Source organism: Lepisosteus oculatus, chromosome 3, assembly GCF_040954835.1.
Source record: "Lepisosteus oculatus isolate fLepOcu1 chromosome 3, fLepOcu1.hap2, whole genome shotgun sequence".
NCBI classification, from domain to species: Eukaryota; Metazoa; Chordata; class Actinopteri; order Semionotiformes; family Lepisosteidae; genus Lepisosteus; species Lepisosteus oculatus.
The window spans coordinates 64189715-64307407 of NC_090698.1; the positions used below are offsets into that span (position 1 = coordinate 64189715).

Below are 117693 nucleotides of genomic sequence, written 5' to 3' on the forward strand. Positions count from 1 at the left end.
ATATTTCTTTCTTTATGGCCTCTTTCTCTCTTCCCCCCCTTCCTTTTCCCTCCCTCCTTTTGTTTCTTCCTCTGTTTCCTTCTCCAGCTCATCCTGCACAGTCAGAGGTTGAGACAGCACTGCTGAACGTCCAAGCCAGTAGTGCACAATAAGATCTAGACACTCATATCAATCTGAATACCCTGCTCAATTACATGTCAGGCAGTTTGATTCTGCAGTGTAACAGCCATACTGTTGTTAGTTCTTAAGGAATTCGTTATTTTTCTGCAGATAAATGAATGATAAAAATGTGTGCTCTAGGAATCATTTACTAGCTAAATACTTTTTAGAATTTGTAAAGTCAAGTTTATTCTTTGTTTAATCAAATGTTTCAGGAGCATTTTTTCTCTATTGTAAAGGTTTTCAGGTTTAAATATCTGCAAAATCACATCATGTGTAGTATCCTACCCATAGCCTGGAAGCTACAATATGTGGAAATACTTTTGAAATCAAGAACAGGAGGCACGTCTTTGCACAAATGAGTACGTTTGTAACAAGCTATTCAGATGTGATAAAAACTGTTAACTTGAGTTCTTTAAAGCATCAGCTGGTCATTGAATGGTCCTTGATCTTTGGATCAACAAGGTACTAACTACCAAAGGGGCTAGATGTACTGCCTTCTGTCTTGAAATCTATGTACTGTTTTTAGATTAGTGTGCAAATGTGTGCAAAAGACTTGTCTTCATATTTCTACATATGGCATAGTGTTTGTACTTGTATTTTTTTCTGAATGAGGTTCGGTATAATCTCAAGAGTTGTTGGCAGCAAACCCAAAGCCAGCTTTTACACAGTTCATTTCCATTTCACCAGTGTGGGCAGTATGGCGTGGAGCCAGCAACACCTGTGGTCTCTGGGTAGGGCCTACAGGGACGTCTGAGGCCAACCTCTTTGCTTTCACTGAAGAGTTGAGAAAACACACACACTCACTTCTGTCAGTGAAGCATGGCACTGACAGATTTCCTGTCTTAGTCTGTCTATCAAGGGCCGTTACATCAGTATATAGATCCCACTGCAACATGCCACCCCCAGAGGAAACACAGAAAAAAATTAAGACGGGAAGAAAGTATTTTGTGATTTCTGCTGCTTGGGACTTTATATGGGTCCTCTCAACACATACTGTAGAGCCCAGATACTGTAGCTCCCTTTGTATACAGCCCATCTGTAAAAATAGATATCACTTTCCTTCCTTTACTTAAAATTCTCTTTTTCAGATTAGATTAATTACCTGGTTCCAACAGATATCCACTTAAAGTTCAGAATTTCAATGAAGTTGTTGAGATCCTAAGTGTTAATTGTCTTAAGATCAAATGATGGCGGCATTAATATAGAGTGTTTTTCCTTTAAAATCTCCAAAGGCTCTTAATAATCATTCCTCCTGTTGAACCTGGGTCTGAGATATAGCACCTCCAAGGTGAGACTCTCCAGGCATTCAACAGCGTAAAACAGAATGTAAGGCAGGCAAATAAATCATCTGCCTCCCTTAAACAGAAGGTATACCTCTGGTTACAAATCAAAGTATCCCCAAAAAATCCTTTTGGCACTGCAGTATCTGTTCTTGTATGATCAATAAGAACATACAGTATATGCATAAAATTACTGTTTTATTAAGGAAAGTGCCCAAATAGTTGTAAAGCAAGGAATGTTTTGCTCAGGATCTTGACACTGAGATATAATTTCCTATCGTGTCTAAAAGTAGTTAATAAAAATGTTAAAATACAGTAAACCTCTTTTCCATTTAAGAAGAAGTAGTGCACAAAAGATGAAAAGGTGGCCTGTTTTGCCCAAATGTATCTGTTGATCCTGCAATTTGTTTGAATTTGCTTAACGTCTAAAAAGTACCATGCATCATAATTATCTGCTCAATGCCAAGCTTCTGCTGGAAAGTTTAGCTTTGCAATTTGAAAGCAAAATATGGAGATTTGTCAGTTGTAAACCAAATTTCCATCATGTCTGTGCCATTCATCTGGAACAGGCTCTGAAATGTAAACACATCCTGAATGTAAACACACCAAACACTGTCAGCTTCCCATGACTTTTCCTGGGATAGTCCACGTTTTTAAAAAAAATAGACATCTGCAAAGTTTGCTTACTGGAGCAGTTCCCTATGATATGACTGATGACAGAGAGAAGGAAATAAGTTTTCCATTGGTAGTGATGATAATGAACGAGTCTTTGATATTGGAGTCTCCTTCCTGGAAGTGCAGCACTGATATGCCTTATATTATTGTTGTTTTTAAAATCACTGGGCTATAAGTATTTTTCACATTCAATAAACATATAATATAGAACTCGGAAATGGAGGTTTTAAAGTTCTACAAACTCTGAAGTTCTCTGCTAGGAGAAGTTCATTTAAAGCTGGCCACACTTTCTTTACATAAAGGTTCCTAGGACTTGGAGAACAAGCTACCCAGTCATGTTTTTGAAGCCCAACCACTTTCTGGGTCCCAATCTTTGAATACATTGCCGCATGAGACCCTCTAAGCAGTTAGCTACTAAAAAAATAGATGTGCTGAAGAGCCTACCCCTGTTTGCAAACTTTGGGTTGCTATCTAGCATTTGTTGGTTAGGATCTGTTCTGTTTTCAGTCGCGGAAGATCTCCTAATCAGTTTGTAATGGAGTTTTCAGCTTAAATTCAGGACCTACTGAGTGGGAGTGCAAGTAATGTTAAGCAATTGTTCAGACCCTGCCTTTCCCATCCTCATATGGAAAAGGAAACAGGAAAAAGGAACTCTTAAACTCCCAGTGCCTGGACAGCGCTGGAGGAGTGAAAGAGAAGCTCACCACTTCAGAGCAGCAAAGATGTGCAGTGACAAGCTCCTCTGACCCCCATCAAGGTCTCAACACAAGGCAGCCACAACCCTCCCTTGCTGTTGGTGCCTGAGCAAATACTATGCAGGATGGATTGGGACCGGCAACTCAGATCGATTAAGCTGAGGAAAATGGATTATTTACCCTCCGCAGTCCTTTACTTCACTTGTTTGTTAATTTCAGGTAAGTCTTCTTGTGCTTTGTTTCACAGATATTAATCATTTTTTTCTAGGATCATAAAATGCCTCCACTCACTAAAAGGGGCTTCTGTAGTTAGAGCAGCCCATGATTTCTTATACAGTACAACAGCCCAGTGGAGCGGTATGAAATATTGTATTCATTTTCACTGTAGGAAAGAGAATGAAATGTTGAAGACGTTTTGACACTACCTTACACAAGTTAATAGTTCTGGTTACGTTAATAAGGAATATTTAAAGAACTTTAAAATGCCACAATTTAGTTTAACAGATTTTGTTCTTGAATATTTAATCTGTCTGAAAGACAAAAATCCTGTATCAACTGTTAACTAAAAGAGGATAATTAAAACTAGTTAGTGGTTGCTAAAAGTGCTAGGTAGCCTGTGCACAATTTTAGAACTTTTTGTTGAGGGACATTAATTTAAATGTCTTTTAATTTCAGGCACTCTGTTTGCTGTGCGAATAGGAAATAGTAAACTATTAGCTATTTAAAGTTGGGAAAGATTGCAGTGTTGTTTGCAGTGTGATGTTCAAAAGATATGAAAGGGACATTTAACATCGAGTTTAAGGAGATTTGCATTAACTTAACATTGAATTCTAATGTAGAAAATTGTCATATTGTAAAACAAATCTCAATTTCGTTGTTGTTCATGCATTGCTGGTGAATTATTAATGAGAAAGAGCAATAGTCAAGGTGTTCTTTTCCACAGAACATACAGAATCTATTAAACAGAATAAAATATGACACGGAACAAACATTATTACTCAAACATATACCGTATAAAATTGTGAATTTATTCCAAAACAAAATTCCATCAATAATTTGATTAATTGCTTTTATTTTTTTACTGACTCTTAATGATTCCATGAGGTCTTTGTCAGATTCATGTCAAGGACATTGTGGTATTCATTCACGTTCCATCCTTATTAAATGGCGTTGCAACTCTGTGTTAATATATTTAGCAATATTTATGGGATTTTGGGGACTTTTTATTACAGGGATATAAATATATTTATTATTATTATTATTTTTATTGTAATGGGGATTAGTTCTGAGTACTTGGTTTTGACTGTTGTGAAGATAGTTTATACTTGCAATGATGGGGCTTTTCTGTACTCACATAGTCCTCACATTTCAATACTCTGCTGCAATACTTTTATTACCATGTAGCTACTCTCTTGCAAAGGGGAACTGCAGTCCCAATTTATAAGTCTGGTTATCTCTGGTACAATCTCTGTGACAGAATAAGTTAATTGACAGTGTAGATACAATTACAAATTTTGGATTAAGCACAAAATGGTTAACTTTATGAAAGTACTGTAAGTCACCCTGATGTCACCAACTCCTGGTCTCACTATGGGCGAGAGTGAGAGTTCACTAGGATTGCGACGTAAAACAGCCCTTCCTGCTCGCTAGTCACTGTAATGACTGATCTAATGCGATGTACTGTATGACCGAAAAAGTACAGGTTGTGCAGCAGACATTTCACTGCAGCAATGTTCTGATGTGATCTGCATGCAGAGCTAACAAGGAAGTTGTATTTGTCGGCAAAACCGTCTCAAAGTCAATAGCAATATTTGTATTGGTTTAGGAGAGATGTATTCATCAGTTTCCCTACGGGATTAATAATGTATTATCTATCTATCCTTTACAATGTAATAAGGCTACTTCATGTCAGTAAAAGTTTTGTCACCTCGTTGTGAATCGCAGAATATTTCTCTGCGCATACCTGGAAATTTAATCTATTTTGTAATGTAAATTGGAGGTTTTACAAGTTACTGTGTATATTGTATTTTTATTGTGGTTTGAAATGCACATATCAGTGCTGTTTCTTTCTAACCCCGAATTATAAAAAAAGCTTTCCAGTTCCCCATGAACTATTATACTGTACAGTTTTCCTAAACATTAACCAAAATAGTAGTAGAACTACTAGCTACAATTGTGACAAGGAGGGTAAAAAAGCCAACATCCCTTCCTACAGTATGTGCAATGTATTCATTGAAATCTTTTAAGCCATGAAGTAATGCAATAAACAAAACCTATGATCTTAATTATGTAAGTATCATTAAATGCCGGGATTCCTTTTGAAAAAACAGGAGCTGGAACACCATACTTCCTCTCCTCCTTCCCAACCCACACCCAAACTCTGTACTGGTTAGTTCATAGCCTGCACTCCGCTTTAATGTTATGATATGTTACTCCTTGGGCAAACAAAAATAGAGCACATTGAACCACTTTAATCAACGTGAGGAAAAACAATGCAACAGCTAGACTGTAAAATAAGGGCGAGCTAAAAACAAAAATACAAAAATAGCAATGTGGCAGAAGAACAGCAGTCAGATATATTAAAGAGAGGAAAGTTACAGAGCTATATTGGAATTTCAATTGGAATTTTCAGTTGTTATCATCATTAAAGCACATACTTATCTACAATATAAAATCAAAGCTATTCAGTAAATTCACCTCAATGGATTAATATTCTTTCATAAATATTCCAAAACATACTGAGATATGTTGACTCTTAAAGATTGAGAGTAATATGTTGACTCCTAACAGTCTATAATGACCCTGTAAAACATCTGCATTGATCCTTGACTAATTACACTAGAAATGAGGATTGAGTTTGCTTTTTTTGTACGTAGTCCAAAATGCGTGCGTATGACATTAATTTCTTTTTTTTTAACAAAGTGCGAAACGCATGCAATTCCAGCAAATGGACAAAGAGGTGTCAGTTGTCCTCAGTTTAGACAAAATCTATTAAAGCAAGATGTCTACAGAAAGCATGTCATGAACCTAGAAAAAAATGTTTTAGCTGTTACAAACGCTGCCAGTATCACATAAGTGTATAATACAGCTGTTTCAAACCAGGCTCAAATTAGCACTTTCTCACTCTAAATGTATGACCTGGAACATTACATTCAGCAGGAGGTTTCTATAATAGAACAGAGATGTGCTTTGATCTTGCATGTCTGTTCCAATTAATTAGAGTTATTAACATGCCTAATAAAAATTCTTCACCTTTCTTTGCATTCCTTGAAAACACAGATTTTCAGTTGCATCTCAGCCATGAAAAGATCGACTAAAATTCATAGCCTTCACGTCTGAGCTGCATCTGTTCAACAGTATCTTGACGTTCGGCTACAGTGCCCAAAAGCACCTCCTGGGTAATCAGGAGATTAGTTATTTAATCTATCTTTTCCTGCTGAATAGTCTAATCAGATTTACAGCAGTCTGTCCCCAGTTTTCCACATATTACTAATATTTTCCGAATATCAAAGTAGTCACCAGCCAGTTTTCCCTTTTTTTAAAAACACTGTTACATTCTCTTTCTGAGGTAGTGGCAAGGTGTTGAAATAAGATTGTTTTTCATTATTTTGAAGAAAGTTTAAATCTGATATAAGTTTGTAGTGATCAGATATCTAAAGGATATTGATTTCTTAAAAGTGCATCAAACCTGACCAATATTTATTATTTCTGTAAATAGAGTATTTTTCCTTTTAGATTAGGATCCAGTACCCTTCCGTTGTTAGGCAGTTAAATCATGCCCCTTGCTCTTTTTCCTTTTGTAATGTGTAAATCTCTTCAGTATGTAGTAATAACAGATAGACCAATACTTCTGGATCTCTTTGGTTTTGTGCCTCATTACTTTAATTTACTGAAAGCTGGAAAACTGGCGAGATATCAATATTTTCAGTAGATCTAGTTGAAGAGTAAATGGTATGGCATTGTGAGCAGCTTGCTCAAGATGAATCATCTTAAACCAAGGTTTTTAATTGTTTTATTCTTTGTGTGTATATATTGTTGATGTGTACAATGGACACAAAGGACTAATGATAAAACCTATCATTAACAGTTACTCTCAAGCATTAATTGCAGTGAAGGACATTTCTTTCCACAGAGTTTGCTTTAATACAATCACCAGAAATATAAATGCTTAATACAGTATGTGAATAAAATGAATTCTTTGTAAAAATGAATGGGAAGCTCAAAGAGTCATGGGAGCTAGCCTTCAACAAGCTACGACAGGCTACCCTGCCATGTTTTCAAAAGCTGACATCCTTTAAATAGTAAGAAATATATATATAGTATATATATAATTATAGAATAAATAAGTTAAATGTATTGCATTCTTAATGAGACACAATCTTCTGTAGTATATGCAGTATTTTTATTGATTTGCACGCATGGTTACCTTTGTAATTGGTCTTTTTTCATGATGCTAACTAATGAGGAAAGCAGCAGAGTTAATGTCTAAGTCTATAGAAGTGTTTTCTCTGTCAAGGTATAGGGAAATGCTTTATAGATGGTGCTTCACCATAATAACAATAAACAATAATCTTAGACAATAATCCTTAGTGGCCAATGTAATAAAGGAGGAGAATAAAAATGGAAAACCTCAGACTGGGCAGGTCAACCTCCTGATTTAAATCCAATTGAACATGCTGAAGAAAACACTGGAGGCAGAACAAGAATACCTAATAACTCTAAGTGGCTGCAGCAAACCATCTAAAATGATTACCCAGTCTGGTGAGCTCAATGAGTATGTAACCAAGTATTGACATAATAATAATAATAATAATAATAATAATAATAATAATAATAATAATAATAATAATAATAATTCCTTACACTTACTGTATACTGTATAGCACTTTTCTGGTCACACCACTCAAAGAGCTTTACAGATAATGGGGACTCCCCTCTACCACCACCAGTGTGTAGCCCCACCTGGATGATGTGACGGCAGCCAACACACCAGTACACTCACCACACACCAGCTATCAGTGTGGAGGAGAACAGAGTGATGAAGCCAATTCATAGATGGGGATTATTAGGCAGCCATGATTGGTAAAGGCCAATGGGAAACACCCCTACTTTGTTCAAGAAACGCCCTGGGATTTTTAATGACCACAGAGAGTCAGGACCTCGGTTTTACGTCTCATCCGAAGGACAGCGCCTTTTTACAGTATAGTGTCCCCGTCACTATACTGGGGCATTAGGACCCACATGGACAGCAAGGTGAGCGCCCCCTCCTGGCCCCACTAACACCTCTTCCAGCAGCAACCTTAGTTCTTCCCAGGAGGTCTCCCTTCCAGGTACTGACCAGGCTCACACTAGCTGAGCTTCAGTGAGTTGCCAGTTGTGAAATGGCTCCTGGCTAAAACCTAAGTGGAAGTCCCCCATTAGTTACGGTCACTTTAAAGTCACTGGGCTGAAACCAAAATATGTTTCTGTTCTAACATCATCAATTCATATTAATCTCGTGATCACAAACGCAAATTGCTTGGGTGTAAAGCCAGAATCGTAGTTGTGACTTTGCTGTCTCAATACATTTGGAGGGCATTGTACAAGTACAGTATACTGGTCTTTGTTATGCAGAACCTTTAGAGGGTTCTTGTATCTGTGAACAGGATATAGCTTTTAAGTGTTTAATTGATGTTTCATCACATATTCTTTTAAAAGAGTTGCTTATATTTCCGGGGCAGGGTAGTTAGTTGGATTTTTTGCATGCTGTTTAAGTGGATTTGATATGTCATGACAGATTCTGGTGCCGATAAGCTCAGCAGAAGACGAAAATCCTGTGTTCTCTAAAAGCACAACTCATTCTAGAAAACTCAAAAATGATTCCATAAACTCAATAAAATAAAAACATGGTTTAAAAACTAAAAAAATAAAATATTTACCAGGAGATCAAGAGAAGTGATAGACTTCCTTTAAACTAACAATAAGATATGGCACTCGAGAATCACTTAAGAGTAGCACTGCACTGTACTGTACACAAACTTCAAGAGCAGATCATGGTTTTCCTGTATGAAATGCAAGAAGAGGATTCAATTATTTTTACAAAGTATGATGCCTAATGAAAATATCAAAATATTAATCATTCATAATTATATGGCAGTACTGTCTCAACCTTATGTACTGTAGTGTGAGGACATCCTACAGAAAGCTCATAATACTATAAAATTATGGTTAGAAAGGACACTAATGAAGAAAGTGTTCAGTGACTGAATCACCATACATATGAACTAAAGATAATTCTGTAGAAAAAAGCGAATACATTTCTATTACATAAAACATTGAATTACCAGTCTGAGCAATCTCTGTATCTTTCACGTTAGAAGGCACATGATGTAAACTAATTTAATTCGGTTTAGAACAGTTCATTGAGTTTTTGACACAGAGGTTGGGTATCTCGTTGTTATTTTTGTGCTCAGTTTCAAAAGTCACAGTTACTTCCTTCTTGGCGCCTAATTTAACATGTTTAGAAAACAAGTAACGACATATTGACCCCCTGTTTGAGAAACACAATGGAAACACTCAAGTGATTTAGCACTTACACTCTCAGATAAGAGACATTTTCATCATTAATCTTGACGACTTTGTTAGTGCTCTTAGAATAAAGAATAGTCTGGTTTCCAAGAAACGCTGAAGCAAACAGTGTTTAGCATGCATACAAATTACTGCAAAATAATATTAATGTTATACAGTCTAGTTAGTTCATGACAAATGTCATTTTTAACATTGCTGGTGTCTTAACACTATTTAAAAAATGAGTATTTCAATCGAAAATAGGAAATACCATTGAATATCAAGATTAGCTGTGGCAGTAAGTCAGTTTTTGCAAGGGTGTGTCGTCTTTGTAAAACAATATATCTCAAGTAATGTAATCTTTGGTTCTTGCTGTGCAATAGCACTGAAATATACCACCTGTTTTAGTTTAAAATAAAAGGAAAATTTGCCAAAAATTGTGATTAATTAAGATTTGTATTAAATCTTTAAATAATGTGATACACGAAAAAAATATTATTAATTTTAAAGTCAAAGACCCATTCCATGGTTCAGATATCTGCCAAAATATCTAGGTTTTTTCTTGGACTGTAGCCATCATTGGGAGTAACTACAGTAGTTACATGGACATGTAAAACAAGCTTGGATTTTTCAGTAACGTTATTAACGCAATCATTCTCAAATTGTGGCATTTCCATTACTTTTATTTGAAATTGCAGCAATAAAGTACGAATCACCTATTCAAGTAAAATCATATCAGATGTTAACATTTTGGCATATATTAATATGCTTGATATATACCACGACACACGGACAATACTATAGATCTATTAATAAATTATCTAAATAAGGATGTGTAAAGAAATGTGTAATAGTTTTTAATTGTATTTGACATATTTTATTTTTTATGCCTCCACTTTATTTCTAACATACTGCTAATACTGCTACCAACAACAATAACAACAACAACAACAACAACAACAATAATAATAATAATAATAATAATAATAATAATAATAATAATAATAATTTGATGCAATCAATATTTGTTTTATACACAGCCACACATTTAATGCAAAACAAAAATAAGAATGTTCATAAAGTTAATATGCCATGAGGCAAACAGCGATATTGAAAGGGTTACAGAGTTCAGTGAATGAGATGGGCCAAAACGACCATTGATTAAAATTCTGGTCACTCAACCAAAGGGGTTTGTGTGGAACTAAAAAAACAACATTTTAGATCCAGCTTGGGGTTTGCAATAAACCACCTAAGAAACATGTGGCGAAAGGTTTGTTAGTCAAACAAGACAAAACTGAATCTTTTCGTCTACATACAAAGTGTTACATCACACATAGTGCATGACTCTTTCAACAGCAACCCTAGAGTCATGCATGGCGATGACATGCTGTAAGTTCTGGTCTCATCAGCAGGGATTGGAAAGCTTGTCAAGACTGTTAGGAACATAGATGGTTCAAAATACTGGCAAATTGTAGGGCTTCACACCTAAAACTCTTGTCTTTAAGAAAGTCAGTGGCCTGGCTTGTAACTTTGTATTTTACTGAGAATCTGTGGAAATACTTAAAAACTGCAGTCAATAAGCAATTCTCAAGCAATGTCTCAAGCAAACAGGCCAAAAAGAATGGTCTGAATACTCATGCATTAAACATATTTCATTTTTTTTCTGTTAGATTTAACTGACATTGACCATAACCATTATCTTACCCTTCCATTTGAGCATTCAGGTTTGGAAGAAAATTCTGTAACATATTACAGTTCTGTTCTAAACTAGTAATAGTAGTTGATTACTTATTGAAATAATTTCTCAAAAATGTCCATAGCGCACCACTGTGCATAAACACTTCAGAGTATTTGTAATGTACTAATGAACCTTAATCTAAAATATTTTGTTTCATATTTAAAACAGTGTTTACCTATTATTGACTGGAATCAATGGTGTATTTGTAGTTGCCTTGCTTCAGAAATGGAGTTTAACATTTGCAACCTAAGATTTTTAAGCAGAGAAAGGGAAAAAAATAGGAATCATGTTGTGAATATGTTCAGAATTTCAACAGTAATGTATTTCAGTGGCTGATCTTTCAGTATGTTACCAACGATGTGTCTTAACCCCACCAGAAGAGTCCTAAACTATAATGGACTTGGTATTACATTCCTAAGTAATACATTTAAAGTCATGCTTAATGTCTCCCTTAATACCAATGCTTGCATGCAAGTGTGTTTTACAAGTGGGAAACATATGGAAACGATCAATAACGAACTCAGATGAGGTCACTGTTTTGCAATGGGGAGCGCTGACCTGCATGGTTAAACCTTCAGAGACTAACGTGCCATACATCATCATGATCAGTCTGACAAGTGCACACATCTAAAAACCCACACTGGAAAAGCAAAAAGGCACGTATGGATTGTGTTTTACTTAGCATCTCAGATTATCAACTCTGTGCATAAAACATTTCAGACTCTCATCTCTCTTCACTTTTCTTCTCCAGTTTGTGAGTGGAGTGACTGGAACTCCACCACCCCAGTAAGTCCAGAAAGAGAAGAATTAATTGAAATGAAATCTAATAAGATTTAATAGATGAAGATTTGTGAATTTATTATTTTTATTTTTTCGGTGAATTTATTCTTTTGAACAGACACTTTATCTTTGATATAAAGAGGTAGTGCCTATGATCTACATTAGCTGTTTTTATGCATTGCTTTTTGTATACTTCAATTTTCTTTGTGTGCGTCAATAGGTAGTAGACACAAAATGGAAAACACTGATCTAAAGTTACCTAATAAGGTGTTGTGCCACCAGGTGTAACCAATATGGCCCGTATGTCCTCAGCAACTCAGCAGGGTGGATGGAGGTGGAGAAATCTGTCTCAGTCAATGCAGGATATCCCATAAATGCTCAGTTCTTCAATCATATCTGGTGACCAAACATCAGTGTTATGCTTGTGAAACCATTGGTGACCAGGCAGTGCTCTGTGGATGGGAGTATTTTCATTCTAGAAGACAACGCCCCAGGACAAAGAGAAGCACTGCAACATGGGGTGAAGGTGATCACTCAGTACCGTTAAGTAGCGATTAGCACTGACCTTTCTTTCTAAGGGAATCAGTTAACTCAAACCACGCCAGAAAAATGAGGACGACAACATCATGGAACATGTTGGAACCAAGCGTTCATCGTGATTCTATTTGTCAAGAACATGGTGAAGGATGATTCATCTGATGACTTTAGGTTCTGTGCTTCTTGCACTACTGAACTTGCAAACATGTAATGATACAACTCAAATATAATAATCAAATATAACTTAGTTTTTTCCAGGTTAAAATTTGCAGTCAGTTGTTTCGCAGTCTTTTGCCGTTTTTTTCTCGCTGTTTGATTTAATGCACAAACATCACAATTTGCACTATGAGCTTCTGCCACGGTTGCCCTTTGTAGATGACGTCTTTCCATGCTGACATCAACATAGGCTAAGTTGCTCATGAAACGTTTACCAGTTGAATATCTTGGTTACTGATTTTCTTTCCAAACATACCCAAGAAATCATCCTTCCTGTGTTTTTCAGAAATTAAAGTTAATTTTTAGACACATTTAGATTTTGGTGAAATCAAAATGAATTAAAGATTCCAAATATTTCTGGGGAAGAGAGGAGGTTCACCTGTGGCTCATGACGTAGAATAAAAGAAATGTACGCATTGCAGACTTCTAGGCCTCAGTTGCCATCAGTCAAGTAGGGTCAAGCTCAGAATCAAATAACACAGCTAATAATGCTAAAGCACTGGCTCATTTACCTGAACCTAGTGTTAATGTAATTGGAGAATTTTAACATCTGTGCTTTATTGTGAAGCTATAGGACCTGCTGAAGATGTTCAAGGTCAATTGAAGCCCAAAGCAAAATTATATGTAGAGACACTGGCTTTAAGGCTTTGTCATTCTCAATTGTGACCTAGAATTGTGAAATTATGACAGAAGAAATAATACAACAGACGGCTAGATTACCTTGCACGTGTTGAAATGTGACTCCATCTAGCACGGATGTCTTCAGAACCGACTCCTACCATCTAGATCCTCTCCTTCATAACCCAACCATGTTTTTTTACTATGGCAGGGACAGCAATGGCGGCCGTGGACTTCACGTTAATAAACCCGAACCCCCTTGGGACCAACTCGGATTCCTCTCTGGTCTGTGTCAACAGTGAGTGGAGCGACAGCCAGCTTCCCAGCTTCGGGAGAGACTTAACTTCACAAGACCAGCAGGGGGTCTTACAAGGCTCGCGAGACACCAGATATCAATTGGCCACAAAAATTACCTGGGAAACACAGACAAACAAGACTTTTGGGGCCTTTTACTGTGGGGAAAAAAACAAAGACTCTTTATATAATGCGCACACAATCAAGATGTTAAACGAAGGTAAATAGTTTTTATTTTTCTTATGATATGTTAATAATGTTATTGGCCCTTGTGGCTCAAGCAGTTCTTTCTTTGCATTTTGTAACAGTACCAGTATTTTGTTTAGTTATGTACATCACTATGTACAGAAGGAATCAATACTGACTTTTAAGTGTTATGTAGAACCTTAAGTAATTGGGAATGTTTCCTTAAACAGAAAAGAGGTGGGTGAACTCAGCAGGCTAGCTCTTAATGTTGTTCCTCAGGTGAGGCTGCGCAGAGACCTGTGAATTTTGATGAATGACAAATAATAGTGTTTCTGTAGCAGTAACAGCATACTGTCTTTACTCCACTCTGAAGTATCATAATACCCTACAGCTGGAAGTTCAATGTAGGTTCAGACATGAAGTCATTATTGGTTGTATTAGTTTATTTTAGACAGAAGTTTCCCCCTGTCAGAACACAATAACACAGAAGATGAATGGGAAATAGAACTTCAGTAAGATATGGTTTCCTGCAAGAAGTGTTTGTCTGCAAACTTCCTCTTGAGGTTTCACTTCAGGTTCTAGTGCCTTTACAAGCTCTCCTGCATGATGAAAATGACAGTGCTTTGTTAGTCACGCTAGAGTATATGACAATTTAATGAGGACCGCGTAGAATGATTTTAATACAAGATGGTTAGTAGAATTATTTTGTACTTTCTGTTACATATTCAAATTTTGTTTTCCAGCCCCCTTCTTTCCACGGTCTTTAACAATCACAGCCAGTAAGGGTGACGACGTCGATATTTCGTTCATTCGCAGAAAAGTTGTTGAAGAAGACGCTGTCATCTATAAAAATGGTAAATTGTAATTCAGTTCAATTCAAAGTCCTTTATTCATCCCCAGGGGAGCAATTTTAGAACCAATACAGCACATTGAACACGCGAAAACTAAAACACAGAAAGAGCATTAACAAAAGGAAAGAAGAAATAAAACATTTTATACTCCCAAGCCTACAGGTCGACACACATGAGCAGCGCCCCAGAAGACTATACACTTCCTGTTAATCTACAGTACCTAATGGCAGGTTATGCTTTAAAACCAAGGGCTGTGTGCAGAAAAGAGTCTGAATAAGCAGGCAGATAGATAACTGGCAGGAAGCAGCACTGGTGATTAAGGGCCTGGATGGAGCAAAATAACTGCAGACACAGGACTAATGATATAACAGTTGAAGTTTTACTTCAACAGGGAAGATCAATACCGTTTAAATATAGAGCATAGAAGACAAGAAGGTTCTAGTGCCTTTACAAGCTCTCCTGCATGATGAAAATGACAGTGCTTTGTTAGGCACGCTACACTATGTGACAATTTAATGAGGACCGCGTAGAATGTTTTTAATACAGGACGGTTGGTAGAATTATTTTGTACTTTCTGTTACATATTCAAATTTTGTTTTCCAGCCCCCTTCTTTCCACGGTCTTTAACCATCACAGCCAGTAAGGGTGATGACGTCGATATTTCTTTCATTCGCAGAAAAGTTGTTGAAGAAGACGCTGTCATCCATAAAAATGGTAAATTGTAATTCAGTTCAGTTCAATTCAAAGTACTTTATTCATCCCCAGGGGGGCAATTTAAGAACCAACACACCACATTGAACATGTGAAAACTAACAACACGGAAAGAAAAAATAAAATATTTTACACTCGCAAGCCTACAGGTCATCACACATGAGCAGCGCCCCAGAAGACTATACACTTCCTGTTAATCTACAGAACCTAATGGCAGGTTATGCTTTAAAACAAGGCCTGTGTGCAGAAAAGAGCCTGAATAAGCAAACAGATAGATAACTGGCAGCAAGCAGCACTGGTGATTAAGGGCCTGGATGGAGCAAAATAACTGCAGTCACAGGACTCACCAGGAGCAGGATTGGGGTAATAACGAAACAATGGCATTGTAACAGCATAATATCTCCACCATGTACAAGGTAGCATTAATACCAATGAGGAAAAAATGAAGTTTTACTTCAACAGGGAAGACCAATACCCTTTAAATATAGAGCATAGAAAACAAGAAGGCATAGTGCCTTTTTCACAGAATTCACCTAAAGGAAAGAGTTAATGCATAATCAAAATATTAAGCAAGGGTTATCAAACAACCCTTACTGTTATTCTTGGAAACTACAAGCTTTAACTTTTGTCTGAGCATCAGTAAACCATGGAAGGGGATTTTTAATCAAGGTAGAGCTCTGGAGACATGGAACACTTCAATGAGCTTTCTGATTCATTTTATCTATTTTCTTGTGCTTCTCAGTCACCTTCATTCACTCGATCCCGAAAAATGAAGTGCAGGGAACACTCAATCATACCCTCAACCTTGTGGAGCCAAAGGACTCGGGGTTCTACAGCGTAAACTTCATTGCAGGCCTCCTTTCTACCTCTGCAATCACCAGGCTGATAGTAAGAAGTTAGTGCTACTGAACTTTTCTCTTTGAGTCATGTACAGCACACGTCCTTTTTAATCCATAGTTTATATCATTTGCATTCTTTAGTTACTTTGCAGGTTGCTCGGTGCATCTCTAATTTCAGTTTTCATATGTCAGTGTCTTTTGTGGCCACTGCTTCCCTTGATGAGCCATTTTCCAGGAAAAAGCATTCTGTACAGAACAGACAACAAATTAATTCTCTAGCTGTAGAAATACTGGGTGAAGATGTTTTCAATTTAACTCTGTGCTGTATTTCTACGGCGTCCATAAGAAATCCCTGCCACTAAGCTGTTTTTGTTATATTTGCAGTACCTTCAAGACAGCAACATACTGTACTGTAATGCAATTAAACATGCATGAAGTAGGAAACAGGACTCTGAAGAGATTAAATCATTGAAAACAAAGAAATTTTAAATTGTTTCAGAAAAAAAAAGAATGTTCTCAGCAGACAGCAAATATTTTATTGTGTCTCACTATGTATAACAGTAGTATTCCAAGTACATAGAATTAAAAACTGATCTTTAACGTCTGTGTGTTTTTTTTACTGTACAATATATAGAAAAAAAGGGTTCCTATCTAGAGTTTGTCTGAATTCCATTATTGTAGGTTTCCGACTTATTCTTGCATAAGAATCACCAGTTGAAATGTGCTGCTAACAGTAATGCATTTCTCAGATGAACAATCCCAATGTAGAAACTAACGCTATGTTTTTGTGATTCGATCCAAGAATGTGAAGCTCAGAAATGGGGGCCAGACTGTCAGCATGCCTGTCCAAAATGTCAGAACAGAGGCGTGTGTCATGACACGACAGGGGAATGTATCTGTCCTCCCGGCTTCATGGGCAAGACTTGTGAAATAGGTAAAAGGCTTTTTACTTTTCAATCATGATGCATATAACTCTTTTAAATGCGCGATGCATGTATTTCGTAGATGGCTTAAACTGCTGTAAAGATTTGTGTTTGAGGCCAGGATCTTAATGGGGTTTCAGTTCAAGTTAGTGGACGGAGTCAAGTTGAGAATTCTGTGCAATGTATTGATTGAGATTTAGTATTCTGACAAGAAGTAGAATTAGTATTTTGCTGTGAGCTTGGAATTAATTGTGAATAGGGTGTAGCCTTACATTGTAGTCACAGTATGTCAAGGGCAAAGTTTAGACTTTTCTTTGTCTTTGTTTGTTGATGTAGAAATAGGATGATAAGCAAACAAGATGATTGCAATTGTCTATTTATTTGGTTGCTGGTATGATACAAGGATGAGGATGGACATGAAAAATGGTTTTGGACTGAGATTTGTCTTCTAGTGACCAGGAATTTTCACTGGCTCCTTATGTAGTGGGAGAAAGAAACTGTAGAGCTGTATTAATATTTAATCTATCTGTCTACAGGTTGTGGTGCGGGTCGATTTGGAAGAACTTGCAAAGAAATGTGCAAAGATGGTAGTTGTAAGTCCCTGGTCTTCTGCCTTAGAGATCCTTATGGCTGCTCTTGTGCCACAGGATGGAGAGGACTGACCTGCAATGAGGGTGAGGAACTGGACCTGTGAAAATACAGTACATAGGTTCTCATAATATGCAGTTTCTAAAAAAACAGCTGCTACTAGCAAAAAAAAAGGTAAAGGTTTATTAAATGCTGAAAGGAAGAGAGACACAACGGTTCACAGCTAAAACGTTGTCTCTTTTTTCTTTTTTAGCATGGAATAAACCTTTACCTGTTGATTTGCAGCCTTTGCAAGCTGTCACAGGTACTTGAGCTTCTTCAACCATCAAAAAGTGTTAATGGTTAATGTTAAACAAAGCATTAACAGTAATGCTATAATGATATAACAGTGAGTTCCCTACAAAATGTGTAAGCAGAGCATAGACTTCACATGCAAATTCATTTTACTTTGCAGTCTGCTGCTGTGACAGTTCTGAATTTTCTTTCATTTAGTTCCAAATTTTGTTTGATTCAACTGGGTGGCTTATGCTCACAACAAAAGCTCATTAAAAATCAGGAATTGATTGATAATCAATTGATTGATTATAATGCTATAAAGCATTTGTCCATCTATAATTTGAAAGTGATTTATTGTATAAATATAATTTGATGCAGTTTGTCAGACAAATGTCAGCTAGATAGGTTGTACATCAACTGTATTCGTCGTAGATTCTGCTACCCTGATGCAGGCAAAGGCAAAACTTCACTGGCAGAGCCCTCAACTACTTGTTTTTGTTTGGGATGAAATCTAGCTTCATCCTATGCTTAATGATCCATGGGCCTCGATGTGAGTATGGTTCATGTTAGCAGATACTGTACACAAATGGGAAATATAAATTGGACTGTCTTCTCAGCACACCTAGGAGAGAAGGGTAATTTTCAGGCTGGAAAAATCAAGTTTGTACTGGTGCCTGTGGTGGGAGGTGTTTGCAGAGTTGGGAATTCCTTGTTTTATTGATGCGTCTTTGTGTCTTTCATTGCTGCAGCCTGTCCTGAAGGCTATTATGGTGCTGATTGCCAAATGAAATGTGAGTGTGGTAGCCAAGGGAACTGTGACCGTTTCCGGGGCTGTGTCTGCAAGGATAGACATGGGACTCACTGCGAGAGAGAAGGTAAGAGCACATAATTCTGTACTATGAGGTTCTGTAGAGCAGGAACACTGCATTATAAGATACTACAGAGACACAGGCCTATCTATCATATCTGCTCCTACAGCCAAGCTATGTATTATGTATCTTAATAGAACTACCCTGGTAGATATCAGTAAATATTCAGAGGCAGCAGTACAGTACATACAGTACAATACAAAGTCCATAGAAACAACCCATGGAAATGCTGGTTGTCCCTTCGACTAATCACATTAACCAAGAATGGTTTTCATTTGATTAGAAAACTATTCATCTGAATGGCATTGCTTTTCATCTTTATTTACAAGGTTTCATACAGCTCCTTCTATATTCGAGCTTTCATACAGTCGTTTACTTTTACTTATTGCTTTCATCTCTTTTTGGTCATGATTACTAACTGTTCCCATTTCTGTTAGACCTTCCCATAGGTGATTATCTTCAGCCCTCTTTATCTTTACACATCCAGCCCTCCATGTGGGGTACTTTACAAAATGCAAACACAAGATGTCAACAAGAACCTACAAAGATATACAGAATGGACAAAAATAATCTGACATTAAATTGCATAGAAAAAGCCAATGTTAAGATCAGTGTTATATTTTTGTGTGCAGATGCTGGGAAGATAATGAAAATAATGTTTGATTTATTCAGTGAAAAGTCTTTTTACTCCTTATGTTCCTGTTTTTCATAGGAGAGCAATATGTACAGTAGCTCTAAATTAGCCTTCTTCCTTCCACAGAATTACAAATCTGAAAATTCGGTGGGAGGGATTTTTACTGTGGGTCATTTCTATTACATGATCTCTAGACGCAGTTCCAGAGGTGATCAGCAGTCTGAGCGACACAGAGCTGAATGCTGGGATATCCTATTGGGGTACTTCCTGTGCTGCAACTGGTTACCCTCCTCCATTGCATGGGGACATTGTACTGCAGAAACCTTGCAAAACAATAGTGAAGGTAGGTTTCCTGTCATCATAGTGACCAAGAATTAACTTAAGCCAACAGATAAGGAAATAAAATCTTCTGCATTGCAGTTCTGGCCTTTGTTTTAAAAGTACATAAAGGGTTGGTCCCATACGGGTGGTTGTAATAGTAGTAAACATAAATTTTATATACGAGTGTTTTGAAAGAAACCCACAGTAGAAACCACAACTGAAGCATAAGATAACTGGAAAAAAGCTCATAATACCGACATAGTTAAACCAACTCATCACATTACTCATTACAACCATGACTCATTTCAACCTTTCATGAAAAAAACTGTCTTTAAGCAAGCATTGAAATAATCATTAGTCTTTAATGGCTTGGGGCAATATGTTCAGAGATGGGGGTGCACAGTGGAATTTTGTGGAGGCTATTCCAGTATTTGGCAGTGCAAGATGCTCAAAGATTAAAAACTGGACTTTACTTGTATAATAAATCCTTAATATAATATGGACCTATATCATTCAGTACAAGATACATGAAAAGGAGCAACTTTCAAGTTCGTTTTGAGTTTTACTGGCCATCAGAGCAGTTTACAGAGAACAGGAGTTATGTACTTCTAGAAAGTACACACCTTAAGAAGGCTCCACGGCCGAAACGTTGTGTTTTCTATCTTCTTTTTTTCAGCATGGAATAAACCTATTACTTGTTCCTAATTAGGAGAATATACAAGTACTGTATATTAAAGTAAAAAATAGGAAGTAAATTATTTGCATAGGCTGGGCAAAGTAGAGATTGGTAAGTAATCCACAGCAGTAAAAACTGCAGTTTAACAAAGGGTTTCAAGGAATATGGGGTTCAGAACTAACACAAACAGGTTGTTTAAATGTTATGAAAGTATTTTTTAGGTATTTTAGATACCAGTTAGAACCAGTTAGATAGTTGAATACCTTAGCAGTAATGAGATGCTAGCAGCACATAATTATTTTAGATGTTCTTTATTGACTATTATTTGTGTTCCATACGATGCTCTGAGGATATTTGACATGATGGTGTGCACTAGATTTGGCTGTTGCTCAATCCTTGTTATTAAATTAAGTTTCTTTTGAGGTTACACGTCATTGACATGCCAAGAAACAGTTAATAACAAATTATATGCATAGTGGTCCAAATGTATAATAGTATAATTGGTTCTAGCAGTCATTTATTGAGTTCTTAATGCAACATACATACAGTATGTAATGCAATATACATACTGTAGTATATATGTTTATTTATAGCAGTGCAGGGCTTGTGTCTGACTTGAGTTCTGATGAATATGACTTTAACAAACTATAATCCAAAACATGAATGCTCTATGTCAACAGAGGGAACTTCTACAAAACTGCTAGCAAACAGGTGGACAAAGTAACACAGTTCATCCTTTTATTTCAAGTCCAGACTCTCACCAATGGGCACTCCTATTTATCCTTACTATACTGTATGTACTGTGTATTGATTGGCTGGAATCAGAAGTCATGTCAGCCACAATGGACACTGTTCAATGTGAACTAAGATAATACAAGTCTTTGTTTGATATTTCTTTTTGTTTCCAGCCCAAAGATACTGAAACCTTGAGCAACCAGTCCACTGCTCACTTCTGGGTGGAAAAAATAACATTGCGTGATTCTGGAAAGTGGATGTGTCAAGTTAAAACAGCAGCTGGACAGAAAGTAAAATATTTTAAGGTCAATGTCAAAGGTAAGAGAATGTAAAAAGGACCTCAAGCCTTCATTTTGGATTAAAAGAGACGGATCCTGTATAACCCAAAAGCCTCCTAACCCTCCAAGTACTGTACATAATCAATGGAAAAAGATAATTTCCCCAATACCGGCACAATTGTTTTCTGTCTCTCACTGTGGTCCGTCTTAAGGTTTTCAGTGTTAGTTCAATAATTAAATGAATCTGAATGAGAAAGCCTTTTCAAATTCACTCAGGATCTATAAGCTATTTTGTGAGCATGTCCTTATCTTTTTAATGTAAGCATTTAATCTAAAAGAGTGCTACACACTGAAGTGTAAGATAACTGGGCCGGCTTACATTTCTGAGTATAATTCAAAGTCACCTAAGAAATTTAAACAGAAGGGAATACCTGGTCAAATGATTTTCATTAAAGATGCTCACCAATCCTGTGTGGAAGTATATTAGTTTACTGTGTAAGGTTGTTCATGTTTGTTAATGTTATGCACATTTTTTTAACATTTCACCTTCTTTCATAGACTCACCAACACCCCAGTTCCCTCCCTTTTTAAACAACAGTGGACCATATCACCTGGTGCTTTCAGTTAACAAGGACCAGTATATTGGTGACGGACCTATAACATCTGTGAAGCTCCTGTACAAGCAGGCTAATACATCATCATCATGGGAGTCTGTCGAAGGTACATTTAAGGGTGACTGTGCACTAGCCCAGCTGTGTAAAAGGGAAACATTACTTGATTAATCTTTAACTTTGCATCAGTTTTTCATTGACTTGCTCCTCAGACATAATCAGAAAATTCTAAAATAAGTGTTAGCTACTGTTTGGTTATCATTTTTTCTATTTCATGATTTCGTAAAATCATATTTGTTATATTTGCAGCACTCTCTTATGGTAAAAAATAACAAACATAAAATTTCACATAAATTAGACAGTCAGCAGACATGCCACCCTAAGACCCTAAGTTTGAAAAGTTTGATAAATCTGATGAGAGCATCCTAATAGTTGTTTCCTAGTTAGAGTAGTTAAAATAGAAATTATGCTGAGATATCCTTTCTGCTGGAACTGTTGATGATCCAGAGGTGCCCAAGGGAAACAGGAAGTGACATTTCTTTTCTTTCAAAGACCAATATAATGCCATTAGACCGAGCCATTATTAAAAACACTACACAACTACAAGTGATCAGGTAAAAGATAAAAGGTTTTCACTGGCCCGTGTTATAAACACAGGTTATCTTCCTCGGCATCTTGCTTTACTCACACTGCCCATTGTAGCAAACGCATGACGAAAGACTGAGGGGTGAGGTCTAGTCGCTGTGTGGGAACAAGTAACGGTTTATTCCAAGCTGAAAAGAGAAGAAAGGAAACAACGTTTTGGCTGTGGAGCCTTCTTTGGGTGCCTTCTTCCTAAAGAAGGCTCCACAGCCAAAATGTTGTTTTCTGCATGGAATAAACCTTTACTTGTACCTTTGCAACCTACGTATGCTGACGCAGCTACCTACTAGTCGCTGTGTGTCCAGCCCTCTGGTGATTTACTGTGTAAGACATACAGTACATAGCTGGACTGTCCCAGATGTTCATGCCACACATTCAGCTGCATTTCAGCTTAAGCTGTAAGTCCTTTAACTAGCCGAGTGTGTCAGACTAGGACTAGTTAAGAACAGTCCATGATAAAGCTTTTCTCTCTTGTTTTCCTTGAGTGTTCTCACAAGAAACAGATGCTTATAGTCCATCATTACCATTTTTCGCAGTGACTGGGCCGCTGGTGAACCTGGACAACCTGACCCCAGTGACGAAGTACAACATGTGTGTTCGGTTGAGTCGTCCTGGGGAGGGAGGAATGGGCTTCCCGGGCCCCATGGCCACCTACTCCACTCTCCAGCTGGGTAACGCACTGACCATACCATCTCCACAAGCTTAAAAACTGCACAATTTCTCTGCGGGAGGGAAAAAAAAGGAACTGACAATCAAATGCAACTTAATGCCAAAATGTTATTAGTGAAAGAGGAAATACTGATGAAGATATCAGATGTGTACATTAATAATGTCAACAAGCTTTATCCTTCAGGGGAAAAACATCAGGATCATTTTCACATTGTGAAATTAAAGATTCAAGAGCCCGGGTCTATCAAACGAGCACCACCCATGTGTAAAAGAGACTTGAAAAGTAGCTTTAAAAAAAATAATATGATAATATGGTGGCTGGAAAATGTAAGCGAATGCTAAAGAGTCAAAAAGCTTCATAATGTATCCTCACGTTAATGTGAAAAATTGCCAGAATTATGTTTTCCAGAGTAACAAATGTCTTGCCTTTGTTCGAAATATTAGTAAATGGTCTTTAAACACTGCTGTGTGTATAGAAAAGGGGAAAACTTGTTTTAACCTTTTCACTAAATTTTAAGGGTGGCCAACAATGAAAAAAAAAATCTATCAAACTTCAATGTAATTAATTACAAACTAAATTGAGAAATGAGAGCGTCTTGATATTTTTACCGGTCCTTCATTTTACTAGCTCTCCTGATTGAGATTTCTGTTCCGTGTGACCAGAGCTCCTTCCACCATCAGGAGTTAAACTGGTGCCGGTCAGTCAGACATCTCTGACCCTCTCCTGGGACGCCACCACCTGGTTGCCGAAAGAGGAGCATGTCTACCAGGTGGAATGCATCCCCAAATCCGAGCCTGAGCGTGTCCTGCTGATGAATGTGCCAGGGAACTCTTCCAGCCTTGAGATGAAGAAACTGGAGCCCAAGCAGCATTACCAGTGTAAAGTGCGTCTTAAGTGCAGCTCAGTGGGTCAGTGGAGCCACACAGTGTCGGCATGGACTCTGAGCAATGGTAAGTCTTTGCTGTCTCTAGATGTGTGGAGGGGGGCGGAGAACATGCACTCTTCAACCTTGTTGCCTCTGTGGTATGATGCACTGTAATTCTTTTGGACTTAATAATTAAATGGAGATCACAGAAAACTCTTAGATGTTCTGTTCCCTGGTCCTTTTGCAAATATTCCTTCTTCTTAATGTTTCTGTGTTAGATTTTTCTTTTATATGAAAATATACTGTACTTCTGAGTTTGTTTTACTCCAACACATCTTTTATATTCTTGTAATAAGAATACCACCCTGACTTTAAGTCACATGTTAATTAAACCCCCTTTTGATGAGCCTTACATTAATCAGTGATGGCCCCACCTGGTGGTACAATGGCGGGAGATATAAATGTATCATGTACAGTGTATGAGGAGCAATCTTGACTGGTGACTTTTCAGTATTGGACAGTTCAGGCTTCCTTCCTAGTTGTAAACATAATACAAGGGCCATTTTGTTGAGAGTTTCAAAGAGGGATCTCTAGCATACTGAAATAATGGTAGCATCTGTATAGTTGTAAATGTGAACATACTGTAGTGATCCTTTTTGTTGCCACTTTTTAATAATAATTCAAGCAACAGAGTCCAGAGTGAGAATAATTTGGGAATTTGGAGAACTGAACTCAGGGAATGGAGGGGATAAAAATAGCAAGATGATAAAATAGTAAAAACACAGTAAATGCTATGTATTTATATTTTCAAGTATTTTCCCCAACACTTGGCAGAAAATATGAATGTATGGAACTGGAGAGCAGTTTTTCATCCTAAAGCTAAGAGCGACTTGTTTGCTTATTCTCTGACAGTAATCCCACCGGCTCCCTCTGACATCACTACATGCAACATCACTGACTCCTCTGCTGTCATATCATGGACACTAAAGGAAGGGAACTCCATCTCCACAGTCATCATCCGCTACAAGGACAGCAGTTCAGAGGACTACTGCCAGCAGACTGAGATCAACATGCAAGAACATACGGCCACACATTTCCAGCTCAGGGGCCTGAAGTCAGATACATCTTATTTGGTTGAAATCTGGGCAAGGAATAACATTGGAGAAAGCACGAACAACCCTAGACTCAACATCAGAACTGCAAAACAGCCCGAAAGCTCCAGTAAGCCACTCATTTTGTCTCATTAAATATGTCTCATGTTAGGGTTGATGTGGAATCACCAAACCTGGTTTAAAATACAGTAAAGAAATACAGCAGATTTGTCATGATTCATTCTTGTCTTCGCTGAAAGAAAACATTCTACCAAAGCAGATATACAAAATATCTTCATGACTGACTTACAGTAAATGGTACAGTAAAATCCATACAACCTTTTTACTGCAGCATTAAGGGGATTGAGAGCATGTGACTTTCACTGCATGGAATGAAAGTCTAACGCAAGGAATTATCCCAAATAATACTGATCCTCACTTGGAGCAGGATGAACTGTAGCAACTGGAGTAAAATGCTTTGTTCAGCAGGGTCTGCAGTGGGAATGTGACCCCACAACCTTTCATGAGTCCAGAGACCGACCCACAAATCTATGCCATCCAGCAAATCATAATAAAACACATTTTCCATCTGGGATTTGATATGAAGAAATGAAGGAGATCAAATCTGTCAGTAGACAAGCGGGACTGGCAAATAAAAACTGAGATATTTAAAGCAGCTTCAAAACTTCTTTTGGATCACTGCACATATTGAAATCATTTTGATATTGTATATCCTATAATAGCTAAATCTGTTGAGGTTATAACACAAAATGAAAAAAAAAACACTTTTTGAAAATGTGAAATTATATTTTTCCACAGAGTTCTTTGGCTTTGGGAATGAGGGCAACATGCTGCTCATTGCCATCCTGGGATCTGCAGGGATGACCTGCTTAACCATCCTGCTGTCTTTCCTCCTGGTGCTGCAGCTCAGGAGAGCGACCTTCCAGCGCAGAATGGTCCAGGCCTTCCAGAATGTCGTGGTATGTCAAAATCCTTTGTTCTGAGCTTTCTACTCCTGTAAGAGAGCAGGGAAACCGAATCCCCACCTGTAACCTATGTTTCAACCAGGAAAATAATTTACAGTGGAGGCCTGGTCAGGAGGCTCACACCACATCAGCACAGAAAACTAACGAGAGTGAGAAAACAAGAATTTGATTTAAAGTTGAAATAGCTTCTCAGGACATGATAGCATTAACAACTGTGTAAGTATTGAACAGAAGCAATTTAGTGATGCGACTAAAAACAACACCTTCAGACACATTACAGGCACCTATTCAAATTATACTGTAAGTTGATTGATATTCGACTCAGGTCTGGTTAGATAAGTACTTCATTCTAAAGTGTATCATGACACAGAGAACAGCAATGAAATATTCACATAGGAAGATGCTTTCCCAGTTAAAGATTTTGATATAGTTATAGGAGAAAACAGATAGTGACGTAAAAAGGGGAAGTAGGCTGACTGTTGGCTGAACATTAAGTGTTTTCTTCCTTTTCTACCAGTAACATGCTTTATGTGCCTATGCAGAGAGAAGAGCCTGCGGTCCAGTTCAGCTCTGGGTCTCTCAACATGCCTAAGAAGCCCAAGAGCAGGTCAGAGCCTGTGGTCTACCCCACCCTAGAGTGGAACGACATCAAGTTCCAGGATGTTATAGGGGAGGGGAATTTCGGCCAGGTCTTGAAGGCGCGTATCAAAAAAGATGGATTAAGAATGGATGCCGCCATCAAACGAATGAAAGGTAACGGACTTGGATTAAAATGTTTCAGAAAAAAATCTTTAAGACTTTAGTAATATTGATGACTATTCATCACTACATACAGTACACACCACAGAGACTAAGTGTCAGCAACATTTTTCTTTACTCAGATTGTGCACATTAGGAAAAACAAGAAACACTATCCATTAATGGCCTCTTTTTCAATTTTTGCTGAGCCTCTGAATACAGTTAAAGAAATATGCATGAGACACAATACCAATCAAGACTTGCAAATTGCATGATGGGTTGGTTTTGACATATGTGAAGTATGGGCTATATTGAGAATAACAATCCTATTTTGTATGTGACTTTACACAGATTTTAGATGTCCTATAATGGCATATACTGTATAAACACAAAACATGACATTCCAGGCATACCAAGTAGGGAGCTTTCCTGCCTTTAAACTGAGACTGAGGAGAAATGGCTTATACATTACCTGTAACGTTGAAGAGCAGGATCTTGCATGCAGGTAGAAAAAAGTGGATTAGAAATATCAAATAGGCAATACCAAATATGAAATTTTTACAAAATAAAAACAGGCATTGATGTATAAGAGCATCCCAATCAATTTTGGGATTTCAGATTCAAAGGGATATCCTCTACTGGCAAGCTGAAAGAATATAACCTTTTTAGTCTCAAAATAAAAAAAACAGTTATCCAAAAACCTTAAAGAAAATGACACAAAGTCTACCCAGCAGACGTCTTTAGAATCAACAGTGAAACATACGCCAGGAGCCGCAAGCAGAAACTATGGGGAAATACCTTCGGAGGTGTTGTGGGAGTATAGAACAAGCTTGCTCAGCCGTGCTGTTTAAGACGATACCCTAGCTTCTAGACGATAGTTGACCACATGAGCTAGATAGTCTGAATGGCCTTGATGACATGACAATTATTATCTACCAGTATTATTGTTTTTTTTTTTACATTTATAGCATATTTTTATTTGTAACTTTCTTCTTAGAATATGCTTCTAAAGATGATCACAGAGACTTTGCTGGCGAACTGGAAGTGCTGTGCAAACTTGGACATCACCCCAATATCATCAACTTACTGGGTGCCTGCGAACACAGAGGTACTTTAGCAATATATATTTCTCTTCGGAAACGTGGTCTTCCAGGGCTTCTGTCAGAGCACTGTGACAGAAACAGTCGGGGAAAGGTGCATTTTCAAAGAAAGGAGTTTAAAAAAAGCAAAGATATAAGGCCTTTTTCTGTGGACAGGTTAAGTGCAATATCGAGTATTCTTATTTGACTTCATCTTGGCCAACACTTTGCAAAATATGTACCATAGATCACATCAGTAGAACAAAAAAAATGTTTGTAGAGACCGGATTAACTGGGAGAAAGTTAAAAAAATATTTTGTGAATAGATCATTTTATGTTTGTTCAGATTTCGTGTGCTGGTGGTGCATAAAAAATGAACTACATCAGAGGCCTCCAACACAATAATTACGACCTAGGTTGCAAAATGATTTTGGATGCTTGATCTAAGTATCCACCTATCTTTATTTAATTAACTTAGGATTTAACACATTAATAATCATTAAGCAAACATTTTTTGTTGATTTATTATCTACTGTACATCAAACTAATCCAATTAGGGGGGCATCCAGTTTTGAAAATGAAGGTGCTTTCCTTCTTAAAGCAACATAATAATAATGACCTTTACTGTATATAGCGCCTTTAGAAGGGGCTTCTCAAAGCGCTTTACAGTAAGAAAAAAGAGCACTCTGTGAGAAGAGACAGCAGAATTACACAGTTACAGTAAGGGTTTGGAATACAGTTAAATAAAAGCTTTTAAGAAGAAGAGGGATTTTGAGTCTGGATTCGAAAGTGCTCAGGGTTGGTGGGATTGATTTCCAGCGCTTTAAGGCGTAGCAAGAGAATGCTCTGTCACTGCTAGTATGGGGACGGGCTTCGCTGAATAAATAAAGTGCACGTTGCTCTTGCTTTAAGGATACCTGTACCTGGCTATTGAATATGCCCCCCATGGTAACCTCCTGGACTTCCTGAGAAAGAGCAGAGTCCTGGAGACAGATCCGGCCTTTGCCATTGCAAACAGCACCGCCTCCACCCTGTCCTCTCAGCAGCTCCTGCACTTTGCAGCGGATGTGGCCAGGGGCATGGACTATCTCAGCCAGAAGCAGGTCTGCCCGCATGTTACTGTGCCCGCCTGTGGGGATGAACCATGCATGCCGTCGATACCCTTTTAACACTACTAGCTTTGTGGGCCATTTTGAATGGCCAGGCTCATCTCTGAACCTTCCCTTGAAGAAGGTCATCTGCTGACGGATTTGCAAGGATGATTACGTTACATTCAGGTGTACAGATGATAACAGATTTGGCTTATTAAACAGGAGCTTGGTCTTTGGTTGCATGTTTAGTGGCTTGGGTAAGACACTGTGGGGAATGGGCTGTTTCTCAGTCAATGGCGGAGATTGGTTAGAACTTATTAATTCCACAAGAAGTACAAACACCAGCAAAAGTTAGCACTTGAAATTGTGCTTAGAAATGTGCTTGTCATCCAAAGTGTTGTGTAAAGTCTTAAGGCGTTATTCATTTGTCCCGAAACAGCAGGTGGCACAGTAGATAAAAAGCTATTTTGTGGCCACTTGATGTTTCTTTTTCTCCTCTGGACACAAAGCTAAGATTCAGTAGGTTTACTAATGGAGAGGCTGTTTTCACCTGTTACTACAGACAAGCGATTCATCTTGTTCTGATGTGTTGGACATCATAGATCATGAAACCAGAATGAAGCAGTCCCCTGAATCAAAAGGTTATGGATTTGGAATGTTCTTTTGGACCTGTGTTCTTTTTGCATCACATGCCTTTAATGTCATTTACCCATTTTATTTCAGTTTATCCACAGAGACTTAGCTGCAAGGAACATCCTGGTGGGAGAGAACTTTGTGGCAAAGATAGCAGACTTTGGTCTGTCTAGAGGCCAGGAGGTTTATGTGAAAAAGACAATGGTGAGGAAGTCCTTTCTGTTCATTTGGTAGCAATAACATTTGGAAACACTTAGAAAACTGAATTATGCTAAATCTGTGTAAGAATATCACATGTGCATATATCACAAGCCAGAGCTGATAGCTGCTAATTATGGGAAGTCACTATAAACCATAGCTTAAGTAAATGTTAAATAAATGTAGCAGTCTTAAGAAGAAACACATTTGATCTGAAACTTTCAAAATTAGTCAAAAGTGTTAAACTAGGAATTGTAAAACATCATGTATTACTTTTCTGCAGTAAGTTTCTGTCTGTTAACTCAAAAGTACATGATTTCTTGTTTAATAATGTTAATGTTGTGGTCTTTTTAAGTAATATTAGAATCACTGTTAACTTAATTCAGTTTCAGTATTGCGACTCTGCTTTCACAGGGGAGACTGCCAGTTAGATGGATGGCTATTGAATCACTGAATTACAGCGTTTACACCTCTAACAGTGATGTGTGAGTACCTGCACATCAGACAATTTGATATAATTTACAGAAGCAAAGAGTCAACAAAGAAGTTCTGAGAACTAAAACAAGTTAATGAAGTTTTGTTGAAGTATACTTAAAGTATAAGTGTATTGTGTTTACTTATGTACTGAAAAAAATATTCATATACTGTACTATACTATAATAGTATAAAAAAGCAAATAGTATTTGCAGGTAAAAAAAAACAAACAAAAAATAATATTCTTCACAAGTGAAAATAAAACAGTCCAGTAGTCCAGGCTGCGATACACTATGTAGTGCAGCTTTTCCAAATCTCTGTTATTACACTGCATCCCAAAGGGAACCAAAATAAGACAATCCATTAATATCTGTAGTATTAGCAGATGTCAGCATGATGAAGATATTCCTGATAGTCTCCAGATATATTCATACCATTGATAAACTGCAATAAAAAGATTATTTAGAAAAGATAAATTTTGTACGTCATGATTTTCAACTTTTATGAACTAAAGTATGATAGAATTGTATAAATAAGTACAGAAAATATAATAATGTATTTTTACAAAGCACTTTTTGAAGCATGTTATGTTGAAATTGTACAATGCACTAGTAAGACCTTATTTATGATATTGTGTATAATGTTGGTCACCATCCTGTTGAAAATGCATTGCTGCTCTGGAATCAGTCCAGAAAAGAGCAAGTATGTTCTGGGACTGAAGTGATTGTAATATAATGGCAGGCTGAAGGAACTGAACCTTTTCAGTCTTGAACAGAAAAGTTTTAATAACCTCAAAAGGTTATTAAGGGTATTTTTACTGATTGGTAAACATGCCATTATTATCTGGTGTCCAGGACTGACAGTCTTACAATTCTACTTTTGATTCTGTATGAATCTTTCCTTTAGCACTTATTATTTTTGCTATTAAACTAATTTCACTAACATTGTATTAAGGGTATGAAGACATGTGGAGACTGTTGTACAGTGTACTTTAATGGACAACGTGTTAAACAGTAGGCCAGTGAATAGTAATTTTAAGACGTTATATTCCTTGGGCACTGCTGTGAGGATGCAGGATGTGGGACTAATTGCAAAAATCCCTATTTTTGCGATTGACACCTTCCTTTGTGTTTATTAACAGATGGTCCTATGGAGTGCTACTGTGGGAGATTGTGAGCTTAGGTTTGTATTTCTAAAGTAGTGAGCTCTGTAAGTTGGTTATCCAAAGAGGCAATGATTCCCAATGAACAATCTATTCAAATTAGTAAATTAACAATTCTAATTAACAAATGAATTTTAGATGACATCAATCACATGCCAGTGGGAATTTTATGAGCCAGTTTCCTTTATGTAAATTCTTGCTGTTGTAAAGGCATAATTAATTATTTAGCTGTGCCTGCCTCTGTCCCCTTATTACACATGTATCCGTGATATTTTTCTGATTTGTTGTCTTCGTTGATGTTGGACAGTCCTTTCCCTTTTAAAAGAAGTTACTGGATGTCACAATATGATTTCTTGAAAATCAGAAACTGAACCTCACTTACAAACCTTGCCAACTACAATGACACAACACACTACTTAAGAAACATGACTGATTACTTATTTTACTTGATTAATTGGAAACATTTTGAGATTTTACATTGAGTGAGATGACATCTAGACCTTTTGGTCTAACGTCTGTTAACATTTTCTATCACAGTGGGATGGGAATTTGGATTAGATATACAGTAAGTCATTGTGGTTTCACCCTTGACAATTCTTCAGGATTACTCTATATACTGGACTTCCCTGTTCATATGGGACTTGTTTGTAACACATCCATGTTTCTAGGTGGCACCCCGTACTGTGGTATGACCTGTGCAGAACTGTATGAGAAGCTTCCACAGGGATATAGGCTGGAGAAGCCTCTCAACTGTGACGATGAAGTGTAAGTAGAACACAGGATAACATCATGGAAAACTCTCACAGACGTCTCACTTTTAGGACATCCTGCACAGGACTGCTGATGAGCCTCATTTCCTGCAATTCGCTGTTTTATTTAGCTTATTTTCAGACCATGATGAGCTCTGTTGCAAGATGGAGTCTTAAAGACAGAGCTGTTTTTTTTCGCATTTCATAGCATTTTGCCTTGAACAAGCCCTTTCCTTTTTCTGCATAGATATGACCTGATGAGACAGTGCTGGCGTGAGAAGCCCTATGAAAGGCCATCATTTGCACAGATCTTGGTAGCTCTGAACAGAATGCTTGAGGAAAGAAAGGTAAGATGGACTAAAATCTTTGTTTAGTGTCCATTTTCCCCCACTTAAATAAGAATTTCCCAGTCATTTCCATTAAGGTGAATAAATTTGGTAGAACTGATTTTACTGTTCTGTTGTAGATGTAATCACTGAAAGGTTTTAAGTGTGATGTCGCACTATTGCCCTTTGCACTTGATGTTTCAGTGAGGCCTGTAACTCCCTGCTAGGAATCAAAACAGATTGGTCCCACATGCAGTGCAGCTGTAACCTACACAGCCTGTCAGCTCCATTAAAAACCATTTATTTAACAACATGGCTATTTTCTTATGAAAACCAGTCTGAAGTCCTCAGGTAACATCTAATTTATCAAAAACTATATTAGTTATTTCTGAACATGGTCATGGAAATAAACTGCGAGGGCTTTAGATTGGTTCAGCCATTGAAAGTAATCTCCACAAACCAGTAGACAACTGGACAACAGGTGCTTATGTGCTTGCTGTGACATCACTGTGGGACGATCAGAGCTATATGGCAGTATGGCAGCTGCAGTGTGTCACATGCAGAACCAGGTGGAGATGTTGGAGTGCAGTGGACGGGTGTCCTCATTTTCCTTGTGCAGACATTCATTTTATCTGCTTCTATTATCTAGCTCAAAAGAGGGATAAAGTGTTAAAAATGCTTCATGATCTGACATGGTTCCCAGTTGTCACATTCTTACGCACGTCTTGTGTTTTTTTCAGACCTATGTCAATACCACTCTGTATGAAAAGTTCACCTATGCAGGGATTGATTGCTCAGCAGAGGAAGCAGGATAAAAGAAAAGAAAAAAGGAAGTCTGGGCTTCAGGTGTATCCTCTATGTACTATAGCATGCCTGAATTTAAGCAGTCCTAAGCTTGGGTTAGTAAAGTAGTATTTTGCACACATTGTGTGGAGTTTTTCCATTTATGCTTTGAACTGGATATAAGTCCTCCCAACTTTAAGCTTTGTGGAAAAATATCATAATGTTGCAAGGTATTTGCATGAAATGTGTGCATACTGAGGGCAGCAAAATCTTTGCTTTTCATTTTTACTGTGTTGTGTGCAACAATGACATTATCTTTAGCTGGGTGAAAACACAAGGTGTGATTAATACAGGAGACAGTGCATTCAGATCTGGATTCCACAGTGTGCACATCACTCCTCTTGCTGAATTATTTGTTAAATCTCAAGTCTTCCGAGGCTACACTGTGTTCAAAACAGCGAAGGTAAAAACATGGTGACCCTTCAGGCAATGAAATCAGACCCTGACTTTCAGAGAAGAGTCTATGGCAGAAAACAGGTGGACATTGGAAACCCAAGATTGAGATTTGTTAGGAATGTAGACTTGATCTGGGTCATTATTCCACAAACCTTATGAAGTATGTTTTGTAGATGCACACTAAAAAAACACATGATTTTGATACTTCTATGAAAAGCACAACTTTGTAACTGCTCATTACAAAAGTACCTGTACATACAGTACATGTTATTTCATATTAAAAGAGTATTTATACTTAACCATGTCTGCTTAGTTTCTTGATTGATGTTAATGGAACATTTTATTTTATGTCAGCATATATTAAAACTGGTATATACACCATAAATTTCAAAGTCAACAGTGACAGCATGATAAATGCTGGTTTTATAAGGACTCAAAGAATCAATGGTTGGCAGCAACAAAACTATTTTTTGTTTTTCCTGAGTGATAACAGCAGACAGGTGAACTTGAGCCTTCGTCATGATGTTATGTAGTGATAATGATTGCATTTTCAAATAATCCATGTATACTACTTGCTCTCGTCTGCCATTGCTGCAAAGGGGGAAAAAACAGTAAAGCTGATGTTTGAGAGAGCTGGTGTGGGCAATACCATTTTTTCCTTTACTGTATGTGTAAATGAATTTTAAGAATTCAATACAACTAAACATGGGCCAAAACATATAAAGTAAGTAATGATACTGTTTGCCCTTGCATGTTCACATTACAAGTGATGTGACACTAACAAAATGTAATGGAAGAGACCACAGATTTTGCACTTGTTTATAATTGGTCCTTCACAGGTAGGCTAAAGCTTAAAGCAAGCAAAAAAACTATTTTTGGGGTGCTTTACAACACTGAACTAAAAGAATAATTCAAATACATAAGAAAAGTGCCTTAATTTAACACTTAGTCTCAATTTGGAAGTCCCTGGAAAAACAAACTATGATGTAGTTTAAGCAGTATAATGTCAGATTTTTCTAAATGAAACTAGTGGGCAAATATAATATGAATAATCATTAAACTTTTTATATAGTACGTTATTCTAAAGAATTGTTACAAATGTTTGCATTTCCTTTTGCATCAATCAGTTTACATGTCCAGATACTTCAGACTCAATTATTGATAACAGCATCATGTGCCCTCCATGAAGTAAATACTTGATTTAAAAAAAAAAACAACAAAATAGTACTTTCTTACTTTTCTCCGTCTTTTACAATTTGCCTTGCTTACCCAAAGGTCTCCACAGCTTTTTGGCTTTTGTTCCAATTGGGTCCATGATTGAGTTCTAATTAATTACCAGTGGTAATTGCACCTTGCTCTTGAAAATTACTTGAAAAACAACTTGAAATTACCCCCACACCCCGAAACAACTATTTAACTTGTTACCTTTTGTGACTAAAATAAACTTAACACTACTTACCTTTTTTTAAGATAAACATCATAAAGGCAGAAATGACAATGTACCAGATGACAATGAAAATGTACTTTTTTCCTCATGTTTATTAGTCATAGCTCAGTTCATACACCTCACTGAGTGCAATTCAAGTGAGGTAGTGTTACTGGGTCACAATGAATTGCCCATTTTTTCCTCCAACGATTAGAAATACCACATTGTTTCAAGAATTTTTTTTTCCAATTAAGGGAACTCAGGTCCATATGAGTAGGAGGGACATTAGCTTCCTCCTACAGTAGCTCATTGTTTTGAAAAATAGTTTTCCGTTTAAGTGATTATAGTTAAATCGTTCTAGGTCTTAAAGTCTCAATACAGACCATTAGTGTAGCTACCCCTTATCAATATGATCATACTGTATATATGTTTTTTGCTTTGTGAATGCTGTACAGAAGTTTTAGTTATTAAATTACAGCCCTTTACCTTTTGCTCACTGAAGTGGGAGGAGGAATCGGCAGTAAGTACTGAAGTGCGATGTCTTAGCGAGAAATGGAGGACATCTCTTCAATAAGCTCCCTTTAGGGCTCGATTAAACAACACACAACACCAGTTTTTAAGTGTGCATTTACTTGTTTCACTTAACAGCTGAAATGTGTTCAAGGAAATTTCTGCTGCAGCTGCCCTGTGCCCTAAGCAAAACATTTTATCCAGTGGTGCCTTTTCTATAACATGATTAAGCTACATTTTCATTTTGAATAAGTGTTCCTAACTGTGGACCCAATGTCCAAAATCCAGCAGGTTTTCCATATCCGTCTATGGGTAGTAGCTGAATGGTATGAAGGCAGCATAATTTTGGCCAGTTAAACTTTAAGCACATCTTTTTAAAACTTCTCCTAGACAGAGAGGCTTAGAACTTTAGAAGAAATCGGATTTTAGAATGCTAGATGCCAGATTCTAGATCCTGAAGACCAGAGTTAGGAATTCCCACTTCAGAACAACAAAAAAAAAAATCAGACAGGCATGTTCCCAAGCAATACTTAATCACCCTTCTGGAGGGACAGTAAACTGACAAAAACAAAATGGAATGGAAACAATTTCCCAAAAGATGCTTAACAGCAGGTACAGTACATGTGTAAACGGCGTGTTGCGTGATCTCTCGTTTCTTTAGAAGATCATTAAACAGCAGATAAACTCCTGGAAGCATCAACAACAACACAAAATACAGACAAAAATACTCCTACTGTACAGTAATGCCATACAGAAGCATTATTTTACACAGTGATCACCATCTTTTCACTTTTGCATCTTCCTTTACTTGCCACAACATCAATTCCATACATGCGGTAGCATCTTCACTGGAGTCGTGACCATCAACTGCATCAAAAAGGAAAACAAAACATTAACTTGGCTCTTCAGGATATGAGCTGAGCCTGTAATAACTATGCAGACAATGAAGGGAAACCAGACCAGGATAGATCCAGAAATTTGGAACAGAAGAAGGGATAAAGGTTTTCCCCATTAGGGACACTCCAGTACCACTTTCAGAAGCAAAAGCGAGATTAAAATCTCAAACCTTTACTTTCCATTATTGTTCTTTCATAAAAAAAAAGTTTGTCAATGTAAAGTTCATCAGGTGTAGGAATGTTAACTACTGACTGACACATGTAGCTTTGAAATGCCAGTTGTGAAAAGCCATTACTCTTTAACCTTCAACCTCTCAAAAATTGTGCCTAATTCAAAAGGTTTAGCCTCCGCCCCAGATCTTGTGGCACAAACTCTTTGAATTAGTACAAATAACTGTATGAATCACAAAATGAATTGTAGAAGGAAGAGGCTTTTCTGCACAATGCCTTGTGATCGGCGCAGAGCTCTGCTCACAGATAAGAGTACAGCAGTAATGCATCCAGAGATTGCCTGTACTAAGATTGCTCTTACCAAGGGGGCCACCTTGGATACTTAGTTTTTGAAATGCATAGAGCATGTGATGCACTAGTTTGTAGATTCTCCTCACTCGGCTTCTCCTTGCTCCAAAGCTGGAGGGACAAGGCCAGGATAGGTCTTTCCAACAAGGACAGAACTGTTATTGCTCACCAGCTGCAGCTCGGCCAAATTCATCATCGCACGCTACACATGAAAATTAAGAATATGTAAAAGCTGTAATCACGGACGTGCCTTGCAAACCTTGGAAAGCACAAGGTGGAATATGTATTTCCAGTGTCCATTGAAAAGGAGTCAATTTTACTAGATAAATGTTTAAACAGCTAAAATGGCAATGAAATTCAAATCCACAGCTATTACATTTTGATATGGGCTTAGTTCAGCGGATCTATTTCTAGGTTGATAAAAAAAAAATCTTTCTTACTCGTTTCTAGCTGGACGAACAAAGAAACATGGTCCCAATCACTTCGTAAACTTTTTAAACTTAGACCTATAGGAAGGATTTTAAGAAAAGTCATGCCGTTTCAAGTGTGGGCAGACTAGGATAATCATTTTTACCTCCCACCAGCTATTTCTTCCAGTGTAATGACAAATATTTGCAGCTGTATATATAAACAATATAATCGCTACCAGTACATCATAAAAAAGGTGGATGTGAAACTGCAAAATCTCATCCTGGAAGTAAAAAAGGCTGAAGTGTTGCATTAGAGAGAAAACGAGCATGTGTTAAATGTGATAAGTCAAGAATTTTAATATGAGCATCTTACCATATCAACAAAATCTCATCTATAGCTCTCAACCACTGGAAAACTTCTTTATACTACCTAAAGCAAGTGATGTACTTTGCTTTCAAGAAAAGAACCCACCCTTGTGATTGTCTGCAGCATATTTTTGCTCAAAATGTACTAACCTGTTTGAAGTGTCTGAATTTATAGGCCCAATCAGTAAGTGGTAGGTAGGCTCACCAACACAAAACCCCTGACAAATTGAAGTGTCAGTCTGTGCTGGTTTTTAAGCAGCAGGTTCAAATTGTATTTATTCACCTGTACCTTCTCTTCAGTCTGAGCTGGTCTCCACTGAAATACTTTATTCAAACCACAGTGAGCATAATTCCACATCGAACAGCTGTACCCATTTAAATGTTCAATCCTGAAAGGGTTCCAGCCTACATTTTCATATTTTCCCATACCTGCCATAATCTCCTCTTCTAGTACTTCATAAAAAGATTACTACCATTCCATCCCTCATCTTGCAAAATGGGCAGGTTGTAAAGGGGACTGGGACTGGCACGGGCATGGTAATTCAAAGGGTTTTAGCACAACTGCTCCATGGTTTGATTTTCATTGGCAGTATCACTCTAAGAGGGACCTACAGTAGGGCCTAAAAATGTGCCTTAGATAATCCACAGTAAGAAATAGTAGAAAGGCCAAAACAACAAAAGGGAATAGTTTATTTTTTTCAAGCTGAAGCATTGGATAAAATTATTTTAATCTAGTTGTTGCAAAAAAAAAAATCAGTCACCCAAAGAAAAAAAAACCCTAACCAACATTCAACTGTAAACAAAAATGAATTAATCTGAAGACAATCCAGGTTTCAGTCTTTGGAGGTACAGTAGATCCCCCTGTTGTGAAGACATGTAAAGAGATTAAGGGCATTAAAGTTTGACAGACCTGTTTTGCCCCCTTTTCTATTAAGTCATTGAACAAAAACAGCATTGGTAAATTCTGTAGCAAGTGAGCAATAATTAGGATCTATGAAAAAAGTCATCTGTAGTGCTTGTTAACTTTAAACAAACCAGAGAATGGGAAGCCACTGGAATTTAACTGTTCATGTACAGTTGAAATTAACAGGAAAATGTAAAGTTAAAAGAATGCAAAATCAACCTGAGAGGAACCTGTTCATAAGTCCTAATGTTACAGAAATACTAGAGGAAAGCACTGTTTGATAGTGTAATACCTACCACTTTCCTGTATTATTCTTCTAAGGTAGTCTGCAGTTAGGCTTCTAAGTGATCTCTTGTGTGGCAAACCCAGGCGATGGGGAAATACCATGGCAGTATCAACAACAGTGCTGTGAAGGAGCTGGAACATACAATAGCAATACATTTTGGGGATTTCAAGTGAAATATATCTACCCAGTTTATTTCAGTGGGGTTTGAAGTCAGACGTTAACCTGGGGAAACGCCAACTTCAAATTCTAGACCACGATCTGAGTCTGTTGTGAATAATCAAGGCCACAAATTACAGCATGCAATCTAGGAGATTAGATAGAAATATGGGAAGGGAAGAATATTTGAACAACATGGTATTATAAAGTTTTGTAATTGATTTTATATGTTTTAGATGGTGGAGGGAAAAAAATCCAGTTGTGGATTGAGTAAACCAGTTCTGTTTGTCAAACAATTTGCTTTGTGCTAATTCATGCAATTCTGGAAGGGCAAAAATGTGTCGTTTTTGGCCAAACCTATGCCCCAACCCCTTCCAAATATGTTTTCCAATTTTTTTTTGTAGACCTAAGTGATAAAAAGTAGCAGGTGATAAACCCATTAGTCTGATTTGTTTTCCAATTGACAGAAAAAATAAATTCATCATGCATAATGGTGGTCAACAGAAATGGGCTATGGTGAAAGTTACAGGTTTGTAGCACGTGTCCAGCTAGCATTCAGCAGTGACATCTGCAACACGTGCCTTGCAGCAGGTTACAGATAGTCTTGTGGGATTCCATCACATCGCCAAGCCCTAGAAGTCATTCTATCACATCTCCATCTCTGAGCCCAAGAAGCCATGTCATCCCACCAATATACAGTGGGGTTCAAGAGACATAAAAACTACTTCAACATTTTGAACTCTCAAAATATTAATGTTGATTAATATGACCAAGACATTCTATTTTCTAAAAATATAATCATAGGTTTTTGCTCATTATATTAATTTTGTACATGTATTTGCATAAACTCAACCAAAAATCTAAGAGATCTAAAAAACAAACTCAACCCAGAATAAATTCTCTGCTTTCACCAAAATTCAGAAACACAATCCTTATTTATAGCAGTTTCTCAAAGTGTGGGGTGGGAAGCATGCTGTGTACTGTCCTACCTTTAGGGCACAAAGGTCATAATCAAAGTTGTGCCCGATTAATATGGTTTCTGCACTGAAAAGGTTCAGCAGCACTGCTTGGACATCACGGATTGAGGTGTTGGTGGTCTTCAAGTCAGCTTCAGTCACTCCTGAAAACCTTTTAACAAGAGAACACACTTCACATTTACACCAAGAATTCATTCATATTATCCCACAATACATATTTCACAAATAAACGTCGTACAACCACAACATATAACATACGCATACATGAAATCAGCTCATTTAAATGTTATTTGCTATTAAAAAAAAAAGTGGTCGTACCTGGTATTGTAGTCAATGACTTCATTGTCCGGTTGAACAAAAGTGTCATAGACAACCTGCAGACTGGAATTTACCACTGTAACCCTGGCTAGTTCCAGGCCTTGGGTTGTATAGCACTAGAAATAGATATTGTATACAGTAGCTTAACAGTGGATACTGAAAAGAAAAGGTTTTAAAACTCAACGACCAAGCCATCAAGTACAGATGTTCTCACCATCTCGCAGTCCGCTGCAAACACACCAGGGTTTCCACCAGAAGAAACAGGCTTGGAAAAAGTCTTTACAAAGCACTCGAGGTCATCCTTTAGACCATCATGTACATGAAGCTGTAAGGGGGGGAAAAATATTGCATATTGTCATGCCTGACCAACAGGGGATATTAAAATGTAAATTTATAAAAGTGCTTGCAAATTTACCAATATGGAAAACAAGTAAAACCCCCTTTTAAATACTCAAGATAATGAAAAAGATACCCTTATTTTCCCCAATACTAATTAGAATCATGCATTCCCCCTCCCATACAAAAATGCTATTCTATAATGTTAAATGTTTACTCAAAAAATGGTCAAAAGCTCTATCAGGAGAGGAATGGTCAAAGAAGCAGAAAGCTCCATCTCCAATACATGTGGAGCTTTTGGGGAACTGGACGACTCTCCAACTAGTTAAAACCACAGTGCTGAGTGCCTTAGGGTCTTAGATTTTCATTAAAGGCTGGTCTTCAAGACCTTGGTTCTCTGAAAAGGAATGCAGTCATCACTGTTTAAGTGCCCTGTCACTGGCATCACTCGGACACCTTTCACCAGAGCACTGATCTGTGGATACTGGATTGTCAATGACGCAGTGGTCAGGACCTTGCTGTATTTCATGTGAAGGATGGCAGCTCAATTCCGTATGGTTTGGAAATTCTTTACTGCAGGGATGAGTGGCACCTACTGGCAAACCAAAGCCTTTTGAGGCATCATTCTGATGGATCTCCGATCTCAGTTCTGATCAAGTCAAGTGTTCTTAGAAACTGGAAGGCTGTAAGGGTGGTAATCCTACTCATAAGTGGAATCCTGTAGCATCTTAACACGCCTTGACATCACACTTTAACCTCCCCATTTATTTTAGCAAGGTGTCAAGATTCATGATCCCTGAGATTATCTTGTTTAGCTCCATAATTATGATCACTCCAAAAGAAGTGCACAGGTCTAAATATAGTCTTTAGTATACTGAAGGCACAAATGTACTCTTGTTCAGTAGGGGATATTGGTTCCTTTTTGTTTTTCACAAGGCTTGACATTCAATCAAGTTCAGGTGGGTAGTTGCGTCAGCATGCGTAGGCTGCAAAGGAACAAGTAATTGGTTTATTACATGCTGAAAAAAAAGAAGAAAGAAAACGTGGAGACTTCAGGTGCGTCACACCTTCTTCACACACCTGAAGAAGTCTCCACAGCCGAAACGTTGTTTTCTTTCTTCTTTTTTCCAGCATGGAATAAACCTATTACCTGCTCCTATTCATCAATCAAATCCACCTTATCACTTTTGCCTGATCAACACACCCAGTGTTTTACTGCATACTCAGTGAATTTCAGTCATGATCAAGGAATCAAAATGACGCCAAACTTAACATACACAATCCATAGTTGTTAGTTTCTCAAAAAAACTTCAAGTGAGAACTGTTCCATACTGTACGTGTTCAGCTTGTGTTATGATAACACAAGAAGGCGGCTCCACGGTCAAATCGTTATTTCCTTTCTCCTCTCTTCAGCAAGGATTAAACCCTACCTTCTTGAACTACTTGTGTTATGGTATACTGCTTTGGTTTGAGTACTCTAACTCTAGCAAGTGGTATTTATGATGTATAAAAAGAACAAATTTAAGGAAGAGGGTTCAACAGTAACATTCTTTTGCAATGTCGATGTCCTCAGTTTTTAATCGTCATTACAAAGACCATTTCAACACTCGGCAAAAGCATCATTGAGTACTATATAACTTTTTAAAAGCAATAAGAGGAAGGCAAAAAGGAGATATTCATGTCTTTCAAATGTGAAGGTGGAAAAAGAATTACAAATGCCTGTCATCTTCAGTATTGATAACCTATTAATATACCTGTACAAAACGTACTTTAAAAACCTGGCATCCAGGAGTCCCTATTGCTCCTTCACAGCAGCTGTATCGGGTATCCATGCCACCAGGAACTAAAAAAGCAGCATTGCAATGACAGATTAAATCTTGCTTTCTCGTTGTATCACAAAATTACATAAGAAATGCAATTGACTACTTTGTACAAAACTTTCATGATCTGCAGAAAAATGCTCCTTGTAGCTTTTTTTTAAATATATGCGAAAGAATGAAATTGGTGCATAATATAACCCACTGAGGATTTATTTAATGCTGAAAAACCATGTTTTATTAGGCATTAGGTAGTAAACAGTGTACTGAGGTTGTGGACCACTTTGACACTTTAGCAAAATCAGGCTAGACCTTGGTAAATATGAATTTCACAGAGACGACAGACATATTTTGCAGCTCTGAAATACATCAATCTGCAAGTGCATTGTGAAGAGTTTCTTTTACTCACTCTTTTTCTTCAGGACTTTTCCAGAGTGGTAGTTACACTCTTCCTTTCGAATATGTTTCCCAGAGAGGCTCACAGAATAAGAGGCCCCACACCGACAGCAGATTCGCTTTAAAGCTGGGAATTTCAGATTGCGCTAATAAGTTAGTCACTGGAACCTCTAGTCAAAACAAAAGTCATTGCTATAAAGTTGAAAGAATTGCTTCAGGAGGAGGAAAAAAAGCTGGTTAAACACTATAAGGGATTAAAAAAAGTTTTGTAAATGCTTCATCTTCCCCTCACTTGCATTAAAAAGGTTACAAACAAGTTACTTTGGCCATTTGACCCGCTTGCCTGTTTGGTAATTGTAGTTAAATGATCCAATTCTACGATCTCTTAGGTAAAAACTCCTTCTTCTCAAATTTAAATGCACTTACCTTTAGTTTCAACTTCTGCCCTCTGCTTAGTGTTTCAGACTTATGGGGTATTAAAATTATCCAATTTCTTTAATAAAATTTACAATAACCAAAGCAGGGAAAGAAATGATACCTACGGTCAGTGCTGCCTCTCTTGGTGCTCTGACCATACAGTATAGCAGCACCAGGCTTACTTGGGTGCTGAAAAGGGTAGCCATTCTCTCTCAACATCTCTTCAGACATAACATGCTCCTTCAGTTGCTCATATAATGCTGCATCTAAATGGTGGGAAAAAAAATAGGAAAAGATCGCACATGCATTCCTACTGACCACAGACAGTAAATTGTGCATGTAAATTGGTCTCAATTTAGTTTAGAATGGGATTAAAGTACATCTTAATAAAACTCACCATTTGTCTGCAGCAGTCCAGGGCTAACAACTGTGTTGCCTCTTGATCCTGGGGCACAGGCATCTGTACCTACAGCAGAAAAAAAAAATATCCAGGAATGCCATGCATTGTAAAAGAATCACAAATGCCTGTAATCTCCTGGGTTTCTACCCAATTTGTGTCCAATGGTGGCAACACATGCTACTAACCCACAACCGTCACAGGAGACATTTAATGTTCATTGTGTGGTTTCATTTACCCACCATTCCTATTCAATAAAAATAAGTGCACCTGCTATTATAGATCGAGCTTTTTTAGATATCTTTGTAATTTTGCTGTATTAAGTTTTTGATGCTCAGTACATTTTGCCTACAATCTGTAACCATTAACCCATTAAATCAAAAGGCAACTTTTGAGAACAGTTTTGGGTGACATTTTGTGCTTCCAGACAACTTTTAACTAAATTCATAGCCAAATAAAGTTGGATTAAAACAAACTTTTTATAGGAAGGTGACTCTGGTTCTTCAGCCTCTTGAGGGAGTTCACAGCTATACTGAGGTACTTCAGCTTGTTGGCGCTACGGTCAAACACTGCCTTTTCTTCAGCCAGCGCCTAGGGAAGAGATCATTGTCATCTGCGAAAGTGAGGTATGTCAAAAGTTTAAAGACCTACTGTATACTGAGCACAGTTAACAAGGAGTATATATCAAATATAACCCAGTCAAATGGTTGGTTGCTGTAAATGATTAGGTACAATACCTATTTAAGGACAGTATTTTATTTTAAACAATGAAGCAGCCCTAACGCAAACCTTCTCAAATGCCTCGTTGACCGTGAAGGACGTTTTTAGAAACTCCTCCAGGAACTGGTTGACATAACGCTGCCGGACATCATGTGGTACTTTTGAACTGGCCTCAGCAGGCATCTTTGGTTTCCGTTTGGTGGAAATTGCCTATACAAGCAACAGGTTACCCATCTCCCAACAGGACAACAACCAAGCTATAAAACATGGTGCTCCAATTGTAACTACCAATGCTCCTTAAACAAAATAAATGGAATAAACCCACTGCCACACTGCACCTCCCCTAGAATATTTGGCTTGCTTTAGCTTTATACAAAAGAGACAAGAGCTATGTTGTTCATGAAAACAGAACTGGACAGTGGTTTACACAGTGTTGTCAGCTATTAAAGAACAATCAACCACCTGAAATTAATTAAAAAAAACTGAATCACAGGCCTGGTGGATAATCGAAGAACCTTCCTGAAATTCACAATTCAACCAACTTTGCAAAAATGGTGACCTTAGCAGGGGTGTATGACGCAGCACGCTGAGGGGCTGGAACTTGAGTGACTGGTAGGTTTATGTTTCCTTCAGGGATGATAAAGTGCACATTTGTGGTCCAAGGTACTGCCATGCCAATTGGTATGACATTTAGATGTGCTGGAAGAAGAGTAATTGCACCTGTTAGAATTGTTTTAATCAGTCCCCCCCAAATCCAAGACTTATTCATAAAACAATTAGAGTTTATAGTTGGATATTAATCAGATGCACTTTATTATAACTTTATTATTTATTATACCTAGTTTTATAAACTTACTTCTGAAGGGCCAAGACATTTATTGAAGATATACATTTGTCAACCTTTTTATATATAGCCTTAAGCACTATTTGTTTTTTATGAGCATTGTATTGCTATACTTCCTTTTCTAGTGAGCCAAAGCAACACACCGGTTTGCACATGAGTAGGCAGAGGTGCAGAGGGGACCACCGTAACGGGTTTCTTTTGCCCTGTAGTCGCGGCAACGAAAGCCTGCCCCCCTTTGACAGCTGCCGTCAACACGGAGGCCTGCTGCTGTAAAAGCTGGATTCTGGTTGGATTGGCCAGCTGGGATGGTGCCTCTCTGAATGGAATAACAATCTGTTGCTGTCTGATTTTGTTTGTCTGTCAGAAGACAAAAGGAGAATTCGTTTAGTACTTTGGGTTCATCCAGCTCCTGATACCAAGATCTGTCAGAAAGCAAATATTAAGTTACTTACAATTTGATCATCCTTTACTGTAAAACAGGTTTGCTGTAATTCAATTGAACAGAAGTGAAAGGTACTAAAAATTCAACCCACTTATTCTTCAAAGTACAGAGCTGGATAATCCTGACTATTAAAAGACAATTCACACATACTGTGTATTGTACTAGTCTTTCTGCAAAAGTGGAATTGGTTTTGAAAACGTCAAATCTCATAGTACACGTAACAGGGCAGTTTATGCATGTTGTACCATTATGCACTTTCTGATATTCTAGCAAACCAGGTTTTTCTTTTCAAGTCACCAGGTTCTGTGGAAATTCCTTAATGAAAACCTAAACAATTCAAGACATCTGCTTCTTTTTAAAGGGTCCACACCACAGTCTAAGAGAAATGGGACCTGGAACAATTTGAGATGTATGCAATTAAACAGCTTATCAGACATTTGCTTGCAATTGTTCAGAACGCTGGAATTTTGGTATATCTGTTGTTAAAGCTCAAGTTCAAGGAGTCAATTTTCTAAATTTCTTAGAAAACTAATACATTCATAACATGAGCAGGATATCTAAGCAACATTCAGTAAACCTTTCACCCCACACACCAAATGTTAAATACATCAACTAAAAAAAGCTTAGAAGAAATAAACTGGGGTATGACATACCACAGTTGATGCTGCCTAAAAGAAAATGAAAAGTTATTAGACTTCTAAATACCTGAAATATCAGGTGTTACTTATAGCAATTGTCAATCTTCTAAAGTCTTCTAAACTTTATCACCCCTTGAAGTTAGAGATTGAAGAGCTACAATATGGTACTTCACACTGTTACAGTCTTATCCCTTCTCCATTCTGAACTCAAAGTGTTTGCGGCTTAAGACCTACAATCACCCACTGAAAACTGCAATATCACAGGAAACATTTAAAATGAGCTGAACACTTCATATTTTGCAACACTTACATACACTATAAATGTAAAGCCTATAAACTGGTTTGCAAATAGCAAATACTTTGAGTTTACAATAAATGGAGCAACTGTGTGTGACGCAGGCTGTTCTCCCTACACCTCTTGGAATTCGATCCCAGTTGCTTGTGGTCTCCAACCACGTACAGCACGTTCAAGACCATCTAGATTCCCACTCTCACAATTCCCTCGGGTCACCGAGCCCTTCTACACGTCGTTACACCCACCAAGTACAAATGCTTCACACAACCTTTAAAAAGGACTGCTTAAACATAGTACCTCATTATATTTGGACACATGTGCAACCCTCCGCTTCTGGCCAGGAATCAGGTCAGGTTTCTTCTCCAGTTCGGTTTTACCTTCATCGGCGACCTCCACCTAACGAAATTCCAAGACTTATTTCCTCATTACTATTCTGTGGTGTGTAACTTAGTAAAATGTTACAAGACTTACAGGTGTGCTTCCACTTGATGGATCTTCTAGTTTGGATTCATTGTCTTCCATAAATATGCGGTAACACTCCTCCATCGGGTCACTATCTGATAAATCCACATCTAGATCTGAATAATCGGAAGCCAGATCGACTGGGGAATTCTGGCAGGTTGTTGTTTCCACGGGTGTGGGAGTTGCATTGGACAAGCCGCACTCCACTTCACTGGCTGAAGGCTCTGGAGCACAAACTGCAGCCAGCTTTCGCTGAAACTCGAGATCAGCCAAATCGCCAGCGAAGGCTGCCTGTTTGGGCTTCTTTTGCTGGCCACTTTCATCGAGACAAAGGCTAGCCGACACTGGATTGTCCAGCTGTTGCATTCTCTGGCCTAATGACACGCCCGACGTTGGCTGCAGGCGAGTGTGACATGTATTTGGCATGGTGTTGAACTGTTGAGGTTTGTCCTGAACTTCACATTTAGTTTCTGTGACAGAGTTGATTCCAGCAGGGGCCTGCGACTTCAGTGGCTGCATTAACTTTTGTATAACCGAGGATGGCAACGGTAGATGACTGTCTACACTCTCTCGTTGCTTGCTCCTTTCTTGCTCCGTGCTCTTCTTCGCCGAGTCCAATTCAGCCTTTTCTTGACTTATCTTGGCTTCAATGGACAAGTTATCATGTTCCTTTTGGGGAGCGAGATTCCAAAGAGACCCAACTAAGGCACACGCATATCCTGGTGTTTGAAGAGGTTCATCTTCATTCAAGCAGGACTTGACATATCGCATTTCATTTTTTCCTGAACACAAGGACTTACTTGCGGCTCCGATGTGCAAGATCTCACCTTCACTCCTTAGGTCTACACCGCCAGCCTGTAAAGAAGCTTGGCCATCACAGATTTGTGAGATTTCTGCTATAGTAGATATACTTGTCTCACACTCTACAACTGGACCTAAGGCATCTTTATATGGGGCTTCTTCTGGTACCTGAGCATCTTCAGAAGCTAGTATTAATTTTTCATTTTCAGTTACCTTACTCTTTTTTGAGGATCTGGGCTTTTTTTCATCGGCCTCCAGAGGTGGGATATCAATGACGAGGACACCATCATCATCAGACTCTTGCGACTCCAGCTCTGTATTTAACACTTCAGCCTTGTCTTCAAAAGTATCCTCTCGCATCCTTTTGTTTCCCCTTCTCTCTTCTTCAAAATGGTACTGTTTGTGGTTCCCCAAATATGCGGAATAGTTGGACAAAGGGTCATATTCTAAATCCGTTCTTGGCTTGGATTTATCAATCACATACTTGCTACTGGCAGAACATGTAGAACTCAAGGCCTGTGAATGACTAGAACTTGTTCGTCTACTTTTGCCATGGTCGTCCATGGGGCTCTCTTCACAAGGCCGCAGCACAGCGACTGGTTTAGGACAGGAACTAGCCACGCCCGCCTTCCCTTTAAGGGTTTTGTAGTGCGACAGTTTCTTCTGCTCTTTTTCAACCTCACATTTGACAGTTTCAATTGCTTTGTTGATCCTTTCGAGCTCCAAAAGGCTGTGATCCTTTTCAGATAGTGCTGCTGGCTTACTCACACTTCCACCACAAGCCTTGTACTGGGTTATGTGATCTCTTCCAGTTCCTGCAGAAAAAAAAGGAAAAGCATTTGTTCAGAACAATCTTGTTTCTTAACACTTTATTATAGCTTACTCCTATGCATACAGTACACACAGTCCAAACTCAGTAGAGAAGATGGACACGCAAAAATGAAACTTGCTATTCCCAGCTTCCATTTCCCAGATTCTTATTTTATGCTTCTCAGACTAAGTGCTTCACACCTGTCTAATGGGTGCAGTTGTCTCAGCAGGAATTAAATCCTGGTCAATCGCACGGTCTGAGCACACGCAGTATCCCTCCCAAGAACGCAAATAATTATGCCATGCAAAGGGAGTAGGTCCTCTTCTGCAGGCTCAGCTAAATCAGCAGAGTTTCACACAAATCTAGACAGGAGGTGGGGGCACTTTTCTTCTGTAACTTGCTCAGTGCCAAGTCCAGTTACACCTACAGGATGTCATGGGCTATTGTCCTACCTGTTCATCCACTGGTTGACTAAAAAAGCAAGATTTGTTTTGGAAAATAACTTATCCTATTATGTTTTTTCTATGACATAAAATTAGGCACCTTCCAGTGATTTACCGTCTATAGGGGACAACAATACAGCCTGGACAGAGGTTATAGCACACCACCTGATGTACCATAATCCCCATAGAATTAATAAAACACCACACAGATCATTACAGACAGTGACTGTCTTCCATCTCCCCATCACAGACTTCCTCACAAATATAACTGGTGCTCTTCACAGGTAATTTGAGAACACACTCTGATCAAGAGCCTTCCTCTTTGAGGCTAGTATATTAATTATAACATGCATGATGACACCAATGAACCACATATTGCTGCTACTAAGTGACTCCACAGAAACTGCTGTGAGCTTTCATGTACCATCCATTCAGCTCACAGGTCTTACTATAGCCAAATAAAACTTGGGAGGATAGAAACCAAGAGCGCTTTAGATCATTACATTTTTTGCAGATATTCTTCAAGAAAGAACTACAACCAAATCACATTACCTAAACTGAGTGAGCTCTTGGGACTGAGCAGAATCTTTATTATTGCATAAAAGTTAATGAAATAGCCCACATTATCTTATTTCATATTCATGCAAAGACTACTACATCGTGTGCAATTCAAAACCAAATACTCCTATACAAAAATCTAATTTGCTTCATTTAGCCATCTCCCCCCAAGCGCAAAAATAGTAACAATTCTTAGCATACAACACATTCAGAGGTTATCTGAGCTCATATGTCCAATACTGCAGTATTGCGAACAGAAAACTATACATAACCGCCAGAAGTCTACTATATATGCTTAAGGGTAAGCAAATACAGCCCAGTTCAGTTAAATGGGACATTAACAGCAGCACATTAACGGTCTGAACCGGAGAAGTACAAATCAAAGCGGCAGGAGGTGTTCTGCTTTGTTTAATTTCTTATTAAACATCACCTTGTTGCATATGAAAAACGCACTTACTGTACCTAAATGAAACACCCTCACCTAAAACTAAGCTAAAACTGCCATCCACTCCACATTTTTGGTTTAAAATCGCGTTACAGTAGGTCTTCTTTTTAACCGTAAAACCTTTAGTTTTCTGTTCGTTTATCAGTCCTAAAGATACATCTTTAGAAAAACAGACTCTGAAGTGTTACAGCAAGTGTGTGGGTTACTTCTACCAAGCCACCAGTAAACATAAATGTTCCAGGTGAAGCTGTCCACAAAGTTAAGGATAGCAACTTATTACTGCACAATCATACAAATGAGGGGGTGCCATTCAGACCAAGTCGCGCGTTTGCCTCTGCAGTATCTGGCTGGTCTGAGGACATGCAGCGAAACAAACCGGCTCTTTCTTTTTTTTAGCTCCAAAAGTCACTTTTGTTACAAAGAGGCGACGCCTTGCCGGAATACACTACCAACATTGGCTCCTTACCCGGCGCTCTTGGTGGCAGTGACACGGGCGCCAGCTTTTTGTCGCTCCCTTTGTCATGTCGGTACTGGCAGAACGGCCGCTCGCAGAAGCCGTATCTGAAAACTGGACAGTCTATCTTTTCGAAATACCCTCTTGACGGCAGCATCAACGGCTAACATAGGCCAGGCTATCAGTTTAGAGTTAACTAGAGAAATGTGGGGTGAGGGGGGGAGAAACTTTCCAAAGACCGATTTTATAACCTACAACCTCCCAATTACGTTCACTTTCCCCCCCGAGGTCGGAGAGGGCGGCGGCGGCTACAGGTAGATTTTTTTATCTTGGACGGCTGCACTCACGTAATTGGATATCCTTAACCTACGGGGCAATCAAGACCCAGTTTTTTCTTAAAAAGTGGTTGAATTAGTATAAGACTGAAAGTAGCGATGATCAATAATGCGTCTAGAAACAGGCCGCCAAGTTTAAAAAAAGCCACAATCCATAAAATTATATTGGTGAACTTCAATCACCTATTCCTAGCAAAATTGCTAGCATTCGTAAATTGCAGATCAGTTAAGCACGTAATTTGTTCCATTAAGGGATCTCTGATCCTTGGAGGCTGAAAGGTATTCAAATTTCTGTTCTACGCGATCTCAAAATTATATTTAACAAGTGACACGTTTAAGTTGAATCGATCAGTTAAATTCTAACTCATTAGAAAGTGATTTAATGATTTGTTACGCAAACTGAGGGACGTGAATCTATCTTCCCGTTCTAGGAATCAGTATTCATGTCTTGCCAGTATAAATACTGGTTGGATGGTAGGAAAACTATGTATATTTTCTTCGAGACGTGGCAGGTGTCTATATGCAATTTGCACATTTTTGGAATTTGCAGAAAAAGAATGTTAAGAAAGCCACTTTTTCTCAATAAAGTTGGCGCTTTGGTGTGACTCTAGTAAAAAAAAAAACTTTGTTAGGTTACATCTAATGTCGTTGTAATTTGAAATGGTTTGCTGGCAGAGTACATTGCTACTTATTTTTTCGTTGTAGATGTAAGGAACGTGATACAACACTTTAGGCCTGCGAAGTTTCCTTAATATTTAAAGTAATTAATTTATCGACGCACATTCAAACAATGCGAAAAAATCCCTTTGCTTTTGTAAGTGAATGTGTATTTATGCATTAGAACTATATATGTTAAGGTGTATTCGAACGTGTTACCTCTAAATGCTGTATAATATATAAATTATTTAATCAGTTCAACAACCGATAAGTTAGACAATGCTACATACTTTGATAGTTCTACTGGGTTCTAACTCGATTGTGTCGTTTCGATTTTGTTTGCAAATTATGCCGTATTTTCTGACACCTAAAATCGATTAAAATTTCACAATAAAATATAAGTCGACTTTGACAAAGTACCGCTGAAAACACATTTTGCTGCGCACACATGGACACAGAAAGCAATGAGTAACATGCGTGCAGACTCCTCTAAGCGCGATGCCTGAAGAGTGGTTCTCGAAGATACGCTTGTTCCCGACAGAAGTACTTACTTTTGGGGGTTCTTGGCTATACAATAGTAATATTTGTGTACATTTAACTCGAATCCGAACAAAGAAGTCCGTATAATGTTAATGTTATTCTCTTGTTTGCAAAATTGTACATACTGTACACACGTGTAGAGTAAAAAATAATCCTACAGTATATAGGCTTTAAAGAATTTTCTAACTCATTCAAACTGTATTCTAATTCACTGAAAAATATTTTAAAAATAAGCCCGGCGAGTTGGTCTACATAAGTCTTTTAGCATATAAACCTATATAATGTAACCCCTAACACCACATAACCTCTGTACTATGGACAAAGTGTTTTTTTTTTTGTTGGGTGTTTTTTTTCTTTTTCCCCGTTTCATTCACTTGTTGCTACCTTGTTGTGTCATGTTGAGACATCTGTATATTTATATGTATACAGTATACCCCTGTTTGTTGTATTTTCCCTTTTTTGTATTTAATTTTTTTTAAAAAACGTACTGATGGGGGCCTGAGTTATATTCCTCAGCCCCCCCCCCCCAAAGAAAAACTGACATTGAACAAACTGAGTTTGCACCTTTTTGTTTTATTTTTTAATGCAAAATTAATGTTTTTAATGTTTAATGTTCATGAAAAGTAAAGAAATAAACGTGTACCTCAGTCGGAGGGTTAAGACTAACCCCCCCTGCTTTCAAACGTCGGTGCTCCGTCTTACAATGATGAAGAAATTATCACCCTATTTATCTAGATACATTTCAATACGATACTAGAACTTGTAGAAGGAAACAGTACAAAGAAAGGTAAGATATTTTGATTTTATTAGCATACAAAAGTGGTTTGTTGAATCTACTTTTAATGCGGTATCGTCAGTCCACCAACCATACTTTATCCGGCTCTCTAGACTTCTTTGAATCCAAAAATATAAGTTTTAAATCAATACCGGGTTCCACCTAGTGGTTAAAACTTGTTTTAAACGAAAAACATGCTTCATAACGGGGTGCCGCTTTATTCTACACTGTTCTCTCAAAAATCATTTCGTTTCACAGGCTAAAAGCGATATAACAGCAAAATAAATAAAAAACAATCAAACGGTGAAACATATGAAGTGTTTTGCTCCAGTTTGTCTAGCAACATAAATTAAACCCCAAATTAGAAAATAAAGGCAACTGACGGAGGTTGAATTGTATTTTAAAAATTGTAATCTGAAGAAGTTTAAACGGTGATTGAATTGTGTTATATACACTATATCTTACTCTGTGCCATCACCTTCCACTCTTCATCGCAGGTGCTGATACAAGGGTTTACAACAGGGGAGCTGCTAAACTGCAGTAAGCCAAGGTCTCTTTCCCTGAAACAAGTTATTTTAAGATCAGTTTTTTTTTTAATTTGATATTCACAAGGAACGGCAGAAGTTACAAAACAAGCAAGGAACAATTCAAAACGTTTAACGGGATTCTCCAACCCTCCCCGAAGCCCATTGCTATCAGTCTTTCATTTATTGTGGCAGCAGTTTCGCTCCAGCTCGTCAGTGGCATCGTTAGCCTTTGTCTGCTCTGGCAGTAGAAAGTTCCAGCATCTATGAAGTACAGTATGACAACTATTGCCGTATCAGCGGCCAGCGAGGAGGAATCCAGAGCTGTGCTCTCACTTTCTCTGCCGCGGTCGAACCCGAGAGCAGTTGTTTTTATACTTTTGTACCTTTCTGTGTGTAAAAAAACGTCTACTGCCCCCGCGTGTGTGAACACGTTATGGTGTTTCCTTCTTCATCTGATTACTACATGGATGTTCTTTGTTTCCTGTTGTGCTCCCTGTCACGTATTCTGCAAGTTTTAATGTATAAAGGGTTAGGAATGCAGTCCCGACGCTGCGTACTGTAGTAGTGAGGGTGAATTCAATAAACCGCTGTACTTCATCGTGCTGCCTCAGCGTCTTCTTTTCCCACATTGCTTTTATTTTTACTGCCCTCATCATGCAGTTATGGTACAAAGAAAGACGGTGGGTTAGGAAACTGTCAGCTTCGTATTAATTTGTCAATATAAGCAAATTGCTAACTGCTAACTACTGCATACTGTTGAGTCTTAAGATGCGGAGCGGTGTTTACTGGGCAGTGGCTAGTGTGAGAGAAGAACAAGTCAGAACAACTAAGGGCTTTCATCTCTGAGCTCCAACAAGTCTGTGTTCCAGACCAGCGACCTTAAATACCAGGTGCTATAATGATATTCTTTACTTCTGCAATTCTCATTTTTTTAGCTCTCAAATTTGGCCATTTTAAAGGCGTTCCACTGATCAGAGGAGGCCGTAGCTTACAAGACTTTCAATATTTTTATAGACAGACAACAAAAACACATAAAACAACAAAAATAATTGCCACACCACACTAGGCTATTTCGGATGTAGTTTTAAGTATTTAAGTAAGCACTATGTGTTAAGCATTACACTTATTAATTTCAGCAATGTTGCAAGCCTTTGTGTCTTTTAATATTAAATTGAAGGCTATGGCATTGTTTATTGCACCACTTCTTAGGCAAACTTACGATGGACAGAAACCTTTCTGGATGCCTAAAAGCGATCTTCAGAGAAGATTCCCATTTTAAAGCCAGTCTTTCTGCCCCCGAGGTTTTGCAGAGTGTCCCTGAAGCTGGATGAGAATTTGACGGTCATCGCCTCGAAGAAGACGTTTGTTGTTTGTTTCCCGAGAAGTCCCGTTCCCCCTTTTTCTATGGGTTGCTGGAGGCCAGTCCAGAAGACATCTCCTTCTGGGCCATGAGAACGCACACCTCATAAATGCGGAAGGAGGCAAAGGCAGCTGCAACCATGCAGGAAGCCCCCAGGATGTACCACCAGTTGAACAGTCCAAAGGAAACACCCTTTATGATGCTGTAGAGACCAAAGCACACTATTGCGACGAAGGACAGGATCTGGATGCACAGAGGTGGTCCAGATGCTTTCTCACTCATGATATGATCACACCGCTTCCCGCAGAATCCAGAAAACCTTCGCGGACTGGCACTCGGGAAAGTCTGGCAATGGAAAGGTGATGCTAAGATTCCTGAAGCATGGTGAGAAAAGAGCTGTAAGACAGGGATCCCTGGAGGAACACCTTGTGCACCGATGGCAGCACTTTATATTGTGTGGGCTGTCAGAGCTGGAGATACACTGACAAGGACAAGCCAGCACTCAACTCAATTTCATCAGCTCGAACGGGATAAACCTTCATTTTAATCTGTGTGAAAAGCTTGGAGCGTTAAGTGCATCATAGTACTCTCACAGCACATGGCTTTCTGGTTTGCTTGCATAGATGCAACTGTAGACGAAGATTAAATAACACATCTTAATTAATTCATAAAGCATGCCATGTAAGGGACACATTTACCGTGTGCAGCTGTTTGGATCCCACTGGCCACTAGCAGAAGAGTTGGTTTTGTACTGGATGTCTTTTACCAAATTATCCTTTCTGAATAAGCACAAAGTGGTGCCATCTTAGCTGTGGACTGAATGTGTAGTCCCATTCTTTTTCATTAATATAGCGTCTGCATGTGAACCTTCCAATCAGAAATGTTCTACATATATTTGAGGACAATTCAGCAGAATGCAGAGTCATAGTCACTATCTGTCATAAAGAAACATTCATATGTTGTTTTCCTATTTATAGAGAGATCATGTTAACAGATTACAGCTACTTGGAACGATGGCTTATTTGTTGTTGGCAGCACTACAACAAAGAAATAACAATCCTTGGAATAAAACATTTGAACGGCTTCAACACTGTGTATGTGATTTATGCACGTTCTGCAAGAACCACTGGTCCACAGTACTTGTTTAGATTTAATCACAGATTGTGCAGTTGTATTTGTGTTAGCTGTATTGGGAGCTTAATTTAAGCCTTCTTCTACAAAGCAATCACACTGAGTGCGTTAGGTGATGAGCTTCAACACAATGTTTTTTTTTCTATTTATTCTTTGTAGATGTGTTTTATGCCTCTAATACCGAAGCCTTATTGATCCAGCTAATTCAGAATAAGCTGATTTGGTTTTCTAAGTCTTATGCCAGGGGTCTCATACCTACTTCCTGGAGGGCCAAGTGTCTTCTGGTTTCAGGTTTTTGCTCCACTCACATTCCCAGATACAGTGCAGTACATAGCTGGTCTAATGAATTAGCTGCATAATTGCAATATGTCTAACCAGGCAATCAGGATATTTCAGTGTCACTGTATCGTTAATGTTTGGTGTAATCAACCATAAATGACCTTAAGAAAACTACTGTGTATGTCTCCATTAGAAAACAATTAGGTAAATTGTTTAATTGAATACTCAAATTGGAACCAAAAGCAGAGGCAGGATCACATGTGGAACAACAGACACAAGGTGTACTCTTTTAAAAGGACTTGTTCCAACAGGGCAGGTTTATAAAGCCAAAATGTGCATGATTATTACATTTGTGTCGCCAACTCAGTCTAAGTTTTGATCAAATTTTGTAATTAATCAGAGGATAATGTAGTATAGATACAGGTGGAAATGACACTGTATCAGACACACCTAATTACTTATATCCCACATGAATGTGGGGAATGTGGGGTGGTATGAAAGTGAAGAAATTAGCTAGGGCTGAAAACAATTACTATCCCCTCCAACTGTAAGATACTGCAGCTGGAACAGCTTCACTGATTGTTAATGTTAATGTTTCTTTATTAGCCCTATACAATTTCTTGCATTTAGGAATGCGTCTTTTCGCATACCCCAGCTTTTCTCCATGGAGACACAGACACAGAGACAGGGAGAGAAGCTTGGGGTCAGAGCGCAGGGTCTGCCATTGTACAGCGCCCCTGGAGCAGTTAGGGTTAAGGGCCTTGCTCAGGGGCCCAACGGAGTAGGATTCCTCTGCTGGCCGCGGGATTTGAACCGACAACCTTCCAGTCACAGGCGCAGATCCTTAGCCACAGAGCCACCGCTCCGCCCAATTGAGAGGCCCATGTCATAAATAAAACACAAGACAGGGTTTCTGTGCAGCCAAGGCTGAGAACTATTACAATGAGGTCTGTCAAAATAGATAAAATGGAGTAGTTGTTAGCCTGGTCATCTGATTTTTAGTGATTATTATTCGTCTTGAATTGTTTATAGATTTTTTTTATAGTTTAAGCATTTTTCTTAATTTGGCATTCCTCTTGAAAACTGAAGTGTGAGGAAGCTTCAGTGGATTCTTCACAGTTATTCTGGATAATTCTGTTTATTCACAAAAGCCAGTTGAATAAGGTTATATGCACATAAAGTAAAACTGATAATTGGCAACGAAAAAAATACTTTTATAACCCTTTTCTACAATAATATTTACATTTTAAATAGCAATGTATTATAGGCAAAATCAAGAAATCAGACAATTCATGAATCTTTTGAATAAGAGTAATTAGTGACCTACAACACGGTCATAGTAAGGGGATTACCTAAAAAGGCACTGAAAGGCTAATTAGATATCTTGGTAATGATGCTTCTTGATTGAAATTAAAGGTGGTTTGGTTATGGTTTATATTCTCCTAAATATGTGCTTGTTTTGATGTTATTATATGAGTGTCTATGTTTTCATTCCTAATATTTTATAATGTTACACAAAAAATGAATATCTCTATGCAGTAAAAACATTATTATTATTATTATTATTATTATTATTATTATTATTGAAACCAACTTTCATCGCCAGAAAGGACCAAATAAAACCAAATGCTTTTAAATAAATCATGTTAAGCTTTATTATTTAATTGTATGATGGTTACATGGAATCATGAAAAGGTTTATTTGTATTTTCATACAATGAAATTATGAAGGAAAGAATCTCTACATCTTTGTCAAAACACTTCAGTATTTGTTTGACACAGTTCAGTATTTTTTTTTTTCATTTAAATGTACAGGATTATCCTATTTGCATAATTATTGTACAGAGGTGTGCTTTTCCATAAAAAAGCCACCAGTTTTCTTAGGAGAATGTGAAGAGCAGATATAAAGAACAACCTGACAGAGTATTGTATAAAAGCAGTAAAAATATTTTAAAAACACAGATTCATCTGACTACAAAAAGACAAGTCTGTGGAATTAAACACAACTACCTGTAACACAAACTAAAAAAATCTAACAGTCTATTAACTTTTTCTAATAAAGGCGGGTTTGCACAATGCCTTTGCACAACATCATTCATTCCCACTCTCGGAGGCTGAGATGCAGCAGCGTGCAGGACATGGCTATTAGTTACAACAAGAGTTTTCTAGTTTGCGTAACTCATTTGATGATTGTAGGCTTTCTTGCTAAAGTATGTGAATGATGAGTGGGATGATGGATGGATTTACGTGGATGTAAATAAAATTTAGACAAAACACAGCTTTAAAGAGAAATTTTGTGAACTAATGACTTCACTGAATAGCACTTTATTTAAGTTTTTCTCATCTTTCTTGCAATGGTTATGCATGAATGTGAAATGCAAGTTTGTTTCGCTTGTTGATCGGCATGATTTCTCCGGTTTTACTATGGGTAAAAGAAATTAGAGGGCTACATTCCAGAATATAGTATATGAGTGAATGGGATGTGATCATTAGATTTGCACTATAGGCATAGAATTATGCTCATAGAATCTCCTCTAATAATGGCAGTGCAAGTGACAGCAGGTCAGTATACAGGCATTGTATACTAAATTTAGATGTTGAACAAATTCTAATTAACTGCTGGTGAGAAAGCAGAACAATCACCATGTACAGACATTTGAACTTTCATTCCATGACCAGTATACAACTGACAGAACCATCTTCAAACAGTAACAAAAAGCATTTAGTTTAATTTAATTCCATTTAGTTCAATCAACTTCCAAAACAAAAATGTGATATTGCGGAGTAATCGCTAACATCCATATTGCATGCTCTTGTCGTTGACCATAAATTATGAGATGGAAAAATTGTTAAGAATGCGGTCAAAATCAACAGTGTGTACTGAAAAACTTCACGACAATCCAAGACAAGGTGACAAGTCTTTATGAAGACTCACAGGCAAAAAACAGTGAAACAGAGAGAAGATGTCATAGGTGGTTTGGCCATACCATGGTTAAAGGCTCACACCAATTTGCAGATTATGTCAGTGAGTGGTGAAGCAGCTGAGTAGAAAGGTTTAATATACTGTCTGAGTTAATCAAGGAGGGTGTGTATTGGCCAGCACACGTTTAATGTGGATGTACTATTAAGTAACTTATTTTGCAAAAGAATGCCTGAATATATAGTACAGACCTTGCAAAAGAAAAAAAGGCAATGCCAGGTTTTAAGGAAGGCTAAAGATCCTCTTACTCTGTTACTGTTAGTAGATAGAGAAGTTATAACTTCTGCTTGTGCGCTGTGCCAGTACGTCCTTATGCCTTTATTTGTAAGTCCTCTCTACCTGTGACATGGAAATCCAGCTCAAAGGCCTGGGTTACCATTTCCATTTTCGAGGACTGGTTCTGGCACCACCTGGTCTCTCAGTTGAAGGTGTATTGCCAAGCAAGAGGCATGCCCTTCAAAATCCTGCTTGGTGCTTGACCATGCTCCTGATCAACCCCTGAATAATTTTCACACTTACAACCAAACTGTTATAACCTATGGATAAGGGGAGAGGTAGCATTCAAAGTATAATATTTATGCAGGACATGTGCTCAAGCTATGGCTACCACACAAGGGGAGCATGGGACAGCCTTGAAGGACTACAGTATGTTGCCATAAAAACCATGGCAGCAGCCTGGGAAGAGGTCAAGGTGAAGTTTTTTTAACAGTTCCAAGGGGTCTGAGGTGGCTTTGATCAACAAAGCGACCAGTGAAATCATCAGGCTGGCTTTTCACTATGAACTGAAACAGAGGTCGGAGGCATTAAAAAGGTCCTTCGACTCACACACTAAAGAACGTGTGAAGCAATACGTGACAGTGCTGGTGGTGCAGAAAGTAACAGAGGAGAGCTCTGAAGATCCAGACGTTGTCGGGGAGCTGAAATATTTTCACACCCAAGAAATTAGAAATCAACTCCTCTTTGCCATGCCTCAAGAAGATGGACCCTCATGCTTTCAGTCTCAGCTTCTACAATGTTTGAAGTTGAGGATATTGTCAACATTTCTGTAGTCCATCCTCCCCCTCTCCATCTAACAAGCCAACATCGAACCAAACTCCTTCACCCATTCTCGTGAGCAAGCCAGCTCTAGGAATTAAGGCATGTGAAGTTCAATGTTAAGCCAGTTTTTAAGATGTATTTTTAACAGAACATTGTTACATAAATTACTACATGAATAAATTAATATACTGTTTATTGTTATATATTTTTGAACATTATGTTTACTGTATGTACCAGATGTACTGTACCAGACTTTTTCTATGGTACCGTACGGTACTGTTAATGTTACACAAAGGGTGCATAGAATAGGATAAGATATGATAGAAAACTTCTACCTTCAAATTCTAGAATTCAGCGTACCTGCACACTAAATGTATATGAATGCATAAGAGTAACTTTTGACTTCAGCTTTACAGAACTGAACCCCTAAATCGGGGACTGTACATTATATTGTTTCCCTCCATTGTTATAACACTTATTTAGCCAAAAAAGATCTTCAAGTCCTCTGTCAAACTATACATCATTCATCTAAATATAGAGTATTTAATCCCTCAATTAATATCAAATCATTACAAAAATAAAATGCTACTACCTAATTTTATGCCAAACAATTTAAAATAATCTTTAAAAGGACACTGTTTTCTTGGAAATATCTGGTTTTGGAAATAATGCAATATTTTTTCCTATTGCATTCTCTGAGTAGCAGATTAAATTAAATACATTTTTTCCAAGAACATTCCATTTTTTGATTAGTAAAGCTGTAATAATGCTGCAAAAATACTTATAGAATAGAAATTATTCGTCTCTGATTTTAGTTGTATTCTAGTAACCACACATCCATCAGATTTTTTGCATTTAACTGTATAGATTCTTAACATTTTTTCAGCAATTTCGGTTTCTATAGAGTTCTAATTTGTTGCATTTTCCTGTTAATACGCAGAAAGCCTATAATGTAGTGAATGTCTGATTTTGTACAAGTTCTAAGTCTTATTGTTAAACACACCACTGTAGCAGCTTCATTCCAGTTACACCATGAGAAATGGACTTCAAAATGTCAAGTAGACTGCAGTCACACGAATGACTGAACCAAAGGCAAAATGTTGACTACAGTTAAATACATTTTGAAGCAATTTGGAAATATTTTACATTATTTGTAGGTTACTGTATGGCATTACTTTTGTTTTATTTCCAGTAGGTGGTGCTGCTTTACTAATGAACGTACATGTCTAACCTCCCTCAGTGAAATGTATTCAAAGAACAGTCTCCAAGGAAAAAGGTTTGGTCAGTAGATTACAGACTGCTCTCATCTCAGGCTTACAAGTCCTACAATTAGGAACTGGGCAAGCTTCCTTTGGCTCTAATGTCATCAGGCCTTACATTAACGCTGCTGCTGGTGTTTTTGTATAGTCTCCACTGCCATCTGCACAAACAGAAAGATGGAGGCTGCAATTCAGACTTTTGTGTCCATTTTGCAAGACGATGGTGTCTTGTAGGTGCATAGTTCGTTCAGCAGTGTGTCCTCAGTGACACATTCTTGATGTCATTTCCTTCTGCAAAGCAAACGAGAAAAAACAGAATGAATTGATACGTAATGTTAAACATAAAATAAAATCTTCCAGGGTCAGTATAGGCAGTGACCAGGATTTCTTTATCAGACAAAGCTAAGCTAAAATAATGATATGATGTATTATTTTAAAACACACCATTAGCCACTTGTCATATTAATATCCAGAGATGGATGGGATATCCTGTTCCTGGCTGCCAGCTGGTGATTCTATATAGCTGGGCAACTGTATGGTCATTGTAGATTTACAAAACCCACCAGATGTCCCACTGTTTCTTGTGTTTCTACTTCTGTCATACAGCTCTCTCCCTACACACATTTCCCCCTTTTTGCATCTGGGTCAGTGTCAGATTAGGGGTTGAGTACAGTATTAAAAACGCTAACTCTTTGATTATTTCAAGAAATCATTTGTCAACGTGATTTACAACAATTCTACATTTTCTTTCCTGATTTACAAAATGAATATCACAATTTTGTTTGTTTTAGACACCATAGATGCATATTAGGACTTTTGACAGAAATGTTAGACTTGAGACAAGGAAGTTCATTTGAGTTTTATTCTTTTGAAAAAATGACACCAGCAGAAGTTAAAATATTTCATGAGGGATTCTTAAATGACATTTTCTTAAAACAGGGGCTTAGAGTTACACAGAGTTCTTTGCTAATCAAGGTCACTCATTCTTCACAAGCATTTGTAAGAAATTATTTTAATTCACACTCCGGAGGAACTCCTAAACAAAAGAAAAATAGAGGTTTTACAGAATTTCTTTTCAGCATAGCAGAAAGAGAGAGACTGCAGTAAACAGAGTTTTGACCTTTTAAAACATTAATAAAAGACCAAAAAGTGGCACAAGTGAAAGCCATCTGTCCAGCTAGCAACCTTCTGTCCCTGCTGTGTGTTGCTGACCAGAATCAGGTTGGTTTAATAACCCATCTGGAGTCCCAGTCCCGGAGTGTGCTCCTCTACAGATTTAGTCATGCCACCCATTCCTTGACAGAAGGACATTTCTTTACTTCCTCTAAGTGATCCTCCACAGCATTCTGATGACGGAAACCCCAAGTTCACAACCGTCTTGAGACTTGGGTTTAGCAGCTATTGATGCTGAAGAAATAAAATATCTGTTGTTTCCCTGTTTTCTTTCATTGCACACATTTACAGTATCTTCTGTTCATGTCATAACAAAAGATGTTTTCACTGTATTTATTGTAAAATCAGAAAATTGTGTTCCAATAGCAAACAATAAATATTTCTTAACTGTAATAATTAAGCAAGCTATGGTTCTAAATTAGGTCAGTAATATAAAAGAGAGCCCCTTTATCTCTTTCCAAAATTTATTTTGCGAACCTTTTAAAGATTATGTATTGGAATAAAGGAACAAGTAATAGGTTTATTCCATGCTGAAAAAAAGAAGAAAGAGAACACAACGTTTCGGCCGTGGAGCCTTCTTCAGGCCCACGGCCGAAACGTTGTGTTCTCTTTCTTCTTTTTTTCAGCATGGAATAAACCTATTACTTGTTCCTTTGCAGCCTACGCATGCTGACGCAGCTACCCACCTGATGTATTGGAATAGCCTATTTCCACTTGAAATAAAGTAGACCACAATACACAAGCGATGTCTGCAGTTATTTATGTTTGATATGTCTGGTAAATGTACAAGGCTGATTGATTAATTATAGGCTTACTTAGTAAAGCTGGGAGTCTAAATTGCAGTTTCACCATGAAAAGTGAAAAGTCTAGGCTGAATGAATGATAAAATGCACAGGACAGATGTATCCCAAAAATATACAAATTGAAGGTCTGAAAGCTGTTGCCCATATAGTTAAATAAATCATCTGGGAAAATAAGGAGAAAGAATGTACATGACTGAGATGATAAAAATAACAGGATCCAGATAAGAAAAGAAATATGATTTGCTAGCTCAGGTAGAAAGAAGGACTAGAAAAAGGAATACTGCAATAGAGGCTAAAATGAATAATAAATGGTTATTTCAGTACTACAACTGCAAAATAACAGTAAAGGAAGCAGTAAGATCTGGGATGACAATAGGAAGTGCACTGATGATGCAAGGTAAATGGCTGACGTATTAGATGAGTATTTCACTCAGCGGTTCACTAAGAAGTCAACAACATGCCCCGGGCTGTGGAAAGACTGTATTAAACAATATCAGCATAGAAAACTAGAAGAGTTCAAGCTACTAGAAATACTTCAGATTAACAAACATTCAGGGCCTAATGGTACTCTATCAATTGTACTTTACTGGACTTTAAGAACCATATGGTGCTATACGTAGGCCATTAACACAACTTTTCCAACTGTCAATCAAGACAGGCTGTAGTAGGACCCATTAACTGAAACATACAAATGTAGTGACCTTTAAAGAAAAGAAAAAAAAACAACTAAATCAAATAAATACAGACCAATCCATCTGACTTCTGCTAGATGTTAAAATTCTAGAAACAATAATTAGAACAAGCAGTAACAATAACAGACACATACAAAGCATAATATATGGTAAATGTTTGGAAGGATTTTGATAATTCCTGATAAAATAATAATTCCTAAATTATAGCCATTAGGCATTCTGTGAAATGCGTGAGTGTCAAATATTCATACAGCAGTCCTAACAGTAACTGATAAAGGCAATCCTAAGGATTCTTTCAGAATCAATCATGAAACATGAACCAGAAGGAACCACTGCAAACAACACAGAAATGCATTTAAAACTGAAAACAGGAGCCATTTCGTTACACAAAGGGTTGTAGGAGTATGGAACAAGCTACCGGCCATGCTGTTGAAGCCGATACCCTGGCTTCCCCAAAGAAATGGCTGGATGGGATTCTTGGATTAGCTAGTAATTACTGTAAGTAATTAACTACCAACCACGGTACATGTAGGCAGGCTGAATGACCTACTTTCGTTGGCCGCTGGTCATACAGTATGTTCATAATGTTCTGATGTTCCACCTTAAGCTGGAAGTCAATGTACCTTTTAGAAATGCCAGAGGACACCATTTGCAAAAATTAAGCAAGTCAAGCTTAACGGATTTTAACATAGTGTTATCAACAGTCTGCTAATGAGGTGAAATGCAGCTCACTGAAACTACTCTGTGTAAGTCAGGAATTATGATCAATTTGTGAACTGACCATTTTACAGGCAGGTAATGTGTACTTGGTATAGTGGGTAGGACACTGGCAGGCTGTGGGTTCCAAACACAGCTAGGACACTACTATTGTCCTTTTAGCAACGTACTGCACTGCGTTAGCAAAATGTGTATAAAAGTAGCTTTGTATAAAAACATTAGCCAAACACGTTAAAATAGATTTTTAAAATTGATGAAAGAGCATTTGAGGCTAAATGGAATCTGGGATACCATCCGACTCTTATTTATATTCACACACAAGCACTTAGCTGTTTGTTTAATTAGCGCTCAGCCCAGTTTTGCAATTACAAGCAAGGAGGCTGTTCTTCATGGCTGCCTTATTATCAATGGGCAATTCCAGTTGTCAACACTGATTATACAGAAATGAAGTCTGTTCATCCAGAACATTTACACTAATTCTACAAACAAAATCTGTGGTCATGCCAAATCAAATGAAGTGTCCAATAACTTCATGATCTCGGGCCCACATGCCTTTTCATTTTCCTTTTCTGTTATGCAGTTACATTTGGAAAGGTCCATAGTACTAAAGTAAATGCTTTAGATGGTATGTACATATATATTGTAGAACGTACTGTATAGTAAACCATTTTACAATATTTGAATGTCATTAATCAATTTTAACAGGAAGAAGGATGATCAAAGGCTCTCTGCAGTTTTGTTCTTCACTGCTACATCAATTTGTTCTTCTAAATATATGGATCATTAAAGCTTTCTGATGTAGCTTCTGTTACTACATTACATTAAGTAACCAGCTAATTTTATTAGCTTGGCTATTAGCAGCTAATGGATCTCATCAAACAACGTCTGGGTAGCTTGTTCCAAATAACCATCACCTTTTGTGTAAAAGGGAAGGTCCAATTCTGAGTCTCTTTATCTCCTTGTGTTCCTTATCACCTTTTGTGAACTTTGAATGCTTGTCTCTTACCCCAACTGAAGTTTGAATGAAAATAAAAAATGCCATCATATCTTAGAAATGATTACACTTCTATGGACACACAGTTTAAGCAACATCAACACTATTTATTCACTCTTACAGGGCTGGAAAAGCAATAAAAGAAGTGCTTTCTTCAGCATGGTTAGAAGACACTGTACTGTAAAAAAGGTGCCGTCCTTCGGATGACACGTAAAACCGAGGGCCTATCTCTCTGTTGTTCATTAAAAATCCCAGGGTGTAACCCCAGTGTCCTGGCCAAATTTCCCATTGGCCCTTACCAATCATGGCCTCCTAATAATCCCCATCTGTGAATTGGCTTCATCTCTATGTTCTCCTCCCCACTGATAGCTGATGTGTGGTGAGTGTACTGGTGCACTATGGCTGCTGTCACATCATCCAGGTGGGGCTGCACATTGGTGGTGGTGGAGGGGATCCCCATTACCTGTAAAGCACTTTGAGTGGAGTGTCCAGAAAAGTGCTATATAAGTGTAAGCAATTATTATTGTTATTATATATTCCTTGTGCTGTGCAGATGAACGATTGGACCCACACTAAAAAACATATTTAAATGGTCAAACTTTCAAATGTTGTTGAATCTGGAATGCAAGGGGTTTAATACTGAACAAGAATTATTAAGGTACACCTCATGTGTATTCATACACTGTATAGATTTTTGTGTCGTCCTGTACAGAGTAAGTACTGAATTCACCCAAAGAGCAAAACAAAAGGAAAAAAAACTCATTTTGTCACTTAGTATAATTCTGCCCAGTTTGTAACCTATTAACATGACCTCATGTTTCTGTTATGAGAACTGTTTAACTTATTACTGCCTGATCACATTTTATAATACAGTTTTACCTCCAGCTTATACTGCAATGCCCAATGTCATCCCTCCTTTACTGTAATCAATGACTATTTTCTAACTACACATTGTTTACTGCTCTTTATTGTAGTAATTTATTACTGTGTATTTTGGCTAATACTTTGGATAAGGGCAACTGCTAAGCAATTACCATTATTAATGATCTAAAAATTATAATTATTCTCAGCCACTTTCAAAGCTTATTTAAATTCTACTTTCCAAATACTGTACATGAACGCTATTTTTAAAGGCTATCAAATTTAGGAATTTATTGTATTTCTTTGCCCTGGAGATCAGGCTCATGAAGTTATGGCTTTGCTTCTAACAGAAGCTTTCTTTTTTCATTGTCACAGTATGTTCTCCTATAAAGCATGTGCATTTCAAATGATTTTTATTGACTGTAAAGCGGCTGCCAAGACACAATAAGTGTCTTGTCACGCAATACCTTTTATACTCCAAGTAATTAAAACAAGAAATGCAGCTAATATCAAAGAACAGACTACCAAACAAAAAGACCTTGAATAAAATCTGTTATTACCTTGCCTGTTTTCCTGTTTTGCATTGCAAAGAAACTGGTTTCCACTGTTCATTCTATCTGTGTTTGGTTTCAAAGGTGATTTAGTGAACAGTAATAAAAACACCATATGCACATTTCACAAAGGTTTTAGCATAGATTTGTTTAGTGCACAGAGACATAATTGTTCAGTCACTTTAATTTCAAATCAAATATAAAAATGAACATAAAGCTACAAAACAGGCCATTTGGATCGACCCATCTGGATCTTTTGAGTCCTGGTTACCAATTCATCAGCGAATCACAGCCAGTCATTTCTGGGATCGGCTTTCTCAACTTGGCTGGGGTAGCTTGTGCCATACTCTCATCACCCTTTACCTTCTTAAAATAAAATATTCTGGCTTCTATTTAGGTTCTCGTTTACTCAATATACAAAATCCAGCATCAATAACAGTTTGAATTGAATAACTGAGTAACTGAGTTCTGGAAGTTTGGAATCTGATTAAAAAAACATATGGCTGATTTGATCAAACATGGGTCTTTTTGCTCCATTTCTAGAAGCTGATTTAAGCTTGCGTATCAGTTTACGAATACTGTCGCCCGGCCATCATCAGAAGGGCGTTTAATCCCAGTAAGGCCTGCAGCAACTGGACAGAACCCAGGGAATTACACCTGTGTAGCGCAAAACACCCGTTAACTTAGCCAGAATGTATTTGTAAGGCACTGGGAGTCCAATTTCTTACCCAGAGAAAACTATGCGGACATTTGTGGGAATTTTCATACTCCACACAGAACATGCCCCAGGCTAGGATCAAATACTGGACCCAAAAGTTGAGAGGCAGCAGTGCCAGCAGCAACGTAACCATATTTCCCAATTGCGTTTCCTTCTACAAAAATGTTTATTCTACATTTCCGGATGTAGATGATAAAGAGAAACGAAGCAGTGGGTATCATGTTATTATTTGCTCTGTAGATTCTTGAGGCTCATTTTGGATTGCACAAGTCGGTCTGCGATTGATTTTCACATACTGAAAACAAATAACTTACACACAGCAGAGAAAATCAGGCACAAATGACAAATCTCAACCTGTTTCACAGCACGTCAGCTAATAATCCAAGTTGTTTCCAAGCAACAGCTCATAACTGAGTAACAACGTTTATTTAACTGCACTTAATACTGTGAAGTACAGAACAATTTAGATGATTTTGCTCTTGAAGTTCTTTTATTATCAACCATACTGGGCCAAAATCTATGCTTTCTGAATGTGACCCTAATTTGTTTTCTCTGTACTATTTCTCCCTCGTATTTAACAACATTAGAAAGATAGGTTGCAAACAACATGAGGCCTCTTGGCTCATCTAGCAGATTATATCTGCTGCTTTTCATAAATTTTCATCCTGCTGTGAATTCTGTTTGGTTTCCTATTCACAAGACAGCCTCAAAGGAAATTCCTTCTCCAGGAAAAAATAATGAACTGTATGTAACATTATTACTAGTTTCCTACATTTGTGCATTTTGCAAAAATGACCAGGAAAATAAAAGCAGAAAAGGCACAAAGGTTCTGCCTACTAAAATGACCAAGAACACAAGTACATTAACTACTGCACACTGTACCTGAAGTCTAGTCATAGTGTTACATGAGCTCATTACCTGATTAGGTATTTAATGCATTTTAATGGGATCAGAACACATGCTATAGAACCGCTGTCTGAGTTTTTCAAGGCTGTTTAAAGATAAAGGAGTAGATTACATCATCAACTGTATATCTTTATGTAATGCCATTGTGTAATTTACTCATTCATTTTATGTGCAGCACACTGTTTAGAGTTTTCTTTGATACACTTGCTCCCTGTTAATTATTAAAGCTGTTTGAGCAGACAGGGTGATAAATTGGTACCACACCCAGGCCTGAAACATAATGTAAAAACATCATTAATTTAATGTACAGAACTGATAAAAATGTAATCTGACCCAAAAAGTCAACAACAGCCCATCATAAATATACTGCACAGGGGAAAGGTGAAAATACAAATGAATAACGATATGAATAGCACTCCTAACCAAAATGAGCAAAATCCATCCTCTCTTATGCCAAAATGTGGCCTATCCAGACTTGATTCCCATGATATTTTTAAATAAATTAATAACAACGCAACATAAATATGGCATTCCCCATTCATCCTTAATTTTAATCTAGAAAACACATGGTTCTTTCTCCTAAGCATTTCTCCAAACAGAATGAACAGCAGCTGAATGCACGAGTTCAGAATAATTCATCAATTGATTCATGTAATGTTGCTACTAATACTTTGCTGACGAGGGCTCTGGTATTTTCCCAGCAGGATCATGGGAATTCCTTATGATACCGCAGATAAAGCAGCAATTGTTTCCCTCAGAGTTTTTCTGATTTTGTTTTTCCACAGCCAATGGTGCCTGTAATATCTGTTACAGATTTCATTAACATGATGAACGTGGGACTGAAGGATTTGTGTAAGGGCTCCTGGGCTTCCTCTGCAAGGCAGGTTTTTAATCCCGAGAACATCACTTACATTGAACCACACCAGTAGTGACACAGAAGAAATCTGCATGCTCAAATAGCTGGCACAATGTAACTTTGCAAAACAGTCGTGTCATCTCAAAATGAGTCAATTGTTGTTGTTTTGGGGAAAAAGTCAAAATGTGGAGAATGAATTGATGAAGACTGTTTATGTTTTAAGAGGCTTTGTCTCTGTCTCTTGATAAAATGCTTTAAATTGTGTGGCAATGATATCCAAATATATCTCTAGCTTCTTATATACAGTATATATATATAAATAATTCAATACAATCTGTTATCCAATGGCAGCTACAGAATGGTATTTTGATGGAGGCAATTGGGAAGTGTTACACTGAAGCCATTAAACTAGTGATTTAAGTTAGGCAGATTGGAACAATCATTACCAATGACAACAGGATTGAGTTAAAGACCAGTGAATAAAACAGCTGTTGGGATTTGACTTCTATGAGTCTATCAAGTCTCTGAATAAGTAAAGCAACTTTATCTTGAGCTTGTAACATACTTTCAGACATGATATACAGCCCCACATACTGTATAAGGAACATGCCAGGAAGCAAAACTGAGCCCTCTCATATGTTAGGACATCATGAGATATAAGAGGAAATACTGCAGAAAAAATAATTTTCTCTTCTGCAACAATGTATAATGACATGCCTAAACAGCTCCATGCTTACAAAAATAGATGCTGTGGCCTTATTTAATTGCAGATTCAAATTTAAGGCCGTGGGTGGGCCGGTGTTATCACACACCTGTCTTCACGTGATCAATCGTATACAGTAAATGTCTCAGTGAAAAAACAGCAACGATAACGGTCTTTCATTAGTATGGTTTTCTCTGTTTTTAGGTAAACAGACAAAGTACATATTAAGGATGGAAATGAGAGAATCATTTTTTACAATGGCAGCATGACAGACTTAGATGACTAACAGGTAAATGACTCCGGGATAAGGAACGCGACTGGTCCGCTCCTCCGCGCACACTCACCAAGGGCTCCAGCTCCTTGCGGTCTATGAGGTGAAGCTCAGTCACAAAGTAGTAAAAGTGCTTGTAGCAGGTGTTGACGTGGGCCTCCGCGCCCATGACGATGATCCGGTCGAAGTGGTGGATGTAGACGTGCACGAACACCCTGAAGAGCCGGCACAGGATCTTCTTGCAGATCTGGATGAAGTTCTTGGGAAAAGGGATGCCTGGGAAGACAAGCAAACACCAGCTGTCAAACAACACAAACAACATGGCCTCACCCAGCCCCCTGCCACGTGGATCTCCCGGCTGTGCTCCAGTTAGAAAACCACCGATCCGCTTGAGCACGGCTGATGAACACACTCGCAACGATATGTTTATGTCCTTACATGCTCGATAACTGGTGCTGATCAACGGTGCAACTTCATGATGTGCTGAGTAATTTGAGATGTTTGATATGACAGAAAAACAACTCAAGCTGTCAAAGATCAGAGCAGGGCTGCTCATGGTTCTTCTCTCAAAGGCCCCTGGTAAATAGTTCTTGCAAAGAACAGTTAGACAGTTATTGCAAAAGATTAAACTCTCTGTTGATTTAGAGTCGTGCACAAATTATTAAAAAGACTGCTTGGATGATATGCAACATTCTACTTCCTGTTATTTCTCAAGTTGATAAAAATCAAACGTCAGATACATGTTGCTGTTACTAGGGCTGAGAGTACACAATGAAAAAGTTTTCCTTGCCTGTACTACCCGAGAGCTATTTTTTTTAACAGGATGAAATTCTCTAAGCCCTTTTAAAAAGATTAAATTATTAAATTATTAATAAAACAATTTTCTTTAAGTAAATCTTGTTTAAGACAGTTACTATATCAATGTACCCACTTATGTTAGCACCGAGCTTGGAAAATGCGCTGAGCTATGCAGATCGTAATAGTAACATGAGTGATCTTTTACAATTAAGTTTCATTTTTAAATCCTGTAGATGTTAGCTGTTTCGGTAACAAACTCCAAACTGCATGTCTCAGTCTCAAGGTTATGTCTCAGTGAATGAACTCAATGGAGTCAATCAGGGAGCATTTCAATGTCACTATCCAACATTCAGCTGTCTGTAAAAACACTTATTAAACAAAAACATTAAGGGAGAAACCTGGTACTTTCATTGTCTGAGAAGGAATGCATCAAAATGCTCATCAGAATTGCATAACAACATATTAGGAAACCTATGGAAATATGGGAGCACTGTCAGCCCGTTTTGTAATATTTTAAATCATATAATCTTTTCAGTTCATGAATAAAGTGCTTCAGAACTAACAGCAAAGTCATAGCTTCTACAGAACCAATAAACCTTTGAAAAGATGAAAATAATTTGATGAAATGACTGTTATTGTCTTTGAGTGGCTGTGTGGTCTCCAGTAGGTGGGGCGTGGTGTTGAACTAAAAAGGATTGTTTCCTTACAAAAGCACTTTGTTACTGAAATGGACTATGAAAATGCAGACTCTATGCCAGATAAAATGTAGGAAATGTCCATCTTGACATTTAAGTAAATCTCACATTATACAAATGTTGTTAAATCAAAGCAAAAAACATTCAAAAAATCAAAATAATTTTTAATTTATTTTTACAAGTATGTCTATGCTAGTTTATCAGTGTTATTATTGTCATCAATTAATTCAAATTGTTCATGGTACTATGTGCATGGAATATGGTATTTGTCCTATATTACAGCATTACTTAAAAGGTTTGATTAGATCATGGAGTCTACCGTCCCTTTTTAGCTAAAGAATGCAACATATTTTGTGTTAGATATGTAAGAGTTAACTGTTCTTTTTTTCCTTTAGAGTGTATATTTTAATGAGAAACATTACTGTTAGCAAGGCAGTAGAGGCAATTCATTTGTGTACATTCTCCAGCGGCCACCAGGGGGCCAGTAGGCACTGGACTACTTGACGATGAAGCAGCCTCCCTTCAGACTAACCCAGCAACAGGGACCATTAACAACTACTAGGTTGCAAGGCAATAAAAAGAAAGGGACACCCTACCCTGCTGGTTAAGCTTGGTGGATGAAGTTCCTGTCTTGGACACCAGAAATGCTGACAGCTTGAAGACTGTCCCTTAATCCCAAAGGAAAAGCAGACCACAGTGTGCTGTGTGGCAGTCTTTTCATGCCCTGAGAGTTTCCTGGCCTGCTGACACACTGCTATTTCCATTTAGTTCATAGAGCAGAAACTGTGCCTGGTATCTCTAAAATCCCCATCAGTAACTAATCTGTTGGACTACTTAAACCTGACAATCTGAGTATTTCATGTATGCTGAAGATGCTCATGGTTTGCATTAACTTTCCCAAGAAGTACATTCTTAAGGCTTTAGTAAAACACCACATGAGTCAAAGAACATTTTGTAACAGAAACTCTTTTGTAGCAATCATTACTGAACTGACAAGAATAATAAGAGTGATCACAAATTCTTTCTTGCATCATTCTTCACTAAAAAGATGTGCATTATTTTAGCATTTCTAAGCATAGACAAATCTGAACCTATACAGTACGTCTGGTAAATTACTTTTTTCATTTTGATACTTTTAAATTTAATATGCATGTATAATTATTATTATTATTACCTGTTTACAATATGATCTTGGTATAACAATACAGTTCTGCCATACAAAGTGTTTTGCATGAAGCAAAAATGATTAAATATTCCAATATAATTGTCAAGATCCAGAATAACTGTATCTTCTGGATTTGGTTACAAATGAGTCCTTAATTGCAGTCTAACTGATTTCGGTTTTCTTTCTGATGAGTATATTTAAATTTGCTCTCAGCTCTGTTTGAATAGGATCCGCAATTGGTATCAATCCTGTACTAATTTCTGTGTTTCAGAAATCCTCTCATTCCAGTGCGTTAGTTGAAATGTAACTGGACATCTGCAAAAGGAAACATAATGAAAAATAATTATCATTGTGGGAGTTTATGGTACATCGTCTTTCTGTGTCATTTCGTCTCGCATTGATTATATAGTGAGTGCTGCTTAGAAGAAAAAATAATAATTGCTTACACTTATATATAGTGCTTTTCTGGACCCTCCACTCAAAGCGCTTTACAGGTAATGGGGACTCCCCTCCACCACCACCAATGTGCAGCCCCACCTGGATGATGCGACAGCAGGCATAGTGTGCCAGTACGCTCACCACACACCAGCTATCAGTGGGGAGGAGAACAGAGTAATGAAGCCAATTCAAGATGGGGATTATTAGGAGGCCATGATCGGTAAGGACCAATGGGAAATTAGGCCAGGACGCCAGGGTTACACCCCTACTCTTTTCGAGAAACGCCCTGGGATTTTTAATGACCACAGAGAGTCAGGACCTCGGTTTTACGTCGCATCCGAAGGACGGCGCCTGTTTACAGTATAGTGTTCCCGTCACTATACTGGGGCATTAGGACCCACATGGACTGCAGGGTGAGCGCCCCCTGCCGGCCCCACTAACACCTCTTCCAGCAGCAACCTGGGGCAGCTATCTCTTCAACTGAGACAGCAATGCGTGTTCTGCATGCTGACATTGTTGGCAACAATATTCCTGAAGTTAAGTGTTTCTGAAAACAGGAAAAGGTCAGCAAAAGTCTAAACAAGCAAGTACTGGTGATCACGAGAACAACCAGGACACAACAGGTGCCCTTTATTTAATGGGTTGGGAGCTACTGCATATATAACATTTATTAATATAGGATGGCAGAAAGTAAAAAATTTGAGGAACTACCAAATTAGTTTATCTAAAACTGAAGCTATTTCAAAAATATTGAAAGTGAAGGCCATTTTCATTAGGAGTTGAAATGCAGTCGATAATTCATCTACATGTGTTTGTGTCCCGGTAACAGAAAGCGATAACTCTGAGTAACAGGTTACATTTTCACTATTCTGTTGCGTTGTCTTTCAGTGTGTGTAGTTAAGGTGGCTGTGGGCATTTTGCAATCTTAAACCTAAAAAGCAATACCAATGGAAAAATTGGATGTTGTCGAACAGTTTGAACCTGACTACATTTAAATGCGTTGTTCAGAGTTTTGTCAGGGGACCACACAAGAACAAATATGCCACATTCATTAAAATGTATACCTACTGTGCAAAGATACAGCATTAAATTGATAAATCATAACCACAATAATCCGTAGAAAAGTACCAACAGTTACTAACATTACCTGTTAAATACAAAAATCCTAATGAAGAGCCAAATGTAGGAACCATGAATAAAAGAAAACTTCTCATCAATCCATTTACCTACATATTTAAAAAATTCTCTTAGTGCAATGTAACAATGCTCCAAGGTCTCCCAGTCTTTCTACAGTACGAGCATTTCAGAAATATAACAAACCACCTTACAGCAGGCTCTGAACGCTCTGCCCTTCTGTCCTGCCTGTATTGTGACCTGCTGTATACAAAATGATACCATCAACATGCAAATATGTGCAAAGATTACCCAGAACAGATTCTGTCTCACTTATGTAAGGGAAGGAATGTAGTATATTAACATGTTAATCCCACGGGATTTCCAAACGGGGGAAAAAGCTATGGGTTAAGAGCTTTATTTGTTTCAGTTCTTTTAGGATGTGGAAGTCGTTTCATTGGCGTTGTATCAATTTACAGTATGTCATTCCACTCAGCCTTGAAAGATGCTGTCTTTGATTTTTTGCAGGGCTCAGGACTTCAAGTATGGAGCCTGGTGATTTTGCACTAGGAGTTCCCCTCTGTGTGAATTCCAGGTTTTTAGAGGGGTCAAAGGTTGTGTCCCAGTGTGCCATAGAATATTCTCAATCAGAGGCCATTATTGCTGCAGATTCCATGAAATTACAAAACAAATACACATAACGGATTCCTTTGCAAATAAGTATGATGGGAAATTCATAACTGAAACAGCAGATCCTGAGTTCTAGTCCCAAGTCTAGCTTCACAAGTATAACAACAAAAGTTACAAATGAAAAGAAGCTGGTCGTCCCACCCAGCCTGTTTACGAGTCAGTTAAAAGTAGTTCTGTTAAAAGGTTAAAGTGTGAACAGGATCACCCACCAGTCTTCAAAAATAGACCTGACTTCTTCTGACAAGTAAACAACCATGGAGGACTCGTGTGGTCAAAGAGCTGACGCACATACAGTCAACTCAAGAATAAATCGGCACCGTTCGTGAAATTGAGCAAAAATGAATGTATAAAATAATCAACACATATAGGGACTCATATTTTGGGCAAACATATGGGGATGCGGTATACTTTTATTTTAACACAATTTTTCAAACACAACACATTTTATCGAGTAGTACCAAAACATAGTTTCACAATTATCAGCACCCCTACAATTAATATTTGGTGAAGCCTCCACTTGAGAGGATAACAGCACTGAGCCTCTTCCTGTTAAGTGTGACTAGGTTGGAGCACACTTTTGGAGGGATCTGGGATGACTCCTCCATGCAGAACATTTCAAGATCCTCGATAGGCTTGTGGACTGTCCTCTTCAACTCAGACCACAGGTTTTCAATAGGATGGCCATTGCAAAACATTGATTTTGTCTTCCCCAGCCATTTCAGTGTTGATTTTGATGTATATTTGGGGTCATTGTCTTGTTGAAAGGTCCATCTACTGTATGGCCAAGTCTCAACCTGCTGGCAGAAGCAACCAGGTTTTGCGCTAAAATATCCTGGTAATTCATCGATCTTAACAAGAGCCCCTGGACCACCAGCAGCAAAACAGCCCCAAAGCATCAATGATCCACCACCATATTTTACTGTGGGTATCAGGTGCTTTTCCTTTTATGCAGTCCTCTTTTGTCACCAAACATGCCGATGGTGTGCACAGCCAAAAAGTTCATCAGATCACATCGCACAATTCCAACTGTAGAATCGTAGTTCCGACAACGCTTGGCAAAGTTCAGGTGCTCAGCAAGGACTTCTTTCGCGCAACCCTTCCAAAGAGCTTGTTGACACGGAGGTGGCGTCTGTTTTGAAACTCGATAACCCCAAGATTCCACTAAACTGTACAGTTCTGAAACTGTGATCCTTGGATTTTTCTCTGCCTCCATCACCATCTTCCTCACTGTGAGTGGGGGCAATATGCACATGTGCCCTCTTCTTGGCAAATCTGCAACTGTTCCAGACTTTTTGAAACCTTCTGATTATTGCCCCGACTGTGCTTAGTGGGATTTTCAACTGTTTATGTATTTTCTTACATCCGTCACCTGCTCTGTGAAGGTCGGCAACCATCTGTCTCTTTTCAGCTGAAAGATCTTTGGTTTTCCCCAAACGTTTGAGCAGAAAATTTGAATCTGTATGTGTATTTTTCATTTTATACAATCATTTTTGCTCAATTTCATGAAGGGTGCCAATAATTCTTGAGTTGACTGTATCTGTAACATTTAACCGCACACAAAGTGGATATGATAGCGTGATAGTGTGAAATGAGGACAATGGGAATCTTTTGTACTGTTGTTCCCAATCTACTGCATGCACACCACCATGGGCACATTATGTCACATAAAAAGCTAAAAGGCTGTGATTTTCAAGCAAACACCTATTGTTTTCAGTATTGTTAAGGAGAAAAAGGAAGGAATTGACTCAAACATGTATGAGCAAGAAATTGTGCAAATATTGGTTTTAATAAGAAAAAAGTAATTATGAAGAGTGCTTTACTGTTGCCTTTATTTACACAACAACCTTTATAATATCCGGAAACCAGCCTCTCTCCCATTAAGTATTTAAAGGGTGTGTTTTCTCCTTGTTTGCCCTGACAGTGTCACGGCAGACTCCACGTGCCAGGCTGAGGAAAACGTCTGTCCGGAGGGGAGAGAAAGGAATGCAGAGCGGGGGAGGGTGTATTACAGCAGGCAGCACTCTTGACTTCCTTCCTACCAGGAAACTGAAAGACGGGATCAAAGCCCTGGTAAATCACGAGCCAGACCCCAGTTGCGGTACCTTGCCCCCAGCCCCCCATGGTCTCTGTGTCCGTATCCCAGGTTCCTGAATCTGTAGCTTTCCAGACACGGCCTGCCTGGAATTCCTGACCTCCTCTCCTCCCTGGGCTAGCCTGCTAAACCCCCTCTCTGCGGCAGCGGCCAGGTTGTCACTTCTGAATGAAAAGGAGTGTATACAGCCCCAGTGTTTCACCATGTAAAAACTGAACATGTGACACACTAATTCTGGGACTCTGCCAGTTAGAGCCAGAGAGGCTCCCATCCCTCTTCTCCTTCAGGACACGTTTGTTCTTTCTGCGGTTTTTGGTTATCAGGACACCTACTCACACAAAATTGGCTGCTAATAGCCAGCAGCCATATCACCCTGCAACTCCTAACTGGCAACCCACGGAGGAACCTGGATGTGAGACCTCCTGGGGAAAGCTAAGGTTGCTGCAGGAAGAGGTGTTAGTGGGGCCAGCAGGGGGCGTTCACCCTGCAGTCTATGTGGGTCCTATTGCCCCAGTATAGTGACTGGGACACTATACTGTAAACAGGCGCAGTCCTTCAGATGAGACGTAAAACCGAGGTCCTGACTCTCTGCGGTCATTAAAAATCCCAGGACATTTCTCAAAGAGAGTAGGGGTGTATTCCCGGCGTCCTGGCCAAATTTCCCATTGGCCCTTACCAATCATGGCCTCCTAATAATCCCCATCTTGAATTCGCTTCATTACTCTGTTCTCCTCCCCACTGATAGCTGGTGTGTGGTGAAGGTACTGGCACACTATGGCTGTCGTTGCATCATCCAAGTGGGGCTGCACACTGGTGGTGGGGGAGGGGAGTCCCCATTACCTGGAAAGTGCTTAGATTGGAGTATCCAGAAAAGCGCTATATAAGTGTAAGGAATTATTATTTGTACTAGCAGGAACTAACTGGTCCACATTCCATATAGATACAGTATGTAAATATTCTTTATCGTACCCTTGATTACATTTTTTTAATTAATGTACATTTTATTACACTGGTACATCATTGACAGTAATTTGCCAAACAGAGGTGTCATTTATTTCTGAAATCTGCTTGCTATATTGATTTCTTTTATTCAGAGCTGACAATTCTACTTTGTTCTGCCCTCTTTCACAACATTATGCTGGGTAGTTCTTTCAAATGGTTTTCAGTGTGTTTACATAACAAATGAAAGTAAAAGCTGACATATTGATCATAAATTGCATAGCCTCTAAGCATGTCCTTGGTCTCAGACAAACTAGGTTTCAGTTCTGGCATTACTGAAATGACAATCCAGATAGGCATCTACATATTGTGAGCAAAACTATCCTTGTAGAGATGGTATAGAAGTAGTTGCTACTGAGCAGATCCAAGAAAAAGTATAAATGCCATCTTTGATTCCCAACAACAGTACTTGTGCGTGTTACATTTATTATTGCATTCTTGTGAGAAAGTACAGGGCTTCAGTATTTGAGGTGACACACTAACTTTTTTTAAACATGTTCTCGTATTTTAAACCTGCAAGTAGAGCTACAACTTCAATTCACACTGGAGTAGAACCAGACTGGCCAAGTGTGAAGACCAAATGATACAGTTAGTGTTAATTACAGATTCAGGATGACCTGCATTTTTTTCAGACTAGAGTCAGACTCTGAACTGTTTGTGCAGACACATCCCTGTGCTGTTTTTCTTTTCCAGACACTACATACCAACTATAAATAGCTACAACAGCACAATGCAGTTGCATAATCATATATCAGGCTTTAACTTGAATCAGTTTTTAAACAGACTTATTTAATAAGCGGACTCATGTTCATCTGCAGCTGCTGATGCTCTTATTTTATTACTTATGCTCAGTTTCAGATCAGGCAACTAAATGTCTCACTAAGATATGTTTTACACAGAACAAAGGTTTATTTACCCTAAAGTGTGTGTACAGCGTTTACACTGTCTAGTTCAAAAGTTAAAAAGCAACATCAAAATGTGGAAGTGATAGTTATGAAGACTGCATTTTATGAAAGAGATCACTGTTCAGAGCATTCAAAGAAAAAAAATCTTGAAATTATTATGATCCATAACTCATCTGTGATTAATAAATTTGCATAATGGACAATATTAGTACTACTACTACTACTACTACTACTACTACTACTACTACTACTACTACTACTACTATCAAAGATATCTATGCAGGTAGTTTGTAAAGGAGAAATGGAATAATTTTCTTTTCTACACAAAATGAGCAAAAAACATTATTATTATTAAAGAAAACCATCGGCAGGAAATCACACAGAACACAACATCTTAATTTGGCATTTAGAAACGAAAAAGGTTCACTGGCCATTAATCCATTCATTTGCCAAAGAAAACCGGAACTGACAGTTAAATTCACTCTATATATTCTTCCACCCAGAATCAGAGGCCGTCAACTCTGCCCTAAGAGATGTCTCCAAGAAAGGCTTTCCATCCTTCATCATTCTACACTGAAAACTGCACACAAGACATGCGTTTATGTACCGTTGATGCAAGAAAACCAGAAATTGTCTGAAGTCGGAGGCTCGCAGATACTGGCTGGCTGCTGGCTGGGTAGCTTGTTCTATCGAATGCTCTCACGACCCTCTGGGTGAAGACGGGCCTCCTGTTCTAAACGGGACAGGAGTGAATCGGCTGTAAATGCTGTAAATGCACTTCTGCACTTTTACCACTTGTGTCCTCTGGTCGGATCCAATGGGCAAAATAATCCAAAAGAAGTGCCTACATTCTGCTTGAAAATAAACTCGATATCCTCTGAAGCACTCTCTCCAGAAAAAAAAGAAAGAAAAAATGACGTTAACCCGCCTGTACCAGCTGGTAATGTAATTTTCCATTATTTCCATCATTATGAGCAGTATGACAGCTAGACATGAGGACTTTGGCATCATACCAAAAAAGCTTACTGAAAGTATTCACTAATACCATTGATTCCTATTATTCTTCTTTCTCCTCTGGAATCATTTGCTTTGGCTTAATTTGGGAGTTCGGGGCTGATTGACTTAATTTGGAATGCATCAGATCAATACAGTTATTTGCCCATTACATAATAATGTCACAGCATACCGATTATTTTTAAATAACATGCAGCGTTCCTAAAACTCCAACATCATTATTTAACATAATTTACACTGGTTAAAATGTAAAGGGCAGCACTTAAGTACAGGGAATATAATCATGTGCCAACAGCCCACCCTTATAAATGTCACAAACTGACCATGTTTAGGATGTACTGTAATAGCTGCTTAGGTGGGTCCTGAGTTTCAGTAGCAGATGAAGTGAGTACCCTCCTAAGCATAAACTACTCTGGGACCTTCTGCAATAAAAAGGCTGCATACATTCAGTTATAAAACTCTAGCTGCCCTGAAGCTTTGCTGTTATATTTAGAAGTATACAGAATGATGAACAGAACACTGGGATCAACATTTCCCAGTCCTTTTATTAATATTATTTTGTGTCTGGGACTTCTCCATTTCAAGAATTATAATAAGTACCCAGTCCAAACCATAATAATAGGATTGTCTACTCGAGCATTCATTATTAGAGATCAGCGCGACTGCTTACAATTTAAATGGAATAAAAAACACTTTTGTTTCTAGATGATTTGCTTTTCTTAAGGGGAGGCTCTTAAGAGGCAAAACATTTTTAGTTATCATGACTAAAATCTAACACAAGAATAAGAGTGTGACAAAGCACACCTGGTGAAAATCAAGTGGTAACTGTAATTTATTCCTTAAACGTTGCATGGTTAATGGACTTTATTACTTACAATCAAAGATGATAGGCTAGCCCTCTACCACACCCAACTAAGTACACAGGAAGTATGAGTAATGAATACCCTTTTTCAGAGTTTTGTCTTTATGGCCAGGCTGTCTTCCTTTCAGCCAAGCAGGCTCAAGTCAAATCTGCATCTTAACCTGCTTACACACTAATCCACTGAACATCCACCCAATTTAGAACAGCCTGTTCTTCTGAGGCTCTTTGACAACTCCTGTACTGCTCAAAAAGATTGAGACAGTCGGTGCTCACTGGAGGAATGGCATGTCTCTTGGTGATGACATACAGTAGCAGCTATGCAGATGCTCGGGAAGTCTCAGGAGTCACTGTGTGATGGAACACAGAGAACATCCTGCTCATCCCAGCCCGGCCCTAGTGGATTCCTGGTCACGGCAACACCTGGATCACGGAGTCCAATCACAAGCTCCTTCCCCAGTTAATCAGTCTTTAACAACGATTAAAATAAACACCTCATACAAAGAGAATAAAAAGTCTTTCAGTGGACAGCACTGTAATTCCTTCTCAGGATTTGATGGCCCATAGAACACAATACTCTTAGGAGGCTACGGTGTGCATTGTTTCCAGCTAATTTTGCTCGCCCTCTCCATCATGCCAGCAAAATGAACTGCTAGATTTTAGAAAATGTTCTATTAAAAATGCAGATCGTCCAACAAACCTGAAAAAAAAAATCTGAGCGAAAACTAGAAACCGCTAAGGCATGCAGGGAATGCAAGAGGAGCTACACAATAGTATTTTTGTCTTACCTGGTTAAAGACAGGTAAAACAAGACAGCTCTCATTTTTGTTGCCCAGGCACGATTGACACTATGAACTTTTTTCTCTCTGCAACTTCCTCATTTTTGTGAAAATCACCTTTCCTGAACAAATATCAGTGCCATAAAAAACGAATTGCCTAGCGAGACAATTTCCAAGCCTTGATCAAAGTAAAAAACTATATCCTCAAAATGGTTTTCAAGAAACCAAAACCTGGCTGTTCTTATAGCATGTCTTTAGTGCAACAGCCACTTTAGCCTCTAGAGTAGTAGTTGCAAGTAAGGTAACAAACTCTCATGTTCAGAACCGACGGGATACAGTATTACAGCCAGTACAATTGCATAGTATTACAGTCAATAACGTGGCTTTTTAATGAAAAGTGTTTCTGATCAGATAAAACTGTAATTTAGAATGTGAAGAGACAATCTTTACATTCTTAACTGATCCCACAAAACAGTGGGCGGTTTTTCTGTACAGTATATATATAACATATATTGTATAACAAGCCAGTGTTTCTCAAACTTTTCCTTCCCATAGCATACCTACATAAATATAGTATTTTGCCAGCTCAAGTACATTGTTAAACAGTAAAATTATAAAGAAAGACTATTTCAGTGTTCAGTAGGAGTTTACCTCAAAGTGCACAGCTGCATTATCTTGGCAGGAACTGATGACAGTGAAACCATCTGATACGATGCTGGAGCTCTTGCTCAGCTGCTCTTAGACATTGTCTGTTTTTTTGTTTTTAATGTTCATCAAACCTGAAAAACTCAACCTACATCGAGTCTTGTACATCGAGTGCACCAACACAAAACTCTGGTACCTCCACAAAAGTAAACTAGACCTGTAAACTATTTAAAGGCGAGCTGCAATGCTATTTTTTTCATTTCGGGGTTACAATGAATGAGCAATGATAAGTACATTTGAAACCACAATGAAACTAACAAGTGCAAGGTAACATGCACAACCTCCGATTTACATCACAAAAGAGGCAACATTTAAGTGTGTGTGTAGCACCATGTTCCCATCACTGTCTGCAATTCAGAACGACACAACAAAACTTCAAATGACACGAAAGCAGCCCTATTACATTGTCAACATGCTTTAGACCAAGCGGTTTTTGCTGCTGTATTTTAAATATTTTCAAGAAACCGGCACATACAAGGCAACATGTTTTATACATACTTCATCTAATTTATTGCAAAAAAAAAAGCAATTTTCCAACCAACTAAAATACACTAAAATACAATACAATACAATACAGGTTTTGCAGAAGTGATCTATCATTTACATGGGTGGTTATTTTATGGTAAATCATACCTACAACAAAAATTCTAGCAGGATTTATACTTTTGGAGGACTTACTGCAACATAGCCCGTGCCATCACCTGAACAGGTGATCTAAATGAGGGCAACTGGACTGAATTCAACATATGGACTTCAAGAAACGTTGTTTCTTTTTGTCTTCTTTGTACTTTTTAGTGTAGAATTAAACCTGTACAGCTTGTCCATTGAGCCAGCTCCCTGGTGTACTGATATGCCATTCCACACAGTGTATCACTACCTCTCTTAATAGTAAAAATACATATCAAACATCACCATTGTAACATGTTTATTAAAACACCTTTGGGGATACTGTGATTCATCAGTGCTTTCTTTTTATTTGTTTTATTTTCAAATGCAACATAGCTATAAGAGTCTAAGATAAAGTCTGAGTGTTCGCTTCTATCCTAACAGGAAATAAAGAGAAATTTCCAATCATCACTGGCAATGCACTTGATAGGCCTAATTAATGTTAAATATTTCTGGGTAATTTCTGGATGGCGCTGAACAGTTAAGATGAATTCTCCCAGCAGAGTATACAGAAGTAGCAATAGTATCTAGAAGGCCCAGAAGAAGAAATGTTAATTTTAGAAGAGTCATTTTTCACTTAGAAATGGTATTTCTATTACCCTGACCCATTTTAATCCATGTTTAATCTTTAATCCTTAATACAATGTTTAAACATTAATGTCTTGCAATGTAATGGCAGTCCTGAAATAGCTCTGAACTGGAAGCTTTCAACACAGCAAGACCATTTACAATCCAGGACCTAAGACAGTCATAATCAGTGGTGGTCACTGGTGGACGACTTCACCATTCACAGATTCAAAAACCAGCAAATGAGAAAATGTTTTGACAGAACTTAATTAATTAGCCTGAAGTTCCTCATGCATGGACAACTAACACCATCAGCCTCGAGCAGCAGCTAAAATTAACAACCACTACAAAGAACATAGCTGTGAACACTCGTTCCTGGCACATCAGTTCAGTGTGAAGCTTGAATCAATACCTTTCTTTTAAGTAAAAAAAAAACCTTTAGCATACAAAAACAAATATGAGATTTTACATGGCGAATATGAAAAGCGAGTTAAAACATTGCGCTGTTCAGGTGAACTGGACAGAGAAATGGAGCACAGCAAAGCCTTTTCCTCTTTTGGCCAGGTACCATAGCTCTTTGGTGGCACGAGTCTTAACTGGACTGTATTGATAAGGTCTTTTCAAATGTTTGAAAACACAACAATCACGATGTTTACTAGTTAAAGCTGTGTTATATACACTTGTAGTATATAAACTCTCTTCCTTTGTAGAAGCTTGGGCAGGGAGCTGTGTCAGCATGTGTAGGCCTCAGAGGAGCAGTTTATTCCATGCTAAAAGGAAAAGAAAAGTCTTGAATCTTAGCTTACAGACTCAGCAGTGAAGTGGTATCTGTCTCATGTACAGTAATTGATATGTCTAGAGATTATGCAATGCTCACCTTGAACATGAAAGATCTTGCCTCTCTGCTTCTATTACATATACAGTACATGGCACAGATGAAAAATGATCATGAACCACTTGGTTTTGAATGTTGTAGTTGTTCTGCCCCCTCTTGCTGTGGATTAAATGTAAAGCAATCTCCACATGCACAACGATAGATGATGGATTCTACTAAGGCAACAAAAAAAGTTCAAATGAAGTAAATTTGAAGCTCCGTCCACTGTCAGTCTACAAACGGAAAATATTCAAGACCTTGAAAACTCAATCCAGGACCAGTGCAAGGATCTCCCTGAGTGTAACTCAGAAAACCACCCAGGACAAACCCCAGATTCTAGGGATCTGTCAACTCGCGCCTGCTAAAGTCAGTGTTTGTACCTCAACCATCAGCAAAAGACTGAACCAGGAATGGTTTTCCTGGCAGGATAGCCAGGAAGAAACGGTTGCTCACTAAAAAGAACGCTGCCAAGGTGCACCTGAACGATTCACGAGACAACTGGGAGAATGTTCTGTAGACAGATGAGTCAAAAGGTTAATTTCCTGGCCACAATAAGAAACATAGTTTGCAGCAAAAACCATCCAACAGAACAAACTCATCCCAACAGTCAAGTATGCTAGTGCGAGATCCATGGTTTGAAGCTGCTGGCTTGCCAGCATTGACACAACCATAAATTCTGCTTGGCATCGGCCCATTCTGGAGGAGAATGTCAGGTCATCCTCAGCTGTAATTCAGATGACAGTGGGTCACGAGACTGAACAGTGATCCTAAATATACCAACAGATATACAACAGAACAGCAGAAGAGCAATAAATGTCACGTTTTGAAACGGCCAAGACGAACTCCAAACCTTAACCTCATTGAAAAAGTACGGCAGGACAGGAAGTGAGGTGCCATAAGCCTGGATGAGTTCTGTAAGGAGGAATCGGCCGAAAAGAAAAGAGCCGATGAGAGAGACTGGCAAACATAACGCGCAGTCAAAGTCACTGCTGCTACCAGTTACTTAATCTTAGGGTTTGCATACATATTAATTTGAAGAGAATACACAATGGTGGATCACTTTGTTAATTAACCAATCCATAGCATCTTATGTTTTTGCGTTATAAATGTTTAACCAGGTCATCTCAATTTTTTTAATTAGAGTTTCATGAATATCTATAACGTTTCTCAGCACTGCGCAGTCTTGAGTTCCCGTGCCTAGGGGACTTCTGAGAAGGTTCTCTGAGATTCCTGAGAATCTCTTCTTCACTTATTTACACAAAGCGCCCTTTAAGGTGCTACATTACGTCACACTCCGGGGTGTAATCTGATGAGGACGATGATAATTGATCCTCTAACTAACAAAAGAAAATACCAGGAATGTTGCCACACAGCCTCTGTTAGGTAGAGGGCGTCTGGAGCGATCTGGACATGTTTCTGCTGTGTCCTACAACAGTGCTCTGCAACAAACAAGTAAACTGCAGTTTCCAGAGGAATGCCAGCTGGCTGCCTGTTTAATCCTTTTCTGCTGACACTGCTAAGAGTTTCAATGCCTTAGCACTCCTCCTATCCATTGTTTGCCTGCATTCCAGCTGTTGTAAAACAACAACAATTAATTTCTTGCATTTTAAAAGGCTTTTCACCCAGAAAGATCAAAGTGCTTCACGGAATTCCTGATCCACTTCACCACTGAAGAGCACAACCTTTCTGAGTGACATCAAATGGTCATTATTTGCCAACACAGACTCCAACAGGTCAGGCACAGAAGGGGGAACTGCTTCATAAGCGGAATCAGGGGGAAACGTCAGGTAGACAAGGATTAAAGGGAATTCAGCCAGGACACTGGGGTAGGGATCTTCAATGACTAAAAGTAGTCAGGACTTGTCCAATATCTCATCTGAAAGAAGGCACCGTCTAAAGCGCAGTGTCCTTGGTAACAGCACAGGGGAATTCATTTAGAATATTTCACATACTGCTCAACAAACACCACTTAACAAGGGTAACCCAGTTTTCCAAAATGCCATAACTCTGGCTAGCTGATTACAAAAAAATACAACAAAAACTACATAAATGTGCAGTCAGAGAGTCTAAAAAAATCTCTGCTGCCAATTTAAAAAATGTTGAAATAAAAGGCAAAAAACAGAATACAGGCAAAGTATCAAGTTCCGACTGAAGTTTAACTTACTGTATATCCCCAATCCCCAATCACATGCACCTCTAGTGTTCTCAGAAGCTTCTCAAATACTATTGTAAATAAGAAAATGGGATTTAACCCATAAATCCTTTTTTTTGGTAAATAAAACATAGGTTCCTTTATAGAAACAGAAGTAAGGCTTGCACACATGGTCTCCGGTGAATAATTTATGTGAAGAGAGGAGCACAGGGAAACCTAAAAAAATCATTGAAAAAACTCCAAATGAACAGGGCCTGTTAGTGAATGGTGTTATTACAGGGCAAAAGCCAACAAAGGCTGTGCTATCTGGTTTCCTGCAGGCACTGCACTGGGAGTGAGCCCATGCTTCTGAGATCAAATACCCTTTAATAATACAAGGCTGGAGGTAAGAGCAATACCTGTGAGCGATGGCCACCTGGAGCAGGCACACTGAATTGCGATTGCCAGATGTAATGGTTAAGGCCGAAGGGTGATAAAGCCTTTACTATTGTTTTGGCCTCTTTTCATTGCGTTTTTGTTGTTTGTTTTTATCTGCCACAGACTGGATTGCACAGGACTGCTGGCTTTTATGTTCTGTTCCCGAGAGAAAATCAACTTATGGCGCTCTGGATTCGCTAATGTTCAAGCGACCAATTAACCATCTGTCTCTGGCAGAGCAAATGTGCACGTACACAAAAACCAACAACAACAGAATCAACTTCAGTCATGCGTTTTAAAATTTTGCGGTCATCGCCATTTGTATAAAAAAATGGCCCTGTTAAAAAGGTAAGGTGCGATAGTACTGTATGAATTGTGGACTAATGTATTTTCATGTCCTGGTCTGAAAAAAAAACAGAACCGCTGCTGACCTCCCGACATTATAATAACGATAGTAATGCGCCACTTATAAGGACTTTTAAAAAACTCACAGTGCATTATAGGACATGAACACATAACACGTATAAAAAAAGAGCACAGTAAGATGACTTATAAAATCAAGAGTAAATTTAAATTAAACATTAAAAGGTGCAGTAATAAGGTCTATAGGAGAATTTAAAAAATAGTTGTTAAGCCTCTAATGCATTTGACAAGAAGTTCCGGAAAAGTCCACAGAACAGAAGGCTTTACTATCCATTGGGTATGTAACTTAGAATAAAAAGATCTAAATCTGCAGATCTCAGATTAAGTGTAGGACTGTACTCATGCAATAATCCCTTGATATAACTTGGAGCTAGACTATTCAGAGCCTTGTACATGAGCAGGAAAACACCTCCATCCATCCATTCTCTCACCTCTTCATCCAATTCAGGGCTGCAGGGGAGCCAGAGCCATGACAAGCAATGGGTTTAAACAGGCTCCCCCCTGGACAGGACGCCAGTCCATCGCAGGGCACACACTCACACCAGGGCCACTTTTCCCAGAAGCCTATTAGCCTACCAGTATGCCTTCGGCCTGTGGGAAGAAACCCACGCAAACACAGGGAGAACATACAAACACCACACGGATCACAGTCCACAAATTGAGCTCTGGGCCCCAGCACTGTTTAAAGTTAGCAAAGTTAACCACTGAGCAAAACACCTGTCCAATCTGATTTTTCACAGAGAACCAGGGTAATCAACACAGGACAGAAGTTGTAGGATGAAGCAGAACAGATTTAGTGAGGACACTAGCTGCAGAATTTCAGACATTCTGAAGACATGACATTAGCAGACGCCCAAGTAAAGGAGGCACTTTAGCAGTCTAGTCAGCTTATTTTGATAAAACAAAAACATGTAACAGCATTTCAGCAGAAGATAGTAAGGGCATCTGTTATGCAGATGGAATGAAAAATATAGGCTATCGCTGTGATGACAGACAAGATGTGCTAACATGTTGCTGCCTTACACAAAGTTGGCATGAAGAAGAATTAACCTGTTAACTGTACATTTGGCTCTTCACGTTAAGGCCTTCACAGGCCCCTGCCTGGCCATGACATTCAAAACCCAGCTTCAGCCCAACAACTCTCAAGACGCAGGACTGCTAAATAGTTGTAATGGTTAACCCAGGTAAGGCTTAAATAGCTCCAAGGGAGGAAACACTGGAGCAGAGTTCAACTGAGGAAACATCTACATCACTACATCAAAGCAGAAACATCCAGGCTCTCTAACCAAGTAAAACACAATGTGCACTCCCACAATAAAGGGTCCCAATTATTGATTATACTGGCTCCACCTGGCTTTTCATGTGAAGATGAAAGCATTCTTCAACCCCTGATAACAGCTCCCAGTTTCCTTCAGCCAAAACAGAGGAGGGGGCCTTGCTTTCGACACATTATTCTGCATTTTTGAGACTCTAAGAGGACTTTCAAAACAAGCACTGTGAATCTTTTAACACTTTAGAAAGATTTACTTTTGAAAAATGACAATGTTCAAGCACAAGTGCTTCAGAGAAGTTAAATGAGAATTTCCCAACGACAAATTCCATGTTTTCCACAAGAGAATGTCTGCAAAAAGCAATACAATTATAGGTTTAATTGCTTTAAAAAAGTTTCCCAAGAAACCCCATGAAACATACTCCTTAAATACTGTATATTACTCATTTTTGTCAAACATAACACTGTCCATTGCTATAAGAACAGATGAAAACACATCACTGATTTAACAGATCGTTCCCCGTGTAGGTGGAAATTTATTATGCTGGTCATACCCGTGACTATATTATATAGTATATAAATACAATTAAACTGACCAGGAATACAAAAGACACTCTTGTTTTCTTTAGTTAAGCTCACATCACTTACTTTGTAGTACTCCACCCCCAGAGTTATAGACTGTGCCGTTGCCCCTTGACCTTTCCCTCCCCCCTCCCTTACCCTGTATAAGGGGGCTCCCTCAGTGCTCGCCCTCTTGGCACTGCGTGGCAAGCTAAGGGAAACTGCGCTCCCCCCCTTTCTCTCCACCTGCCATCTCTCTCACTCTGCTTACCTCCTCTTGGTGAACCGCACCTGCCTCAGTAACTAAGAAGGTCAACAAAACCCCTGTCTTTGTGGAGCTGCAAAACCTGCCTTTGGCCTGTTCTCTATGATCGTCCTCTCCGCCAAAGCAGGTCAGGGCTGAATCCCTACAATAACGTGTCTACAACTTGATCAAGTTTTCTTCTTCTGCACAGGCCAGCTAACCTCACCGACTGTACTCACCTATGCTCGTGGGGAAGATGTCCTCATTGTTGATCTGAACCTCAATCCAGTCCATGAGCAGGTTCATGTACTGCGGGGCTGGGAGGGCAGTGGGTTTCTTGTATTTGTGGTCGTCCTGCCACCGGTACTCGTACCTGGGACCCCCCGACATCACGGGGCAGGTCTTCTCCGTGCAGAACTCGCAGATGGTGCCGTAGATCAGGTTGATGCGGTTGAAGAAGTCCACCACGTGCACGGCCACCCAGTCGTTCAGGTCCTCCCCGTGGGGCAGCTGCACCGCGGCTCTCAGGTCGACCCCCGAGTTGAGGGAGGCCTGGGCCTTCTTGTGCAGCTCGAAGCGCTGGGTGCCCGGCTCGAACTTGCGCTTCGGCCGGAAGGTCCTGTCCTTGTTGAAGACTTGCTTCAGGGTGATGGACATGCTCGCGGGATCGGGGGCGGCTTCACGGGAGGGAGGAGGGGGTGGAGAAGAGTGCCTCTGGGCCTCTGCGGCTGCTATCCCTGCAGGGGCTTTCTGCGGCGAACATTGGCAGCACAAAAACCCACTCGTCTTACTGCGACGTCTCGGCTGGGAAGGGCTTCCTCAAGACATCTTTCCCTGCAAAAATAAAGCAAAAGGAGGGCATTGACACGTTTTAAAGGCCCAAATATTTAATACTCTACCTTTAAAAACACTGCAGTTTATGATGCAAGCCGATCTTTCTGTCTCTTATCAGGAGAGGCAGGGGTGAGAGTACATTATTTGTCAGACTCTCTCTTTCAACGACACCCTCTGCTTTCCTTAAAGTGGTGATCTAAAAAGCCTTGTTATGATACAAAGTTAACACAGCAATTTGGGTGGACACTAAAAAACCTCTTGAAATTTTAACATTTACCTACCATTAGTGGCGTTAAAAAATGAAACTACCTATGCAAAGTCCCTTAATAATAGAACATTAGGCCACCATATGTAGCCAGCACGACCTGTATACACTGTGAGATAGTTTACCAGCAACCGGAATTCTGCAGGAAGGATACAGATGTTCCATGAGAAAGTCAGGCAAATCACACCTTGTTGATCTATAGTAGGTGGAAAAGACTGTCTCGGGTGTTATTCAAGAATCTTTCTTAAATACTCAATGGGATTTGGATCTGGCGATGGGAAGGCCATGACATACGGATAACATCAGTGTCAAGACCATCAAATCACTAAGAAAGCACCCTTCCAGCAAGACACCCATGAAGGCAGGAAAGAAATGAAACTCCCCAGGTTAAAAGTACAGACAAGTGATCTGCAGTTGCTCACTCGTTTGCCTTTGCCTTTCAAATTAATGCATGGATCCAACTTTCCTGAAGTTTGTGCTTTTGCCCGCTGTTGCCCTTTGCACATGAAGTCTTTCTCTCTCAGCTCCATGCAGACGTGACCTTAGAGACGGTTGCTTATCAGCAAGTTCAGCTGTCTTGGTCACTGAAGTTCCTGCTAAACACTCAAGGATAATCACCCCTCTTTCACAGTTACAGAGGTCCTGCTGGCCATAATTACAGGCCAGCAATTTTACACATGACCCTAAACATTCTGGGATGTTATTTAACTAATAAATAAACCACACCTGTGTGGTCACTCTTGCTGCTTCCAGGTTTTCGGCCTACCTGAATGTATCCTTTTCACACAGAATACATCATGTTAGAAATGAAAAATGAAATACCATGGCATACCAGATGGCTAAAATCCATACCAACAATTTACTTTTCTCCCTAACAAAGCACAACAAAGGAAAGAAAATAAAATATTCAGACTTTTCCACTGGTGACACATGAGCAATTGTAAGCAATGCAACTTGGGTGCTACTTGTGTTCTGACTGATGGATTTCTGTGTTTCAGTCCTGTTGCTGCTTGCCCTAACTCCACACAATGGATGACTCTGTAGTGAAGTCAGATAAAGTAAGCTACTGTGGAACACAGACATAAGCGCACAATACATATTTGTGTTCTGTGAATGTGAAGCTTTGTCACAGAAATAATAATGTTTAACCATTGGGCTACTTTTTCTTACTGTACTGCAGTAGGTTAAAGTTGGTTAGTTCGACACAGATGCAGCAGGAAGTACCAACACTCAATCCAAAAAAAAAATCTTTACCCGCGGTCTTCCATCTGAATAACTGAAAAATGATTTTGATGACATAGTTTATAACTACCGATTTATTGCTTGCCTTTATTTGTAGAACAGCAGTTTCAGAAGTCGCCAATAATATATCTGAATGTCAAATCACATATTAAAAACTTTCCAAGTTCCCTCTGTTATAAAAATGTCTGTAAAAAAATAAATAATTATAATACATAATTATGAAACAGTTTTTTTAATATATTTGTGACTTGCTGAAAGCCCCCTTTTCCATATGCTCAGTAACATTAAACCAAAATTCCACCTCTAAATAGTCTCTCCTTCAAACAGAATTGATCCAATTGGGTCAGTTTTCATCTCTCAATATATGTCCTAATGGAGGCTATCTTCCAGATGCAACTTTTCTTAATCGTTTCATGATCAAAATATTGTGAGTTTCCGTGGATTCCTCAACCAATGGAAGTGCATTCCTTTGTAACCTAAAATGTCTAAATCTCTCTTAACGCAGACATTACTGCCAGGTGTTACCGCTGAAGTGGATGGATGCTCTGCTGCAGATTCACGCTGTGGTTTTCTTTCATTCCTCCAAGCTGGCTCTTGTAGCAGAACCCAGTATTTTAAGAAAGGCATGTCGGAACAGCGGTGGCTTACTATGACCAACACAGTTAGGACTGCTACTCCTAGTCAGTATACGGGTTTTATAAATACCCACATTGTAAAAAACAGTCAGGTCTGCTCAGCTTCGAATCCTAAAAAGTTTAAGAGGTCAAAACTGAATCAATAATCAAGAGAAAACCAATACTAATTTTGAAGATATCCGTTTTTAAAACTATAACATTATTACAACAGCAAGACAACGGTAGAAGACAAACTGAAAGGTCTCAGAGTTAATCAATTAAAGTGGTTCATGAGAAAAGAAATGTATTAATGTATTAAGTGAACTTTTCACTTAAGTGTTTACCAGCGTGATACTGTTTCAGACTACGCAAAGGGAAGGTATGCTGATTAATTGTCGAGTATCACCCATCCATAAAGAAATGTATTTCTAGAATATGTTAGATTATGGAAAAAGTACTTAAAACTAAACTTGAATTTGAGACATCTGTGTGAAAGACAGGTGTCTATAGTGATGATTTTCACCAAAATCTCATCACATTTCACACCATGCAGGAAAGTAATAGTAATGCAACAGAATGTTAGGAAATAGTCACAAGTGTAAAGTTTAAGTCAGAGGACGCTATATTTAACTTGCATATTACACTATGTTAGAATCACCCTGTTAGAATAACAATATTGTTGCTCTGCACTCTGGTTAGAGAAGAACAAACCGATATATTCCTGTTCTTAAAGGAATGTGTTGACAGATTTAAAGAAGGGGATGAATTTTCAAAATTGAACACTTTATAAACAGCGAAATATAAACCACACAATACAAATGGAAACAAATCAAAAGTGCTTTTAAAACAGAAAAGGAGAATCTTCACCGAGAATTGTGTGTTTGGAACAAATTATCTACAGGATCAAAACTGATACCTTAGCCTCTTCTAAAAAACAGCTGAATGAGATCGTTGGATGAACTAGCAAAGAAGTGAGATGTTTAATGGCCTTCTTATATTTGTACCCTTTCATATGTTCTTATGCAAAATGAATTATTTTATTTTCACACCATTTAATTCAGAATGGCTAATTGTGAATTACTGTATGCTGATTTTATTCATAATGACTTAGGGAAGGTAGAAACCCTGCATTCTTAGTTACCAAAAAGTGGACTATTGAGACTAACTAACATTTCTCTCATTGTGAATCATTGGAGATCTTCTCATTTTTAATTTAGATTATAAACAAAGCAATATTTCCCCCTGTAAGTGAGCCTATCCTCACTCTATTGAATCACCTTTTAACCCATTCTCTAAAAATGTCCCATGTCCTGTTCCTATGCTGAGAACACCACAGAAGCTGCACTACACCACTGCTGTGTTGCTCACATTCAAATATCCTATCATTGGTGTTTAGCAGGCTACAAGAATGGTGCCCATAAAACTGAATTATGGGTAAGAAAATTGAATCATGGGATTGATTTCCTATTATTCTTCATACTATCCTTGTAGAAGAGAACTTGTTTTGTCATCTTCTCCCACCATGAAGAGTGTATTTCTTATATCGATGGGTGAGAAACAGGACTATATCACAGGATTTACACGTGACTTCAATGACTATACAACAGTGTTTGTTGGATTTGTGCAGATGTGATGCCATTCCAAGAGAAGTGATTCTTCATTATTTTTGCAGAAAACAGTAAACAAAAACTACAACTATGTCGAGAGACCTAAGTCTGGTTTCCCTGCTGTATCTGGAATGTTAACTGCAGTTTAAGACTTTTGCATATTCACAATAAAGAGGTTTATCCTAGTGGCACTGTTTTGTGCCTGGCAGGGATTAATAGCCAGACAAAACCTAGACATCCTGAAGAGATGAACCTCCACCGGTCTGCCTTGCCTGCTTTCTATTTTACAAAACGATGGCTGAAGGCTGTGCCATAACATTCATCATATGGATACACTATTTCCTTGAATGTACATTATATCATTAAGTGTAATGTGGTAGGTAGGGATGGATTCCTTTAACCTAACTTTGTGGCTGAGACCACAGTGAAATTACAAAGAGAATTCTTAAGTATTCCTGTCAAATATCATTCTCCTTCCTCTTCAGAACACTGAATATGACTCTCTCCCCTAAAACTGACCAACACTGTGGGACTTTCCAAACATGTTGGGAAGCAAGTACTTCCTGATGTAGGGCTGTCCCATTCTTTAGTTGGAATTTATTATAACACAGTTCTTCTTTCCAGGCTTTACAGACCACGATATCAAAACATCTCTGGGTTCAATTTTCCCCTGGAGAGACACTGCTTATTCCTGACAACGCAAGAGAGAGTTTTTCAGGTTGTGCTGAAGTCATTTTGTATTTCTTTGTTTTCATTTGTTAAGGAAGCATTCTGATCTGCACAGGAATTGACTGAAACTCACTGCACTCCCTTGTTTTCCAAGGGCTGAGCTGGTCTTTCAAATGCAAAAAAAAGAGGAGGACCAAGGTTTATTGTCGCTTTGTACTTACTTAACTGTCTGCAATGAAAATGACTGAGCTTACAACCTTTTCATAGGTTTAAAAGAAAGACATGTAAAGGTAAGGGTAATTTTAGGACACATAAACATATTATATAAACACAGTACGGTTCAGCACATACCTTCCTCCCTTCCCCATCTCTCCAGACGCTTCAAGTATCTGTTCAACTCATTATTAATGTGGTCAATAACAGAATTTTTGACAAAGGTATAAGTGGTGTTGATTATTGCTACTTTTGTTATTTGTAAAGAAGTATACTGATTCATAATTATGTGCTTTATAGTCACACTACTGTTTGAAACTGTTTGAAAAATCATTTGAATCACTTGTCTGTTCATGTGACATGTAACATGTGACAGAAACATCCACCCCAGTTGTGTAACTGTGTAATTACAAGGATAATAAATCTGGCAGCTGTCACTTTTCATACAAGATAACATCCCGACCAGTTTCTGTATTATGTGTAATGTGTACAAGCTGGAGAAAATGAACTTTTCAGGGGTGAAAAGATACTTACTGCAGGGATCAGTGTGAAGCATAACCACCAATACCTTTTTTTCCAGCCTCTCCATATTTACTGTTTCCAAAAAACAAATAAAGTAACCGTTCAGGGCACACAAGTAGTAACTCCATAACTACCCTAGTCTGACCATCAAACAACACATATGCCTTTCTAGTAAAAGGAGAACACAATGGACTCCAGTCAGACGTGGAAAAACTCTCTTCAATATCTGCAGAGTATATCAGAAGAGGAGACAGACTGATTACAATACATAAGGACACTGACATACTAGTAATTTAATTGATTTCTGAGAAAATTGGCTCTTGTGTGAGGGTATGAGGTTCTGTGTCAGTGTGCCCTGTGATAGATAGGTTTCCTGTTCAGGGTGTATCCAGCCTTGCACCCATTGCATGCTGGGACAGGCTCCAGCTCCTTGGCAACCCTCTATTGGATGAAGAGGTTAGAAAATGGATGGATGATCCATGGATGGCAGTGCAGTGGCTCTGTGGCTAAGCATCTGCGCCTGTGGCTGGAAGGTTGCCGGTTTGTATCCCACGGCCGGCAGAGGAATCCTACTCGGTTGGGCCCCTGAGCAAGGCCCTTAACCCCAACTGCTCCAGGGGCACTGTATAAATGGCTGACCCTGCGCTCTGACCCCAAGCTTCTCTCCCTGTCTGTGTCTGTGTGTCTCATAGAGAGCAAGCAGGGGTATGCGAAAAGACAAATTACAAGAAATACAAGAAATTGTACATGGCCAATAAAGTGATTGCTTGCTCTCTCTCTCACTCAAAGAGCTCATCCTGCCATTTCTTGAAAGAAGTTAGGGTGTTGCTTAGCTTGTTTCATACTCCCACAAAACTTTGGTTACAGACGTGCCTCTTGTTCTTAGTTTTACATTCACTTCCATATAGTTTCTAGTTTTGTCCTGTGGTTGGTTTTTCATTATTCACTCAGAGCAGATGATTACTGCTTGGGCAGGTGTCCTAGGACTTCCTCGGAGGTGGTAGGGAGTTTGCCTACCCTGCCAGCAGTTCCAGTTCAATCTCCGCCTTCGCCTCTGCTGTTCCTATATAACTGAGCGAAATCCTGAAATCCTGAAATTCTGCGATTTAAAGGATCAGACTGGTTTGAAGTGGGTTAAGTCCACACTGCATCATAAAATTTGTTCACACAGTCTTCACATTAAAATAGCCTTGTAATTTGTTTGAATAACAAGAACTATCCAAGGAGACTGTAGGAAGTTTCTTATCATCCGCCAAGATTTAGTCTCCTTTAGTGCACAAGGTCAAGGGCAGCATGCTTAGAAACTAAGCAAGTATCCATGGAGACATGGTGAAATAAAAAATAGTTATTGCTGAACTTTTTCTGTTACAAAGATTAGTTATTATTGTCCCACATTTGTACCCTTATTGTAACAGTGAACTATTAAACTATTTAACCATAAGATCTAATTAGCTCTGGAAAAGTATTCACCCCTTACAAACCTCCCATTCCACAAGCTTGCCATCTTAAATTATAATCATTACACTTCAAAGGAGGACTTCATATTTGAAATTTACTCTGAAATTAACCAAAAAAGCTAACCATATTACACATTTTTTTAAGTAAATTCTCAAATGTGTAAGTATTCCACCACTTGCTACAGCAACAGTAAATCAGTTCAGATGCAAATGAAGAGTCTGACACAAAGTGTAGTGTACTGGTCTCTGTTGGAATGCGATCAGAAAGGTTTAACTTGACTTCAGAGTTAATTCAGCTGTCTCACTAAGTTTCCTCGGACAGATACTGAATTTCAAGCCACAATACTAAGAAAAATCAACCATGAAAATCAAGGAGCATTAAAAGCCAATCAGAGAAATAAGTGGTTAAGAGGCAGAGATCGGGAGAGGGTCACTTATCTGCTTGAGCACAGCTAAGGCCATTATTAAGAAAAGCAATGTGAATCATGCCACCCACTACTACCCACCTTCAGACGCTGCCTAGATCAGACCACCCTTTCAAACTGAGCAACCAGGCAAGCAGGAAACTGGACATGTCCGCCATCAGTTCTCTGACAGATCTTCACAGTTCTTATGTCCAAGATGAGATGTTTATACATCAATGCTATCCTGGCCCCTATACAAATCTGTTCTCTGCGAGTGAATTACAAGAATGAAGCCTTCAGTGAAAAAAAAATTATCTTAATTTTCATGAGATATGCTGTAGACAAGTGACTAAATGCTTTATAGTCTGACAAGACAAAATATGGCAGCATCATGTCACAGGAATGCTTGTCATCAGCAGGGGCTGCTGGGCTTGTCAGAAATGAGTGGAAATGGATGAAGCACTGTGCGGAGCTGGAAGAGATCAAATTCAAATATACTGTACTGACAGCAGTTATTGCTACCAAAGGTACAATGCTGAGAAAAAAGTTTGTGAACCATCCGTTCCATTTTCTAAAGTGTTACCCAATACAGTGTTGTTGGGGGGGAGCCTATCCCAGCAAGCAACAGGAGCAAGGCAGGATACAGCCTGGATGGGACAGTTTCCTCTGGAGGCTCTGGTTTCCTCCCACAATCCAAGCACATGCTGGGAGGTTAAGTGGCTTCTTTGGAATGGGCCCTGGTGTGAGGGCGTGCATGTCTGCATGTGTGTGTGCCCTGTGATTGCCTGGACATCCAGGTTGTATCCTGTCTTGTTCCCACTGCATGCTGGGATAGGATACAGCTCCCCTGGGACCCTGAACAGCATGAACAAAATAGAAAACGGATGGATCTCATCCTGCCTTTGCTTGGAGATAGCCAGGGTGTTGGCTTTGCCCAGTGCTGCCCAGGACAGACTCGAACTGGATACGTGGTTATTGAAATTGATGCGATATTGCCATGCTGCCAGGCTTGCAAAGGAAGTAGTAAAAGCCCTCCTCTCACAAGTGGCTGTTTAAGGGGACCACTCATAAGTAGTGCTCGATGGGGGAGTGTGGTACACACACCGAGAACAAGGACAAATCCCAATCATTGCCATTTCTTGGCAGAACCGTGAGCTTACAGGATCAACATGGATTTTTTAACTAGAAACAGGTGGTCTTTATACACTAAAATGAGAAGAAATATGTGTATGTGGGGGGTGGGAGGTGGGGGAAGAATATTACTGGAAATGTCACAGAGCTGATTTAAAAATCTTGTTTCCTTCAGTTCAGTTAATGACTGTAGAGGTTTCAAAGCCTCTGGAGACCGTCCAGAAGAATGTTGCTTTTGAGTTAAAATACAGGGCCACATTGTTATGATTCTTGTAAGTGCATCAAATCAATGTGTTACATTGTGAAGATTCAGACTTGCATTTGGCCGATAAACAATAGACTTAAAAAGGATTCAGAATTTCATGACTATTGTCCTCAAGCATCTTTGAAAGCCTAAGTGGCACAGCACCACTATAAGAGATGTTTCCTCTGTGCCAGAAGACCAGCCATTTGGAGCAGGGAACTTGGATTTTGTTGGAAGTCCTGTAAAATGCTCACCCTACACACTATGAGATCTGTTACATCACAAAATAAAGAAGGAAAAAAAGTGTGGTCAATTCAACAACCTTATGATTATCCTTTTCTATTTCAATCAGACAGCCTAACTGAAATGCACCCCTAACAGAGACACAGATTCTGCCCCTTTCAAAATCTTTGAGGTGTCAATGAAAATGTAGTCGTTTCAGTCTAAACACTTCCAGTTCCTGGCCATGGGAGAAGTGTCTTTCTTTGTGCAAATAAAGCGCACTAACACATGGCCATTGGAACAGAACTTCCTGTAGATCAAGCTATGTGATTATAATTGGGGAAATGCTACCTAACTCATTTTTTGTTTACAATATCAACATTTCATGTTTTGCAGCTTTTGCAGTGGGAATATGGCTTCTTTCAAGAAATTGTTGGATGGGAATCCTTGAATCAGTAAACCATTAACTCTCAACTGGTCTTGATTGGCAGAATGGCTGCCTCGGTCACCTTTATGTTCTTCTGTGTAGTGATGGTCAACCTGCTCAGGACCTGCCCTGCATGAAGGGAGACCTCTCCATATTTTACAAGCTGATTATAGCTTATTCAACAGTAAATATTACCAAGAAATAAAATGTGCATATTTTACAATAAATAGAAATCAGAATGACCACATAGTTTGACCCATATCCAGCAATCCCACATTTTTCATGACAAAATCTCTTCCTTAACAAGTGGAAGATATTCCATATTGGAGATTACCTTAAGATGCCCTTCTAGGTCATGGGGAAAACAAACCATGGGCTGGAGAAGAAGAAGAACTTAAGAAACCCATTTTTCACAGCTTACGCCTTTCTATTAACTTCAACCTGAGAGTCTACAATCCAGCAAATGTATACCAACATTGGTAGCATGCAGCTTTCCTTCTGACATTAAAAAAAACCAAAGAAGAGAGCGAAGTCCTAAAATACATACTCACCACAGGGTATTCTTGTAAACCAAAAGGAATTTGAGACTACAAACCACTTCAAGCCTCGCACTAATCGTGTCTGTCAGCAGCGAGCATGTCTTGAAAGCCCAGTTCCCTAGAGTGCGTCTGTCTGAAGTCCTGTGTGCCAGCTGCCGAGAACCCCAGGACTCAGCGGCTGCTTAGGCCAAGAATACATTCGCACCACAGGATTCCAATGTTTCCAGTGCCCAGAGAGTCAGGTTCAAAGATTTTATGTAGTACCGACCCTTCTGTATTTATTTTATATAGGATTCACAGAAATGTTCTGGAGGAATTTCTTTCATAGATATATGTATGTATGCAGTACCTTTCATCCGCCCCCAGAACTAGCAGAGCATGGGAAAATGGCTGAACGGACCATGAGGGCCCTTCCACTGTGCTTCGGCCCTGCCTTTGAGCAGTCGCTCAGGGGTGAAAATGGCAATTAAGACTCCATGACCAGCCAACTCTGGGCCTCTGTGCTGGAGACTGACAACCACAGTGCCCAGCTGTGCCGCAGTGTGCCGTGTCTTTCTTGCGTCGACAGCTGTCCACTGGGGACTTGTAGCTGGATGGAGAAACGAGGGGCTAAGGCATCAAACTTACTCTAAATCCACTGCCTCTTCCTCTCAAAAACAACACAGCATCACAACTGTATTTACTATGCATATTCTACTAACCTAAGCAATAACAAGAGGACCAAGTTAAGCTCAAGGAAATTAGTATATTTTGTATTCTCTTAACAAAGAATTATTGCTTTTGTTTGTGAGCTTGTTTAACCATTCAGTTTCCACACCGTGTCAGTAATATAAGCTGAATGTAAGCCCGGACACTCTGACCTCTTAGAAATTTGCGTAAGTATCACATGAAGCCTTTCCACAAAGGGCACTGCTCTCCAGAAGAAAGGGCTGGAATCACACAATCCCACTGATGGAAATATTCCGACAGCAACCAGATTTTCATCTTGAACAAGGAAAATAATCTGGAAATTATTTTCACGCAGTAGTTAGGTTGCCTCTTGTGGTTAGAATAATTAAATGATTAAAATATAAAACAATCTGAACAAGTCACAAGAAATCTCTGACTGTAACCTTTAGAAAGATTCTTCCACAAAAATCCAAAACAGAAGTCAGTTGTCAAGTAAATGTTTAACTTTGTAATCTTTGAGCTCACACTGTAAATAGACCATAAAACCAAAACCACAAATTCCATTCTGGTGAGTCCCTGCTCACCTTATTTCCTTACCCTAAAACTTTCCTCCGTGTGATATGGTACACTGAAATGCTAAAATTTCACCTACTGCAGCTGAACAAATGCAACAGGAAGTGGGGATTTTGTATTTAGATTTATCGACTAATTTGATCTTAAAGGGTCAAATATGAAAAATCTAATTTAAGCTTAAACGTTTACAGCAGCTTTGTAGCAGCATACACTGGAGTTAATTGAAAGATTCTGGTATGACAAAGAAGAGACCAGTTCACAGTTCTTGTGAAATGCTGTGGCACTTGCACATTTCTTGAGACAAAAGAAGTGTGAAAATTATACTTTGGAACATCTTCCTTTAAGGCTAGGAAAATGGAAACATTAGCTGCTAACCAATAAGCTCTGATGCCCGGGGGATGAATAATTTATTTTGAATTGAATTAATAGAAGTAGCCCCATGAGGTATGTCAGTACATATACTGCATATGCAGTAATAAGTGTGAAATCTGATGATGTTCACATCTCCCAAGAAGGTCATTCAAAGGTTATAAAACATTTTTTTTCACAGCTCTCAGAATACCAGTAAAAAAGTTTTCTCGTGTTCTGTTTTTAAAACAGCACTGTATGGTGCCATTAAAACCGCTGAAACTTGTATAATGACACTCTTGGCAAAATAACTTACCTTATTCCTTATTCCTATCGCAGAATACAGTGCCTTATACGCAGTATAAGATGTTTTTCCTACAGTTCAAAAGGAAATTACAGGACAAGCTGGAACACATTCTTCCTCCTGAAAGGCTTAAACTTTTCTCCGAACCTAAGGCCTGCGTACCCGTCGCGGCAGGGCACTGAAACAGTTCGCTGCCAGGTCAGTGGAGCTCGTGTCAAGTGTTTCTGGAAGCCACGCGCCAGTGCTTACCCATCACCCAGTTGCTGACAGAAATTATCACCTTCTGTTATTTAACAGAGATTTTTAGCATTTTTAAATATTTTCCTTAAAAAAGGTCAGACCTCAGCCATAATATAGTTTGTTAAGATATAACACCAATATCTTTCAGAAATCTCATTTGTCCTACGTAGCCTAAGTAGCAGTTAAGATTTCTAGAGAATGAATTCATGTAAAGGAAGAAGTATGACTATGTTGTTTTATAACATACTTAAGGCCTATTTTGTAAATGACAGACAGAAATAGGAAAAAGTCAAGTTATTTCGCCAAGAGTGTTGCGGACGGTTTTTACAGACGTTTTAAAAAGAACGTGAGAAGAGGTTATACCGGTATTCTGAGAGCTGTGAAAATGAAATGTTTAACAAATAAACTTTAAAGTATTAAGACCTATCACCACTTTGAATCCAGGCAAACTGTGAGTGTTTAATAATAAACCATCCTCACATGCCATGGAATACCAGGAGAGGTCACTTGACTTATTTAATTTCCTGGGAATTTGGTGGTTGAGAAACAAACACGCAATACTCTGCAAGTCAAGATGTTATAAAACAAAAACACACAAACTAACAATTACAGACTACTAAACAGTCTACAACTGGAGCACATTCCTGAGTCCCAAATATTGCTCCCTGCCTTCACGATAGTGAATGACATTGATCAACTCACTTAGAATTATACAAAAATAAGATTGATGATAAGAAAACAATTTTCCACATGAAAGCTCACACTCTATTCCGATGCCAAAAGAAGAAATGCATCCAGATGCAATGATAAACTTTGGATTTAATAGGGAAACGAATTACTCCCACTCATGAAAGAAAATGAAATTGAACTCAAGGCCCTTCGGTGCTCAGATTTCAGTTAGGACCAAATTAGGAACCCAAGTTGTGAAAATTGTCTGCAAGGTCTGAAAACTCCAGTTCCGATACCACGTTGGTCACCTGAGACTGGGGGGGCTAGTTTCAGAGTATTCCAGCCTCAAAAGCCATCAAGTCGACTGGTGAGTCACATCAGCCCTGAGATGTGAGTATTCTTCCTCACCTCTTCCTCACAATTCCTATTACACTTGTGTCATAGCAACACTACAAGAAAAGGGATGATAAAAATAATCAGCTTACATATTCAAAATGTACTATACAGTACATGTACGATACCTCCCCAGTAATAACATATTTCAATGCACCCCCCAAATCAATACTTCCACAATCTATGGTAATGAACAGTGTAGAGAAAATTGTGAACTATGTTAAGTTGACTGAATGGCTGTCCACATCGGGTCTCTCGCCAAATTAAAAATCCCACTCTATTTAAGAAAACAAGAACATAACAGCTCTCCCTAGGGAATAAAGAGCCGCTAATCTAAAATGAATTATTATTAGGAAAGCCCTTTAAACTTTTTTGCAGACAGCTGAGCCACATCAATATATAACATACTTTTGAGGTTGGAAGTTCTTTAAAAAATTTTTTTTCAGGGCTAGTCTAACCGATGAGCTCGTGCGATTATTTTGCTTTGGTGTCATAACGATGCTTCTATGGACAAAAAAGTACCATTGCTCAGCCAAGCAAGAACAAAAGTGAGGAATGAATAAAGAGGAAATGATCTCTCTGGCCTCAGGCATCAGTGCTATAAAGTATTACAGGCACCTCGGCTGTCCACCCAACCACAAATGTGTTATGGCATGCAGAGCTACAGGACAGTATGAGGCTCCACTGCCTCAAACTAATGAGACATAGTCTCCTTAAGAGACAGCTTTGCAGGTCAATACCCTCGAAGCAAACAGCTATACCTTAAATGCAGATTACTTCTAAATTAAAACCTGTCATTTTAAAACATACATTATAGGGATTATAGGGATATTAGTACCTGTTTATTTGTGCAGCCACAGTACCTGCTTAATCTGTTTCATAATAGACTGTAAAATTCAACTAAGTGTTTTTCTTTGAGTAAATCTCTTAAATGACTAAATTGAAAAATGTACAGCTGAGGTAATCTTCTTCCCAGAAGACTTTAAAGAAAAAAACAGATGATGGCTTAAGTTTAATTAAATTTTTCAGTTTAAAAAAAAAACTGAGGCAAATGTCAAACAAATAAGTCTAAATTTTCTACAGCCAAACTATGAGTTCACTTTAAGATCAATTGAGGCCTGTGTAAACTGTAAATTAAAACATGCTTGTCCTTCAGCAATTCAGCACAGCACTATGTGTGTAATTATACACATTCATTCAGATGCCCACTATTTCACATATATATATTTAAATTAACTTCAAATATATTTAGTCAAATCTGGAAAATGGTTAATAAGGGGTATGACATTTCTATGTGATCAGGATAATTTACTGTATATAGGATTGCAGCCTGGCATTACAGGGACAGTACTTTACAAAAGTGAAAATAAGGCATACTGAAGAACAAGTCATTACCTTTAATTACAAATATTAATATTAGTGACAAATACTACAAGCAGCCAGTGTAATACTTTGAATTGGGATTGTGGCAATTCTATTTTCTAGACAGGCTGATGATTTTTTGGTGTGCCCATCCAGTTTTGAATCACCAATTGTATGATTTTTTACCTCTCTGCTCATAGGTACAGACCCTGAGACCACACACGGGAGAATGAGGGAATGCAGGCCTCAGACCCGCCCACCTCTCAGCCACTCATCTCTTGACACATCACGGGTACCATGCCCTGATTGGAGGAGAGGCATGCCTGTAAGAGCCTGGGAGGCTACAGTGGTCACTGTGTGGTAGAAAGAGTTAGGAGTGCCTAACTCCACTCCAAAACTTGGCAGCGCTAAGCCGATAATGCCAATTATGTACCAAAGCTGGAGGAATTCAAGTCGCAGCTACCTGTGGCCATGATCCAAATTAAAACCCTTGATTACAGAACTCTGGGACCCCACCTTTTCCCAATCAATGTTCCTAAGTTCCAATGTTCCAATGTTCCGGACAACACACAGGAAAAACTGGGCCAACACAACTCTTACTTTTTCGTTTCCTAAAACTAGAACATTCTCTGCAGACCAAATAAAATAAGAAATTGCAGAAGATTTCATTCTAATTCCACAAACTAATGCCACAAGCATAAAACACAGCTTTGATAAAGAAAGACGTAGTGTTTGGATCACTTGACAAAGAGAGCATCTACATGTTACTGCTATTATTTTCAAACTTGACAATTTTAGGCAAAGGCTGAACAGAAGAGCTACTGAATCTTCAGAATATGAACCTCTATCTTAAGAAATTGTATAACAGTCCAAATTGATATCCTGCAACACCATCTCTTTATACTGTATGTCTTACACACCAAGCTTCTGCACAATAAAGGGGGAATTATAATCCTCCCAGTTGGACAGAGTAAGATGTTGCTTATGAGCCCCTCTGTAGTTAAGTCTGTTCAAACACAGAGAAAAAAACATTGATATCTCCTCCTGGAAAACACACTTAAAGAAAACAATGAGCTCCTGTGAACACAGAGATTCACAAACACAAGCATGTACATATTCACATACAGTACACATCTGTCCCACAATGCAAGACTGCACCCTGGATGGCACAGCAGTTTTTTACAGTGCACACATGCATAGACGAAACATAAAGGGAAATTTCGTTTAACCTAGAAAGCATGTCTTTGGAATGTAGGAGGATAACTGGAGCACCTGGAGGAAACCTCTTTAGACAGGAAAGGAATACCTAATTCTACACAAAAGGCACCACAGTCTGGAATCAAACCTGGAACCGAAGATCTGTGAAGCAGCAGTGCTATCTGCTTCCCTACCATGAAACCTCACTGACAAATCTAGCAGACAGCAATCAATTGTTCTTTGCCAATCCTGCTTTTAATGCACTAATTAAAGATTTCATGTCAGTAGCAGTAAAGTTCCCAAACTGAACAGCTGAGTAACTAAGAAACCCATTAACACTTCCCGACACCTCATCAACACAAAACTCCTGACATGCAAGCATGAAGACAAAAGGGGAACATCTTTTGAAAGCCAGAAATACAGAAAGAAAGATATAGGCCTTTGTATATATATATAAAAAAACATCTGTTTAATAAAAACATCTTTGGCACTGGACTGTTTGTGGTTACTAATTAAAAATGATAATTTTCTTATAATGCCTTTCAGTCCACCTTTACCTAATGCAAGAATTTGTACAGGACAGGAACATTACCAGATGCTTTTTCTCTTCACATGTTTCTGCTTCAGAATGGAAAACAGTGACCAGTGACAATGTTTCTCTTCATAACACTTCATAAACAGCAAGAAAAGGCACCTACACAGCATACAAAACTGTGATTTTGTCAAAACTGTCACCGAAACTATAGATTCCAATAAGAAGACAGGAAATTAAAACATTACTGAGGATTATTTTGAATGTGCCCTATATTACAATATTGGGATTGGTCTCTAATACTACAGATGATATCGTAACCACAGGGTAGGATCATACAGGATTTGTTGTACACTAGCAATCATTTGCACTGAATATCCTAAACATTAGCAACATGCTGAGTGATGACCAAAGTCTGGCTTAAAACCTTTTACAAAGCATTCCGTCTGTTCATAAAATGATCAGTAGATTATAGTTTTAGTGTGTTTATATAACATTTCTAATTTAGGATTTATAAAGCACAGCGATAACAACACATAAACTTTTTAAATGAGAATGGATTCTTTTGTGTTTTTAAATCTTATGTCCACAAACCACTAAGGTCTGTTAAGGAGATTAACAGTAGTTTATTGTGTGATGCAATTTCTGATTATCTCTTGCACATGCTATAGCAAGGATCACACAGCTAATTTCAAAGTAGCCCACAATGGCCATGTTTTACAATGTGTAACAGACAGGATATGTTTGTTAACATTCATTCTTGTGTGGTCAGCAAACTAATCAAATCTGCAGATGATACTAGACCTTGCAGGGGGAAGGTCAAACACAGGAACAGCACCTGGGGAGCTACAAATATACTTAGCCAATACCAATGATGGGCTGTCAGGTGGGAAATAAAATTCAACATTTTGGGGAGCACAAAGTGGTCCCCACTGAAATGAGAAACTACATTATCCAGGTCACACAAGGTTCTTCTGAGCTGCAGAACTTTACACACACAAAAGAAATCTGGGCATTTAAGCTGATTATTCTATATCCTCATGCAGACAGATGTGGAAAAGCAATTAAAAAGCAAAAACAAAATAATAATAATATAATAATAATAATTGCTTACACTTATATAGCGCTTTTTCTGGACACTCCACTCAAAGCGCTTTACAGGTAATGGGGACTCCCCTCCACCACCACCAATGTGCAGCATCCACCTGGATGATGGTTAGGTATATAGCACAAAGGGTGGAATTCGAATCCAAGGAAGTTAGGCTTGAGAAGTACAGTTCACTAATAACTTCAATCCCAAATGACTTGGACTTGGGAGGCTTGGGTATATGATGCCACAACAACACCAGTGACCTAAGGAGCACAAGTGAGCTGAGCTGAGTCACTCTTCCAGCTTGTGCTGCAGTAACTCTCCACAGTGGTGGTAATAATAATAAAAATAATAATAATAATTGCTTACACTTATATAGCGCTTTTCTTGACACTCCACTCAAAGCGCTTTACAGTGGTACCTTACTCACACACATTGGAGGAAAGTGTCCTTTTCCCCAAGCTTTTACCAAGCTTTCTGCCTGCTCTCCAGCTATCAAGAGAGGCTGTCCAAGAGGCAAGAAACAAGTAAATAGGAGCAGATTCAGAAATCAGCTCAGTCATGCTGTTTATTAACCATGCTGTCCCATAGAGTAAAAAAAAAGTGCTGTGAATGGTAACAGGTGAAAATGATAACTGGGCAGCTGATATCTCCCACAGGTGGGAACTTTGAATGAATCAGCCCCTTGTTTGATCTGATCTAGAAGACTGAGGCTGAGGAGTATATTTCTGCTTTTGTCTGGATAGGCACTGCTCTATTAACGTTTCTCCCTATCCAGCTGAAATTGTGGGGGTACACATTCATCAAAATAAAGTTTTTTTTTTCTTCTGTCTTGGAATTGCGCCTGCATGACACATCCTGCTGTAATGCACTTGCCCTTTCAAAAGCAGCAATTCATACTTCTAAGAAACTTACTGTCCATAAAATTCAGCAGGGAAAAATATTTCCAGAAACATCGCTTCCTGGGGTCTCTGGAAACACAGACACCTGTTTCCTGACCTAGACCAGCTGACGATTAAAACACTCCTATTTCAAAACATTTTTATTTTTACTGACTAGTAATGACTTTCAAAGACAGCCCCACAAAATGTTCTTATGTGATAATGTAATAATACACTGTAAATCACACACTGAGCGACTGGACAATAAGTAAAAATATCAGAATATCCTCAATATCTATCATAAATAATATCCTGGACAGTAAAGTAGAAAACTTCCTTTGGATAAAGAATGAGAAACGTTAAGGGACCAACTGCTAGCTCGCCAGAAGCAATGACAATGTAATTAAAAACAGAATTATTCTTCCGTGTCATGGGTTTACCATTAAATGTTCACACGCAGTAAACAATTCACCATCATCTTAAAATTACATAAAGGTTTCGGTTGAGTTGTTAAGAGTCACACATGATATGATACGTACTGTAGCCAGCACCACTATGAAACCATAAGTTCTTTAGATGTGTTTTGTGCACAAGAAATAACCGTGTTGTTCATTGCTTAATGATAACAGTGGTACAGTATATTCCCTCTGATGTCATTAGAATTGCACATTATGCCGAGAGCTACTCTTGGAAAAGAAACCACCAGCTTCAATCCATCAGTTTTATCTTTTGCTTTTACGGGAAACTAAAAGGCACTAGCAGGAAAGCACATCTGATCTGACAAGCGCTGTTAAAAGTACCGTCATGTGCAAAGGATATGTTAAATAAGCACAAATGATGGGCAGGATTCCCAGATTACATGATCGGTAATTTCCGAAGTCAACATCTAGCTGTGTGCTTATCAATCCATATTTAATTATGTTTCTCATCTGAGCCAATCAGAAACATGAAAACGTAACTTCGTTTAGAACGTACACGGATTAATAAAAACACTTCAGGACTTTATTGTATCTAAAAAAAATCCTTTCTCCAGGATACCGTTTTCGAAGTTTTAAAACATTTCAAAAAGCGATTATCAATGTATCAATTCATCCGAGACTCAAGACTGCTGTTCCGTTTTGTTTTTAACGCCTTGTAAAGCAGCAGAAAACAAATGAGGCTATAAAAAGTCTGTGTTTTCTTCTAAACAAGTCAGGACTTAGTTGCGGACATACTGGAAACCCCTTTAATATCAAAAGGGAAAACAGAAAGCAGCGATTTTTGGCAATTAAAATCCATTGCCCACCAGTTGTTTCGTAATCCTGGTGTGCACGCAGTCTTTCTTGGTCTGTGCCATTGGCCTGGAATCAGTTTGCTTAAACTTTCATTCCTCTGTGGCGACAGCTATTACTTAGATCTACTGAAGAGCTTTATAAGGAAAAAACGATCACTTGTGTGAATAATCCCTAACAACAAACTATAGTCCAATTATGAATTTTCAGTTTGTGAACGGTGTCTAACCGAGGTGCCCAGTGTTATTTAACAAGTACGTAGTTCCAAACAGAATTGGACATTTACTTAGTTTCAAAATCGCTCTGAAGGTTTTACACCTGAGACTTAAAACATAACTACTAAAATGAAAGTACCACATAAAAGCCCAGTTAATTCCCGACATACTAAACCGACAAACCACGCCGAGGATAACAACAATATACTGTATCTGCCAATAAAACCTATAAAAGTAGTGTCGTTACGTATATCGAAACGTTTTCGTTTAAAAAAAGGCAATGTAAAATGTCAGCTTAAACCCTTTCTGAAGCTCACTGTCACGGAGCAATCATTGTGTAACAAAGCTTGCACCATGAACATGTTACGAAGTTCGTCTGTAGTTGTCAAAGCATTCACGAGCAGTACACGGAAAAAAACTCCAGCGGTTTTTTAAAGTAAAAACCCTCACGAAAAGATCACTTCCTACAGTAAATCCCTACTCACCAGCAGAATCGCGGACACGTCGCCGGCAAACGATTTCCCCGCAAAGGCAGCCACAGTATTTCTCGCAAGCATGAAGTTCCCGCTCAGAGACCCTCCGCAGCCCAGCTCGAAGCGAAATGCAACTTAGAATCGGCTTCCACAAAAACCCAGCAGGAAAAATTATACCCGCCTTTGCGTGGGACAGCACAGTGGAAAGAGTAGGAAACGGTAGCGGTAACGATGACTCAAGTGACATCTGCTGAATCCACACGGAGTTGCAGCCGTGCCAGGGTTTCACCCAACAGGGCCAAACATTTTTCGGATTGTTATTCTGGGACATATCATCGTACATGTGTGAAGTATTCTGATATTTAAGTATTGAAACATGGACCATTATAAGGGATAAGGTGTGATTTGCAAAGGTTAACAGATTTTGAGGCGCCGGAACTGCCCCTCCATTGAAGCATAGTTTTAGGAGGCCACGGGAACCAAGGTAATATGTCGTAAAGTTTTTTGAATATACGTAACTACGTAGCAATTCTTTGAAACAGAAAAGTATCAGGACATTCAGTAGTGATGCCAGGACAGATGCTACAGTATATGTTCACATTTAGTTTAACACCAAGGCATCTAAGCTATACTGTATAAATACTGTAGCATCTTGAGTTCATTCACAGAAGCACCAGCAATTTGCAATGATCAGTTCTGAACAGCACAAGAGAACCAACTCTTTAATCTCAGCCTCCAAGAAGACGTACTGTAAACAGGCGATTAATTGAGTTCATTTAGAAATGACACTCTAGAGACACCTCTACAGAAACTCTGAGATTGTTAATAAAACCCAGGTTTCTAATTTCAGGCATCATAATGTCAGATAAACATCTTACATCAGTTTCCCTTTGGGATCAATAAAGTCTTATCTATCTATCGATTCTGAATAAAAAAGGACACAAAATAGAATAATTACAGATATGAAAAATGCAGCTAGAAAATTAGAATTGGAAACCCCGAAGAAAAAAAAACACATTAGAACTTAAAAACAACAAAAACGTAACACACAGGAAGGCCATTCGACCCATTTGATGGATTGCTGCCTTGAGTGATGTCAGTGGGGATTGTCAATCTGGACCCGAATTTCCAGTCTGATGCCACAGTATGGTAAGAGGAGACCCTGCTGAATGAGGTTTTCTCTTGTAGATGAGACGTAAAACTGGTTTTGGCAGTCTGTCCCTTCTCTACTTGACCCCAGTGTCCTGGAGAAATTCCGCTTTGGGCTTGCACAGATTGGCCCCCAGAAACACCCTCTTTAATTCCAGGGGGGGAGTGATCTCTCCCTTCCCCCCTTGATCTGATGCACAGCTGGCACAGAACAGCTGCCTCGTGCCACCCAGGTATAAGTGGGCTTCTTCCCATAGTGTTGCATAAATACGAGCAATGATTAGCACTTCTCAAATGTTAAACACACTGAAAAATATCTGCTGCCTAATAGGTCAGTAATATCTTAAATTAGAAATTGGCATTTTCACTCCTCTGGGACTGCAGCGTGTTAGGTCAATTTCTAATTTGTAACATTTGTCGTCTGCTTAAGTAAAACCTCCAGATTCCTTTCCCTGACAACCGGAGCTGCCTGTCTCATTCCTAAATCGTAAATGTGTTAATATATTGTTTTCAAGCATATTTTAAGGGTGTTTAAATATCTAAGCTATTTTTTATATCAGGAGCACTGTTAACATAGTCGCCTTGGCGTTGATTTCGAGAGAATTATATTATTAGAGCTTGGTTTTGAACGTACAGAATGTGATATTATCGTCTTCTGTTTTTAATGCTTTGAAAATGCAGCATATGTTCTGAAATGATTTGTACATTCCTGGCCAGGCAGAAACTTTCAAGGAAGGGATGGCTGTTGGAGACTGCAATCGATAAAGTGTTAACATCCCACATGGTCGCCTTTCATTAGTAACCCTTCTTATGTGATTTTTACTTTAAAAAAAATTCTAATCACAACTATGCGTGTAATAATATACTTCATTATATTCGCAACAAACTCGCACATTGGAAAATTGTGTTATACCGCCACCTCGTGGACAAGCTTTAAACTGTGCTTTTATTGAATTACTTTTCGGTAAATATCGACCATTCACTGTTTTAAAAGTCTCATACAGGTACCTTGTTATTAGATCTTCCCGAGTTTCCCAAGAACTCTTTACCTGTGTGCACAATATGTCAAAAACAATTTACTACCATTAGCGTTTACTATTCAGCTGATGTTGAGCTCACAGCCTTTTCATAAAACACCTTCATGGTGGTGTTTTATGGTGTTCATTGAGACGGGAACATCAACATTGAGAGGAGAGACCGCCAAAACCTGATTTCGGAACCGTCACCCATGATGTCTTAACAAACCATTAATGGGTTAATCCCAAAACCAGATACCCAATGCCAATCGGAAAGAATGGTTAATGTTAGAAAGAATAGCGTGTCATGTATTTCATGTTTTTTTCATCATCTTGTAAACTTTCCGGTTAAAATATTTTACTTCAGATTTCCCTAAAGGTTCTTTGTAATCTTAACAATCGAATAGTATTACTCTCACAGAAAAGCACTGTATTCCTTTAAAGTACATTCTTATTGATTTGCATGTGTACCGACAGTACTGTACGTATTTAATGTGTACGTACGCGCTGTGCAGAAATATATATTCTGATACAAAATCATCCAATTTTATTTAACAAATTAAATAAACCGGGTCAATCGAGGGCACTCTCGCTTTTGATGTTAGGGTTGATCCTTTTACCAAGCAAATTGAAAGATAATATTTGCTGGATTAAAAAGAAAGTGCTGTGTTTTCGTTTTTTGCTCATAATAGGATAATTTGTGTCATCGCGATATACTGTAAAGCACATTTGTTGCGCATTTCCCATGTGCTGTTTTATTGCATTCAGACAGGCTTGGCCCAACTGATACAAAGATGTCGGAAGCCAAGACAAATTCTTAGACTCACTAATCAGATTATCTGAACTAATTCCTTATGAGACAACAATGCTGATTGTCTTGGCGTGAGATAAATTTAGTTACCTTTGATGGCGATAACCGATTTATACCGAGGTCACAAGGATGACGTAAATGTTGCACAAGGACAGTTTAAAAAATGTTCATCCCTTTCCAAAAAACCTTCTGTAGCCTTGTAGAGGCCTTCTAACAAAGTAAATAAGCAGACTCTAACTGTATACACCAGTCAAAATGGAAATGTAGATATACTGTACCAGTATGAAAGGACGGTGGTATTTTCCTCTGTGTGAACTGAAATCCAAGGCAAGCCATCCATCCATTTTCTAACTGCTTCATTCAGTGCAGGGTCACAGGGGAGCTGGAGCCTCACCCAGGGAACACTCTGGATGGGATGCCAGTCCATCACTGGGCACACCGACCCAAACACACACTGACACCTGGTGCCGTTTTTCCTGGAAGCCAATTAACCGGTTACGATAATTCCTTCTTTGAGACAATACATCTCGAAGTTAAGAAGGATCTGGAAGGTGGCTAGGACATCTCTCCTCAAGTCAACTCAGCGCCAGGCCGCTTTTGCCAACAGACGTCGTAGACCTGCCCCTAGGTTCAGGAAGGGTCAGTTCGTCTGGCTGGCCACAAAGAATTTACCCTTGCGCCTATCCTCCAAGAAGCTAGGTCCCAAGTATATAGGCCCTTTCCGGATCCTCTCTCGAATTACACCGGTCACCTACCGACTAGCGCTCCCCCCCACTTTCAGAATCCATTCTGCCTTCCACGTCTCTCTTCTTAAAACCATTTCACCGTTCACCCCTGGTGGCCCCTCCTGCTCGTCCTCCACCTCCTCGTACTGTTCAGGGGCGTCCGGCGTATACTGTTAATAAGATCCTGGACTCGAGATGGCACCGTAATACTTTGCAGTATCTTGTGGATTGGGAGGGGTATGGACCAGAGGACAGATCTTGGGTTCCAGAAGGGGATATTCTCGATCCAGCGCTCATCACTGACTTTCATCGCAATTTTCCCCAGCGACCATCTCGGGCGTCGGGAGCCGCCCGTGAAGGGGGGGGTACTGTAACAACCACTAACCAGCCCAGACCAGCTCCGAAGAGGTCTAATCAGTCCCAGCAGGTGGGGGATAATTACAAACGCCGCCGCACGTGTTAATTCTCTTCAGACGTCTTACCGTGCGGCAGGCTGCATTATTTAAGCCGCTCTTACTCGCATATCAATGCTCGGTATTGAGTTCCCTACTTGTGGCTCTACCTAGCGTTTCTTGCATTTTGCCTTCTGGATTTTCGGACATCTTCGTTTTGCCTTCGGACTACGTTTCTTGCCTTGCCCCGTGGATTGTTTACTACCTGTGTTTATTTTTGGTATCGACCCTGTTGCTCTTGTCCCGACCACGTATCTGTCTCTTGTTTTGGATTGTTCGCCACCAGTGCTGTTTACTGATCTTGACCTACCTTTCGCCTCCGGATTACGACCCAGCTCCTGGATAGCTCTGTCCGCCTACTCACCGCCCCAGGAATCCTGCATCTGCATTGGATCCTTTCATCACAACCCAGCCATCGTTACACTAGCCTACCAATATTCAGAAAATACCTCCGTGCCTTATAGCCTCTGTAATAGGCCTGAATTTTTGTAGCAGCCTGTTCGAAGATCTGGTTAGCTGGACTTGGTGCACATTCCTTATTCAACGGAAGAGTCAAGTTATTAAACTCTCTCGCACTGTTCCTCCTCAGTCTGTAAGCTCTGTAATGGGACTGAATGGTGACTGCTGTCCATCTCTTATTTTGGGGTGTGCTGTGATCCCTCTCCTCAGTATCTGAGTCCTGCAAAGTGCCGTTGGGTGAATGCCCAGAATCCACAGTAATGCCTCCTCCATCCTCAACATTTGTCATGATTTTGCGTCAAAGGGAATTTACAATAAAGATGACTTTCTTAAAAGGAAGTGACAGATGCTTTCTTCACATGAAAGGTCCATCACTGCCGAATTCTGCAATCAAATTAACACATTTAAACATGCCAGGTCATCATTATCAACAACAATAATAACAGCTTTTATGATAAAGCAACTAATCATTGCTTTTGTTGTGTCAGACATGAAAAAAAACTCTTGCCCATCAAAGCATTTTCTTTTCACTGCATAATATTTGCTATTAATTAAGATCTCAAAGCTCACTTGCAGAGTAAACAGCTGTTGGTTCATTTGATGTATTGGTAAATAAAACAAAATAAAAAAAACAATCTTCATGGCATCCAGAGAATAGAAGCCCCTAGCATGCCTGCCTTACACATCACACTAGAAAATCTATTCTTATATCTGCAAATTAAGGTCGATGATAAAGTTCCTGGTTCACTGGTTACTTGTTTTCTTAAAAGTGTGCTGTGGAATCAGATTTATAGCTAAAACTGCCATTACTCCAGACTGACATTGTGTCATGAAAGTCACAGAACCATCTCATACGGTAAACAACTCAGTATACAATACATAGGTTCATACTAACCCGCTGCTTCGCAGATAAATTTGTTGAGGTTATAAGAATTTCAAAGGATTTAAAGTATATACCTTACAAATGTTTTACTGAGTGCAGATTATTTCCTTGTTATTACTCTCCACGTAACGTCGTGAAGTTAAATTATCTAGTTATTTTGCTTGGAAATATTTGTTCAAACATACAAGGATAGGTATCTGTTAAAAAATTAATGATAAAAATGTGTTGTGATAAAATTAAAACATACAAAACATAATTATAATAATTACGTTTTCTAATACACAAATGTATTGACCGTACAGTATATTACTGTATACATTGTGGGTTCTGCATTAATTGTTTTCAACAAATTCTGTTTAAACATAGTTTTTAAAAATATATAAGCCTCCACAGTAGCCATCATATTAATATAAAACAATTATTTTTGGATCGAATATAAAAAAATCAAACAGCGACACGAGTTTCGAACTTTCCCTTGAAAATAAATTGCCAATTTCAAAAGAAATGTCAGTTGAAATTTCCCAGTTTAAGTAAATTCGTCATTACCGAATTTATGAACGATATGTGTATCCCATCAATTATTATGTATTACGTACAGCAAGTCTTGTCAACAGTTTACCTTTTGTACTGTTGTCTTGTTTTGATTAACGTCTGTGTCCCATGTAACTTGCAAACCACTGCGTCATAATATATTTGCTTTTAAACTGTATATGGCCTATATTATATATGGGCTGTTTTTTCTAGCATAACGATTAACTTATGGTTCCGTTGCACGGTTTTTGTCGCTGTTACAACAAACTTGTTTGCGGTTCTATCAATCTATAATTAACTGGTATTAAAACTGATACACTGTACTAGCAAAACAGTATCCACAATACAGAAATGTGAGATGATTTCCCGCTTCCTTGCGCGTCCAGTCCTGTTTGAGCTAGTATTTCAGATTTTGATATTGTTGTGACTACTGTGCACAGAGGGCAGTACAGTATTCTCACACCCTTTTAATTTAACCAGAAA

The 117693-nt window shown here is 38.6% G+C and overlaps 3 protein-coding genes across 6 annotated transcripts; 1 reads left to right on the forward strand and 2 right to left on the reverse strand.

Moving 5' to 3' along the window:
• Window positions 1-2792: 2792 nt before the first annotated feature.
• tek (TEK tyrosine kinase, endothelial) lies at window positions 2793-34281 on the forward strand. Of its 2 annotated transcripts, none has more exons than XM_069187364.1 (24): window positions 2793-3031; window positions 13459-13761; window positions 14471-14581; window positions 15182-15292; window positions 16032-16184; window positions 16931-17062; window positions 17588-17725; window positions 18665-18790; window positions 19613-19761; window positions 21324-21468; window positions 21987-22148; window positions 23218-23352; window positions 24014-24301; window positions 25129-25437; window positions 26127-26287; window positions 26836-27046; window positions 28029-28139; window positions 29023-29213; window positions 29925-30038; window positions 30447-30517; window positions 31648-31688; window positions 32337-32433; window positions 32665-32764; window positions 33484-34281. In XM_069187364.1, the coding sequence occupies exons 1-24, from the start codon at window positions 2938-2940 to the stop codon at window positions 33556-33558; spliced, it is 3528 nt and encodes a 1175-aa protein (XP_069043465.1). In that variant the 5' UTR covers window positions 2793-2937; the 3' UTR covers window positions 33559-34281. The 2 variants fall into 2 exon arrangements, with proteins under 2 accessions (XP_069043465.1, XP_069043466.1); XM_069187365.1 differs by having other exon boundaries at window positions 24032-24301.
• A 1242-nt stretch (window positions 34282-35523) lies between these two features.
• Window positions 35524-51322, reverse strand: LOC102688758 (RNA exonuclease 1 homolog). Of its 3 annotated transcripts, none has more exons than XM_015361702.2 (17): window positions 51039-51321; window positions 47524-49130; window positions 47350-47448; window positions 46773-46787; window positions 45821-46034; window positions 45393-45532; window positions 44903-45043; window positions 44590-44704; window positions 44114-44182; window positions 43842-43982; window positions 43313-43426; window positions 42856-42929; window positions 40965-41075; window positions 40751-40866; window positions 40445-40583; window positions 39310-39430; window positions 35524-36785 (listed from the first exon to the last, which is right to left on the reverse strand). In XM_015361702.2, the coding sequence occupies exons 1-17, from the start codon at window positions 51181-51183 to the stop codon at window positions 36694-36696; spliced, it is 3453 nt and encodes a 1150-aa protein (XP_015217188.2). In that variant the 5' UTR covers window positions 51184-51321; the 3' UTR covers window positions 35524-36693. The 3 variants fall into 3 exon arrangements, with proteins under 3 accessions (XP_015217188.2, XP_006626702.2, XP_015217196.2); XM_015361710.2 differs by lacking the exon at window positions 35524-36785 and adding an exon at window positions 38782-38970 and having other exon boundaries at window positions 51039-51322; XM_006626639.3 differs by lacking the exon at window positions 46773-46787.
• Window positions 51323-58260: 6938 nt separating this feature from the next.
• Window positions 58261-111394, reverse strand: LOC102694195 (MOB kinase activator 3B). The gene is made up of 4 exons (XM_006626578.3): window positions 111197-111394; window positions 90817-91411; window positions 71225-71427; window positions 58261-62197 (listed from the first exon to the last, which is right to left on the reverse strand). Exons 2-4 carry the CDS (start codon window positions 91232-91234, stop codon window positions 62168-62170), a joined length of 651 nt encoding a protein of 216 aa, XP_006626641.1. The 5' UTR covers window positions 91235-91411; window positions 111197-111394; the 3' UTR covers window positions 58261-62167.
• Window positions 111395-117693: the final 6299 nt, after the last annotated feature.

What these genes read in the sequence shown, in the direction of transcription:
- tek (XM_069187364.1), top strand. Translation starts at nt 2,938, where the DNA reads ATGGATTGGGACCGGCAACTCAGATCGATTAAGCTGAGGAAAATGGAT. An exon ending in GGGTGCCTGCGAACACAGAG is followed by an intron (nt 28,140 to 29,022) that starts GTACTTTAGCAA and finishes TCTTGCTTTAAG; the next exon opens with GATACCTGTACCTGGCTATT. An exon ending in CTCAACTGTGACGATGAAGT is followed by an intron (nt 32,434 to 32,664) that starts GTAAGTAGAACA and finishes TTTTCTGCATAG; the next exon opens with ATATGACCTGATGAGACAGT.
- LOC102688758 (XM_015361702.2), bottom strand. Translation starts at nt 51,183, where the DNA reads ATGCTGCCGTCAAGAGGGTATTTCGAAAAGATAGACTGTCCAGTTTTC. An exon ending in GTCATTGACTACAATACCAG is followed by an intron (nt 40,584 to 40,750) that starts GTACGACCACTT and finishes TCTTGTTAAAAG; the next exon opens with GTTTTCAGGAGTGACTGAAG. An exon ending in ATGACCTTTGTGCCCTAAAG is followed by an intron (nt 39,431 to 40,444) that starts GTAGGACAGTAC and finishes TGTATGTTCCAG; the next exon opens with CTCCTTCACAGCACTGTTGT.
- LOC102694195 (XM_006626578.3), bottom strand. Translation starts at nt 91,234, where the DNA reads ATGTCCATCACCCTGAAGCAAGTCTTCAACAAGGACAGGACCTTCCGG. An exon ending in CATCTTCCCCACGAGCATAG is followed by an intron (nt 71,428 to 90,816) that starts GTGAGTACAGTC and finishes TTGTCTTCCCAG; the next exon opens with GCATCCCTTTTCCCAAGAAC. An exon ending in GCAAGGAGCTGGAGCCCTTG is followed by an intron (nt 62,198 to 71,224) that starts GTGAGTGTGCGC and finishes TTTGCTTTGCAG; the next exon opens with AAGGAAATGACATCAAGAAT.